The 144179-nt window shown below is 41.8% G+C and overlaps 3 protein-coding genes across 4 annotated transcripts; all 3 read right to left on the reverse strand.

Moving 5' to 3' along the window:
• Positions 1-8688: 8688 nt before the first annotated feature.
• On the reverse strand, positions 8689-15655 carry IL26 (interleukin 26). Its single transcript, XM_006121603.3, has 5 exons — positions 15488-15655; positions 14997-15053; positions 13682-13813; positions 8860-8925; positions 8689-8775 (listed from the first exon to the last, which is right to left on the reverse strand). Exons 1-5 carry the CDS (start codon positions 15653-15655, stop codon positions 8689-8691), a joined length of 510 nt encoding a protein of 169 aa, XP_006121665.3.
• A 19336-nt stretch (positions 15656-34991) lies between these two features.
• On the reverse strand, positions 34992-38544 carry IL22 (interleukin 22). Its single transcript, XM_006121602.5, has 5 exons — positions 37899-38544; positions 37223-37288; positions 36984-37127; positions 36610-36675; positions 34992-35213 (listed from the first exon to the last, which is right to left on the reverse strand). The coding sequence occupies exons 1-5, from the start codon at positions 38097-38099 to the stop codon at positions 35085-35087; spliced, it is 606 nt and encodes a 201-aa protein (XP_006121664.2). The 5' UTR covers positions 38100-38544; the 3' UTR covers positions 34992-35084.
• An 11798-nt stretch (positions 38545-50342) lies between these two features.
• SAXO6 (stabilizer of axonemal microtubules 6) lies at positions 50343-94371 on the reverse strand. Of its 2 annotated transcripts, XM_075931414.2 has the most exons (15): positions 93999-94371; positions 93043-93157; positions 87559-87929; positions 87008-87142; positions 85178-85357; positions 81496-81635; positions 79579-79678; positions 69124-69162; positions 68601-68776; positions 66797-67081; positions 57526-57665; positions 57300-57424; positions 54973-55222; positions 53465-53533; positions 50343-51462 (listed from the first exon to the last, which is right to left on the reverse strand). In XM_075931414.2, the coding sequence occupies exons 1-15, from the start codon at positions 94014-94016 to the stop codon at positions 51353-51355; spliced, it is 2253 nt and encodes a 750-aa protein (XP_075787529.2). In that variant the 5' UTR covers positions 94017-94371; the 3' UTR covers positions 50343-51352. The 2 variants fall into 2 exon arrangements, with proteins under 2 accessions (XP_075787529.2, XP_075787536.2); XM_075931421.2 differs by lacking the exon at positions 69124-69162 and having other exon boundaries at positions 93999-94369.
• Between the last annotated feature and the right edge of the window lie 49808 nt (positions 94372-144179).

Genomic DNA, 144179 nt, shown 5'->3' on the forward strand with positions numbered 1-144179 from the left:
TGCCCCAAGTGTGGACATGCTCCATTGGCAGAGGGAGCAAGTGTGAACACCCTCTGGTGATTTTTGTTTTGTGGACTTTTGGGTGTCAAAATAAGTTTTGTCGACAAAACTTGATAGTGTAGATGTAGCCTAAGTGACTTCTTGTTCATGGTCACATAGGAAGTTTGTAATGGATCCAGGAATTGCTGTCTAGTCCTGATCTTTCACTAAAAACTCATTCTTCCTCCCTTACAGCTTAAGCTTCAATTCTCAGATAGCTTGTGGCAGTTATATAAAAGAGTTTCAAATGCCTCGTTAGGCTCTTTCACATCAGTGTTAGATTACCAGGAATTACCTGTAAGACAAGGACTTATACTTTCTCTACTCACACAGGAAGCAGAAGAAAATTGCAACTGGTCTGAGTCTTGTTTTCCAAGAGCGACATCTAGAGTTTTGAGATAGAGATGCAGCCGTGTTAGTCTAGTCTAGCTGAAACAAAAGACAGGACTATGCAGCACTTTAAAGACTAACAAGATGGTTTATTAGGTGATGAGCTTTTGTGAGTTTTAGTTTTCTAGAGTTTTAGTTGAAATATAAAATGGCTTTTTTTTAATTGTAAGATGCAAAAAAGTAGAGAGTTCTTGGCCACATGTAAGATTTTATAGTGTCATGTAATAATTATTTTGCTATGTGTTTTAAATAAAACGTTATAGAAAATACTGAATTGAAAAGTGACTTGTATGTGGCTTGCTTTTTTGCCAAAGGGCTTCTTTATTAAATAATGAATCTTATTTTACAGTTCTACAGTGCTATCCTTTTGTTTTATCAATGCTGTTTAGCTAATGAATGAAGCCTTGCACCATGCATGGTGGTATTATTTCACTCTTTTTACAGGTGAGAAGACTGAGAAGGAGTTTGTCCTATGCTGTGGTCATGCAACCAATCAGTGGACCAGCCAGAAGTAGAACAAGTCTCCCATTTCTGTGCTGTAACTGGTAGAAGCTACCCCCTCCTTGCAGCAAGTAGCTTTCATTAATACTGTATATATGAAAATTAGTTTCACAGATAATCTGATTTGCATGTCACTTGGAAGGCCTAAACAAAACCTGGAATCAGAAAATCTCTCCATGTATCCCACACATCTTCTGGGTGTGTTGTACTGTCCTATCTAGTGAAACCAAGACCACTGAGGGTATGTCTACACTACAGGATAAAGTCAAATTAAGATATGCAACTTCAGCTACATTAATTGCGTAGCTGAAGTCAAAGATCCTTAACTCAACTTTTGGTGCTGTCCACACTGTAGGTAGTCGAAGAGAGAACACTCTTCCTTTGACTTCCCTTATTCCTCAGAGCAGCAGGACTACCAGCATTGATCAGAGTGCTCCTCTCAGTTTGAATTAGCATGTCTTCACTAGACCCGCTAATTCAAACCCTGGAAGATCGACAGCAGCAACTTCGATCTTCTCTGTAGTGTTGATGTACCTTAGAGAATAATGAATCTGCTCTACAACTTTAGCAGCTTTTAGCTCATGTGGTAGAGGCTCGTGCACTAAGCTCCAGAGGCGCCAGGTCTGGTTCCACCTGTGTGTTACATCAACTCTGGAGAATTTTGGCTCTGAGTTTAGATTTGCCTCCAGGCCTGCATTTACATTAGACAACGCAATTAGTGGGACAGGGTGCCTATACTAGCCATTCCTATACTAGCCATGGCAGCACAGAGTAATTTTTTCCTGAAGATGCTGGACCCTAAGTAACTTAGGGCTAGATCCACAAAGCAATTTAGGCCAGGGATGCCGGAACAAGGGGATTAGGCTCTCACACTTTTTACGCCTGTAAGGGCAACGGATGCAGGGAGAGGAAGAGAGGAGTGAGCAGGGGAAAATGTGGTGCAGGGGCAGGCTTTTGGGGGAAGGAGCAGTGCGAGGACAGAGGCTTGGGGAGAAGGGGCTATGTGGGGATGGGCCTCAGGGGACAGCATGAGGGGGAAGGGCCATCACACTTTATAGTGCTTCTGCCACTCCTGACATAGGCATGACAACTCTCAGTGTTCCTTCCCTCAACTTTTAGGGGCCTTGCCACCCGGTGAAATTCACAGCTCCAAGTTAGACACCTAGATTCCCTGTACAATTATGGAGAGAGATGTGTACCTCAGAGCGGCATCCCCCAAAACCAGCATGCTGAGCTAGCTAATAGGAAATGCTGAGGAGAGGAGGGTAGCCACCGAGGTCTGACCCAGGGAGAGATGTTTGTCTTTTCTTGGGATTCTCAACTGAACTCTCTGCGAGTTAGGTGCGTAAGTAGTTAGGGCACCCACCAGGAAGGTGGGAGACCCAGATTCCAGCCCCTCTGCTTCCATGACTGTTGAATTATTTGCACAGAATGGAATAGCTTCAACAGGAATGACAGGGAGCGACCCACCACACAGCCAAGTGTTCCTGAGTGAGGGGCCCTTGCAACCTGTTGTAATGAGTTTTAACAAGTTCTGCCTAGTCCAGAGAGTTGTAGAAGCCACAGCACATGCTCAGGTAGACCAATGGCCTGAACATATCTGGAGGCCATTAATGCTCAGATACCACAGTGATTGGGGCAGTGTAAGATCCTGAACAAAACAAACCAGAAAAAGCCATAGACCACTCCCCCCAAAGCAATGGGTTCAGAGGGGTAGCCATGTCGGTCTGTAACTGGAAAAACGTAAATACTAACAAAAAGCTCATGGTGCTGTCTACATTTTTTTGTTAGGTGCTGCAAGACTATTTGTTGTTTTTTAAGTTTTTCCAAAGCAGTGGAGTTAGCCTAGCCTCCTGCCTAGCAGAATGCTATGTAGAAATCATGACCTATGGCCACCTGGGTGTTATAGAAATCTCCAAGAGATAGAATTGGTCCCTTCGTGTGTTTTTATAAATCTTTCAATTTGATGTTGGCATTAGGCAGTGGTTTGGATGTATCTGCTGAGTATTAATGCCTCTTTCCAAACCCATAGTAATTTGTGTCCTGCTGCGCATTTCCTTTGCTCAGGGAACACAAAGTGGTGGTTTCACTGTTTCTCTGTTTGCATCTGGCTGCTGCTCCTTTTCCCTGAACAGGCTCTGTTCACTACAATCTATTTATGCAAAATTATGTATTTAAATAAAAGAGAAAGAGTTAGGGTTACGTTTCCCTATTACTACGGTGTTTTAGTGAAAGGCAGAAACAGGCCCAATATGCCTAGGAAGAGGAGATCATTCCAACAGTCAAAAGATGGAAATCCTTTATAAAATAATGTATACGTTATTTGGAGAAAACATTTTAATTCATGGCCCTGAATACTTTGCCCATGATTTTCTCTTAAATTATTTTGTGCTTAAATATAATTATCTGCTAAAGACACTGACCTTCCTGATATCACAACCACCTGTAATACCTAAACACAATGAATCAGATCCAACCTGGCCCCATTGACTTCAGTGGGACCAGGATTTAATCCAAAATATTTGCATTATGTGCCTCAAATCATAAATAGAAAGGGGATATTCTTGGACTATGTATTTCTTGCTTAATATATTACTGTGGTAGATATAAATATGCTCTCAGTTACCAGATGCCTGCAAAGTTAAAATCACAATGGACAATGTCATTACAAGGTTGCCCTCTAGTGGAACAAGAAGGTAAGTATATATTTACTACCCTCACTAGGCAAGAACTTGAAAAACAACAAATAGTCTGGTAGCACTTTATAGACTAACAAAACATGTAGATGATATCATGAGCTTTCGTGGGCACAGCCCACTTCTTCAGAAGAACTGTGAGTTTGTGGTGCCAAAATATTGTAACCTGATGTGATTTTTGGTAGGTGATATATTCCCTGTTGTTTTTATCAGGAATGATTTTCAGGTGTTTCTAACCCATGTGAAACTGAAATACTTTCAGCTAAATCAGACAGCTCATTTTATTAGATTTCTAACATACATTACATGATGAATTAAACTCTCATAATCTCTCAGGGTGCATCGACACTGTGTGGTTATTTCGGGATACTAGAGGTATCCCAAAATAGCTACCCCGCACCTTAACAAGCCACCTGTTATTTCAAAATATTTTTCAAAATAACAGGCGCGCTATTTCAGCATCCCAGTAACCCTCATTCCACAAGGATTAAGGGATTTCTCAAAATACATGTTATTTCAAAATTTGGCGGTGTGTAGATGTGCCAAATTTCAAAATAAGCTATTTTGAAACAGATTTGAAATAAGATACACAATTTTAATAGCGCAAATTGCGTCTCTTATTTTGAGTTTAGGGTGCTGTGTAGATACACCCTAACATAGCTACCTCTCTGAGGGTATGTCTACTCTACCACCCTAGTTCGAACTACCACCCTAGTTCCACGAGGAGTAACGGTAGTTCGAATTAGAAAGCCTAATTCGAACTACCTACTCCGTGCCGCGTGTAGCCGCGGGCACGGAGTCCGAACTACTGGGGATTTAAAAATGGCGGCGCCCGGCAAGATGCAAATGAAACCCGGGATATTTAAATCCCGGGCTTCATTTGCAACTTCGATTGACTACATTAACCACCCTAGTTCGAACTAGGGTGGTAGTGTAGACATACCCTGAGGGTGTATCTACATAGCACCCTAAACTCAAAATAAGATATGAAATTTGCACTATTCAAATTGCATATCTTATTTTGAATCTATTTCAAAATAGCTTATTTTGAAATTTGGTGAGTCTACCCAGTGCCGAATTTTGAAATAAAGTGCTATTTTGAAACATCCCTTAACTCTTGTGGAATGAGGGTTACCGGGATACCGAAATAGTGTGCCTGATATTTTGAAAAGTATTTTGAAATAACGGGCAGCTTGTTAAGATGAAGAGTAGTTATTTTGGGATACTGAAGGTATCAGTATAGACATACCCCAAGTCAGTAACTTTAAAAATGAGTAGTACTGTGGCACCTTAGAGACTAACAAAAGTATATAGAATCATGAGTTTTTATGGGCAAAACCCACTTCATCCGATGAGAATGTTTTCCACACAAAAGCTCGCGGTACTCTATATTTTTGTTAGTCTTTAAGGTGCCACAGGACTACTTGTTGTTCTCATAATCTTGTAACTTCAGTTTTCTCTTCACCCTTAAATATCTAGCTCCTCCTTTTTGTTCCTACCGTTTAACCTAGATAATGCATCCTGTCACTGAGTACTTAAAACCATTAGATTTCTCCAGTAAAATAAGGAAAGAATGAAGTGAAAAGGTTGATATGGGAGTTTTTCAATCATCCATTGACCAGTCATATGAGAGATACCAAAAGAGTTTTTTCAAAGGTGCTATTTTCTCATGTGAAAACACATCTGTTTTCTTCTCTTTGAAGAGATTGAGTAGTTTAAAAAAAATTAATTTATCTGCAAATTGTGCATGCTTGTGAAACTGCTGTGATTTTTTTCCTCTTCTTAGACTTCTCCATATTCTCTTATCTCCACCAAACCTATGGAATATGTACATAACATATTATTCAGAATGGTTTGGGGGAGTTGTTAGTGCAAATCTAGTAAGTATAAATGTCACTGTACATAGCTACAAGACTAACACAGCTTTGCTGTTTTTCCTGACAGATCTAGTTCAGTTATTTAAATATATGCCAAATTCTTTGATGGTGCAAATGAACATAGTTCCAACCGAGTTACATCAGTTTATATCAGCAAACAATCTGAGCCCGTATTGCTGCACTCAGTATAGCTGAACACTGAAATACATTCTGTCACTAAAATGTATTCTGTTATTTCCATCAAAACACACTATTCAATCAATGCTATTTGTTCAAGAGCAGCAGTCCTTGTAATTTAACAGGGAAAAAATGCCATATTCCAGTGTGTGGTAAATACTACTGCTGAAAGTTAATTGCCAGAATGCAAAGCTGACGAGCTGATGTTATGACAGTTCATTGCTTGGTTTAGATAGGCTAATTTCTTCATCTTATCATTCTGCATGTGATACATTAATATAAAGGGATTGTTTTCTGTTCAACTATGTGAGCAACAGAAGGGTAGGTTTGTGATCAATCATCATAATTAACCCATGGATTGAAAATAATAGCTTGTCATCTGTAAATGCTGCTGTGATTTCTGACAGGTTTCCAGAAATCTATCAAAATGTTGGTCTCAATTTTTAAAATGAGGTAATTGATGTTAAAGAAAATTAGAGTGCATTGCAAATTGCCACTGCATATTGGTTGTCTTCGCGTTTCATAGTACATAGCTATTTTGCTGATGCTGTGTAGACAGTGAGCCAAATCCTGCTTTTACAATATATAGCAGAATTGTTTGAGAAGGCAGAGTAGAGCAAGCCAGGCAGTGGGTTCCTGAGCTATCCTGCCCATGCAAGACAAAGAAGGTTTGTGCAGGGAGACAGTAAGAACTTCAGCTGAATGGTCTTCAGTAAAGGGTGAATATGAACCCTATGAACCAGTCTCAGTAAGGGATAGCATGCAAGGGTACTAGGACATTTGTAGAAGTGGGGGGAGGGAGTAAGAAGTTGAAGTACAACTTAAATATCTCCCAGAGTACAACTCTAACATAAATAACCAGAGTTCAAAATGTAGCTGTCTTATAACATTTAAGGCATGAACAAAAAAAATAAGACAACTTTAGTTCTAATTATCACTGCAGTGGGTTGGGGGAGAAGTGATTTCCAGCCTGTTCCCACCCCGGACTTGCATGCTCTGCAGCAAGCCCTCTGAGCAGGGGCTTAGCACTACCTTTGCCCCACTTCACCCCACCCCGTCCCAAAGCTCGGTCCTGGTACTGGCGCAGGGAGCACGGTGCTACGCCATCCCTTAAGCTTTGTTCCCTGCTCTGCTGCTCTTCCTGCAGGGGTAACTCTACCCTGAAGAGCTTCCTCTGACTGTGTTCCATGGCCACTGAAGCCCTGTAGTCAGGTTCCCCAGGATCCCAGAGCTAAGGCAGCCAGGAGACAAGTGGTGGCAGGATTATGTCCAGCAGCCTGGAGGCATTAGCTGCTGGAGAGGGGTGAAAGAGAGGAGCAGCTTCCAGTGACAAGGTGGCAGGGCTGAAGGGATGAGCTCTGCAAAGACATTGGCTAAGTCAGTGGTCACCAACCAATAGATCAGGATCTACTGGTAGATTTTGGAGCCTCTGACATGTGATCCTGAACAGTTTGGCCAGGAAGCTATCAAGTACTAACACTTCAGCTGGCCCTCCACCCATTGTGATGCTGCTTCTGCCCTCTGCCTTGGAGCTGCGTTTCCCCCTTCCTTCCTCCCCAGAACCTCCTGCTTGCTGTGCAGTGTGTGGGAGGGAGAAGAGGAGGGTGCTGATGTCAGGGTGTCCCTGCTCCCATAATTTCTGTCCCCTATCTCCACACAGAGAGAAGGGGATGGAGGGCGCTTGGCAATGCAAATCTCTGTCACTCTCACACACTGGCTGTGTCTACATTGGCACCCCTTTCCGGAAAAGGGATGCTAATGAGACCAGTCAGAATTGCAAATGCCGCAGGGGATTTAAATATCCCCTGCAGCATTTGCATGAACATGGCTGCCGCTTTTTTCCGGCTCGGGGTTTTGCCGGAGAAAAACGCCAGTCTAGACGGGATCTTGCGGAAAATAAGCCCTTTTCTGCAAGATCCCTTATTCCTACTTCTGTTACTGCTTGCAAAGTGGGTACTTTTTGGGTTTTGACTGGTCTGTGCATTTCATCATTTTCATTTCTCTCTTATACTTAAATGTAAGTCTTTGAGGGGTGAGTTCTAAAATGTCGAACCTGTCATAGATGGAGTAATTATCCTTGTAGTAATTGCTGCCCCTGGAAGTGGCTGGCATATCCCTGCAGCCCCTGATAAAGGCAGAGAAGGGGGTCTCCACATGCTGTCCTTGCCTAAAGACACCACTCCTGCAGTCTCCACGTATATTCAGCATAAAATATGTATATTCAGTTCTATTTCAGACTAGAACTCTTTCTTAATTACATAGAAAATGAAAGATTCATTGTAAAGCCTTAGCTTCATTTTAATAATAATTGCACTTAGGCTAAATTTACCTTACGAACCCAATCTCCCAGATCAGTAATTGTATTAATGTATTTATATCTCAGCATGCTATGCTGTGATTTGTTTTCTCCACTGCAACATTTCAGTGACAGCATCTGCAAGAACATGCACGAGGAATAGGCAGATATGTTGTCATTAACAATGGTATATATTTATTAGACATCATGATGTACCTTAAATTACCAGTAACGACAAACATTTAACATGTCTCATTTACATATAGAACATCACACACCAGCAGCGCTTACATCTGTAACAAAGCACAAAAGCAACCATTAAAGACAAATTCCAGTGAGGTAATTAGAACCACTTGTGCTTAAACTAAAAACACTAGCTACAATGTTTTAACCTGTAGTACAGAGTAATGAGTGAAGTACCGGAATAAATGGTCTTTGGGTGGGACTTTCAAAAGTGCTCCATGTAGCCCTGAATTTGCTGCCACTACTGACATCAGTGGGAAAGTTAGACGAACTCTGAGTGCTGTGGGAAATTCTGGCTTTTATGACATTATGGAACAAAAGCACTTTTCCAGTGTGATACAATTACTGCCAGGCTGATTGTGTAACCCCTTTCTGATGGCCCGCTGTGCTTTTGTGTTTTGATTTGTGTGCACTGTCCCTCAATGTGGTAGCATTTTCCTTGTGGTGCTTTCCTGTGATGGTGATGGTTTTATATGATGGTTTCGATGTAAGTCTGAATCCAGGGAAGGAGAATGTCGAGTTCACTGATGGCTTTGTAGATGCCCTTCTCTCCAAGCTGTCGGTAAGAGAAAGATGTTAGAAGCAGATGTCAGCCACGTTTTCAAAGAATGCAACTTTGAAATCCCACTCAGAGCTTTACCTTATCGAACATTTGCTTTATTTTTTTGACAGCCATAGTTACTCTACTGGATGGTGCACATGGTAGCTGAAAGAACAAGAAGAAAAATCATAAGAACTTCTTGCAATATAGAGTCTGATGTAAGCAAATGGTAATAAGAAAGAACAGAGCCCAATACATGGCCTTCTCGAGGCTCTTGGTACAGACGTGTAAAGGCAATGGCACTTGAGCCATGCTTTTATCATTGTGAGTGCTCTTTTCTTCCTTTCAGCAGCCTACAGTTCCTCTTGCAAGGCTGTGTCTAGACTACATGCCTCTGTCGGCAGAGGCTTGTAGATTAGACAGATCAGCAAAGGTAAATGAAGCCGCGATTTAAATGATCGCGGCTTCATTTACATTTACATGGCTGCCGCGCTGAGCCGACAAACAGCTGATCAGCTGTTTGTCGGCTCGCCGCTAGTCTGGACGTTCCCCCTGTCGACATCAAAGCCCTTTGTCGGCAGCCCCGTTATTCCTCGTGGGATGAGGTTTACCGGGGCTGCCGACAAAGGGCTTTGATGTCGACAGGGGGAACGTCCAGACTAGCGGCGAGCCGACAAACAGCTGATGAGCTGTTTGTCGGCTCAGCGCGGCAGCCATGTAAATGTAAATGAAGCCGCAATCATTTAAATCGCGGCTTCATTTACCTTTGCTGAATAAACAAATCTACATGCCTCTGCCGACAGAGGCATGTAGTTTAGACGTACCCCAAGTGATCTTCAGAACATCCACCAGCAGATGGAGCCCACCAGTGCTGGCAGCAGCCTTAGAGAAAGAAAGACTTGCTATCTTTGACTCTTCAGGAAGAACAGTCAATACTGCTCATGTGCTTGAATGTAAAAGTGAATGGGCCTGCTCCAGGAGTAAGTGAACGTAAGGGTGGCAGAATGAAAGGCTATTTAGAAGGATGAAGGGCTAAGCAGCTGAGGTCTGAACCTATGGTTCCAAGGAGCCTGTGTGATGCTCAGATCACTGAGCTATCTCTGTGGAATTGGCTTTGATTCTTCCACAAAATTGGCATTGGGGTCAGGGAGTGTCCTTTTCGTTGTGTCTGTTGCAGTGCAGCACCAAATCTGACTGACACCTCTGAGTGCTACCACAATACAAATAATAAGAATGTGAACTGATTAAATTGATGGCAACGCAAGGATTCAGTTTGGAATGTGTGTAGCAGAATAGGAGACACAAGAGACTCACTCTCCCAAAAAGCAGAAGCACAAATGATGACTCACAGAAATCACAGAGCCAGCAAAGTCAGGGGCATAAAAGACATTGGCAATGTCTTTTACTGACCATCTTTATTTTAAAATAACTTTTCTGCCTGCTTCAAAAATGATTTTAAAAATTGGGATACTCTTCCCCGCTTCTCTCAACTCTTCAGGATAAAATCTTTTGTGATGTCATAGTCCCACTAATTCTCAGTCCTTCTATGTGTGCTCCTGCAAATGAAGTAGTCAAGGTCTGATATTTTTTATTAATAAATCAAGCAAAAAAAACCACACAGAGGTCTAGATTGCCTTTAACATTTATCAGAAATACCTTGGAAAGTGAAATTATAAACAAAAGCAACTTTAATGGATAATGCTACAACTTTTCTATAAAAAAATGTCAACGTTACTTTTTTAGGCTTCTTTTAGGCAAATTAGTAGAGCCCTTCAAATTTGCGGACACCTGTTTTAAATCCATGAGTATCTGCATCTGCAGATGTGGATGCCAATATGTGCAGCTAATTTTTGCAGATATGTATGTGGGTATGGATACAAATTTTGTATCCACACAGCTCTCTACAAATTAGTCATTTTTCTTTATACTTTTAAACAGTGATACAATACATCACAGCGGGTAATGCAGCCAAGAGAGACACAGTTGATTTTATTTTTAAATGATTGTTCATATATTCATATATTCTAAGACCAGAAGGGATCATCTTATTGTGATCATCTTATGTGATCTTCTGTAAAATACACATCAAAGAACCTCCCCAAAATAATTCCTAGAAAATAATTCTTCCCCAAGTGTTCATACATCCTATACACACTGTTGTTTCCACCAAATGGGAAAGTGAGCTTCTAGTATGTTTAGGTGGAGTATGTTTGGGCTATGGTGTTAGATTTGCTAGTGAGTCTGAAATTAAATTGCAACTATTCAAATCATGCAATGAATTTTTTGGACCTGGGCGCACTGTTCAAATGTGAGGTAAAATTTTCAAAAGCTCTCAGTGATGTAGGAACTTAAATCCATTTTCAAAAGAGATTTATGCATTGGAAAACAAGTCTAATTAAAATCAATAGGAATTAAGGTTCTTTCATTACCTAAGTCACTTTTTAAGGTGGGATTTGGTCTCTGAACTCATGTAGATGCTTGTGAAAAAATTTCCATAGCCTATTTGACAATTACTTGAGCTGTTGGTGTACACATCAGAATAATAATATAGCACATGTTATTTGACAGTGCCTTAATATCAGAAATATTTGGTCAGAAATAAATGTTTTATATGTTACTGGCTGACTCAGAACTATCTTAGCTAGGTGACTTTTCTGGAGTACATGGAATTGTATACAATGTTTGATAATGTATTATTATTATTATTATTGGTCTTGGTTGACCAAATAACTTGATTCCCAGAAGATGGTACCAGCAATATGTGCCACATCTCAGCAACTGGTATGTTAACATCCTTTTTATGAGCATCTTATACATAAACTAAATCATAAGAAAGAAGAGGTTAGGTAATATAGGAAGAATGTATCTTATCTAAAGGAGAAAACAGATGTGCAAGTAATAGGGTCAGGAGATTGCTAAACTCTGGGGGGTGAAACAGTATAGCAATCCTGGTCTTCATTTGTGCAAAGTATTTATTGGTTGTGTTCTTTGTCCACATTTTCTGTTCTTTTGTATAGTTTTGTGTAATTGATTTAAAATCACAAATGTTTACTTTTAAAAGTCCAATCAAAATGAGAAAAATGAGAAACTTTGCCCTATAGTAAATTCTGAACACTAATGTTAAATCTTTTCTCAAATACCTCTTTTTTTCTAGTGAAAGAAAGGGAGATTTTCCATTCCGATAAATGTTTTTAGTATAGTTCCTGTCAAGATCCAGAAATTAAAACTCTGAAAATAGTTAGATTTTTATCTAGTAATCATTGGCTCTAAATGTACAATACAACACAAGAGCACTCAGAAACCCAGTGTATCTTATCTACATAGTTATGCAGTTTGTAGGTTAGAGTGAACAACTAGTTGGAAAAAGTGTAATTATTGAGTATTAACTGATGTTCATAATTCAGTCATTGTCAGTAGTTTGAGTTTCTTGGGATATGTTGGTACCTGTAATGACAAAATTGCTTTTCAGGGGAAAAAACTACTGGAATTTGAATTCTAAATACAGTATAGCAAACGGCATGTGTCACAAAACTTAGGATGTCCTTACCTAGGAGTCTAAGTACTGGTGGGGTTTTTCCTATTGATGTTTTCACATGGTACAGGCATATAGATTTTGTTTTAGTTGATCTGTAGTACTGTAAGGGGGTCTCTATGCCTAGTTATTTTGTACTGAAAATATTTGTATGGTACTGAGAGCACATCTCCTCTTGCTGGGAAATCGATGCTGCTGAGATCTATCTCCTGGGTGTTCAATTTAGCTGGTCTAGTAAGGACCCACTAAATCGGCTGCTACTCGTACCTCTATCGTCTTTGGAACTACACCAGTTGCAAGAAATAAGGGAAGTTGATGGGAGAGTTTCTTCTGTCAACCTCTCACTGTGGGGATGCTGCAGAAATTTGACCTAAGGTACATTGACTCAAGCTGCGCTATTCACATAGGTGGAGCTACATATCTTAGGTCGACTTTCTCTCCCAGTGTAGACCTTGCTTAATATCTCCTCCTTAGCCATTTACTAACAGATATCATTAGATCAGGAGTGGGCAATAATTTTAAAAAAGGAACCACTTCATATACTTCTGAAGTGGCCCAGGGCCACCCCAGAAGTGGCAGGGCCTCAGGCAGAAGGGTTGGGGCCAGGAGACTTCTCGTGCTCCCCTGCCCACAGAGGGTGATTGGCCTGCAGGTGGGGGAGTGCATGAAGTCTTGCCCCTTCCCCGCCCCCCTCTCCCTGGCACCTAAAGAGAATTGCCAGCTGTTTTAAAACACCTGGTAGTTCCCTCTAGGCACCGCAGAGGGAGGAGACTTAATGCGCCTCTCTGCCCCCAGGCCAATCAGTCCCTCACCCGCTGCCCCCACCCTGTTAGGGGTGTGGTGTGGCTAGAGAGAACCACCAGCTGTTTTAAAACAGCCAGAGGTTCCCTCTGATGCTTCATGCCCCTGGCAGGGGGGGAGACTTTGTGTGCTTCTCCATTCCCAGGTCTCGACAGGCCAGATCCACCAAGTTGGAGAGCCGGATCCAGCCCATGGAAGCTTTCTTGCCTACCCCTGCATTAGATACAGTTTGATTCTATAACTTGTGTCATATATTACTCCTCCCTTTCCTTCCTTATCTATATAAAAATGGCTAGTCATTTCTTACTTTGAATCAGAATCCTCTGTTTGCAACACCATGATGGACAATCTTGTAAGATATTATGACATGACAGGGGATTGTGATTTCAGATTAGAAAAAAGCAAATGGAGGGGTTAATTTCCAAGGACCAACTATCTTGTTATTGTACAAATAAACACCCAAGAAAGTAAATAATAGAAGTTTCATGATACAATGAAAATTATTTCAAAATACTTCAGGATTCTTGTCTCATTTTTCATAAGATATCATCAGCATCAGACTCACTGAGCTTCAGGGAGAGTACTCACACAGTTGCTCAGGTTCTCCTGCAGCGTCTGAAAGGCACTAACCATGTATACCCTGTCACTTCCACTGTGGAGGCCTCCAAAAACATTTTTCACATAGAATGAGAGAAGCTGATCTCGAACACTGCAATTTTTCTGAAAAACAAAAGAAGTAAGACATTAGTTCAATGTGAAACCGTAGCATCAAATTTGGCTTAACATTTAAGATTTATAAAATTCCACATTTATAAAATGCACAGGCATGAGAAATGCTTTCCTCTATTACTTTTTTCATCCCTGTGGACATCCATTTGCTTTTTTTTTAACAATAAGCATTACTCTGGGGGTGTTTGCAACCCAGACAGTGCAATATTGTGCTAACCTGAAAGCAAAATATACCAGAAACTGATCATTAGCAAAAGTACAATCAATAAATCTGTTCTTTTCTGGCCTAAAATACAAAGTGTAGATGTGTAACAAGTATAGTGAACCCTAAATTACATTTTGAGCCAAATTATAAGTGTCTTTATGTGAATTCATTGGGAGGCAAGATCACTAGAGACCCAATTCACCTCTTCCAGTGCACTACCAGAGGATGGGGGGAGGGTTCAATGCAGTTGTTTTGGATTTTTGAGTGCTATATGGGGCCACATATATGTAGAGACTTACAAATCTATGGCTATCCGCTTTATATCCACAGGTATCCGCATCTGCAGATGTGGGCACTGATATCTGTGGCTCATTTTTGCAGATACAAAATTTTGCATCCATGCAGGGCTCTGCACATATGGGCAGAGCATATATGGGCAGGTTGGGGGCATGACTATGGTATTTGCCCTCAGGTGAACTAACTAACCCCTGGATCACACAACCAGGGAAGAGCACCTAATACATTGTTTTCACTGGTGTAGCAAGTGCCTCTTTGAGCATACTCCACCTCCCTCCCCCCCTGCTCAAGCACCATTACTGGTCTTCCCAAGTATCTTCCCAGACACGATGCCAATCTCTGCCTTATACAGGGACAAAGGCAGATAGCCTCCAACTGCCACCACCTGGCACTACATTCACTCAGCCCCTCCCTTTCCCGTTTCCATCCCCCAATACCCTAATGCTGCGTGGCCTCTAAGACAATCTTTTCAATTGTTATAGGCCAATGTGTTGTTCATACCTTCAGTAAAGACACTGAATATTGAAAGAAACTAATATTGGCCTTTGGAATTAAACACAAATCACCACATTCTATATCAGAAACTGTTCTTTTTGATCAGTCACTCTTACCCAATTCAGAATGAAATATGATCGAAGTAAAGAAGTGGAAAACAAAGAATCCAGATCTTACCATAAACAACTTTTTCGTTGCCTTTTTTAACAATCTTCTGTTCTTGATGAGGTCTTTCTATGAAGCATAACAAATGAATATTAATTTAGATGAACATACATCTAACCTTCTCCTCCAGATCAGAAAGAGGAAAGATGGACTGTCTTTTTGTTCCGTGTTTGTGCAGCATCTAGCACAATGGGGTCCTGGTGCTTTGGTAATGCACATAAATAATAGTAATGCATAAGCCTAGAAGTCAGAAGATCAGAGTTCTGTTCCCAGCTCTGCCACATGCTTCCTCTATGGCCCTGGAAAAGTCATTTACTTTGTCTGTGCCCCCTTGTTTTATCCACCTTTAAAACAGAGGTAATAATATTGCCCTACCTCATGACAATGTAGTGAGCATTAATTTATTATAATTGCCAGGTGCTCGGATACTCTGATGCCATATAAACCTCTGTAAATAAGTAAAAATGAACATATCATCTGTCCAACCAATGCAATTAACTTACTGGAATAGATGCTATCAAAGTGGTTGCCTTGACATAGAGGTTCTCTGACACTTTGGAGAGCATTCCTTTACGACAGCTGTTCTTGCTTGAGGACGCCTCGTTGACTTCATTGAAAAGATATAGTAGGACTAAAAGAAAACCAGATCTGCACAGAGAATATTGTCTCATTGTCCCCACTCCTTCCTGCCTCTGGTAGAGTCACAGCCGCCTGTGGGGTATAGCAAGACTGGTTAGATGACAAAGGTTAACCTAATTCTTTTAACCCTCAAAGCAGCTTGTTTGCTGAGATGTTCATATAGATAATTTATTGCTGATGTGTTGGTAGATCACTTTTGGCGCTCTATTTTTATACAGCTTGCTCCACTTTCAACTCGTTTGACCACACCATCTGTGACGTTCATAAAAGACATCTCCATATTTACTGGTAATAAGGGCTAGGTTTCCAAGAAAGAAGAGCTTCACTCTCACATTGAAAGGCTTCTTTCTTTTTCTTCAGCGGTCTACTGAAGAGAAAATGGTTAACTTGGTTAGCTTGGTTTTGTGACAAAAGCTCGTGGATTTCTGAACCAGGTGTAAAAGGTTTGTGCAAAACATGATGGCTGCTTTTTCCAAGACACCTGCCATAGTTCGAAACTCTTCTAAAAACACTAGAAAGCCACTTATACCCAAAGACAAAGTGGCAGCACACCTGTGAGCTTGTATTTTAAAGATTCTGCTTGAGCTAATGAATTATTTCAGTGCTGTAAATACATTATGAAATAACCTATGTCATAATAGAGAAAATACCATTTATTTTAATTGTTAAGGTGTCACTTTTTTGAAAATACAAAGGGGTGACAGTGAACCACCAAGAAAGACGTGGTGAGAGTCACCAGTCACCTCATAATGCTATTCTGTGTAGTTTTCCCACTTCTTTTTCTTAGCATGGGATCATTGTTCAGTCATTTTTTTTAAAGTTTGTATTTTTGGAGACGGTGTGGTACATAGCATAGGAATTTGCACTCTGCCTTAATGTCTTCAGCAAAATGCAGAACAATGTAGCACTTTAAAGACTAACAAGATGGTTTATAAGATAGTTTGCGTTACCCATTACCAAGATAGCTTCCCCAATTATCACCTCTAATACCATTAGCTCACGGACGTCCCACTCTCCCCACCTCTAATACCATCAATTCACAGACACTTACCTTCCTTCCTCCCCCCCCCCCCCCCCGGCATCTCCCTCCTGTTCTGAAATGTGATTTGTCCTTTTCATATGTGTTCATTTTTTTTAATTGTATCCTTTGGTATATATGGTTGTGACTATTTTCTTCCACTATTTGATCTGAGGAAGTGGGTCTGGCCCACGAAAGCTCATCATCTAATAAACCATCTTGTTAGTCTTTAAAGTGCTACATTGTCCTGCATTTTGCTTCAGCTACCCCAGACTAACACGGCTACATTTCTATCACTATTCTTAATGTCTTCAGTTAGAGTCACTTATTGAAGCAGAATTGCTCCCTGGTAACCAAGCTCTGATGTTTAGGTTGAGATCTCAGAAAGACAGGATTGTCTGGGTATTGTGTGTGGCCGCTTCTCTTTCAGGTCTAGAGTGAAGTAAAAAAGTTGCATTTAGACTATATCCAGAGGCTGTTCAATGGGAAATAGGGTCTCAGAATCTGCTATAACTTGGCAGAGGGGTGACCGAATTAAAAACATTATGAGTAAGATAGTTACTTCTACAGATAGGGCCAAATGGAGTGAGGCTAGTTTACACTAGCTTTGGATATGACTCAGAAATTTTAGGGTTTAGAACTGTCAGATTCTGAAATGAAATTGGAGCAATGGATCAAACTTATCTCTAGTGTAACTCCATTAATTTTAATAAAGTTATACCAAAGATAAATTTAGAACTGCGTTAAAATAGAGTTAAACAAGAAATGAGAACTTGTTACACCTGTGATGAGTTTGTCCCAGTGATGCAGTTCCCAATCTGGCTAAGCCATACTCCATGTGAGGCCAACGAGAAAATAGCTTTCGGTCACTTTTATAGAGGTTTGATCCTAGGGCCTGTTCAGTCTCTACTGGAAGTTAAAATAGACTCTGGGAAAACCTAGCTGGGAGATCTTATCATTTTCTAGCCTCATCTATACTGCTGGAGTAGCCCAAAGGGTTCTGAGGAGATCAGGGAAAATGACTCAAAATGTATTTGAGATCACTAAGGGCTCGTGTAGGGTTAACATGTTACAATGGCATAGCTGCACTGCTGCAGGCTTCTGAGTTACTATCCTGTTGGAGTAGAGAGGTGGTAGGTAAGTCAACAGAAGAATTTTTCCATTACTTAATGCTGTTTCCATGGGGATCTATGTCAACTTAACTATGCTGCTCAGGCTATGGATTTTCACACCCTTGACTGACATAGTTAACTGACCTAGTTTTCTAGCATAGACCAAGACTAAGCGAGATCATGAGATGCTATGGACTCCAGTGTCCTATGTAAATCTGAATGTCATCAACAGTCTTTCTTTTCTCAACTTTACATTCTGATGTAGACATCACCGGGCTGTCCCAGTGGCTGGAAGAAATAACACAAGGGATGACAAGAGTTGCTGGGTTGCTTCAAGTTTAACAGACAGTAGGCAGATAGGATGCTAGTAAGAAGAAGGAAACACTGTAGGGAGCTGGCAAATAAACTCACTTTAACCTGTACTGAAGGGTATCTAACTACCAATTGACATGGTAATGAGTAGCCTCTGAGTCAACATGAGGCTGCCAAGGGGCTGGTTTCGTTCAACATCTTCATTAATGACCTGGATGAGGGGAAGGTTTGCATCCTCAGCAAGTTCACAGATGACACTATGCAGATGGGAAGAATAGATACACTGGAATGTAGGGATAGAGTCCAGTGTGACCTAGACAAATTGGAGGATTGGGCCAAAACAAATGTGATAAGGTTCAACAAGGACAAGTGCAAGGTTCTGCACTTAGGATGGAAGAATCCCAAGCACTGCTACAGGTTGGGGACTGACTGGCTAAGTGGCAGTTCTGCAGAAAAGCACCAGAGATTACAGAGGAAGAAGAGCTGGATACTGTATAAGTTAAGAGTATGCCTTTGTGGCTAAGAATGCTAATAGCATATTGGGCTGCATTAGTGGGAGCACTGCCAGCAGTCTGAGGAAAGTGACTGGTCCCCTCTATTTGGCACTGGGGAGGCCACATCTGGAGTATTGTGTTCAGTTCCCCACCTCCACATCCACTACAGAAAGAATGAGGACAAGTCGGAGAGAGTCCAGCAGAGGGCAGCAAAAATGATTAGGAGATTAGGGCATGTTATTTATGAGGAGAGGCTTAGGTAGCTGGACTGCTGGATTTGGTAGCAGCCTTCAGCTACCTGAAGAGGGTTCCAAAGAGGATGGAGCCAGGCTGTTCTCAGTGGTGGCAGATGGCAGAACAAGAAGCAATGGTTTCAAGTTGCTGTGGGAGAGGGTTAGGCTGGATATTAGGAGATACTATTTCACTAGGAGAGTGGTGAAGCACTGGAATGGGTTGTCTAAGGAGGTGGTGGAATCTCCATCCTCAGAGGTTTAAAGGCCAGGCTTGACAAAGCCCTGGCTGCAATGACTTAGTTTGAGATGGCCCTGCTGTGAGCAGTGGGTTGGACTAGATGACCTCCTGAGGTCCCTTCCATCCCAATCTTCTATGAATCTATGACTCTTCTCTGAAGCTGGTCACCTTGGCTGTAACAGTGGTGAGACATGTATTCTTCAATGAGATTACCCCCATGCTTAAAGTTGCACACATGCTGAAGCACTTCGCAGGACAGGATCTAGGAAGATTTTAGAAAAGGAGAGAGACAAAGAGGAGATAGTAACAGGGATCATTTAACATTTAGGAATTAGGAAAGGGGAGGAGAGCGAAGATCCCTTGAGTGTGTTTAGTGCTACCTTAAGCTTTGGGTTCTGTACTTACTGTTTAAATACCATAATGAAAAGGTATGTCAGATCAGATATAGTGAACTTCACTGCAGTTTAAAATAGCTTTAAGCATTGTAGCAGCTGTCTCCTTGTTTGTGCCTGGGAGTGGATGTCAGACTGCAGGACTAATATATTCAACATGCAGAGCTATTCCATCCTTAGAGGCCTCATGGCATCCACTTCACCAGTGGACGGGTCCCACTGCAGTCTGGGGGATTACCTGGTGGGAGGAGCCTGGCGTGAGACAACAGCAGTGGTTCACTCCACTCCCTGCACTCACTTCGGCAGTGGGTCCTGGAGCGGCAGAGCAGCTAGCTCCATTCCACCTTATCACCCTTTTCCACCCTGCTGCACTCAGCTTCACTGCAGCAGTGGAAACAGAATACCCCACCCCAGGGCACGCCACTTCCTGCTGCTGCGGAGAAGCAGGGTGCAGCGGACTGGGAGAGGATGACAGAGCATAGCGGAGCAAGCTGCCAGGCACTCCAGATCCTACAGCCACGATGAGTGGAGGAGGTGCTGACCCCTGCTGCCATTCCATCCCAGGTCCCCATAATCCCCAACATAGTTGCCTCGGGCCCCGCACTCCCAAAGGGATGACCTGTCAACGTCCCATACTCTGCTGCAAGTTTTGCAACCACAGTGCTCCCCATACCTGCAGTGTCAGGAGAATTCCTGTTATAAATAGGCCACCTCACCCAACAGTGATAGGCTTTCACAAGAAGTCTGGTGATTATTTGCACAACTGAAACTTGAGATGTGGCTAAAAAACTCTTTAGTCTGGAAGTTTCATTTTCCACTTTCTGCGGGCTCCTTCCACAGAGTAAGAAGGCATTAGTGACCTCACTCTTCTGGGCTTCTCCACCTCTGCACAGTTCCCCACATGACTCAGCAAGCCAGGCAGCAGTCTTGTTGTGGTCCTAGAACCAGCATTAAATCCAGCTCAGGCCTAGATTAACTGGTGCAGAAGGTTGGCCTGACAGTACTAAAAATAACTAAACAAAACGGGGATTCCCTGTATAAAAGCTTTATACTTCAGTACAATGAACATTTAGCACTTAATTCTAATCATGGCTATCTTGGCCAGCACCATATTACAGCATATCTTAGATTATCAGCTACAGTGCTCACATCCGATTGATATGCTGACTAAGCTACTGCTCCATTAAAGATCAAAGCTAAAGGTCAGTGTATAGGTTGAACCTCTCTTGTCTGGCATCATTCCTGGTCCGGCAAGACCACAGATGTTGCTAGACCACAGAGCCCCGGCCACTGAGGTTGAGAGTGGCTGGAAGCGGAGCCGGTATGGTCAGTGGCAGCCTGCAAGGGGCAGTGACCTGGGGATAGAGAGTCATAGGAGCAGCTGCTGCCACGCTCATGGTCAGGGCAGGAGAACCCAGGAGTAACTGCCGCCATGCACAGAGCAACAGGCCGGGGAACCCCGGGAGCATCTGCTGCCACATACAGGGCGGGGGGCAGAGAGCAGCGTCCTGTGAGCAGACTGGGGGCCACAGAGCCAGGCAGGTGGACCAGAGGAGGTCAAGCCTCCAGGTTCTCCTGGGACAGCAGCCGGGGGGAGCCCCGGAAGAGCCCAGATGCTTGACCTATCCTGGTCTGGCAAATTCCCTTGTTCAGCACCACTCTGGTCCCAAGGGTGCCAGACCAGAGAGATTCAACCCGTATTTGCTGAGTTTGTAAACTGTTTGGGTCAAAGACTGTCTTTGTAATAAGTATTCAGACAGTCCCCACTACTGAAGTAGCTCAGAGCTTGCTTAGTGCTCTGAAACACTCTCATAACACAAATTTATGTAGAGTTTGTGAGTCTGTTTGTTCAAGAACTCATTCTAAATGGTAAGAGTTAGGACCACCAATTTTGATATGCAGCTTCCTCTTATCCTCACTTAAAGCAAGGTCAGGGTTTGGTTATGCCAGGAAAATGGGTTGTGCCTGGAATTCAATTGTTTTCCACAACATGGAAAGGGTGGGGTCTGATAGGAGGAACAGTTAAGCTCCACAATGACCACAAGAGGCAGCGAACACGGGGGACAGTTATCTTGCAGAGTCACCACGGGGGAGGTGGCTACACAAGGAAGTGAGTGGCCAGCTGGGGCTAGAGCTCTCCATAATGATGTCCATCGGCCCAAGTAAGTGGTGGGAGGAGCTGTCAGCTGAGGGGGACTGGTCAGCACAGCCTGAGGAGGAGTCACCAGGGCAGTGAAGGCCCAGCCCCCTGGGAGAAGCTGCTGTCAGAGCAGTGCCACCTTCATGACCCCAACCTCACAGCCTCCTGCCCTCAGCCCCCCCAAGCCTCCTAGACACCCTGCCCTGACTCCTGCTCCCCCACTCCGTCCCCTGAGCCCTTCACAATGCCCAGCTCCTGCCCTGATTCCTACACCCCCCACAAACCAGCCCACTGCCGTGAGTCCCCCAACTCCCCAAGCCTCTGCCCTGATTCCTGCACCTTCTCACACCCACCGCCCCCTGCCCTAAAGGACAGGTACATCTTCTAGTAATAAGTAATATTGATAGTGCTCTTGTTATGTATCTGAATACTGAAACACCAAAGCTATTCAGAACTTTAAGTGTATGTGGTTCAACTGAGAAAAAAATTCACTTCACCAGCTTTATAGTGTAATGCCTGTACGTCTAACAGTCCATGCTAAGGAGAGCTGCAAAGATTCCTAGAGACACTAGTGCTCAGATCTCCATAGCCAGTTTGAGGACATATGCCAGGCCCAAAATGACAGCATGTGGCAATCTTAGTTGTGGGCCGGCCCTGGCAAGATGGTCTGAAATGATGGATTCTGTGCGGTTTTGTAGATGACACATCCCTGTTGGCTTTAGGACAGAAAGAAGTGAGGGGGCCTAGTGACTACCCTCTTGAAGGGAAGTCTGGGAAGAAATAGCTCTCAGCGTTCATAGCTGGTTCTGTACATCTTTTACCATTGGTATGGGAAGTGCTTCAGTTCAGTGCAGATGCAGACAGGCACAACTTGCTAGATAGATGTATATATTATTACATTTATATGCCACGGCCTGTAATCCCTTAGTTTCAATCCATGACATTTATCAACTATTACTAGCCATTTGAGCTCATCTGTTTTTATAATTAAATATGCATACACACTTTGCATCTGGGCAGCTGATGATTCAATTCAAGGACCTTTATATAAGATACAGAAAATGCAGCGTGTTAGTTGACCACTGGGAAGTGTTCGCAATTATACATCTGCAATTGTAAGTGGAAAATTGTAAGTGGATTGCTAAATCTGGGATTATACGAATACCACATCCTGTTGTCTGAAGAAAAACTTCAAAACACTCCTAAGGATGGGCAGTGGGTATATTAGGCCAGGGGATGATAAACCTCCTCTAAGAAAAGCCTGGTCCCCCGTATACACTCTGCCAAGTCAGTAGTAGCTCAACTCTGTTGGGAGGCTAACAGGTGGCTGGAGCCAAAGGTTGGCCCAGTGTTCAAGCCAGTGCTGGGGGTGGCTGGTGGCCCAGCATTGGAGTCAGCCGGAAACCCAGTACTGGTATCGGTCAACAACTCAGAGTAGTTTGGCTAGGGCTTCTACAGCTGCAGCACAGGGGCTTGGGGCTCCGGCAGACTGGGGAGGGGAGGCTGGTACTTTAGTCAGAAGGGGTGGGCCCACATGGCTAGCCTCCCCAAAGGGAGACGTACATGCCGTCCATGCTCCAAAACTTAGGGAAAGAAAACAAAGTAGAGTTACTTTTATGCAAAAAGTTTATCTCTGTTTACAATATGTACATAACACTAAGACATTGGAAAGATAAGATAGCAAACTTTGTAGGGAAGGAGTAAAGGGTAGATGTGGTATACCTAGACTTAAGTAAAGCATTTGATAAAGTCTCACATGACCTTCTTATCAATAAACTGGGGAAATACAACATAGATTGGTCTACTGCACTGTAGTTGGTTGGATAACTGTTCTCAGAGAGCAATTATCAATGTTCCACGGTCATAACAAGTGGGGTTCCATAGAGATCAGCTTGGGGACTGGTTCTGTTCAATATCTTCATCAAGGACTTAAATAATGGCATAGAGAGTACGCTTATAAAGTTTGCGGATGATACCAAGCTGAGAGTGGTTGCAAGTGCTTTGAAGGATAAGGTCATAAATTCAAAATGATTGGGACAAACTGAAGAAATGGTCTGAGGTAAACAGGATGAAGTTTAATAAGGACAATATAAAGTACACCTCTTAGGAAGGAACAATCAGTTCCACATATACAGAATTGGAAGCGACTGTCTAGAAAAGGATCTAGGAGTCATAGTGGACCAGAAGCTAACTATCAGTCAAGCTAAATATGAGTGTGATACTGTCGCCAAATAAGCAAACATCATTCTGGGATGCATTAACAGGAGTGTTGTAAGCAACACACATGTAATAATAATTCAGCTATCCTCTGCAGTGACTAGGGCTCAGCTGGAGTATTGTGTTCAGTTTTGGGCACCACATTTTAGGTAAGATGTGGAGAAATTGGATAAAGTCCAGAGAAGAGCAACCAAAATGATTAAAGGTCTAGAAAACATAACCTGTAAGGGAAGACTGAAAGAACTGGGTGTGTTTAGTCTGGAAATGAAACGACTGAGAGGAAACATAACAGCTTTCAAGTACCTAAAAGGATGTTACAAGGAGGGAGAAAAATTATTCTTCTTAACATTTGATGGTTGGGTAAGAAGCAATGGACTTAAATTGCACCAAGGGAGATTTAGGTTGCACATTAAGAAAAACTTCCTGTCAGGGGCCATTGTCTTCACTAGGAGATTATTTCAAATTTACTAAATTCAACTTCTGGGCGCCCAAATTTACAAATTAGAAGTTTTGTGTTCTTACAACAGGGAAGAATTGAATATAGTCTGGGGCAGGCTTTGTTAATGTGGATGCACTATCTCAGAGTCAGAGCCCCAGGAAGCACTCTGGGAAGCTGCTGGAGACCTCTCTGAGCCTAATTAGTTTGAATTAGCAGCACCGGCACATCCACACTAACATTATTTCAAACTTACAAGTTCAGGAATAGTGTTATTCCTCATGAAAAGCAGGACTACAGAGTTCAAATTCCATGCCCCCTTATTCTGGAATAACGGGCTTGGTAGTGTGGACGTATCACTTACAAAATTTACCTTGGGGGTCTAATTTTGGACTAAGGTCCTAGAGTAGACGAGGCCAGGGTGGTTAAGCACTGGAACAAGTTCCATAGCGAGGTTGTTGAATTGTCATAATTGGAGACAAGGGTAGGTTAGATAAACATCTATTAGGGATGATCTAAATGGTGTTTGGTCCTGCCATGAGGACAGGGAACTGGACTTGATGACCTCTCAAGGTCCCTTCAGTTCTAATATTCTGATCCCTAGCTAGGTAAACAGGATGAAGTTTAATAAAGACAAATGCAAAGTGCTCCACTTAGGAAGGAACAATCAGTTTCACACATACAGAATGGGAAGCGACTGTCTAGGAAGGAGTACGGCAGAAAGGGATCCAGGGGTTATAGAGGACCACAAGCTAAATATGAGTCAACAGTGTGATGCTGTTGCAAAAAAAGCAAACATGATTCTGGGATGCATTAACAGGCGTGTTGTGAGCAAGACACAAGAAGTCATTCTTCCGCTCCACTCTGCGCTGGTTAGGCCTCAGTTGGAGTATTGTGTCCAGTTCTGGGCACCGCATTTCAAGAAAGATGTGAAGAAATTGGAGAAGGTCCAGAGAAGAGCAACAAGAATGATTAAAGGTCTAGAGAACATGACCTATGTAGGAAAGCTGAAAGAATTGGATTTGTTTAGTTTAGAAAAGAGAAGACTGAGGGGGGACATGATAGCAGTTTTCAGGTATCTAAAAGGGTGTCATAAGGAGGAGGGAGAAAACTTGTTCATCTTGGCCTCTGAGGATAGAACAAGAAGCAATGGGCTTAAACTGCAGCAAGGGAGGTTTAGGCTGGACGTTAAGAAAAAGTTCCTAACTGTCAGGGTGGTTAAACACTGGAATAAATTGCCCAGGGATGTTGTGGAATCTCCATCTGTGGAGATATTTAAGAGTAGGTTAGATAAATGTCTGTCAGGGATGGTCTAGACAGTACTTGGTCCTACCGTGAGGGCAGGGGACTGGACTCGATGACCTCTCGAGGTCCCTTTCAGTCCTAGTGTTCTATGATTCTATGATTCTACCTATTATTTATCGGAAATGTTTTTATTCTTCCTCCCCCTCTTTGTCCCATTTTTTACAATCTCTCTGCCCACTCTCTGCTCTATTTGTTCATGCATTTCTTAATCTGACTTTTTTCATACTGGGTTCCCTCTTCCAAAGTTGCACCAGTGCAATTCTCAAGCCTCTGCAGAGGCTCCTTAGGAGTGTTACTAGTTGAGGTAAACTGAGAAATGAGGTAAAAAACTGGCCTTCCAGTGATTAAAGCCTGAATCCTGCAAAGACTTTGGAGGATGGAGAAAACATTGCAGTGGTGAGTAGGACAGACTTGATTTTTAGAAAAGAGGGTATAATTCTTTACACAATCTTTATCAAAGAAGATTTTCTGAAATATAGTTTCTGAAAATAGTAAATAATATACATACAATGTATTGAGCGTATCCTGAAAGTATAGTGACAATTTAGTATACACAGGGAAACTTGAGAGACATAGCCAGACACTAGAGAAAGTGTAAAATTGGGCAGATGAAAAAAAAAGAGATGACAGAATAAAACTGCCCTGAGAAAAATCATTACAGTTGAGAGATTCTTTTTTATTTGCTTACAATATTTTTTCAAACACAGCCGGGCTTTTTCATCAAACAGAAACAGAAATTTATCTGGGAAATGTTCACTTTCAAAGAATATATTTTTAAGTTTCATTAAATGCACAGATCTGAAGGCACCCAAAAATCACTTTCTGTTTGTTGACAACCAGAACAAATTTTGGTCCATTTTCTATTTTGGGCTGAAATGTTTCTGATTTTGTTGCTGAAAACAAACATTTGTAGTGTGCCTTTCACAGCTAAATAGCTGTTTGGTGAAGATTCAAAGAATTACAAACATCCTTCAACCTATTCTCCAGTGGAGGGCCCAGAAAAACAAGACCTGCTTGGGAAGGGAATGGAGTAATGGCACATGGTAAATGTGATGATTTTCTAGAATCTTCTCCTTATCTTGTGGTTACATTCTTTACATTTCTGTCTTCTCCATGTCTCACTGGATGTATTCCTTTCTTTTCTTTGATAGCAGCAGGTCTGAGGAAATCTCATTATTTGCTTTCTGTGATCTTACATATTTTCACTGGATAGAGTTCCTCAATCTCCTAATTAATCCTCTGAAATAATTGTATGCCTGTGTTCTTTTATGGACCTTTATGTTAGGTCCATAAAAGGATATTAGACAGGGGATAGAAATGGTGTTCCTGGCCTCTGTTTGTCAGAGGCTGGAGAAGGATGGCAGGAGACAAATCGCTTATTCATTGTCTTCGGTCCACCCTCTCTGGGGCACCTGGTTCTGGCCGCTGTTGGCAGACAGGCTTCTGGGCTAAATGGACCTTTGATCTGACCGAGTACGGCCGTTCTTATGTTCTTATGTTCAAAAGACAAAATACAGAAAATGAATAATGAGACACACAACAGATATTGATATTTTAAAAGTATATAACATTCAACAAGACAAATCCAGAAAAAATAGCACCATAAAAACAGTTCATTGTACTGAAAAAGACTAGACTTGTTTGTGTGTATCATTTGACTGCAGCTGGCTTATGCATTTCCAGGCCTAATGATCTGATCTTTGTGATATGCTATCATGAAAATGAGTATAACTCTTCTAGCAACAGCAGAAATATTTTACAAAATATAAGATGTTTCAAAACATAAATAACTTATCTTTAGTATGTTTAAAAGGAAGTCAGTTCCAGCCAATTACATTAAAAAGTTGAATCTTTAAATAAAAGCATCTTAGTAACAATAAATTCAGCAATAGTCCAAATCTAAATATTTGTAGATTTAATGAAGTTTTTTACCTACAAGTTTGATACCTACAATAGAGGTTTAAACTTTAACTGGATTACTTGCTACATTTCACATCCTAAAGACATAAAAAGTCAAACACCAGATACATAAGAGTACTTAGAACCCACTCTATGAGCTTCATTTTGCATAGACACTCTAATTGACTATTCCTTTCCCATTTTTTTCCTCCTTTCCTTTCCCTCCCCCATCCTCTCTCTGACTCTTCTATTTAGTTGGAATCTGGACCTCTTAAACTCCATTCATCTGAAGAAGTAGGCTGTGCCCACAAAGGCTCATGACACCATCTAAATTTTTTGTTAGTGTCTAAGGTGCTGCAGGACTATTTGTTGTTTTTTAAGTTTTTTATGAAGTTTTTTGTGAGTTCTAATTTACAGCAGAAAAGCAAATTATATTTGATAAGTGGCTCTAATTGGAATTTTGGGCACTAATTCAGCACACAGATAGATGTGCTTATCTTTACTTTCTTACCAGGTTTATACCCAATTCTGCAAACACATGTATAAATCCTTAACTTTGGTCACACGAGTAGAGACTTTTCCCACAGAAAATGTTTAGCTTTCATTAAAAAAAGAAAACTCAAATCTTTTACCCCCTGACTCCTGAAAACTGATATATGTCTGCTTTTTTTTTACCACAAATGTTTAGTTTTCAGGGAGAACTGGGGTTTTTGTTTGTTTGTTTGTTTGCTTTTAGTAGTAGTAGTAGTAGCAGTATACAACCACAAGTACTAAGAAAGTAGGTCTTTTCAGTTATAATTTTTGTTTTGTCAAAAATCCAATTTTGTATCAGGAAAACAAAATTCAGTGGAAAAACATCATACTGTAACTGGAGCTTTTGCCATTCTGTACAGAAATTCTTGCTGGTTTTCTCTTTTACATCTGTAGAGGCAAGGAAAATCTGTACCAATGTGCACTGAGTGATAAGCTAAAATCCCCTAGTGGTTGATGTTAAAGATATCTTTCCAGCCTTTGCGCAATGTCTTTTATTGCTAACATCCTGTAAGGAGACAACAAAAATATTCAGATATAATAAGAAGAAATTCGAGCATTACCCCAATTTGGACCAAAACCAAACAACTGATTAGCTCTTTTGTGGGGAAGGGGGTAGTTTTTAACAAATGTCTATGCTTCTTGTAGGTCACAAGCTGAGTCAGAAATCCCTCAGGGAAGGTGTTTCTGCTCCCACATCTCCCTTGATCCAAACTTGGAAGTTCTGAAAAATCTCACAAGAAAGACATTGTCACAAGATTTCCAGCCTGTTTTTTCAACCAAACTATTTCAATATATTTCACGATCTCCTGATAAGCATCTGTTTTAGGTATTTATTGGGAACTTTGAACCTAGAGCATTTTTTACTAATCTGTCACCACAGAATGATAACATCACAGTTATCTCACATTCCTGTGACCACACAGCAAAGTCAGGGAGATAATTTATAAATCTGCAACTTCTTCATCTTGGTTTAGATAATGAGGCTACATATAAATGTAACAGGTTGTGACGTAGTGGGGGTACCTGGCTGGTTTCTATGCTGCTGGCTCTGGGGTAACCCCCACTGGCTGCAGTTGGTACCACGGCCCAGCAAAACAGGATGAGTCATTATGCAAAGGGTGTCTCAACCTGTCTGACCAGCCATCCCCCATGGAGAGGAACAAAGGAAGGTGGATGCTACCCTGGCTGGGGGCAGGGCTGGAGGAGAGTGAGTTCCTGTCTGGAAAACAGGGGAGAAGGAGCTGGAGAGGGAGCTGGGACTTCCCCATCTCAAGGGGGGCACTGAGGCCTCTTAGCCCCAGTTCCTGTAACCAGATTACATCTGTGCTGTGCTGTATCCTGGAGAAGCAATAAACTACCTCCATTCTACTGGCTGGTGGAGTCTGTTCATGTCATTTTGGGGTACAGGGGTGCAACGCGCCGTCACACAGGTACAAGCAAAAAATCAGACCTCTTCTCTGCTTTTCAAAAATATGCAAGGGATGAGCTGCTACAAACACCTTACCTTAAAAACCTCTTCTCTGATTTTTCTCGCATAAGATGCAATTGATAATACTTATATTCATTTTCAGTGTTATTGCGAAATAAGCAGAGGTTTGCAGGGAACCTCCTGTGACTAATTTTCAGTTAGAAATGGAAAACTTAAGAAATATCTAAAGGGGAAATATGAATCCACACTGTTGCCGGCAACACAAAGTCAGCAGCTTCAATGAAGTCGATGAAACTATTCCTGTCAGTCAAGGTAAGCATCTGTGCACATGTCTGCAGGATCAAGGCCTAGGCCACTGGTTTTATGGAGGCTATGTCTATACAAGAAGGCTTACAGCAGTGCTGCTGTGTTGATGCAGCAGTGACATCTCTCGTGTAGCCAACCCTAGGCTGGAGGGAAAGAGGTCTCCCACTGACATAATTAATCCACCCTCAATGTGTGGCACCAGTGGTAGCTATGTCAATGGAAGAAGCTCTCCTGCTGACTAGTGCTGTCAATGTAACTTATGTTGCTCAGGGGGGTGGAATATTCACACCCTTGTGCAATGTAAGTTTTTCTGTCAGAGGCTGTATTGTGTTCATAGCCTCTGAGTCAGAGTTGAAGTGTCCAGAAGTCATTGCCCTATGAACAATGTGTCACTGCAAAATACAAAATGAGTTGACCATCTCAGACTTCTTCTTTCTAGGCAGATCTCCAGATAGCAGCAACTCCCTCACATGCCTAGCTGCCCCACCAGGGACATGTGCAAGTGAGCTTGGTGCATCAACAGGTTTTCAAGTGGATCACTAGATGCACATCAACTCTTAACACTACACCATGGAGTTGCAGAGTTGTGTTTGGGGGGAAGGGGTGACCACCACTTTAGTCCTGCTCAAACTCCACTGAAGGAGAATGTTGCACTGCACTTGTGTGAATGTTAAAGATGAATATCTGTATATTGTTGCACTTAGTAAATGTTGCACTTAGTTTAACCGGTTAACATTTTTAAAGGGAATTTACATCTCTAGTCAATATAAACAGATTAAGAACCTAAGTTTGCATCCTTCGAAATCTGTGGGAAATCCATGGGAATTCTATCACTATGGGTAGTCTGATACAACTCATAAATATCAATGAGTAATGAAAACCAAAGCCAGAAACCTCAACAATAGACTAATTACAAAAACCTGATTAGCTTTCCTGATTAATTGAAAATAAATGAGCAAGCTCCCTGTGCATTTTCAAGACTGAATAAGCCATGTGCACTTGGAGGTAGGTAACTACTCCTTGTTGGAAAACTAATTTACTAAAATGGTAGGTTTTTAATCAGTGTAACTTTGCTATTTCTCAGAAAATAACATCATCTTGCATTCAGTCATTGTGAAACTGGGGCTCAGATTTTCATTCTAGAGTCTCACGAGTCCTCTTAGACAAGGATAACCTAAAGCTGTAAGTGGAGCAATAGTCAAATATTTTTCACTCAATTTCTTTACACTATTTCAATCTGTCTTGTTAGTAAAACAGGGAGTGATTTTTGGTTTAAAAATGTTTGCCACATGTCCATACCACAATTTCTACAAAGGAAACTGGGTCAATTATCCCTGTATTTAATCCTGCCCCTTAAATGGTGTTGATAGCTTTAAAGACTACTTTTATGTATTTATTTTGGTGGGCTGTTGTGTTATTTTTGTGGATGGTTGTTTTCAAAATATTTTTTATTTTCTCTCTAGAGATGGAAAGGAATAGAAATACTTTTCTTTTTAAAAACATTCATCAATATATTCCTCTTAATAATAAAGAAATGAAAATCTGTGTATTTCATCTGAGGACTGGTATCTAATATTAAACAGTAAAAGAATCATCTTGTTTACAGAACTTTCACAATGCTTAACACGTTTACTAGTGATTAACGTGCCTCACTGGCCAAGCTGAGTTCATTTGCCAATCTCTGAAGTTACATGTTAAACAATCCACACACAGGGAGAAATACATTACTATTAATGCAAACATAGCCATGCATTACAGACACAAAAGTGTTATCACGTCTATCATAGTTTCAGACACACCATTTATCTATCCTGCACATGTGGCTTATTAGCAAGATTGTTAGATTTTCTTGAATCATGGTCAGGAACAGTGTTCCTTATAAGCTGAGTGCTTTGACGGTCTCCTAAGAGAGATTCAGGTGCTGCTCAGCAAATTAGCAGAGCACCCACAGCCATCAGTCTGTGTTTCTATTAGTGGTACACAACCACACATGCCTTGGTGCATGTAACAACATTTATTCTGCGCATGGATGAAAAAATTTAGAGGGAACATCCGTAAGGAATCTCAAGGATGCTATGTAACTTATTTTCAAGCCTGTATTTGCAAATGTGGCATGTTGTTGGGTAGATATACTTTAAACAGTACAATCCCTTAGGATTGTATGCCAGGCTTTATTAATTTGCATATATACAATTTCCCTCATGACAGCATCATTTATAGGCCTGGGACAGATCATAATATCTGTTCCAATATTAGCTCACTCTAGGGGCCTGATTGTGCTCTCAGTTGAACCACTTTTATACAGGTTGTAAATCTACTGATGCCTGAGTTACACTCAAGTGAGTAAGAGCAATATCAGGTGCTGGTATCTATTGCTAGGGAACCCTCCAAGGAAGATTTATGCTTTTTCAGCTCGCTCTCTATGGCTTATTCAGATCTGGGCTTGGACTAATCTCAAAGCCACAATCTGACATGATAGAAACTTCTTGGGTGGTCCCTCTGGATATTTTCTCCCTTTTTCTTGTCCAGATTTTGCATTCAGCAACAGCAGAGATTAGCCGTGTCAGTACTCTCATTGATTCTGAGTCACTCGTGAAGCATGGAGATGTCACCATTGAGAAGCCCTATGATTACTGTGACTCAGAGGTGGTTAGGCTGTCACCAATACATACTCAGCAGGATGTGGAAACTGCTCTCCAGGCTTTGGGCTTCCCTATCTCTACTATGTGAAGTCCAGAAGGTCAACTGCTTTGTAATTATCTCGGAGTAATCAAGCAAGCTGGGTTGCTCTGTATTCAGAAATGCCTCTTGACACCCACCTCCAACTTTTTTCTCACAGATTACCCCGGTTCAGGGATGATCTGTGACAAATGAAGCAAGAGGGCAGACATCTGAAGTGCCAATAATGGAAGTCTTACACCAAAGCTGGTTGGTTCCCAAGTACAGATTTTTAAGAACTCTGTTGCAGTGGCTCTGGGTGGAAGGGGAAACCAACAAAGATCTTTTCCACTGCAAAATATCACTCAGCAAGTTTATTTTAATTGGTATATAATTGAGGATTATCAGGCTATTTCTGCTTAGTAGGTGGTCTAAAATCTTCCCATTGAGAGGAATATTTTGGACGACAAGACTGATCATGTTAGGGATGGGCTTCCTTCTTCAGTAGTCACATTCCAAACTCTTGTCTGCTCTACTAGAGTTTCAGCCATTGATGCTCCTTAGGCACTAGAGTTATTGCGAGAACTTCATCCCACAACCTGTGCTTTGGATCCAGGGGATCCATGTCTTTTCTGACTGCTAAAAGCCAGTAGAGAAGTACCGGGTCCCTTATGTGTGCAGATTATCAAGACCTCTTATAGAGAGGGCAGCCTGCCTATGACTCACCCAAAAGAAGCTCAAGTGTGGTGACTTTGTGGGCAAGCTGCAAAAGACAGCTGTTTGAGAGGCCAACTAGAGAAGACCTCCCACAGTGATGCACAGGACCGGTGGTTGGCTGTCTGGTCAACCAAAGTCCTATAGAACGACTCAGTTTTGCTGAGGTTAAAATAATTGTATTTATTTCATGATTAATTACAGAAGGATGCCTATAGCCTGCGATGGGCATCTTTATTAATTTTAAACTACAGTATATACATAAATATTACTATATTAGAATTAAGAAAAAAAATAGAGCCAAAGACTGAGCTATACGTGGGTCACTCTCAAAGGCTCATCAAGGAGCTACACAGAATGTTCCCTCTAAATTCTCCAGGGGATCCAGCCAGCTGAGGCAGTGAGCAACCAATCTCTGGAGCCTGGATTACCTCTCACTTCGGCCAGTGTCAATCAGGAATAACTCCATGGAAGTTAATGTCCCTTCCCCAGAGTAGATCCTTTACAAAATGGCAAAGGGGATTCATCTCTGAGCTAAAAGCAAGGGAGCTGATATGGTAGGGCAGAGAGGGATGAATTGCACCAGTCACAAGGGAGGTGCAGAGTTAGCTACACCAGTTTCATACCCAAATCCTGGGCAGCAGAACTCCCAGCACAGGGCATTCCTTCACTCTGTTTCTCACTAGGGTTGCCAGACAGCTTAACAAAAAATACCGAACAACACCCCTCCCCCCAAAAAATGAGAAAAATTCTGTTGAGGAAAAAAGGGAGGGGGGCAAAGTTGTTGTGCAAAGGAAAAAAGGACCTTGAGAGTTGTTAAACCAAAAACAAACAAACAAACCAAAAAAAACAAACAAGAGAACAGCGTGATCCCTTTAAAAAATGCTTTGCTTTTGAGGTGTCTTGGCCCTAACAGGCTGCCGGCAGCCACCCACCATCTTGCCTCCCTGCACCAGGCCAGACAGCTCCCCTGCAGAACCTAGGATTTTCGCCTCCTGGCCAGGAAAAAATTAGAAAATACTGAACATTTTAGGTGTCTGATATTTTCTGAATTTTTTTACCGGACAGGAGGCGAAAATACCAGACTGTCTGGTTCCACACCGAACACCTGGCAACCCTATTTCTCATTGCTGCGATGACCACTGGGGCTGATCTGGTTCCACCCATCTGCCCCGGAATAGCGGACACGCAAAGTGTTCAGCTGAATTCTCCCTACAGAGGGAGAAGCATGTCCCAAGACTTGACCTTGCATACTCCCCAAGAGATTGTTCTCTGTGGCCAATAGACTGTCAGCCATGCAGCATCTTCCTGCATGTGTAAGTGCTTGAGATAGAAAGGAAAGCCTCATGAAACAGCAATATTTGGATAACCAAAGTTTTTATTATAATAAATAACAATGAAAGAGATCTCAAATAAGCAGCTCCTTCAAATGTATCATTCTATAAATATTATAGTAACAGTGTACACTAGACCATATTTCATGTAAAAAGGCTCATACATTTTCATAAATAACGTCACACTATTATTTATATAAATAAATGCACTCTATAATTATTGCCATTCAATAAATTAGCATTAAATATTAAAATATTGTCAATACTTTTTTGCTAAAAGCACCAGAAATACTTGTTTTCTAGAAAAGGATAAATGTAATAAAAAGATAGCAACATTTCCTAGGAAAATGTTCAAGTTAAAGACAATGGGACAGATGCAAGCATGCATCACTGCATAGCTTTCAAAATATCCACTTGTGCTTGTGCACATAGACTCCAATCAACAAAATGAATAAGAATCTGCTTAAATTCCATTTACTTCAAAGGGACTTAACTATGCTTTTTAGTTAACTATACTTTGTTGAATGGGAGCCATAATGGAGTTTTCTTTTTCAAGATACATCCTATGTAACTTGCCCATATTAAAATATGGCCTGTGGTATATGGCACAGTTATATAACTAACATTCCTATGCGTGTGTCTTCTGAATAGATAAATGATTTGCACCATAGTGGTTTCCTGGAGGTTCTTTCAGTTTTTCTTCTTGTTTCCTCCCTTAGCAGTAACTGTTCTCTTCGGTGCTTCAGTGCATGCATTTTCCATGTAATCAAAGAGCAAATCCAGCTCCCCGATTGCTTTGTTCTTTCCACTCTGTCCCAACTATATATATAGAAAAAAAAATCTTTAATGTCTCATTATGTCACCAAGGATCAAGATCAGAATACAGTATTTGTATAGAAATAGGGCTAAATCCTGCTCCTTTTATTCTTACAAATAATTCTGTTAATGTCAGCTGACCTCAAGATGGAAACTACCTAATCCAAACCATGCCAATGCTGGATTGTTTTCTACAGGCTATATTCTTTTGTCCAGTTACATTTTAAATTATTCTAGGGATGTATCAAGTGAACACAAAAATCACACAACATATAACAGTACTAAGGTTTGGTTTACAGTGCTTTTAATATGACATCTGAGGAAATCATCCCTAACTGCGCCAAGAAGTCCAGCCTAAAGTCTCTTTCCGATAAAAGATCACATTGTGCACTAGAGTAGCCATGTCACAACTGGTGGAGGAAGTTCTTAAGTTTTAAACCTCCATTTATTTTCTTTTAGAGTTAAAAATTGCAATCACTTATCTGTAACATTAAATAATTGCAAATGGTGATATCTCTATTACAGTTTTCATATTATTACAAGCTCAGTTTGGCCAATATAGAATATATGGTGCATGTTACCATTAAGAGGGACACACTTTCATTGCAGCATTAACAAACACAGGTCCCAATCCTGCCAGTGCTGATGCACATGAGTATTTTTTATGCAAGTAAGCAATCTCCTAACATCAGTGGAATATTCACATGCAGGATTAGGGCTACAGATAAGACAGTTTCTCCATGCCAAAACTCTTACAATCTAAATAAACAAGACAAAGGAGAAACAAAAGTGTCCCTAGTCCGCCTATCTCCACTGCAGCCTTCACCCCTTAAATAATCTCTGCTCTCGTTAGAACAGTGTTTCTTAAACTGTGTTTCATGTTCCAGTGTGACACGAGGCAGTCGGATGTGTTCCGCGAAGAACAACAGAATCCTCGGTGTTCCTCATAAAAAAAATTGTTCTTTGGTGTTCCTCGGTCTTAAGAAGTTTAAGAAACACTGTTTTAGAACATTAGCTTCTCAGCTATATTTTTTTTTGCGGGGGGGGGGGGACAGGGACGTTAGTTATTTTTTGTTTTGTTTTGAGTTTGGGGTTTTTTTGCTGCATTAAACTGATAGTTTTGCATTACACATGAGCCAACTGAAATGTTTTTGCTTATACAACATTTGTCATAGCTGATAATGGGCCTGATCCAAAGTCTTTTGGAGTCAACAGAAAGACCCCAACTGGCTTCAGTGGGTTTTGGCTCAATCTCAGCAGTGCTACTGGAACAACAATGAAAAATTATGACCTGGCCAATTAGGCCAGTTCATTAATCTGTTAGCCTTAAATTCAGCAAGTATGTCATTTGTAATAGCTACTTGGGGGCCTGGCACTAGTCTTGTTAAAACAAACATACCTGTTTGATTTTGTCTCTCATTTGTTCCAGGTTCCTTTCAATATGTTCTCTGTGTCCTGAAAATTTCTGCAAAACAAAAGCCCATGATTTGGTTGGTGAATGTGCGACAGTGCGGTTTTTCTGTTTCACACCTTTCTATTAATGTACTGTATTTGATTTCACAACCCTAAATTTGGGTATCTTGATCTGAGGTTTCCTTTGATTTCAGCACCCAGTGAGTGGTCACCTTGCCACTGCAGCACACTGCCATGGTTACACTTGAAATTCATAAGCCAGCTGAGAGCAGAAGAAAGGATGGGAACCAGAAGAGAGAAGATGCAGGAGAAGTAGGGGAGGAGGAACAGGCAGGGTTTATAGAAATGTGCCATACTTACACAGCCACTTAGTTCTGTGGTCAGTGCTGCTAAGAACTGGGCCACCTCATGGATGTGTGGATAATAGTTCTTAGGCGCAGGGAGAAGTACTTCATCCACTATGATCTTCACTACCTTCTTCATCACATAGCAGCGATTAGTCTCCTGCAAAACACAAAGTAGGAGGGTCACACCAAATAATAATACACCAATCAATGCTGCTTAGGCAGCTGGCTCCCTGCAGCATATGTAAAGCTCACCTGGACGTTAATGTACAGCTGCTGTCCAATTAGCCTGTTGTCTGTGTCTTGGTCCGAGAGCCTAGCCTGCAAGGCAGAAAGGAAGTGTCAGAGGGAGATAGGAGACCTAATTTTTTTTAGAAAATGGACAGTATTCTACAGCCGTAGTGCAGGACACTACAATTGACACCCTGCTTTGAGCAATAGCTGCAAGCATTGGGGATTATACCTCAGAGGGGACCCAGAGGGAGAGGGAGAAGGCTGAGCCTACTGAGGAGAATCAGAAGAGGTTAAACTCTAACAAGGAGCTTGCTAGTTATTTCTAGAGGTCTGCCCGTGCCCAGCAGTGAATGAGGCAAGGGAGAGAGAAATGAAAATTCTTGTTTCAAAATTTGCCAGCCCAGGGAAAACAAAAGAAGTTTAGTAGAGCGCACAATAGTGCATTAGAAATGAGCAGTGCTTCACCGATGGGTTATCCCTCCACAGACTGCTGAGGGATTTGCAGTGGGTTTTGGTTTCACATAGCGATGTACTTAGCCCTAAGCATACTCTACCCCCCCCTCTGAAAACATCACTGCAGCATGAGTACATGTCCATGTAGGTCGAGGGAAGGGAACAGAAAGAAAGTGGAATATGGAAGAGGAGACCCATGGCAACAGAGAGGAGAAAGGGCACCGTAATAGATAGATTACTATACCAGTTTGGCCAACGTGTAGGTGCGATTCCTGATGTAGGCCTGCTGGAAGTTGATCTTTCTGAGTCTGCAGGAGTCACTGGCAGGAGCAACTCCTGCTCTTTTTGAAGGCATGGGGAGGGCCAAGAGAAGGAGAGGGAGACAGCAGCAGCAGAAAAAGATCCATGCCAGGGAGCACCTCATCCAGTTCTGTAGGGACATCATGGTTCAAAATCCAAGTAGTTAGTTCAGCTGGGCCGCAGCTACAGAACTCTGCACTGATGAGAAAGAGAGACAGCCATCGTCAAAGAAAGAGCGAGAGAGACTGAGTAAGACAAAGCAAGAAAGGCAGGTAGACTTCAAATCTTACCTTTGCCGCGATTCTAGTTGTGCTGTGCAGGAGTCTAGGTGCATCTTATATAGACCCACCAGCATCTTTTTCCTGGGTGTCTGCTCGTGAATTAAAGATGACATCAGCAAGTCTCTTACTTTCCAGCATCCTCTTCTGAGAACAACCACCACCAAAACCCACACAGAACACAACCACAAGGGCTTTGCACTCTTCCGTTTCTTATAAAAAGTAACCCCATCTTTAATGTTGGGTTAGGCAGGGGCTTTTCCTGCGAATTGTTGAATTTACACAGATGTGAACCCTGGATGTTTTTTTGAAAAAATATTTATTGTAAAGTTGGCAAGTTTTGTGACCTGTCTTGATCATAAAGCCTCAGTTCACACCACAGATCAATTTTAAGCTTGATTCAATTTTGTAAACACTTTCTATATTTATACTTATTAATTATTTGTATTACTGCAGCACCAAGAGACATTAGTGGAGACAGGGGCCCCATTGTGCTAGGTGCTGTACAAATACACATAGTCAGATGCTGTCTCTGCACCCAAAAGCTGGGGTTCATGCATCTGCCTGGAGTCCTACTGACATCAATGGAGTTTTGCCTATGTCCCAAGGCAAAACTCTTTGAAAGATCAGAGTCTAAATATGACCAATACAGTAAGATTTCATTTATCAGACCTCTACATGTCCCCAGATCCCCATTTTCCAAAACAGAAACATGTCCTACAGTGAGCATCATTTGCACTGAACAGCCGTACATTGGTACAACTGCTTATCTAAATGAATTCTGTGTTCTTCATTCTAGTCAAGTAAACCAGGCTCTTCAGAGCACAAATACTACACTTTGTGCTTAATATAATGGGGGAAGAGAGGAAAAGGCAGGATAAGGGGGGTTATAACTTTCTGTAAAATTAATATTAGTCTAAGTCAAATGATAAGAAAGATGTGTTATTATTATTATTATTAGACACCAACAACATGCACAAGTAATGAATATTGAGATTGCAAGTTCCTCAGGATATGGACAATTTAAGGCCTCAATCCTGCAGCTAACTGTGCGGGGGGGGGGGGGGTTATCGCTGTAACTGGGCTAAGGACTAGGGGAATGCTGTTTGTGAGTACAGTCACTGGGAAATTGAGGGGTAAAGGACAGACACAGGTTAGACACAATCAGCTGGGAGAGCAAAGGGGGAGTTAACTTAGGTTATGTTTTATTTTTAATATAATGTTGTGGATGGGAAGGGCACTTAAATATGAGTTAATTATAGTCCTAGACTGAGGAAAGGAAGGAGGGAATTAGAAGATGGGAGGACTTGAGGATTTGGCTACCCAATGGCTAAACCTAGAAGCCAAAGCATGGTCTTAGAACAATAATGGCATATTCTCTCCTTGGTGATACAAACCCGAGTTTGATGGTTTTGCCCTACAGCAATTGTGGAGGAATTCAGGACAACTGGAAGTTCTCAGAGGCCAAATTAGCAAAGAATGGAAAGGACAGTCTACCTATTGGCCAGCCACTTATAGAAGAAAGGTGAGAGACTATAACCTACTAAACTAGCAACAATCACAGTATTAATTCACCTCAAGTGACTGAATTTTTCCTTCCCTATTACAGGCTCCCAACCAAGAACATGGCCCCAAGTTCTCGGACTTTCAAGAGACTACTACTGCCCTCCCACAAAGAGCTGGTGGTATAACTGTGGGAAACCTGAGCACATTCAACAGAATTGCCCTATGATGGAATGCAACTCTATAAGATGCCCCTTACATCAAGCATGGGAGAATCCAAATCTGTCATTAAAACTTGCCCCAAGGTAGCTGATGGCCCTGAGAAAAAGAGAGCCAAACATGGAGGAAGAATTGATAGAATTGCCTATCCTGGGCAGTGATCCTGAGATGCAACTGAGAACATCTTTGGACCCTCCTGGGAGGATAATCTGTTTACTGCCCAGGCCCTCTCAGACACAAGAAAAGACTCCCGAAGATGCCTAAGACTTAATTGTCCATCACTCAGTCTGATCTTTTTTACTTTGACGTCTCAAGTACGTCCCAGGGCTCAAATAGACAGCAAAAGAAGTCTTCAATGGAGGACAAGCCTGGGCCTGTGCTGGAGGCAATTCCATGGGGTGCGTCTACACAGCAGTGTCATTTCAGAATAACGGACATTATTCCAAAATAACGTATTGCACATCTACACAGCAAGCCTGTTGTTTCAAAATAAAATAAATTCAAAATAATGAGGTTCTTACTCCAACTCCTGTAAACCTCATTGCACGAGGAGTAACAGTTAATTCAAGGGAAGGGTTTTGGATTGGACTACCACATCTGCTTGCGATGAGTTAATTCAGGTGACCGGCATATTAAAATGGTGACCAGCTGCAAATATGCTAATCAAGCACAGGATATTTAAATCCCGCGCTTCATTAGTAACTTCAGTATGCTTCATTTGCCTCCCTCGTTCGAACTAGGGGGCAAGTGTAGACATACCCAGAGTGCTCTATTTCAAAATAGGTGCTGTGTAGATGTGCCCAAATTCAAAATAAGCTATTTCAACTTAAGCTACACAAATAATGTAGCTCAAATTGCGTAGCTTATTTCAAATTTAGCACTGCTGCATAGGTGTACCCAGGGAGCCTAGAGAAGAACTTTCTCAAAGGTAAAGCCTGAAGAGGGAACATCCCAACTGTTCGTAGGTTATCCCCTAGCTATGGATGCCGCAGAGCCCTTTCACAACCTAGACGCAGTATCCTGAGTGGCACCCTTGATGCTGTGGCTACTTAGCATGACAACCAGACACTCCAGGAATGTTTCAACCAACTACTCAAAGTCCACAGGCTGGTCACCACTCAACGTTCATCTCATTAGATTCCCTGCTTTGAATTATGGAATGTGATTTTTTTTTATACAAAATAGAGAGACATCCCCAAACTAAAGAACCCAGATTTCAAATCGTACTGTCAAAGTCAACCTGGCAAGAGCTCCTAGGCTTCCCCTTATTCTTCCCACTGGACACTGAGGTAGGGTGAAAACCCAAGAATGACTATTGTCCCGATTAGTTTGGCCAGGAATATATAAAGAGGTAGCCATTTTCTTTTTATCAAGGATCAGGGCTGGGCCCCCAGAATTCCCCTAATTTCAACTGCCTTTGAGAGGGTGGGGACTGATATAATATACCCTCCGGAGAAATGCATCCAAAGTCACACATTTATTTTGGTACTTGGGGATTATGTTACTTTATATCTTGAGGTAATTCCTTTATAAATACCATTGCCTCACCCTACAGTGAGAGCTATTTCAAGTTTTTTCTTTGGGTGGCCTTCCATCAGAAGTCATCACTGATCAAGAGATGAATTTCATGTCCTGGGCAATGTTCCCTGAAAGCGGAATGCTTGAGCAGCCACCCAGGAGAAATTCAAATGCCGCCCAGCTGATTACCAGAGCACCCCAGCTAGCAACATGTATTTCTATTGATGATGCACATCCTCACATGCCTCTGTGCACATAAAATGTATTACACTCATGGCTGGAAAAAAATAGAGGGAACACTGGTCCTGGGTGCTCCAACAGGTTACAGCACTGTTGAAAGTATGAACACTCTGGAGCTCAATACACTTTCTCTAGACAGATAATCTGGAAAAGTGGTTCAATAAGCCCTTCAAGAACATGCTAATTAATCTTCTGGGAACGGAGGTCAAAGACAGCTGTTCCTTTATCATTTCTTTGAAAGGTAAGAAGTCCGCAGTTCTCCAACGACTTCTCCCCTTTCAAACTTTATTAAGGGAAACAGCTTTGAGAAAGAGTAGACTTGGTTAGGAAGTTTTGAGAATCTCATCCCCATTCATTCTACCATTGTCTTCTAATATGTCATTCAAATGAGGGAAAAGTTAGAAAGTTTGAGCCAGCTGAAACCTCTCTCATGCCCAATAGACCCAAATGTGACAATATCATTTCTGGAAGCTTGAGTTATCCTACTCCTTCTCTACTCATACAACAAGCTCCTTCCAGATGGTAGGACCTGTGTGAAGTGCTCCATTGGGTGGGACCAATAGATTACAAAATGTATTGCCCAAACCAGCAAAACCACATTTATTATGTAAATGTATTAAAACCCTGGGAATGGGGGGTTAAAGAGAGCCTTCATCCACCTGGAGGAGAAAGAAGAGGATCTGGATCTTCAGCTCCCAAAGGCTACATCTACACTGCACTGTTATTTCGGAATAAGCTGTTCTGAAATAGTTATTCCGAAATATTTTATTTCAAAGTAGAATGTGTATACTGCAGGGAAGCCTCAAAATTAGTCTGAGACAGGCTTCCCTAATGTAGATGTACTATCTCGATTTAGAGCCCCACAAGGAATAACTTAGAATGGCCCTGATGAGGGACTATTTCGAAATAGCAGAAGTGGAGCATCTATACACGCCTTATTTTGAAATAGCTATTTTAGAATAGGTGTTATTCTTCATAGAATGAGGTTTACAGAAGTTGGAATAAGCTGTCCGTTATTTTGAAATTATTTAGAAATAACTGAATAGCTGTGTAGACGCTCGCATAGTTATTTCAGAATAATGGTCATTATAGGTATACCCTAAGAGGGCTAAAACTGGGACAGAATAGGATGTCTGTTCGGGAGAGGCTGTCTAATGGACAGAGAAGACAAATACACAATGTCCTGGGAGATTACAAGGAGATGTTTCCCCCACTCCAGGGAAAAATCTTGTTGGTGATTTGCCACAGCCACATATGGCTGGTGCCAAGCCCATTAGGAAGTCATATTATATCCCAAAATGTGTAAAACTCTGGTTAATTCAGGAAGTTCAGGAAATGTAAAGATAACTGAGGGGTTTCATTGCCCCTGGTGTATTCTGATGATTTTGGTACGAACACCAGATAGAACTTTGTTTTTGTGTTTCCAGCAGATAAACATCATTTCTGACCTTGATACATATACAGCATCCTAAGTCAGTGATTTGCAGAATCACCTCAGTCAACCCCACTCTATCATTAGATCTAAGAACTAATGGAAAACTCCCCTTACTCCCAGCTCCTCAAAAAATAAAATCTTTTCTACCTTAGTGGGCCTATTCCGATTTGTTACCATTCCTTTGGGTTGCGTGTAATTCTGACCACCTTTCAAAGGCTGATGTTTGGCCATAACACCCGATACAATTGCTATACCGTGACCTGCCTAGATAATGTGTTTGTCTGTCCACGCACCTCCAAAAGAAGGTGCAAACCCAAAGAAGTGCATGGTGGGAAAATGGGAAAAGAAATGTTTGGGGGTATTAATAGGGAACAGTAATGTCCAACTCCTAGTGGACAAAATTGAGATCTTTGCAAACACCACTGCATACAAAAAACTAAAAAGCAAGTCTAGGCCTTTCTAGGGCCAGGAAAGTACCATAGCAAATTTGTGCCCAACTTTGCCTCATTAGCAGTACCTCTGACTGACTTTGTTAAAAAATTAGCCCCTCAGCAAGTTACATGATCCCCATTTGCAACCAAACATTTCAAAAATTAAAACAGATTCTTTGCAGCAAGCCAGCATTGCACATCTCTGACTTCTCTCGAGAACTCAGTCTAGAAAAAGACAATTGAGGTGCACCTTTACACAAGTAGAAAATCCTTAGACTGGGAAATCCAGTACTCTATCCTCAAGAACAAATGGCTGGCTTTACATGGGACCGGAGATACTTCCTGGTTGGAGCATCTTTTGTCTTAGTCACTGACCATGCAGCACTAAGGTAGATCTAAACTACGAAGGACTCAAATGTCTATATGAGATAAGTTGGTACTTAATTAGTTATTCAGCCTTCCCAATTTCAAATAGTGTACTGGCCCAGGAAGGCAGATTTCCTTCCAACAACCAAAGAATTCAGAGGGGCTCTGTGGTGTGTGTTCATACAGGGTCACTCAAATGGTGCAGGAAGATATATCAAGGGGATACTGTTGCTCTGAGCCAAAGGCCTGAAACTGGCTTGCTTATTGATTAGCCCAAACTGCTGCATCTAGAAATGAATTAGCTTATCCTTATAAAAGAGGGCAGCAAGAAATGAAGAGGGAAAGACTGAAACTTTGTCCAAAAGGCTTAGGGCCAGGAGGCCATGATCCCACTGGGCTGCTACTGGAACTACTGCTGAAAGGAATTGCTCCAGAGCCTAATGGACAGGAGGGAGGCTTGATGGCATCTAAATTTACTGGTGTGAAGAACAGACTTGGTGACGGCACTGTTTGGTCTGCATGGGCTTTTGAGGGAAGCGTCTACAAGGTTTTGAGGAACCCTAGAAACTGCTTCCCTGGGTTCTTTGAGTGAGCTCTGGTGGAAATGCCTCAGGAACTAAGCTGCTCAGAGTCAAAGCAAGAGCAAAACCTGATCCAGTGGGAGGAGGGTGCTATAAGACAGGCAGCATGCGAAGCAGCAGGTAGGAGAGTAGATAAAAAGCTCCAAAGAGGGAGGTTAGGTATGAAACTCAAGTTCAGGTTTCCTTCTTAAACCACTCGCCTGTTACTAATTGTTATACGATAGCCAACTCTATGTGCCTTAGTAAGGCTCTGGTGGTCTTCTTTCATCTTTCCATCCACCACTGACAAGAGAATTGCCAGGAACCAACCATAGTCTCTGGAGAGTCCGACATCCTTCCTTCGTGGTAGTAACTACAGATCCTTTGGCTTGGCATGTTTTCTCTGATCTAACAAACAACCTACCCTCTCCATGAGCATGCCAAACAAGGACTCCAGTTTTGTCTGCACTCTTCTCTCTAGGTTTGAGTGCTTATGGGCTAGATTCATCTGCTGTGTGAGTGACTCCATTGACTTTAGTGGAATAGTACCCACCTACACCAGTGGTGAATTTGATCTTACTTCAGGCAGGTTTTTTTTTCCTTTCTGCTGAAGTCTTTGAAGGCACAGTACCCCATGGCTTTAGGCATTGTTTCATTATATATACCGTTGACAAATGTGTGTGAAAAATGCTAACATTCAGCTGTAGTGGCAAGTTACACATGTCCACCCCGATATAGCACAGGTGTAAATGAAGAAATGAGGTACAAGGCAGTGAAGAAATGGCCCTAAATTTTTCCTTCACCAGTGCTTTCATGTAGTGATTGAAGGTTTAACCTTCCCCTTTTTTCCATCTGTCTTATCTTACATAGCTAATTGCAGACTTGGACATATGATTGAGACCTGCATTTACAACACTGATGGAAAAGAGAGGCTCATGAAAAAGCATATCATTCCCTGGCTACACTATAATCTCTTACTAATGAGCCCTCCAAAGAGTGAATCTGCTTCTTGTAAAAGCTTTTTTGCACCACATCTGACACCATAGTCATCCTCCTTTGCTCCTGAGATCATAAATCTTGGGAGTATCTAACTCAAGTAAGAGGATCCATGGTAACTCTGTTGAAAGAGCAAAAACCACTTTGATCCTCAGTAAAATATTCTTCATAACATTTTTTGAAAAATCAGCCCCAATAACTATACTAAAACTGCACAAGATGAGCTTTCATGTCCTTAACCTCACTTTTTCCAATGACATCTTAGAATTAGAAGTGTCCCCCGTGACTGACTCCCAGTGATAATTCTTTAAGTGTAATTACGTATGGAGTTTCCCTAATACACTGGGAAACCGATGTGGTTTCACATTCTCGACAATGACTTACTAACCCATATATCGTTTTGGGGGAAGACTGGAAGTTTACATCACTTTAGCCCCTAAAGCCACAAAAGCTTCCTCCTTGCTTTTCAATCAACCCACAGGTAAAGAACTAACATTTGTACTTTGATGTACATCTATTATGCATATTATCAGGACTGTCATGTAGGAATTGGCTCGTAGCTGACTAGGCATAAGTTAGGGAGATTCAGTCCTCCCTAATTCTTAGGCTCATCTTCAGCCCAAAACTTATGTACTCCAGCAGTGCATGAAGAATATGAGTTTCACCCATTTACTATGGTTATAACACTTCTAGTTTCTCTTGTAGTACTGGGGTTCTTCTAAAAATTGACTTGTCTCTGACTTTAAATTGGTGCAGATATGTAATTTCGAGGTAGGTTAAAGAAAGATGCTACTTAAATATAATAATCTAAAGGTTTTCGTCTTAAAAGGGTCATGTTTTGATACTTTTAAAATCATAAACAAACTGTTAACCAATTGTGGGATAAACTTTAAATAGCCTTATATGGCTGGTTTTTTAAACATTCTTATTCTTCTATCAAAACCATTGTGATCAATATGGTCTCAACAGAAGACTACACTGAACCAGCTTTGCATATCTCTATATGGGTGCTACACATATTGTTCTGCTAGATGTCATAATAACTTCCATAGTAGTTACATGAAAATTCAACACAATTTGCAAACAAATAAAATAGTATTGTTTACTTCAGTGGTGCTACAACAGGCATGAGTCTAGTCCATTATCCAATGACAGTAATCATCCACAACTGTATTGCTGTACAACTGTAATGTATAAATAAGAGTAGTTAATTCAGACCTGCTGTAGTAGGAGCTATCCCTCTACAGAAGTAGAGGCTTACAAACAGAAACCAGAATATCTCATTGCACCTGTTTATAATTTTATGGTAGATAAGTTCTAAACCATTATCGACTATTCCGCCATATACACGATTCCTTTGATTTTAAAAAAATGTATAACCAAGTTCTAGCATGCTAATTATGAGATACTGTTGATCTATTTAATGACCTACATATATCCAACTCTTGAGAAGTTAGGTCAGGTGTACTGAAATTTCTGTATTTCCTGTTGCGTGGTGGTGGTGGTTGTTCTAACTTGCAAGACAGTGACTCAGTGACTTGGCAAAGTAGAATTACTGACATATTATGCAAAAAAACCATTGTTAATGGGAGTACAAATTTTCAAAGCTGTGTTAAAAGCTGAAGTTCAGTGATGCCTTAATAATGCTCTAGCTGAGTTTATTCAGTTGAATAGGCCTTTGAATAGGTCCGACATATGTGAAGCAATAATAATTTTTAAAAACAGTATGTAAATATCAGAGGAAAACGTACAATTGAAACATACAAAACAAATATGGCTATTTAGTTGCTGATAGGGCATTTGTTAGAGTCCTCTTCAGAAGAATAGGATGGACTACAACAGATGTAAGCAGATTAAAATAAAGAGTAAAGTTAAGACTCAAACTCCCAGTGGGTATGTGCGATTAAAAAATAAGCCAAGAGGTAAATTGAAAAATAAAAGTTTCTTGTCAATTACCTCCATTCAATGTAAGTAAACTTACAATAGAAATATTTAGAGTATTAGATCCTTCACGCACACTGCTGAAGAACCCTATCTATCTCCAGAGGCTCTTAATAGTCATGTCATACAAGGCAACTTCAGCTGTTGTCTTTTCTCCCATCTGAGGCCTTCTCTCCATTAGAAGGAGTTTGCCAGGGTAGCTATATTGGTATATAGATACACTAGCAAGCCCTCTTATTAGAGGCACAGTTTATTGGAGCCAAGCTTAGATATATGTAGCACGCTTACTATGTCCTAAGCAACAGCTGTCTCATAGCAGCCAAAGAAAACGTTTCCTAGAGCTCCCAAAGCTGCCATGCCTTGCACTCCTTACTATTTTATGCTTTTAACAGAAAACATTTGAAATTGTGCTTTCCTCACTAGATATGTGGAAGAGCAAATCATTAGCTGCAGGGTAGGTGGCTGTACTGTATTACAAAATGCTAAACAGAATTCTGCAGAGTTCTCATCTCCTGAAACTGAAATTAACTTGTTAAGGTTAGAATAATTGCATGGGATCAGGATGCTAATTTAAGACACTTCTATTGAAACACTTCTTGCAAGAAAAATTAATCTGTGACAATCAGTAAAAAAAAAATGGCAGAGCAATTTAAATCCCAATTCACACTTTCCTTTATCAGTCATTTGTATTTGAATAGCAGAATTATTTTGTTCCAGTCTACCCTGTTAAAACTTGGCTAACCCACTTAACAGCAAAACTTCCATTTAATGACGACTTGGACTCTTTGCCTATATTTTAATCACATTCTACAAACAGCTGAGATACTCAAATGCCGAGCATGAAGCAGAAATCCGGGGATTTAGGTAACTCTAATAATTTGATGTCAAGCAACGAAGTTGCCTATTTTCAAAGGAGACCCTGTTACCAAAACTCTTTTTCAAGTAGCTTATTTTCCTGGATAACATAGCTAGCATTATAGAATTACAGCTCCCACAGAAGGAATAGATGGAACCAGTTAACACTTTTCCTGCCCAGCATACCTACATATCTGTCAGGGTGCAGTAATTCCAAACCATGCTTAGACAATGTGGAGAGAGAGGGATTTGTGAATAACTGAGAAATCCAGTGATTGAGACAACCAAGCTACTTGCTAATCATCCATCTTCTTGCAACTATAATACATAGGCAGCAGTAACTTAATATAGATAGTGTAATGGATAGTCTATGGCTGAGAACTTTACTGCACAATTTACTTGCTGCTTCAGAATTATAATTTTGCATCTAAATTTTCAAAATGTCTGGTTCTGGCATTACAATACTCTTTCAGCTTAGAAAGTTAACTAATGTAGTGTGACAGCCTGAATCAATGCCTACACTGCAATTACCCTATTCATCTCAGTGAGGCACTAATCAGAGAATGACAAATGTCAACATGAAGAGCTGATCTACCATGTAAAGTTAGGTTGACCCAGCTACATGGTTCAGAGCTGTGAAAACTTCACTCCTCTCAGAGCTGTAGTAAACCAGCCTAAACCTAGATACCACTTCTGAGGGAGATTGATTTACTACAGTGACAGTAATCTGTCATGCAGAATCTTTATGAAGCACTACACTACATGCTGAGAACCTAGGTGCAGAGTAATAAACTGAATAATAAAATAATAATAAGAAATGAGCTGCTGATTATTCTGACTATACTTCTAGGAGTGTCGTCTTTGGGGGTGTTATGGACAACAAAATAGTTTTTTATTTGTAACTCAGTACAAATAAGTATGTTTTCCTTTCAAACTTGCCCAAATATGTAGTCTGCTTCAAATCAGGAGAGACCTTGCTTAGCAATGTGTTGGGGAGTTAACTGAAGGAAAATACTATCAGCCTGCATTATTAGTGTGATATCCAAACAGGTCTACTGACAGAAAATGTGCACTGAGCTTTTTATGGCTGCCTTGAAGAACACAAAAAAAGAATCTCTCAAATGCTTTAAAGTTGGACAAAAAAAACAGCACCTTGTGGAAAATTCTGACATTCATTTTGTCTAAATTTTCCATAGAAATTGGATTTTTATTTTTCCAATTGCAGTTTGACAACTGAAAAATTTTGGCCAAAAGTATAAATATTTTTACGTAGAGATGCCGCTATAGTACCTCATGAGAGTTCTAGCCTCTTCTAGAGGCTCATCTATGACTCCATCTCCCATGAAGCACCACAATCTACCCTTTTGGAGAGAGGAAGCAGTGCATCATGGGAGTCATCGACCATGGTGCATCCATCATCGGCCACTGTAGTCCAACTAGGAAACTCAGCCCAAAGAAGGCACCCCAACACTATTTCCAGATAAGTATTTCTGGTTCCAGCCATTCCAATTTGAGAGAAAATGGAAAGACTCTGTGGAAAACTTTTAAACAAAATTTTGCTTAATCAGAAACTAGTTTTCCATTAAAAACAGTCTAGAAAATTTCCAACCAGCCTTATTTTAAATGGCACCTGAGTCCACATGAAATGGGCATGAAGAGCATGATAAAAAATAAACATTTCTAAAGGAACTCTTTCGGCTGAGGAAACTGCTTTTTTAACAATCTCCCCTTCTGTAGTCAACAGTTGCATGCAATTTTCCAACTTCTTATTTATAGTAGGACGAGCTTATTCCTGACACCAACATAGACCAGCTTATAAAGGCCCAGTTGAAAGGAAGTCTCAGTCTTTCAACTTGGACTATGGGTTTTGGTTCTGGATCCAGTTAATCATGATTCCAAATGTCAACTTTTCTATGGTGCATGAGTAACTGAACTTTTATAAAGAGCAGTTCTGGACTTTTCCAGGGTGACAGCAGCTTGTCTTCAAGAAGGCCATCGAGACGGTCTGGCCTTCTGCTGGGCATATTAAACTGAGTGAAAACAAGGTAAACTTGATTTTTTTTATTTTTAAATGTATACAAAATTCAAATTCTTCATTGTACAAGTACGTTAACTTAATTTTTATTTAAAAATGTCTAAGCAATTATTTTCACCTACTTCGTGTTAACTTGCTTTTGTCAAATAACAAGAAAAAAATAGGCCATCAGAATAAATAACAATCAGTTTTACCTGTGACCATCATTACAGTTGTTCACTCACTCAGAAACAGATAACTACGAGTATGAAGAGGTAATTGGGGAGTATTAGGGGGTAATTTAACACCTGTATTTGAAATACCAGCAATTTAGGGGCATTTTTCCCTAGTATCTAAAATCAACATTAAACACTGGTCTTGACAATAATACAGCCATCCATATGGATACTCCAGGCATAGCTAAAAGTGGTCCCAAACAGTAAGCTATCAAAGTCTAGATGAAAAACAAGTGTTTGGCTTTCTTAAATATTTATTTTTTAACTAGAAAGATCTTGGAGTCGAAATCAAAACCTCAACACTTGTTGCATATTTCACATCACATTTGTTGAAATATTAAATGTGAGGGGTTTGGTAGTAAGGTTAGATAGTACTAAATGACATCATGACAATAGTTAGTACATATTCAGAATTCATACAGGATTATGAGCAAACACCTAACATAACTATCTGCTAACACAGACATGCTTAAAATCAAATGTCTGAGGTATAGTTGTAGGTGAATGATGATATCGTCCCAAAATACTGTTTTTGATGTACTATATTCTTGTAATAACACATCTTCAGAAATTAAATACAAGTTATAGAAAAATAATTACTTTCAATTTCAAGACATGCCATAACTGAAAGATTTTAAAAAGCAGTGTACACAGAACTCCCATCTATTTCAACTGAAGTGTCAAATGTCAGGCCATCTTACTAATACGTACAAGGCCAAAAATATAAAATTTTCCAAAAATCAAGTACACAACTGTGCAGTAAAAATACATCTTTGTACAAAACAGTAACTCCCTGGTGGAACCTACTACGACTTGCCCCAGAAATTTTCTTTCCTCTTCTGAGCTCGTTCCAGAATCTGAGATGCTAGTGAGCTAGAAGCCGCAGAGCGAGCAGAGATCTGGGACAATCTGTCATCTGTAAGTGCAAGCAACAAGGAAAACATACCTATAAATAATCCACAAATCAGAGTTAAATTCTAAACAATTAAAGCAGCTGTGGCTGACTCCTCAAAAGCAAAGGTTTGTAGGTAATTTATGACAATTAATGCTACAAAATCAAATGCAAACATCTACATTATCAAAGTGGAGGATCAGGGCAATTCTTTTATATTCTAGTCACTGCAGATGTCTGGAAAGTGTGTGGGCAGTGCAAGTTGCCCAGCAAAGCATCTATATGTCTACAGAAAGCATCTGAAAGTCAACTGAAGAAGTAGGTTGTGCCCATGAAAGCTCATGATTCCCTACGTTTTGTTAGTCTATAAAGTGCTACCAAACCGTTGTTGTTGAAGTTTATCTACATATTTTGTTAGTCTTTAAGGTGCTGCAAGACTATTCGTTGTTTTTTAATTCTATGTTATCGTTAGCCTTACTGTTATAGGGGAAGCTAATTAGAAAGCTACAAGCATACTGACTAGGATTTTTAAATGTGGTGTTTAATGCTCAATGAAATGCAGTGGGAATCTGGCATTGAGCTCTCTTTAAAAAGCTAGATTCACTGTGCCTAATCTTTACAGCCCAAAATGATCCTCCAGTACTGCAGAACTGACATAGTAACTTCTATACTTTTTCCCCTTCTCCAGTTCATGGTTCTAGTAATCCCTGGGTACTGTATTGGTCCCTTGGGATTTATAGCAACCAGTGTAAATTAGAGCTGCCTTCAAGCTGCTCTCAGTTACCCCAGGAAATCAGCTGCTAAGCAGCTAGTCTAGAACAGGGAGCACAAGAGCAGCTTAAATCTCTTTTGCACATCCTCCCACATCTTGGGATGTATTATGTGCTCCTTGGTCATAGTGGAGGATCAGGGCAATTCTTTTCTATTTTAGTCACTGCAGCTGGCAGGAAAGCATGTGGGCAGTGCAAATTGCTCAGCAAAGCATCTATATGTCTACAGAAAGCATCTGAAATTCAATAGCACTCTGCAACATCCCACAACTTCACCACACATTTTAGATAACAGCACTGTACCAGATGCATCTTTGCTACTAAAACTTTGCCCAAATGGCGGTATTTTAAGTGCATAAATGCATACAAACAGATTGAAGCGCTTATATATACAGATACAAAAATCCCCTTTATGAGCAAACTGCTAATTGTATGTGCAAATTAGGAACCTATTCAAGAATGTTTGGACCAAAGTCTTTCAAAGATTTAAGGCAAGCTTTAGAGATGGTACTACATGTTAAACAATCCAATTTAGAATCGCAGAAAACACAGCATATTGTAGGGTGTAGTACCAATTTCTGTTTGATCTCTGAAAATTCACAATACTATTTGTTCTCCTTGTCTGGAAAACTGATAATCCAAGACAGTTACTGATAGTGACCATCTTGCTAAAGCAGTGACAAAATCTGTAATGACTCAATGGATGTACAGCAGTGCATCAGGTCAGAGTCCCTCCTGGCACAAATACTTAATTTTGAGTTTTCTTGTAGAATACATACAGCTTGTATCAAATTCTCATGACAACAGGATTTCCAATAAAATTACAGATACTTCTATATTTTATCTATTTGGATTAAAAATACCAGAGCACCCTCAGACATAGTACTTTTGCACTTTGCTTGTGATCCAGGCTGGAAGAAAAAAGACTTATGAAAATTGGAAAGGAAAGGGGCAGTTAAATTTGAGTTTGGAAGAAATCATTAAATTAGCCATACTGAGCCACAGTTATAATCAGTTTCATTTGTAACCATATTTCACAGTTTATTCATAGTGGTTTGTACTTAACTTTTCATATTACTGGGCACACAAAAAATATTTGGATTGCTTTTGATGGTCTGGGCATGCATACAGGTTTCAGAGGCTATGTTTGGGGTGGCTGCATTATGTCCTGTATGCACCCATCTCCAATTGGGGTGCAGATAATGCCATAATTCATCCATATACATATGGCTTAATAATTAAGAATACAAAAATACCTTCATCATTATAGTTTATTTCCTGCAGTGGTAACTGGAAATGGCTCTTCTTTGGACTTGAAATGTTCCCTAGAAGAAAAGGCCACTGGTGTTACTTTTATACCATTAAAAGAGCTGATTCTGCATCAGAATCTAGTGTCTAGAGATGACACTTCATGTTCTAAATAGTTTTTTTACATTACTTCTAAAAGCCTAACTATTAATTAGGGTACTACATACTTGCTAGTTACAGGACAGACTCCCTTATTTACATCCATTATAGCAACTCCCACTGTAATAAGTATGTCTACATTACATTGTAAACCTGAGTTTGAGACACCCACACTTATGGACTGGATACTTAAAACCCTGTCCTTGACGTTCCACATTGCATTGTAAGCCTTAGTTTACAATTACTGGACTCAGGTGTCCAAGCCATTCTAATACATTCATACTGTGATTTGCAGACCTTCTGACTATGGTCTTTGCCTTCAAGTGCGTTCACTGCAACATGACAAGGATTGGACCAAAGTCACGGCAGGCATTGGGGCTCAGACCCAGGGTACTAACAGGGTCCTAGGACCTGAGGCCTCAGTACTTGCTGACCTGAGTGAGACTGACCTGGAAGGATGGCTTGGGTTCAAACCCAAGTCAGAGCATGGGTTTACTGTGCAGTAAACACACACCCACAGGGACCAGGAAATGCTGTTGAGATTTCAACAGACCTTTTAAAGATAGAGACAGCTGAATTATCTCCTTCTCCCTACCTTCACATGCAAGTGTCCTCAAAAAACTATAGCTCTCTCAATATCCACATTGATTTTTGATGATCCTTTAGAGGCCAGGGCCATGCTCACATAGACCCTGAGTCTCCATACTACACTTTTTAACATAGCTCTGGTGGGACCATGATGACAGATTTATCTTTGCCAGCAACTCTTTCCTGAACATCCTAGCCCCACAGCACATGAAAGGGTATACAAACACCACAGACTCAAGCTGTGACTCCCCCTGGAAAGCTATAGTGAAAGGGGGAAATAAGTGTTTTATCACACCTAGGCTACTGTCTTTCCTCTTCTCCCTATACAGAATGCACTGTGGAGTCGTGTGATGATGTTGTGGACGTGTCCAATTACTCATCTATGTGGGTAACCCTATCTGGAAATGTACTAGGTTTTCCACTGGCTGCCTACAGAAGAGATAACAAAACTGTTTATGCAGAACCAATTATTTGAATTATCTAATAATTCTTTACTGAAATCAAGAAAGCACTATTGGACAGATATTGAACAAACATGAAGGAAAGGCCAAATCTCCCCATAGCAGAATAACTCAAAGTAGCTCATTTAAGTGTAGAATAATGCGATTGTTCTTGCAGGATGAAACAGGCTGATAGAAAACAGTTTCTTTGCAATTAGCACAGCCATTCTTTTTTGGAATCACAAATCTTTGGGACCTGCACATGTGCAATTACCACATTCTGTGACAAACTCAGTTGATGGAAAAATCCTATTTAAAAAAACCTGTACCATTATGCTGGAACTCTGGATCCTTAAGAGTCCCTTGAATGCGACGGGATGGATTCCAGCAGGGGGAAGTAGAGCATCTGACTGATTTCTGCACAGGAGCTATAGTTGAATGTGCTGAAGTCTGAGAAGCTCTTTCATCAGAAGCATTGATAGTAGGCCAAGAATTCTTCCTCAGAGGCAAAGGATCTAAAGTTTTCAATCCAGCAGCTGGAGAGTCACGTAGTGATACAGCTTCTGCTTCTCCTTCAAACTGAAATGCCATAGAAAAGGCTTCCGTTAGTTTATACACAAAACAGCAAATTAGTTTGAGTTATATCAAATAGCAAGTGCAGAGGCAAGGTAAGTGTTGGCTGCCTTGCTGCAGCTGCCAGCAAGGCAAATGACTTAAGCCTTTGGGGCATGTTAAACAAAGCTCACATTACAACAGATATTCTAAATATGATCCAAAAAAGGCTTTACACATGTACAAAAGCATTACACTCCTTTCTCAATTTCATTTGGCCTAAGCCTGCACTATTTTGCCATGTGTGCATTCATACACAATACCAGGTCAGAAAAGGAAAAAAAAATTCACTTCTCTGCTTCTAGAGATGATCATGGAATCCTGGAATACATGGAAACAATATAAATTAATGGACTGAAATAAAGCCTGGTAGTTGAAATTCTGATTTTCTAATCTTATCTCTCTCAATAATTTTGAGGTCACAATCTTTGTGATTTGATTCCCCAGCTTCAAAATGGGACTATAAGATTAATATGGAGATCAATACTCAGTTATCTCAGAGAAGCTTTGTGAAAATTTATGTTTATAAATTGCTCAGTATCGTTAATACTAAAAGTCAATGTACGACTCTGAAAAGTGGGCTGACTCTTACAACAATAAAACAGAAGAAACTTAGTCACAAGACCCCTAAAAGATTTAAAACTCTATTAAAAGGCAGACAGCAGCTAAAAGATGATTGTAACACTCATCCAATCAGGAATATTTGCTACAGTGACAGGATCATAGGTATCCCAACCAAGAAATTGGGAGACAGGATCTATTAATATCTATGGCACAATTAAAATACCAACTATTAGATACTGAGCAAAAACCTAAATAAAGGGAATAACCTATATTTTATTTCCATGAGGGAAAACAGTGTAGAATATAAAAAGATAAGGACTTATTATTGCAAATATGTTTAGTGGGCAAATAGGAAAGCTAAAGACATAAGATAATTACAGATGCCTTGTCATTTCAGATCTGAGGCTTATTACCCAGGGCAAAAGTTGAACTTTGAATTTAAAAAAAAATGCAGTTAGTGTTCCTGCTTTTTACTATATATCCTACTAGACTAAGGGAAATCTGCAATGTACTCCTATGCATATTTAGAAATTGAGACCACACACCTGTTTGTGAAGTGATGCAACTATGTACTGTGAAGGCTATTGAAAGCAAGAACTCAATCTATTTATCTTAACAAAGACAAAGCTAAAGGTTGAAATCATCAGCATTAAGAAGCACTTACACGGATATAAGAACAAAAATATAATAGGCTCTAGAATACAAAAGTATAAGAAAATTCAATTGCCGGAATGTGACGCTAGACAAACTCATATTGAAAATAAAACGTACATTTTTAAGAGCGAGGGTAATTAACCATTAGAAAAACCTACCAAGGGTTGTAGTTGATTCTCCATCACTGGCAGAATGAATATTTCTCCAGAAGATTAGCTTTTGTTCAAACAGGAATAAATTAATTCTGGGAAATACTGTGCCCTGGTACGTAGGAGGCCAGATTACATGACCATAGTGGTCCTTTCTGCCCTTAGAATCTATAAGCCATGAAGATCCATGAAACTAAGTACTGTCTTAGTATCTGTTTGACCCCTATGCTAGGAGGTACAGATAAATCAAATCTAAGGTAAAATAAAGCACAAAATTCCAAACACAATGGAAGGGGAGAAGTGATGCTCATGTGGCGTGTATCCTGACCCAAAGCATGAAATTTGGAGCTCTGCATAACTTCAGGAGTGAGCCATGATAAAGGTAGTAGGGATATCAAGTGATCTTTGCAGCAGGCTTTCCTCCGGACTCCACACAGTTTAATGCAGAAATATATATGGGAGATAATGCAGCATTCCCTTCCACAGTCCTTTAGTTTCCATTGCTTTACCAAAAAAATATAATTACCAGCATTTCAATCACAGATGACATTGAAAATTTTATATGGGAACATGTCAAGTCTTAAATAGGGTTAAAACAATTATTCTAATTGATATAAAGGATATCATATCTGCATCTTTCTATAGTGCATATTGACAAATGCTCGTTTTTTCCTCACCCTTCTGGGTTTTCTTTCCCTTGAAGCTTCTTTAGATGTAGAATAGTGTGTTTCTAAAGACTTCTTCTTTCTCTGCTGTGGAGATGAAGACTTCATTTTAGAGGGAGACACTAAAACTGCACCTCCTAAAGTAGCAGAAGATAAAATACTTCGTTACATTAAACATTTTTCATAAATGAATTCATGAATTTCCTCAGAATGTTGCTTTTCATTTTAAATATTTTACCAACAGCTGGCGTGGTAAGATCATGATGAGTTCTTTGAGCTCCACCAAGTGTTTTCAACTTTGGAGTAGGAAGCCTGCCACCTTTTCCTGATGATACTGAAGAAGAATCTGCTGAAGGATTCAGTAGCAAGGCATTTTCTCTGCAAAAATGAGGAAGCATGGTCTAGTGGTTAGGGCTCTGGCATCAGTCCCTGTGCCACCACAGATTTCCTATGTAACCTTGGGCATGTGATTTAGTCTCTCTAAGGCAGGCATGTCCAAAGTCCGGACCGCGGGCCAACTGCGGCCCGTGTTCCGGTTTAATATGGCCCCACAGGTAATTTGGTAATATCTATCTTTTATGGCCCCTGTGGCGAGACGTGCTCCCCCAGCTCGTCTCTCGCCTCTTGCCCGCCCCAGTCTCAGTCCTGTAAAGTCCGCCGGGGGAAGGTAGCTCCCTCCTCCGGTCCTTTAGTTTCGGGGGCCCCCTGCGCTCCGCCTGACTACCCCGGCCGTCGGGCTCGGAACGCCCTCACCCGAGCTCGGCCCTAGGGCGTCCAGTCCGGCCGGCCTCACTCCGTCCCGCTGGGCCCACTCCGCCGTCCCAGTTCCGCCGCCCTCGGGGTCGGCCTGCCGTGCTCCTCGGTTCGGGGTTGCATCCCCCGGCCGCTGCCCGCCTGGAGCTGCCTGTGCGGAGAGGGAGAACTCCACCCGCCCTCACCCCTGCTTCCTCCCCCTCTCCTGGCTCCCCGGCGCTCTTTTGAACTGGCGCGCCCAGCGTGCCACTTCCGGCCGCGCCGCCGCCACCGCCACCAGTGGCCTCCGCGGTCCTAGAGCCTGCCCTGTAGGGCACGTCCGCAGCCCCGCTCCCCTGCTCGGCTGCGGGTTCGCCCTGCCCCCGGGCCGCCGTGAGGCCGGCGTGCCCTGCGCTCTCCGCCCGCCTCCGACCCCGTGGGTCCTCCGCCTTGATGGACCTCCCCGTCACAGCCCCCAACGAATCCCCGAGCGCCACTCAGGACTAAGGATGAGCTCGGGCGTGTTCGCAGCTCCACGTACCCGAACCCGCCGGGAAGCTGACAGCGCACAGCGCTAATCACAGGTACTGAGACATTTTCCCAGTCCGCAGCTGCAGAGATCGGGAAATGTCTCAGTACCTGTGATAGGCACTGCGCGCTGTCAGCTTCCTGGCAGGCTCGGGCATGTGGAGCTGCGAACACGCCCGAGCTCATCCTTAGACTCTTCACCACACACAGCCACAAAGGCAAGAGAATTCTTGCTGGGCAGTGTATTAGTGCTCAGACGAAGACACTTAGACCAAAACATCAGGCACTGCGCTCACATGATCCCTTCCCCTTCTGGTCAATTTCAAAAATGGCGACTGTAAATAAGAGAAGGAAAGTTGACAGTGAGGGCCGCCGCTTCCAGGACAGGTGGAAAGTGGAATATTTCTTCACTGAAATACGGAATCACTGTGTTTGTCTGATATGCCAAGAGACTGTGGCTGTTTATAAGGAATTTAATGTCAAGAGACACCACCAGTCGAGACATAGCACATATGACAAGCTAACAGGGCGCGACCGCAGTGAAAAGTTGAAGCAACTTGAAGCTGTTTTAATGTCACAACAGCAATTTTTCACAAGAGCCCGTGAGTCAAATGAAAATGCCACAAGGGCGAGCTATGAGGTGGCAACGTTAATTGCTAAAAAATGCAAATCTTTTGCTGAGGGTGACTTTATCAAAGAATGCGTTATGAAAATGGTTGAGAATATCTGTCCCGAGAAGAAGCAACAGTTTGCCAACATTTGCCTGGCTTGTAACACTGTAGAACCGAGAATTGAAGAGATTTCATCAGATATTAAGAAACAGTTGACGTCCAAAGGAGTGGATTTTGACTTCTTTTCAATAGCCTGTGATGAAAGCACGGACCTATCTGACACAGCTCAGTTGCTGATTTTTATAAGAGGGGTGGACGATAAAATGAATGTGACTGAAGAGCTACTTGACCTCCAGAGCCTTACGGACCAAACAAGAGGAAAAGATTTATTTGTTTCTGTAGTTCCACCATAGATGACATGAAACTGCCTTGGAACAAAGTTACTGGGATTATTACTGATGGGGCACCTGCCATGGTTGGTGAACGAAGTGGATTATCAACCCTAATCTGTAACAAGGTGATCGAAGGAGGCGGCAAAGCTATTAAACTCCATTGTATCATTCATCAACAAGTTCTCTGTGCTAAACATCTCAAATATGATTATGTTATGAAACCGGTGCTAAAGACTATTAATTTTATTCGCTCTAAAGCCCTGTGCCACCGCCAGTTTAAACAGTTTCTACTGGACATCCAGGCTGAATACGAAGATGTTTTATATCACAACGATGTAAGATGGCTCAGTCGGGGGTCTGCACTGCAGCGTTTCTACTCTCTCAGAAAGGAAATCGGAGAATTCTTGGAAACAAAGGGACAACCAATGCGAGAACTATCTGATCCTATTTGGCTGGCTGATTTGGGGTTTCTAATTGACAAAACAAAGCATCTGAATGTACTGAACACGAGTCTTCAGGGGAAAGATGCAGCAGTGAACCAGCTTTATTCACACCTCAAAGACTTTGGGACAAAGCTGCAACTTTTCATAAGGCAGTTGTCTGATTTTTATGAGAGGGGTGGACGATGAAATGACACAGCCCAATACCATACATTTTTCAGCGTTGCAGGAAATAATGAACAGTTTTCCACAGGACAATATCAGTGCGCAAACGAGCAGGTATGCAGCAGACATCGCATCTCTGGCTGGGGAGTTTAAACGGCGCTTTCAGGATTTTGCAGCTATTGAAAAGGAGATCAGCCTTTTCTCCTCTCCATTCTCTGTTGACCCCGATGATGCTCCAGATCAGCTGCAGCTCGAGCTCATTGAGCTGCATTGTGACAGCGAGTTACGCAGTCGTCACCAACAGCTCTCTCTTGTGAACTTTTACCGCCAACTGGATAAGAGCCGGTTCAAGAGAATCGAACATTGGCTAAGAAAATGCTGAGCTTGTTTGGCTCAACATATATGTGTGAGAAGACATTCTCTGCTATGAACTTTAACAAGAACCACGTGAGGACAAGACTAAGTGACTCTCATCTGCGTGACATTTTGCGCATCAAAACCACTACCTTTGAACCAGACCTAGCCTATGTGCTGCAGTCCAGATCTCAGTTTCACCCTTCACATTAGTGCAGGCAAGTTTTTTTTCAATTGAGATGAATACATTGTAAAATCTCAGTTAATGTCAGTTGGTCTAAATCAGTTATAAATATATTTGGACACAACATGTATAGTTGGTGTTATGTTCCTGTTCATATTTTTTGAACTTAAAAGTTGACAGACAACCTTTATTACCAATAATATGTAATGTACTTTACGATGTTCCTGACATATATTTCAGCTTCCTGGATTTTTTTTTCATCTGGCCTTCAGATATGAAAGGGAGAGTGATTTAACACCTGTTTAGATTTGTCATCCATGTGACGAAATGAAAAGTATGCCGTTTGCAATAAACTTTGCATAAAATAGTTAATTTGCATTTAATTTTAATGGTTCAAAGAATGTCAGGCAAAATGGTTGGCCCTCACGCATGTTCACTTCTTCAAATCTGGCCTTCTTTGAAAAAAGTTTGGACACCCCTGCTCTAAGGTCTATAGAATGCGATAACAGCACTTCCCTACCTCAAAAGGGTGTTGCAAGAGTAAGACACAGATGTTTGGATACTATAGTGATGAAGTCATAAAAGTAATGCTGTCAAGCGATTAAAAAATCGTTATTAATGGCGTAATTAAAAAAATTGATTGTGATTAATCGCGCATGCTGCCCCTTTGAAATGCTGTGGCGGCGTTTCAAAGCGGCAGTGCTGGGGAAACCCGGGATCAGCTGGAGTCCTCAGCTGACCCCAGGCTCAGTGCAGCTGCTTCTTTGAAACGCAGTGGCAGCGTTTCAAAGGGGCAGCACCACAGAAGCCTGGGATCAGCTGGAGTCCCCAGGTGACCCTGGGCTCCGTGCAGCACTGCCCCTTGGAAATGCCGCCCTGGAGTTTCCAAGGGGCAGCACCGCAGGAACCCAGGGTCAGCTGGAGTGCCCAGCTGATCCCCAGCTCCACGTTCCATTTCCCCTTTGAAGTGCCACTCCGGCACTTCAAAGGGGCAGAGTTGCACCGAGCCCAGGGTCAGCTGGGGACGCCAACTGATCCCAGACTCCTAATGTGCTGCCCCTTTAAAGTGCCGGTGCGACACTTCAAAGGGGCAATGCAGCATTAACACCTGCAATTATCGCATTAAAAAAAAAAAGCGTTCATCCTGCCCTGCATTAATTGCAAGCGTTAACACACATAAATTGACAGCCCTACACAAAAATATTCTAAGATAGAAAATATGACCAAACATCCTCACAAAGCTTTAAAACATACATGGTAAAAGGCCTAGAATGCTTTTGTAATTAAAGGAAACATGGGTAAGTAAAATCCGTCCTCATTATTTCTAAATATTTTCCTATTTTTTTCTCTTACAACCAGGTGTTGTCAGAAATTGAAGACTGCCAATACATTCCCTCCCTCTGCCTTATATCAAGAAACTACAAACAAGGAGATCTGGGAACAGCTTCCTGCAAAGCCCTCGATGCTATTCAAGTTCGGTGGAAGTCAAAAGGTATGTCTACACAGCAGACAGAAGCGGGCTTCCCCCCAACATAGACAGACATACTAACTCTACTTAAGATAGCAAGCTAAAAATAGCAGTGTGGATGCAGCAGGATGGACAATGATTTGGGCTAGCCACTAGAATACAGTCCTGCCTAACCATCTGGGTACATACTCTGGCTGCCAGCACATGCAGTTACCTGCACTGCCATGCCACCCTGCTATTTTTAGCGCACTAGTGAAGCTAGTGCATGTCTGTCTTCCCATACTGGGAGGCACTCTTCCATCTGCAGTGTAGACATAGTCTTAAGCCCTATATTATGCTCTCCATTCAACAGTGACAAACCAGACTATGTTTTTAGTCCTACCAATACTTCAAAATGGACTCTGAAGCAGACTTGTTAATTTTAATTTTCCTCATGGCTACATGTAGTGCTATCACTTACCTACTCTGAGTGGCATTCTATACAGCTTTTAACAGTTTTTAATGTTATTAATTAAATTTACTCATATTAATCATATTCATCCTGCCCTGCGTTGTCATGGAAGGGTATAAACTGTTCAGGCAGGGGAGAAAAGGAGGAGGAGTTGCACTGTATGTGAGAGAGCACTATGATTGCTCAGAACTCCAGTATATAGACGGAGAAAAGCCTGGTAAGAGTCTATGGGTCAAGTTTAGAGGTGTAAGCAACAGCAGTGGCGTTGTGATTGGTGTCAGCTACAGGCCGCTGAATCAGGTAGATGAGGCTTTCTTCAGACAACTGAGAGAAGTTTCCAGATCGCAGGCCCTGATTCCAGATCGCAGGCCCTGGGGGACTTTAATCACCCTGACATCTGTTGGCAGACCAATATAGCAGTACACAGACAATCCAGGAAGTTTTTGGAGAATGTTGGGGATAACTTCTTGGTACATGTGCTGCAGGATCTGACCAGAAGCTATGCGCAGCTTGACCTGCTGCTCACAAACAGGGAGGAGCTTATAGGGGAAGTAGAGGTGGGTGACAACCTGGGAAACAGTGATCACGAGATGGTAGATTTCAGGATCCTGACCAAAGGAAGAAAAGGGACTAGTAAAATACATATCTTGAACTTCAGAAAAGCAGACTTCAACTCTCTCAGAGACCTGATGGGCAGAATCCCCTGGGATGCTAACATGAAGGGGAAAGGAGCCCAGGAGAGCTGGCAGTATTTTAAAGAAGCCTTATTGAAGGCACAGAAAGAAACCATTCCAATGCGTAGTAAGAGAAGCATATATGGTAGGAGACCAGATTGGCTCACCAGGGAAATCCTTGGTGAACTTAAGCACAAAAAGGGAGCTTACAAAAAGTGGAAACTTGGACAGATGACTAGGGAGGGGTATAAATGTATAGCTCAAGAATGCAGGGGAATTATCAGGAAGGCAAAAGCGCAATCGGAATTGCAATTAGCAAGGCATGTGAAGGATAACAAGAAAGGTTTCTACAGGCATGTTCATAGAATCATAGAATACTAGGACTGGAGGGGACCTCGAGAGGTCATCGAGTCCAGTCCCCTGCCCTCATGGCAGGACCAAATACTGTCTAGACCATCCCTGACAGACATTTATCTAACCTACTCTTAAATATCTCCACAGATGGAGATTCCACAACCTCCATGGGCATTTTATTCCAGTGTTTGACTACCTGACAGTTAGGAACTTTTTCCTAACGTCCAACCTAAACTTCCCTTGCTGCAGTTTAAGCCCATTGCTTCTTGTTCTATGCTCAGAGGCCAAGATGAACAAGTTTTTTCCCTCCTCCTCATGACACCCTTTTAGATATCTGAAAACTGCTATCATGTCCCCCCTCAATCTTCTCTTTTCTAAACTAAACAAACACAATTCCTTCAGCCTTCCCTCATAGGTAATGTTCTCTAGACCTTTAATCATTCTCGTTGCTCTTCTCTGGACCCTCTCCAATTTCTCCACATCTTTCTTGAAATGTGGGGCCCAGAACTGGACACAATACTCCAACTGAGGCCTAACCAGCACAGAGTAGAGCGGAAGAATGACTTCTCGTGTCTTGCTCACAACATACTGTTAATGCATCCCAGAATCATGTTTGCTTTCTTTGCAACAGCATCACTCTGCTGACTCATATTAAGCTTGTGGTCCACTATGACCCCTAGATCTCTTTCTGCCCTACTTCTTCCCAGACAATCGCTTCCCATTCTGTATGTATGAAATTGATTGTTCCTTCCTAAGTGGAGCACTTTGCATTTGTCTTTATTAAACTTCATCCTATTTACCTCAGACCATTTCTCCAATGTGTCCAGGTCATTTTGAATTATGACCCTATCCTCCAGATTAGTCGCAACCCCCAGCTTATTAAGATCTGCAAACTTAATAAGCATACTTTCTATGCCAATATCTAAATTGTTGATGACGATATTGAACAGAGCCAGTCCCAAAACAGACCCCTGCGGAACCTCGCTTGTTATGCCTTTCCAGCAAGATTGTGAACCATTAATAACTACTCTCTTAACATGTTAGCAAAAAGAAGGTGATCAGAGAGCGTGTGGGGCCCCTACTGGATGAGGGCAGTAACCTAGTGACAGATGATGTGGGGAAAGCTGAAGTACTTAATGCTTTCTTTGCCTCTGTCTTCACGGACAAGGTCAGTTCCCAGACTAATGCGTTACGTGACACAATATAGGATGAAGGTGGACAGCCCTTGGTAAAGAACAGGAAAGAACAGGTTAGGAACTATTTAGAACAGCTAAACATACATAAATCCATGGGTCTGGACTTAATACATCCGAGGGTACTAAGGGAGTTGGCAAATGTCATCGAGGAGTCTCTGGCCATTATCTTTGAAAAGTTGTGGAGATAAGGAGAGATCCCGGATGACTGGAAAAAGGCAAATGTACTGCCCATCTTTAAGAAAGGGAAGAAGGAAGATCCAGGGAACTATAGGCCAGTCAGTCTTACCTCAGTCCCTGGAAAAATCATGGAGGGGATCCTCAAAGAATCCATTCTGAAGCACTTGGAAGAGGGGAAGGTGATCAGGAATAGTCAGCATAGATTCATGAAGGGCAAGTCATGCCTGACCAATCTGATTTGTTTCTATGATGAGGTAACTGGCTCTGTGGATATGGAGAAGTCAGTGGATGTTATATACCTTGACTTTAGCAAGGCTTTTGATACAGTCTCCCACAACATTCTTGCCAGTAAGTTAAGAGAATGTGGATTGGATAAATAGACAATAAGATGGATAGAAAGCTGGCTGGAAGGTCGGGCCCAGCGGGTAGTGATCAACGGCTCAATGTCAGGATGGCGGTCAGTTTCTAGCCGAGTGCCCCAAGGTTTGGTTCTGGGACCGGTTTTGTTGAACATCTTTATTAATGACCTCGATGAGAGGATGGCTTGCACCCTCAGCAAGTTTGCAGATGACACTAAGCTAGGGGGAGAGGTAGACACGCTGGAGGGAAGGGATAGTGTCCAGAGTGACTTAGACAAATTGGAGGATTGGGCCACAAGAAATCTGATGAGGTTCAACAAGGACAAGTGTAGAGTCCTGCATTTGGGACAGAAGAATCCCAAGCACTGTTACAGGCTGGGGACCAACTGGCTAAGTAGTAGTTCTGTAGAAAAGGATCTGGGGGTTACAGTGGATGAGAAGCTGGATATGAGTCAACAGTGTGCCCCTGTATCCAAGCAGGCTAATGGCATACTAGGTTGCATTAAGAGGAGCATTGCCAGTCTATCCAGAGATGTGATTATTCCTCTTTACTCGGCTCTGGTGAGGCCACATCTGGAGTATTGTGTCCAGTTCTGGGTCCCCCATTATAGAAAGGATGTGGACGCATTGGAGAGGGTCCAGCGGAGGGCAACCAAAATGATTAAGGGGCTGGAGCACGTGACTTATGAGGAGAGACTGAGGGATTTGGGTTTGTTTAGTCTGCAGAAGAGAAGAATGAGGGGGGATTTGATAGCAGCCTACAACTTTCTGAAGGGAGGTTCCAAAGAGGCTGGAGAAAGGCTGTTCACAGTAGTGATGGATGGCAGAACAAGAAGCAATGGTCTCAAGTTGCAGTGGGAGTGGTCCAGGTTGGATATTAGGAAAAACTATTTCACTAGGAAGGTGGTGAAGCACTGGAATGGGTTACCTAGGGAGGTGGTGGAGTCTCCATCCCTAGAGGTGTTTAAGTCCCGGCTTGACAAAGCCCTGGCTGGGTTGATTTAATTGGGATTGGTCCTGCCTTGGGCAGAGGGTTGGACTTGATGGCCTTCTAAGGTCTCTTCCTGCTCTATGATTCTAGGATAATCAAAATAGTATTTTGTTTTTACAAATTATATTTTTTTCAAGTTTTGTGGTACTAGAAATCTAATTTACTGAGCTAAATCTGTGAAACGAATCAGGATCTAATTCTTCCTCTGTTTTGCCCTTCACTTCTGAAGGGAACTGGTGTAAGAAACAAATCCACTCCTATTCTGAAATTTAAGATATTGATTGCTGATTATTAACATACAGACTCTTGCCCAAACTAATGCCCTAGCAAATAACCTGTAAAATGCACTAGCATGTAAAGTTTAGATTATTTTTAAATCACCCCATAAAGCATGGAAAGGTTGGAAGAAAGACAGTGATGTTTTAAAATGTACCCTTTTATTTTGTTGTCCAGAGTAAGATCCTCAGCATTTTCTTCCAATTTCTGAGCTTCTGTTGACTCCTGTTTATTTTCTTTTTCTTCATCTTCCTCCAATCCTAGTGTCTGATTTTCCACTTGTTCAGCACGGTCTTGTTCACCCCAAGCTAGACGTCTTTTGACTGGTACTGTGGGGGCATCTGACATGCCTAACTTCTCTGTGTTTTTCTGTTGGGGCTGTTCTGTTGAATCAGGTTGCTGAAGTAGGTTTTGGCTTACCGACATCTGTTTCTCAGAAACTCTGTAAAAGAAAACAGTGTTTCACACCAAATACTGTATTCCCTTTCTCCCTCTTTCCCTCCCCCACAATTTACTAGGTATGAATGTGTCTCCATAAACTGAATTATCCAATTCAATAATCTATCAGAAATTAAGAATTTAGTTATTAAAATGAACATAAAATTAATCAGTCATTTAAAAAAAGGAGCTTAGAGCAGCCGTCTAAGTCCATACTTCAGCACCTACTTGATTTTCCGAAATGCTGAGCACTTAGCAGACTTCAGTCACTGGGAATGATTTAATGCTGAACACTTTTGAAAATTAGACTGGTGTTAAACTTTAGAGCCTATATTAAGGGTCTGTCATTTGAAAATCTTGTTTTTTAAATTGCTCTCAGAAGTCAAGCATTTGTGCATATAAATGAGACTAGTGTACAAGTATCCATTTTGCACAAAAACAAATCAGCAGGTTTTGACGATCAGACATTATGGTGTAATAAACACTCTTAGTTCTCATCTTGCTTTTATTATGGCTGTAAATATACAAATAGATCAATTATTTTCCCCCCTCCCCAATCCCATGCCTCCAAGACACTGCATGGGAGAAAGAGCATTGTATATAGTATCTCATACAAAAGTTTTGTGCAATCAGATTTAAAGCGAAGTAACCAAACTGCTTTTTTTTTTTGGTTAAAAAATAATTACCAATACAACATTATTAATACAAATCTCTAAAACTTATTAGCAATAAATAAAAGATTTAGTATCTGTTCAATACATCTTTATAATCTCCAGACAGCAGAGGCAAAAAAAAATGTGACTGCATATTAGCTTTTTCTTCATTCTAGAAAAACAGTGCAGGGGGACTACATTTGCTAACCACAATCCTATTGGTTTGTTGCTACAAAAACACTAATACACATTTATGTAGGCATGACAGTTTGCATAACAGATGGTTAGTCAAGGCCAACTCACCTTCTGTAAACTTCTTTTCATGTGCTAAATTAAGAGGTAATTGATTCAGTAATAAGTGATTAATCAGTTAATAAGATAATTCCGTCAATTAGATGTTGACAGTTAAAAGGGAGACAGGAAGAAAGAGAGAAAAAGAAGGGCAAAGCAACCCAGGATTGCAAAAAGAGCTCTTTTCCCTTCATCCTCACCTCTGCCTAGAGATTAGGATGAACCTTGGGGAAAGTCTTACCCTGCAGACACAATTCTATGAGACAAATCAAACACTGGGGCACCTACACAATAGTGTGCAAGGACTGCTTGTCAAGTGAAACACAAGGTGTGGGGGGAGCGTATGCTATCTATTTCTTTCAGTAAATATAGTCAACCTTCTTATTTGTGTTCTCAATCCATTTCAACAAAATTTTGTAGGAAAGTAATTGACTTTCCATCTGCTCTAAAAACATTTATGCAAAGTCTAGTAAATATTAGGGATCGTAGAATTCTGTTAAATCTCCATTTATTTTTTAGAAATTGAGTTTTTACAGCTACAGTATTGCATTCCCTTCACATCCAGAGTAAGCACCTTACCCAGCAAGATCTAGAGCTCTGATGGTGTTGCTGATGGTTTCTTCTGAACTGGAATTTGAGGATACTTCCCACAGTCTGTTGTTATCTGAGAGAATCTGATTCAGATGATCACGAGAGAAATGAGTTCCCTGTACTCGTTGCCGGTAAGCCTCTGCTTTCTCTCTAAGTTCCTTCACCTGCATATATAAATGTGTCAGAATGCTTTACAATTCAGTTAAGTTACTGTGAAGTGTCGTGCTAGATAACACCAGTTACACACAGTACAAGACCAGTCACAGCAAAAATACTATAAGGTGCAATACAAGCAACAAAAAAAAAAAGTTAAGCCAAAATAGCAAATGTATTTATTTAGAAAGCATGTGTTTGAGCAATCAAGCTAATGCATAGTTATCAATTATTTATGCAATAAGCATGAAAAGAATTATGCAGCTTCTATGAACAAGCTTAGTGTCGGATTCTATTTTTCCTTCAGAAACTATGTAATTGTTCCAAGCATTAAAATAAGAACTTAGGTGCAACCAACCTCCATATACCACATGTAATTTAGGATGTTTTGAGAATCCTAAGGGGAGGAAGTACAAAAACAGTCTTAATATTTCTTTTTTACATCATCACATGTTAACATAACTACTGTGTGAACCACTGTAAAACTATCACTATAGCTCTATGCTGCCTCCTTGAGATTAGGTACAAAAATGTTACTGTTATATTTTGGCAATATTATGTGTTTCTTACAGTCATGCATTAAGCATCTGAGTCTAACAATCTAAAAGGCCATTATTTTTAAATCAGTAACTTTGGAATACTTCAAGGTGGATGTTTAAGTGAATGAAACCTACTCATATGTACAAATGTGTTTGCAAGATCTGTAACTGGGACCATGAATCTTTGACACTACAATAGTCACCTGCTTTAAGTCTATACAGAACCTAGCACAATGGGGAACCAATTTTGCATTGGGTTTTTAGATGCTACTATAACATCAATAGCTATAGCATTCATGCTAAGATACCAGTCAGTGTAACATCTAGGCAGGAGATGGAACACATACATTTAAGAATAGTAAGATATTACTTTGGGTCTTAAAATATAAAAATAGTTTAACTCCTTAGTTTTAGTCACTGTACTGTCAACTTTATTGCCAAAAATATGTTCACAAAATTATGAAGCTAGATTTGAGAGCTCCCCCATTACATAACAATGTTTTACCATCCACCCAAATACCATTTGCTAATACACAGTGTCAAAAAAAATCGTACTTATATTGTTATATACTTAAGAATATAAGACCCTGATAGTAGTATTATACTGATACTAGTTGGTGGAAAAGGTTAAAAGCTGAGAGCTGGCATGTTTTGTATTAATCTCAATTAGTTTCTTTTATTTACCCTTCATTCACATATTAGATTTCTCTGTTTAGACTAAGAATTATACTAAGGGGGCCAAATTCGGCTTTCAGTTGCACCCATGTAATCAAAGTGAAAATAACTGCATAGAGAAGTTAGAAGTCTCTGGTGCTTGCACTGATGTAACTGCCATCTTTGGCTAACTGAACCGCTCAGCTTAAAAAGAAAACAAACAACTATTCTTCAGGAATTTGTCATTCAGTCTACAGCACTCTCGATAATACAATGACATTTGTAAGAACATTCAGTTTAAGCAGAAGGATGAAAATTAATGATAGCTGATAGGCTGAAATATAACAAGCAAAATGAAAATTCAGAGCAATAGAACTCTGCAGGAGGAGGAAAGACACACTGAGAATGCTCTGCCTCCGATGATTTGTGAAGAAGTACAAAGAACAACCAAGTTCTTTCAATGACCTAGGAGGTAGCATTATCCCAGCAGGACACAGACCCTAGACAGTCCTACTGTGATTATGAATTACCTCAAATTAATTTTTAAAAGGATAATTCAAAGTGATTTTTATTCTACTGCTGAAAAATAACCCTTACTAACACATATTAGAACTATTCCTGGAAGCAATCAGTACAGCTAAGGCTATACTGAGATTGTCATAACCCATGTTTTTGCATATTTAGAACACCTTCTTTGGGGGATGAACTTGTTTGTGAAGTCTCAGCTCATAGGGGAACTTCTTTGAAAATTTTGAGAACATCTTCAACTGTTCAAATTATAAAGGGCGAAAAAATAGTGTTGTCTATGGGGGTGATGAAGTACGACCTCTGACTGACATGTGTGTGCTGGATCAACTTAAAAAACAACAAATGGTCTGGTAGCACTTTATAGACTAACAAAACATGTAGATGATATCATGAGCTCGTGCTACCAGACCACTTGTTTTTTAAGTTGATCCTGTACAGACTAACTCAGCTACCCCTTGAAGCTTCTGAATGTGTGCGCTGGCAAGTGTAGTGTAGATACAGTTATGCCAGCAAAACTGCACTTTTGCTCAGGAGACACTTATGTAAGTTATGTGGGAGGGGATTGCTAATGTGCATCTTCTGTTATCTCTGAGGCGACCCCCTGCTCAGATGTACTAATGCTATTTCAAACTAGATTCTCCAGTGAACAATAGACAAAAGTGGTTTTGGATAAACACCCTGGTTTTAAACTGACTCATTGCCTTCTTCCTGATTCAACAAATTGACAGGACTCTTGGTCCACAGAGGACCCTTATTATTTGGAAAGAGTTGGAAGTACTGGATCTATTGAGGCTGGATGCTTGTTCTGAGCTGAAGCTCTGATGAACTTGTAACCACAAACAATCCCCTTGGGCAAAAAGTTGAAAGACTGCTCCTGACAAATCCATGTTAGAGTGAATAGTGGTAAGCATATGAGCATGCATATAAGTTATTTTATTTTTAATATATTTTCTCTGTAATACTTTTTACCTTAAGAATAAAGTAGGTTTGCATAAAAAGTGTTATGTGGTACCTTTTAAATGAAGCAATTACAGGCAGTCCCCGGGTTACATGGATCCGACTTATGTCGGATCCCTACTTACGAACGGGGTGAGGGAACCCCGAACTAGCTGCGCCCCCCCCCCAGCAGACCGCCGTGACACACCGCGGCGGTCCCGCCGCTCGTATCTTCCGCGGCGAGAAAAGCCGCTCCGCGTCTCCCTGGTCTGCTGGAGGGGCCCCCCCAGAAGACCAGGGAGACGCGGAGCAAAGCCACGGAGGACACGGGCGGCGGGACCGCGGCGCATCTGGGCGGTCCCGCCGCCCGCGTCCTCCGCGGCGAGAAAAGCCTGGTCTGCTGGGGGGGGGAGGGGAGCGCAGCTAGTGCGCCTCTCCCTCCCCCCCCCCCCCCCAGCAGACCAGGCTTTTCTCACCGCTGCTCAGTTTCAGCAGCGGCTGAATCATGACGCCTGGGGTAGAGCAGCTGGGGGGCTGCCAGGTTGGTCCCACAGCGCCGAGTTGTGGCGCTACTGGACCAACCCAGCAGCACCCCAGGTGCTCTGCCCCAGGCATCCCCAAGTCAGCCGCTGCTGAAACTGACCAGCGACTGACTACAGGAAGCCTGAGGCAGAGCTGCTCTGCCCCGGGCTTCCTGGAATCAGCCGCTGGTCAGTTTCAGCAGCGGCTGACTTGGGGACACCTGGGGCAGAGCAGCTGGGGTGCTGCTGGGTTGGTCCAGTAGCACCGAGGAGCTACCCAGCAGCACTCCAGCTGCTCTGCCCCAGGCGTGTCCGATTCAGCCACTGCTGGTCAGTTTCAACAGCGGGAGAATCTGGACGCCTGGGACAGAGCAGCTGGGGCGCTGCCGGGTTGGTCCCCGCAGCGCCGCACCTCAGCGCTGCAGGGACCAACCTGGCAGCATCCCAGCTGCTCTACCCCAGGTGTCCCCAAGTCAGCTGCTGCTGAAACTGATCAGCGGCTGATTCCAGGAAGCCCGGGGCAAAGCAGCTCTGCCTCGGGCTTCCTGTAGTCAGCCGCTGGTCAGTTTCAGCAGCGGCTGAATTGGGGACACCTGGGGTACAATATGTACCAGTTCCGACTTACATACAAATTCAACTTAAGAACAAACCTACAGTCCCTATCTTGTACGTTACCCGGAGACTGCCTGTATATGAATTAAACATCTCTGAAGAGAAAGCAAGCACATGTGCTTGAGAAACCTGTCTGTGCTGGGAATAACACAGTGAAGGTAGAGTATTTGGGCACCCTGGAAATATCCCTGTTAGGAGGAAGACAGATGCAGGTTGCCACCCAGAAAGACTGGCGATCTGGAAACTTGAGAGTGGGGTGTCCTTGCTGGGTCAACGAGAGGAAATACAGATGTAGCTGCCATGACTATAACAGCAAAATTGCAGTTTTGCCATATTCTGCATCTGCTCTAGAAGCACGTTGCCAGAATAGAATAGCTATACATGGAAAATCTTCAGAGTGTAGATTTAACCGAAGAACTGGGAATGGGGATAAAACCTACAAACAAATAAATAGATACAGGAGATAACTGGCACAATTTTGTTATAATATTTAAATTGGAGATAGAGATAAAATAAGAGGAATGGCTGGAATGCAGGTATCAGTAATATTAGAAAATGGAGGAAGGTGAACAGGGACAGTCACAACTGGCTATGATCATCAAGCAATGTTTTCTAGACATCAGAACACAGGTCAGTCTTAAGGAGAGATTTGAAAGTGGTAAGGTAATGATTTTATAGATCTTTTCATGAAACTTTTCCCATGCATACAGCGTGATATGGAGAAGGCAGGATGATGGTTGAGGGGAGAAGCTGACAAGGTTGGCAGTAAAAGTGAAGATGGTGGATGACAGTGTGATAAGCTACAAGATCAGGTAGGCAGAAGAGGACTAAGTTGTGAAGGGCTTTGTGTTGTTTATATTGGTTTATTTCGGGAGAGAGAGAAGTGATTGAAATTGGTTTTTTATTTAACTGGTCATGCTTTAACTTTTTCTTTTTTAAATCTTAAGGATTTAAACTTGTCTCTCTGTTTTACAAAAAAAATCTATTTCTCATATGGTTGAATGCTTTTAAATTGCAAATGTATCTGAAATATTTTGTTCAGTTCTATTTATTATTTGTCATGTAGGGCCTGATCGTGCAATCCTTATCTTGCAAATAGCTAGCTGTGAAGCAAGGATCAGATCTATAAGAATTATGTTTTAAATTAACTCCTCTAGAAGTTAATTTAGTTATTCTTGTACCTTCTCATGAAGCTTTGTACATTCCCAGCTTTAACTTACTTTTCCAGCATTCTTGCTCTAAGAGCTAGACTGTGCTCTCTGTCTGATATGTTCACAAATAACTCATAAATCAGAATCTGAATGGCACAGCTCAGTCAAGGAAGATGAAAGAAAAAGTTGAACAACTTTTAGGGTATGTCTAGACTACATGGCTCCATCGACGGAGACATGTGGATAAGTTTACTAGACATAGCAAAATGTTTCACGAGGCATAAGGGATCTGACGACAAAGGGATCTGAGGTCAGTTGATCCCCATCTAGACTACCGCGCCGTGCCGACAAACAGCTGATCGGCACAGAGCGGTGACCATTTTAATGTAAATGAAGTGGCAATTATTTAAATCGCCACTTCATTTTGCTATGTCTAGTAAACTCATCCACATAGCTCTGTCAACGGAGCTATGTAGTATAGACACACCCTTAAAGTATACACTATAATATATATATTGTCATAACTAAAAGAGAAACCAATGGGGGGGAGGAAAGAGTGTGTGTGTGTGTGTGTGTGTGTGTGTGTGTGTGTGTGTGTGTGTGTGTGTGTGTGTGTGTGTGTGAGATAAACATGAGATTAGTAAATAACATTTTAATATTAAAAGACCCTTGCTTTTTCAGCCATCCAATCCAAACCTTTAGTTAGTTATGAACATAGCGGGGAAAATCCCTCAAGTTTTGTTTTAAATATTTTGTCATGGAATTTCTTTATTGTCATATGAACATAAGAATGGCCATACTGGGTCAGACCAAAGGACCATCTAGCCCAGTATCCTGTCTGCCGACAGTGGCCAGTGCCAGGTGCCACAGAGGGGGTGGATCAAAGACAGTGATCAAGCAACTTATCTCCTGCCATCCTTCTCCAGCCTTTGACAAAGAGAGGCTAGGGACACCATTCCTTACCCCCCGACTAATAGCCTTTAATGAACCTAACATCCATGAATTTATCTAGCTCTTTTTTAAACTCTGTAATAGTCCTAGCCTTCACAGCTTCCTCTGGCAAGGAGTTCCACAGGTTGACTGTACACTGTGTGAAGAACTTTCTTTTAAATCTGCTACCCATTAATTTCATTTGGTGTCCTTTAGTTCTTATATTATGGGAACAAGTAAATAACTTTTCTTCATTCCCCCTCTCCACACCACTCATGATTTTATATACCTCTATCATATCCCCCGTCAGTCTCCTCTTTTCTAAACTGAAAAGTCCCAGTCTCTTTAACCTCTCCTCATATGGGACCCATTCCAAACCCCTAATCATTTTAGTTGCTCTTTTCTGAACCTTTATCTTTTTTGAGGTGAGGAGACCACATCTGTACACAGCATTCAAGACGTGGGCATACTATAGTTTTTTATAGGGGCAGTAAGATAGTCTTCGTCTTATTTTCTATTCCTTTTTTAATAATTCCTAGCATCCTATTTGCTTTTTTGTCTGCCACTGCACACTGTGTGGACGTTTTCAGAAAACTATCCACAATAACTCCAAGATCTCTTATGTGATTAGTTGTAGCTAAATAAGCCCCCATCATATTGTATGTATAGTTGGGGTTATTTTTTCCAATGTGCATTATTTTACACTTATCCACATTAAATTCCATTTGCTATTTTGTTGCCCAATCACTCAGTTTGGTGAGATCTTTTTGAAGTTCTTCACAGTCTGCTTTGGTCTTGACTATCTTGAAACTTTGCCATCTCACTGCTTACCCCTTTCTCTAGATCATTTATGAATAAGTTGAATGGGATTGGTCCTAGGACTTACCTTTGGGGAACACCATTAGTTATACCTCTCCATTCTGAAAATTAACCATTTATTCCTATCCTTTCTTTCCTGTCTTTTAACCGATTCTCAGTCCATGAAAGGATCTTCCCTCTTATCCCATGCCAATCTAATTTATACAAGAGCCTTTGGTGAGGGACCTTGTCAAAGGCTTTCTGGAAATCTAAGTACACTATATCTACTGAATCCCCCTTGTCCATGTTTGTTGACCCCGTCAAAGACCTCTAATAGATTAGTAAGACATGATTTTCCTTTATAGAAACCATGTTGACTTTTGCCCAACAAATTATGTTCTTCTATGTGTCTGACAATTTTATTCTTTACTACTGTTTCAACTAATTTTCCCAGTACTGACATTAGACTTACTGGTCTGTAATTGCCAGGGTCAGTTCTAGAGCCCTTTTTAAATATTGGCGTTATGTTAGCTGTCTTCCAGTTCTTGAGTACAGAAGCAGATTTAAAGGATAGGTTACAAACCACAGTTAATAGTTCCGCAATTTCACATTTGAGTTCTTTCAGAACCCTTGGGTGAATGCCATCCGGTCCCGGTAATTTGTTACTGTTAAGTCTTTCAATTTGTTCCAAAACCTCCTCTAAAGACACTTCAATCCGGGACAGTTCCTCAGATTCATCACCCACAAAGGACGGTCCAGGTTTGGAAATCTCCCTAACAGCCTCAGCCGTGAAGACTGAAGCAAAGAAATTATTTAGTCTCTCCACAATGGCTTTATCATCCTTGATTGCTTCTTTTGTATCTCAATCGTCCAGGGGCCCCACTGGTTTTTTAGCAGGCTTCCTACTTCTAATGTACTTAAAAAAAACATTTTGCTATTACTTTGAGTTTTTGGCTAGCTGTTCCTCAAAAACTCTTTTGCCTTTTTTTGTTACATTTTTACACTTAATTTGGCAGTGTTTATGTTCCTTTCTATTTACCTCACTAGGATTGGACTTCCACTTTTTAAAAGATGCCTTTTTATCTCTCACTGCTTCTTTTACATGGTGGTTAAGCCACGGTGACTCTTTTTTAGGTCTCTTGCTATGTTTTTTGGCTCCAGTCACTGTGCCTTTTAATTTCTGTTTAACTAACCTCCTCATTTTTGCGTAATTCCCCTTTTTTAAATTAAATGCTAAAGTGTTGGACTGCTGAGGTGTTCTTCCCACCACAGGATTGTTCAATGTTATTATATTATGGTCACTATTCCCAATTGGTACTGTAACAGTTACCTCCTGGACCAGATCCTGTGTTGCACTAAATCGAGAATTGCCTCTCCCCTTGTGGGTTCCTGTACCAGCTGCTCCAAGAAGCAATCATTTAACGCATCAAGAAATTTTATTTCTGCATCTCGTCCTGAGGTGACATGTACCCAGTCAATATGGGGATAATTGAAATCCCCCATTATTACTGAGTTTTGTATTTTGATAGCCTCTCTAATCTCCCTTAGCATTTCAACATCACTATCACTGTCCTGGTCAGGTGGTCAATAATATATCCCTACTGCTATATTCTTATTAGAGCATGGAATTACTATCCATAGTGATTCTATGGGACATGTTGATTCATTTAAGATTTTTACTTCATTTGATTCTATATTATCTTCCACATATATTGCCACTCCACCACCCACATGACCTAGTCTGTCCTTCCAATATATTTTATATCCCGGTATGACTGTGTCCCACTGATTGTCCTCATTCCACCAGGTTTCTGTGATGCCTATTATGTCAATCTTCTCCTTTAATACAAGGTACTCTAGTTCACCCATCTTATTATTTAGACTTCTAGCATTTGTGTAGAAGCACTTTAAAAAATTGCCATTGTTTATTTGTCTGCCCTTCCCTGATGTATTAAATTCTTGTATATGTGATTGTTTCTTGTTTGATCTGGCCCATATTTTATCATCTCCCCTCCTCTCTTTCTGACTAAAGCCTAGAGATTCTCCATCAATGGACTCTTCTCTAAGAGAAGTCTCTGTCCAATCCATGTGCTCCTACACACCAATCGGCTTTCCCCCAACTCTTAGTTTAAAAACTGCTCTACGACCTCTTTAATGTTTAGTGCCAGCAGTCAGGATCCACCTTGGTTTAGGTGGAGCCCATCCTTCCTGTATAGGCTCCCCCCCTCCCAAAAGTGTCCCCAGTTCCTAATAAATCTAAACCCCTCCTCCCTACACCATCGTCTCATCCACGCACTGAGACTCTAAAGTTCTGCCTGCCTACCTGGCCTGCGTGTGGAACTGGAAGCATTTCTGAGAATGCCACCAAAGAGGTCCTGTAACTTCCAATTAGCATCTCCTGTGACTCTTCATAAACAAAATACCTCCTGGGAAAGGCCAGACAACTGGAAACACAGGTCTATTGTCCTAGAGAGGGATTGTGCTCTTTTCTCTTACTAATGAAAGGCTACACACATTTATCTCCACCTGATCCCAATGAGGATAAGGCACAAAGTAGTTCTCCATTACGAGCATCCTCATCCTTGACTATCATAGGTATTGCAGTGACTGGACTATAAAATGATAGAAAAAAAGATTGCAGCAAATAATTACTTTATTTCCTTGTCACCATGCACCTCATAACTAGTTTGGGTCACCCTGCAGCCACACACTCTCTCAAACTCCCTCCATGAAGTTTTGATTGTTACTTCCACAATATCAAAAATCCTACGGGCACAGAAAGATGTCATTTGACAAAATGAATAGTGATAGAGATGTAGCCATGTTAGTCTGGTGTAGCTGAAACAAAATACAGGACTATGTAGCACTTTAAAGACTAACAAGATGGTTTATTAGATGATGAGCTTTCGTGGGCCAGACCCACTTCCTCAGATCAAATAATGGAAGAAAATAGTCACAACCATATAAACCAATTGTATCCTTTGGTATATATGGTTGTGACTATTTTCTTCCATTATTTGATCTGAGGAAGTGGGTCTGGCCCACGAAAGCTCATCATCTAATAAACCATCTTGTTAGTCTTTAAAGTGCTAAATAGTCCTGTATTTGACAAAATGGTATTTCACTTTAAAAGTGTTTCCATGACACTTGCAGTCAGAGTCTGCTCAAACTAGAAATTCCTAACATTTTAACTGTACTAAGATGAGGTTTAATACATACTAAAAATATAAAAATATTGAATGTTTTTAGTCTTCTTAGGTCCTCATAAATTTGATTTCACCATAATTATTATGAGGTTCAGTTGTTCTAAAATCTTGCAATGACATGCTGCAACAAATTACAGGCAGTCCCCGGGTTACATACAAGATAGGGACTGTAGGTTTGTTCTTAAGTTGAATTTGTATGTAAGTCGGAACTGGTACATATTGTAGAGGAAACTCTAGCCAAACATTTCTCCAGAGCTCAGTTTTATTCTCCCACACCTCACTTCCCTCAGTCCTTTATTCTCAAGCTGAGGTGTCTCCTGAGAAAAGCCGCTCTGCGTCTCCCTGGTCTGCTGGGGGAAGGGGAGCGCTAGCTTCGCGTCTCCCTGGTCTGCTGGGGGGAAGCAGCTAGTGCGGGGTTGCCTCATCCCGTTTGTAAGTAGGGATCCGATGTAAGTCGGATCCATGTAACCCGGGGACTGCCTGTACAAAATTAGTTTCCCATACAATACTATATGAACATTTAGGCAAAAATGTACCTTTATCTCAACAAAGCAAGGAATTGGATTACAATTCCTTTTGACTCCTTCTGCATTAGTTTCTGTGAACAATGAATCTGCAAAAACTTAGAACCAGAAGACTTTCCCACAGACCACCTCAATTACATTTCTGCTCTATTTTGGTCATAGCTGGTTGGAACCTATCTTCTCAGCACGTCATAGGCACAGAAATCCCACTGTGAAGTGACAATGCCTGTCTCATAGACTACACAAGGTTATTACAAGGATTTTACAAAATGGAGTACCTTGAGTTTAATCCCTCTACAAAGGGGGTGAATCCTGAATTCCCTCAATGGGAGATGAGGAACTGCAGCACCTAAAAGAACGGTGGGACCCTAAAAGAATATTTATATGCTTAGAAAATTGTATATGGATACTCACTTGATTTGGTATGTTTTTCCTGATACGTGACCAAGCTCCATCTTTATATAAATATTGAGCTGGGGACAAAAATTTCGATCTATATTCAGTGTTCACCTTCCTAGAACATTAAGAGGAGGGGGAAAACAGTAAATTCAATTATTTTTTATCTAGCAGATTGCTTAAACACAAATATCATACCTATATAAATACAATTACAAGTGCTCTTGAATAGTAACAGCTATATGACAATGAAAGATGAATTCCAAAGCCAAAACTCCAAAAAATGTGTGCCTCAGGTTAGGCTCATCCATATTTAGGCACTTAAAAAGTAGCGGGATTTTCAAAAGTGCTCAGGACATACTAAAATTAGATCGTTTACAACCAATCCCTCATGTACATACATAAACATACAAAAATTAGCTCTGTCTGCCTAAAATGTCAGGAACACTTCAATCACCATCTTTTTAACGTGGCCCAAAATACAATTAACTTCATTTTCAGAATCAACTTGAAATAAACACTTTTGTTCAACACTTCTTTAGGAACACAGACTATAAAAAGGCAAAAGTTCATAAATAAAATTAACCTAGCATATATTAATATGGAGGAAAAAATCATAGTTGAAACCTTCCCTAATTTTTGAGCAAAGTCTGTTTTCCCTCTCTGAAACTATCACAACTTGGTCCTTTATGTTCTACTTACGATGGTGCAATTAAACCAGTTCAAGAGGCAACACTGGAGTGCATCAAAACTAAAACTAATTCCTTTCCAGGAGTAAAACCTGCAAAATACAGAATGAATCTGCAACTGATACAAGTCAATCAAAAGATGAATGTTGTGTGTTTGCATGTGTTCACAATTTGGGTTTGCTCTAATGACTGCTTTGTGTGCTTCTTTTCTGCACAAATACCCGCTGCAGGATCATGAGGGGCAGAGGGTTACAGCCTCGCAACAGATATCATGGCAGAGGATCACCAGCCTTCAAAAGCTACTGCTAATATGACTCTGAGTCTGAAGGCCAAAACATTAACAACCAAAGAGTTAAGGAAACTAATCTCATTATTTTCATTTGTTTTTCCATGAATAAATGCATCTGTTGTATTTGTGTTTTTTCTTGGTTTGTAGCAAAACAAACTGATCTCCCAAGGTCCAGAGATAAGAGTGGTCCAGGCCTGCAGAGAAGACATTGAGCCACCCCTGCCCTAGTAAAACCTCAAAAAAAGAAAAGTGGGTGAAAAAAAACAATGGGGAGGCACATTAATTTATTAGAAGGTGGCAAGAGTGGATTGTACATTTTTGATTGATGTCCATTTTCTGGGGTTTTCTCTCTCTTTTTCAGACCTCAAAAGCATAGGAGCTCTGCTTTAAAAAGAAGAGTATAACCTCCCAAAGCAATGTAACCATACTGAGAAGCAGAAGGTGTATGCAATACCCATAGAATTATCTGACCAACTCAGTTTTCTCCATATTTTTCAGGTGTCTTTATGGCACTTGCAAGTTTTCATGTTAATGTATGAGGCATGGTGCAGCAGAGAACCACCAAGTACCTCAGGGCCTGCATGCAACCAATAAGTGAGCAAATTTACAGGTGACTCAGTTGGCAGCCAAAATTTTCAAAGCAGTCACTGAATGATAACCTACAGCAATGGGGGACTGCACTACAAGAACTAACTGAATTGCCTTTGTGTGCAGCACTGCAATGGTCCAGAGTGAGCTGATGAAGAATGCTGCAATGTCTTGGCTTATGCACAGCAAGCACAATCACAATGCTGATATGAAGTGGAAAAAAAGATGTATATGGATATAAAGTGTAATACAGATATACAAGGTAATGCAGTTGATTCCAATGTCAAAATAATGAATGCCCACCACCCCTCACAATATTAGGGTGCTGAATACCTAAGTTCTACATTTGATTATCCTATATATACATACCCAAGACTTGTATGTAAAGAAAGGGGCTTTTGAGCAATATGTTGTTTATTTTTTTGTTCGGGTTGTTTCTGTTCTGTTTCTGATTTCCCTTGATTTGCTGAATCTCCCGCTGGCTTTAGGAATATTTCTTTCCTTTCATTCTAAGGCAAAGATAATTTTAGAAATACCATATTAGCTAACAAACTAAAAAAAAACTGAAAACACAAATTCTGTTTGACACTAGCCTTTTACTTTAACATTTGAAAAAATAGAATCATAGAAATATAGGGCTGGAAGGGACCTCAAGAAGTCATCAAGTCCAACACCGTGCACTGAGGGTACAGCTACACTGCAGAGGGGCGGGGGAAGGGAGGTTCAAAAGAAGGTATGCAAATCATGCTTGCATTTGCATATCTTGTTCCAATTCTTTTCCTGGAAGAGATTTTTCCGATATTTGGCCCATCTACACAGAGTCAAATGCTGGGGAAAAAAACCCTCTTTTGAAAGCCCCTGTTAACCTCATTTTATAAGGAATAAGTATTCTCCACTATTGATATAATCAGTTCCACTCTGCTCTCAGGGAAAAAAGTCCTGTCGCCACTTGTATTTTTACTGTAGTGTATTTTAACCAACTCAAGATGAATTGGTGCCACACCTGCAACCAACAACCCACACCATCTCTAAATTTCAAATGCACTGGTGGTAATACAACTTGAAATAGCAACAGTAAGAAATATTTGGCAAAGTAACTTAGGGCATGTCTACACTAGAAAATTAGGTTGATTTTATTTAATTTGACTGTGAGCAACCAATTTAACGAGCACAATTTTGCATGTTCCCGTTATGTGACTGTTGTCAACAGAGCAAAACCTTACTACCAGGGGTTATATTGACTCAAGGAGTGATGCACTGTGCTCTGTCCCACAGTCCCTGCAGCAGACTGAAATGCTGGGCTAAGGTCCCAAAGCCTCATGCGACTAAAACATTGCTGCGGATGGTTATGGGTGCATGTGATCAGTTTCCTATGTCTGTGTCTCAGAACCAGCCTTGTCCTGTAGTATACATGTAGTTCCTTATTTTCAGGCGGCATTTCTGAGTGTCCTTGGTGTGGCCCTTACCAACCATGCCTAGTGTAATTTTGGCATACATTTTAGCATTTCTTTTGCTGCTTTAGAGCTCTGCCTGCACAGAGTCTTCCCCCACCCCCATGAATCAGATCCACTGTCTCCTGAATGGTTCATGCTGGAGGCCATGCAAGCTAAGCTGTGCTGGTGTGCACTCCACACTGCTCTAATGGGAAATGAACATACAAACACTCCCCTGGGACTTTTCCGATTCACCTAGCTGAAGAGTTCAAAGTGCTTGTCAGAGCATTCACAAGAGCACAATGAATCACCACCTGGAGGCCCCTTCCTCAAAATTACAATGCACAGTGTTTCTAGGAGGCATGAACGTCACCGCAGGCTTCACTCATTCAGGTGAAGTATAGGGGTCAATTTTAAAAATGCTTTAGGTCAATAGGAGGGACTGGGCAGCACAGACATATTCATTACAAAATGAACCTAATGCTGAATACGTCAACATAAGCTCTAGGGAAGACCAGCCTTTAGTGAAGCAATGAGCAACTTAGGACAGTGAGCAGGTCACATGTGCGGCCCTCCATCTCAGCAAGCTTGTTGTAACCAATATGGTCTACTGGGATTGGGTAGTTTTGCTAACAGCACCTATGTATCTGGAATTTGTGGGGTCTGCCAACTGAACCATGGCAGCACTTTGATTGGATGCAGAGGGATTACACAGTTCACAGTCAATGTTGTGTGCAATCAGCATGCACCTCACTTCATCTGCCCTTGTTTATGTGTGTGTCACTTTAGTAATACCGATAGGAAAAAAACTAGATGGAAACCACCAGAATCTGACAACCCTGAGCATGGGTAAAAGTAAACAAAATGTGTTATGGGCCCCAAGGGGCTGCATGTGGCCTGCAGGCCGCAGTTTATTCCTCACTAGAGATGTCAATGTGTAGGCGACTTCACGATTAACCAGTAAGCCTGGGCTTATCAATCTTGTCAACTACACGCATCCTCCCCGCCCCGCTGCCTCTGTATCAGAGGCAGCAAGAGGGCAGGGGAGCTGGTGCCTGTGAGGAGCTGGCTCTGGTATTCTATAGAACAGCATCTGTCCGCAGGGAGCTCAGACCCCCCCCCCCCCCCCGCAGACACTGGTAACTGCCACTCCATGCTGCTGCTTCTGTATCAGGCACAGGTTGGTTTTTAAACTGGCTTCCCTCGTGGACCAGCTCCTGCCTGCCACCCCTCTGATAGAGGGGCAGCAGTACGGAGTGATGGGGGCTCCCTGGGAGAGGGTCCGGGAGTGCACTGGTTGCTGGCCCCACCCCAGGAACTATTGAATAGTCACGTAATTGCTAAAATATCATGCAGTTACACGACTATTCAATTATACACTAACATCCTTACCTATCACTACCTTAGTGGATATAATATCTAAGGGTATGTCTACACTACCACCCTAGTTCGAACTAGGGTGGTAATGTAGGCAACCGGAGTTGCAAATGAAGCCCGGGAAATTCAAATCCCGGGCTTCATTTGCAACTCCAGTTGCCTGCATTACCACCCTAGTTCGAACTAGGGTAGTAGTGCAGACATACCCTAAGAGATAACTGACTATTGTCTGGGTTTTACAAAAGACATCCTAATATTTGAACTAGATACTAGAATCTGTCTATACCAGGGGTAGCCAACACACGGCTCGCAAGCCCCAAAAGTGTGGCTTGTGAAGCTGCTCCTGCGCCCCTTCCCTCCCCCAAAAGGCCCCTGCCCCCAGTCCCCCTGTGCTCACTGGTATGGTGATTCAAAATGGCGCCCAAGATGATGGCCATCGACAGGAGCCTGATATGGCCAAAAAAGCTTACGTTTGCTTCTTAAAGGGGCAGCCTCCTTTCCCCCCCCCTTTTGGCTCAACAATTCTGGTGCAGCTCTTTGCATTTTTTCCGCCGCTGTTTCAGCTCTCTTTGTTGAATGGGTTGGCCACCCCTGGTCTATACTACATGGTGTGCTGGCCTAATACTTAATTTCCTATCAATTTAAAAAGTGAGTTGAATAAAAATTACAATCTCTGCACCCTTAAGTGTAACTGTAGTCTGAAAACTGACAGTAAAATTGGTATCTTTACACACACTGTATTCATTCCCTGTACAAGTTCAAATGCATAGCTTTGGACTTTTGTGATTACAAAACACTTATTGCTTTTTACTCCTGTTAGACCTAGAGAAGCCACACACTTAATACAAAAATGCACTCAATTCTACTCATGCTTGGGCATTAGGAGACTGCATAGTTGACAAGCAGGGCATAACTTGGCTAGCAGATTCCTTATTGTTGGCAGCAGTACACAGAAAGGAAAGACTCTCAAGAGCTAAGCTAAGGATGTGTATGGGTAGACAGCATAACAAAACATTATTTTCACTTGTAAACTAAAGATACCGGATACAGAAATCACAGAAACATGACCATGGCATCTATGTGTTCAGCATTAGACTGAATTTATGAGCGTGTCTACACTGCTCAGTTTCTCCTGGTTTAGAGCAGAACCATTCCCAATGTCAGTGTCATATGCAATAATTAAAACTTAACAGGAAACACACTAAAACAGACCATTCAAAGATACTGAAGTATATTAATACCTTTTTTTCAGGTGACATATTTACTGGTGCACATACAGGAAATTCTCTCTCTTCCAAATCACTCCTCAATTTTGGTTCCTTCGCTGGAGGAGAAACTTTGAAACTTTTCTCATATTCAGTTTCAGGGGTAATTGCAAGAGACTTAAATTGGGGAATGGATTTACTTGTATTGTGAATAACCTTTGAATTTAAAATATAGTGTTAATTTGCTAACCTTGAAGTCAAATTTTCAAAATCAGTTATCATAATGATGCACTAATATGTACACAGAGCAAAGGGCGAACAAATACTGTTTGTGGAAAAGTTAATTATTAGATGTATAGGATAAATGGGGAACTTAATTTCAGTAATTATTTTTAAGTTTATTTCTTAGCAAGGATGTAATTCAGGAACACTTCCAAGATTAGACCCAACTGCTTTTCCTTATTTATGACTTAAAAAAAAAAGAAGCAAAAAGCTTATTTTCTTAAATTGGGGAAAAAGGTGATTGACAAATCTTTGCAATTCCCCTTAAGATTTGTACCCATCACATATTTTTGAAACAAGACACCATAAAACCAACATTTCAGTCTGTCAGCATTGCTGATGGACTCTTTTGTGGTTTAAGATAATGTTCCTACTGCACAGTAATTTGATCCATCCTTTTTTCTGCAATTAATTCTGTGTTATAAACTAAAAAAAAGAATTTGACTATTACAAATGGTCAGACCTGATCTTCCCACAGACTAATGAGACTATGGCATATGTCATGTCCTTTAAGAGATAATTTTTCTTCAACTTTACTATATGGGCTTGGATTAGACCAATCATCTTGAGGCGGAGATAATTTGGGCATTCTTAATACATCTGTTCAAGGATTAGGTGTCTCTAGTACTGTAATACTCAGATGTACTTTTCATCAGGTTGCTTACAGATAGTGGTTAGAAAGTCAAGATCCAATACTCTGTTAATAACACTAGAATCTCATGATAAAAAATTAAATTTTAAACCCTAATATTGCTAACATTGTATATGTATATAACTTTACTACTGTAAGTAGTCCCATTGATCTCAAATTAGTAGTAAATGGTAGTAAGTTTAAGCACACACAAACATTTGCAAGACAAGGGCCTTTACTCTATGTTTTTAAAGAAAACTATGTGAAAGAAAAAAAACCCTACTGTTTCAGACTTCCTGTTCTTTGCTATGGAACAGCTGTTTTAATGAACACCAATTAGGAGAGCAACAGACTCATAGTAATAGGACAGCGTTTCTTAAACTGTGCCGCAAGGCAGTCGGTGGCGTGCCGCAGAGAACAGAGTTTAAAATGGCCACCCTTAAAGGGGAAGGCGACCTTCCCCCCCCCCCCCCCACAATAATTTTCCCCCAGCTTTTTTCTTTTTCCCCCTCAACAAAAAATTCTTGGTGTTCCTCATTAAAAAAAAATATTGTTTGATGTTCCTCGGTCTTAAAAAGTTTAAGAAACACTGTAATATAATCTCAATTCAAAGGAGCAGTCAGTGAAATCTTTCATAATTTAAACAATGTGATATTACAACACTTAACTATTACTGAACTTATCCTGCAGACTTTACACAAAACAAAATTCCCACTGAAGTATATGAAACTTCAATGAAAATGTTGCTTGCATAGGGAGATGCAGGATCAGATCTTTTTATAAGGGAGTATATGTGAATTAATATGCTTTTTATATATTAAAAAACAAAAGTGGCACTATAAAGTAACGTATCAGTCTACTACCACAAAATATAAGGAAATAATAGTTATTAAATTAGTTTCTTGATTGATAAACTAAATTATATATTTACTTTTCAGATTCTTTACAATTACCTGGTCAGCTGCAAGTAATGGAGAATTTTTTGGGGGGGTTTTCCATACAAACTGCCTTTGATATTCAGAATTTCTGGGGAAATTATTTGAAGGTGAAATATTCATGCCTGATTTCTTTTGCAGGACTCTGTGAAACTGGTCAACATAAAACAATGAATCTTCATTTAGTGTTCTCTGCTACTTTCTGTTGCTGCAACTTACTTTTAACTAAACTTATCATTTTCATGCTTAGATCAAGACAAGTAACTGAATGAAAGATACACTATCTCATTCTCTATAACATCTTTGAAGACCATAACTTACAAACTAAAAATCCAACTGAAAAACTCCTATGGATTTAGGCAGAATCAGAATCTGGTCCCATTTTTCCTACATAATGGAATTTTAACATAGATTGATGTCAAAATTCATAGTTGCATAGAGACAAAATAATAACAAAAAGAGAAAATAGTTTTAAGCAGGAAAGCTATCTTAACTATATTTAATTTAATAGTCACATTAACTTTACCAATAGACTATAAGAAAGGGAAAACGTCTTTCAGGATCCCTACCCCATTATCCATTTTTTCTAAGTGCTTTTTTGGAGGTACAAATACTGCTTTTTGGTTTTCTGGCGTTGGGGGTGGCAACTTCTTATTGTTTTCCTCAAGGATGATGGCCGATTCAATTCTAGAATCTGCAGAGTGGGACCTAATTTTTTTAGGAAGCCTAGGTGCTTCCGGTGTTTCAATATTTTCCAGACTTCTGTCATTATTGTGGTTATCTTTGTGTAACTCTGCAGGCCCAAAACCTTCAGCTTCTGGTATGTCATCCAAATATCCTTCCAAATCACTGTCTCCTCTCCATTCAAAGGACTTTGAAATTTGTGGGTTGAAGTAAGGCACCCTTCTCTTGGAAATGAAGTTTGGCTCTCTTGTGATTCCTACAAAACATGCATTAAACTTGAGCACAATAAAATATATCTAGTAAGATTTAAAGATACTGTATCACAAGATTAGAATATTAACATACTGGGATGAAAATATGAGTACATAACACAAGACTGATCTTCAATACATTTTGTATATCTCTGAGCAAGAACAGTTACAAACTACGAGCCTATGAAAGTTTGAGCTCTTTTACATACATGCTGACTGCCTTTAATTCCTAGCTGAGTCAGTGGGAGATGTGGGTGCTTAGCTTGTCACAGGATCAAGCTGCACAAGCCAAATTCTGCCTCTTTTGCAACTTGTTGTGTAGTCAATGGGAGTGAGTGAACATAGCTCAGGGCAGAAACTTAACCTGCAGCCACTAAGAAGATTAATGTGGCTAAAATTATCACATTGTGATAATGACCAAGTGTGGCATGGAACTTCCTAAACTACTGAAGTATTTTGAATAGGTGCATTACTGAATAGATTCTCACTTTACAGTCGAAGAAGAGCAGTGACCATACGGAATAACATTTTGTATGGATATCTGCATAGAATCCCTTTTTTAAAAAAACCTTCTAAAGTAGTCTTTAAAACAACTTTTCTTTAATACATTATACAGTATGATATTTTTAAAACTTGGAAAAACATTTTCATAGTTACACAAGAAAGAGACACTGATTATCTGAGATGGTTTTAAACATACAATGGTTAAATAACATGTGACAACACAATCCGGCTGGAGAGTGTTAAACTAACAAAGGACTCTATTTGACTGAGATGAGTAGTCGCAGACAGAGTACATAAACTAATCTATGAGGAACTACAATGCAGCTGGAAAGAGACTAAATCATCTTTTCAGGAAGACGGTAACATACAGAATGTCAGATGCACAGAATCCTTGTGATACAAAACATATAAATACCATAAACAGTAATGTAACCTTTGGAAGAACACTGGGAAAATGGCAGAAGGAAATTTTCAGCATTATCTGTTTGTTTTGAGCAATTCTTAAATTGACATAATCTCTTAAGAGAAACTACTAAATATGTATTTTGACAGAAAGAGCCAAGAGCGAGCCAAACACTAGCAGTTTGAGAGTTGTGTTCTAAGGATGTATCTGATTAAATATGACCAGAAAAAAAGTTGGGCATAAAAATGGAAAAAAAGATTGAAAAGACGCAACCTAAGTACACCAAAAACCATGACAAGAAATTGTGTTTTTGCCAACCCACATGCTTCTGAGTCTTGTGACATTTGATGTTTAGATTAAATCCTTAGTTCCCAGAGATTAGATGAGTATCATAGAATCATAGAATAATAGGACTGGAAGGAACCTCAAGAGGTCATCAAGTCCAGCCCCCCACCCTCAAGGCAGGACCAAGCTCCGTCTACACCATCCCTGACAGATGTCTATCTAACCTGTTCTTAAATATCTCCAGAGAGGGAGATTCCACCACCTCCCTTGGCAATTTATTCCAATATTTGACCACCCTGACAGTTAGGAATTTTTTCCTAATGTCCAATCTAAACCTCCCCTGCTGCACTTTAAGCCCATTACTCTTTGTCCTGTCCTCAGAAACCAAGAGGAACAAATTTTCTCCTTCCTCCTTGTGACACCCTTTTAGATATTTGAAAACTGCTATCATGTCCCCCCTTAATCTTCTTTTTTCCAAACTAAACAAGCCCAGTTCATGAAGCCTGGCTTCATAGGTCATGTTCTCTAAACCTTTAATCATTCTTGTCGCTCTTCTCTGTACCCTTTCCAATTTCTTCACATCTTTCTTGAAATGTGGCACCCAGAACTGGACACAGTACTCCAGCTGAGGCCTAACTAGTGCAGAGTAGAGCGGCAGAATGACTTCACGAGTTTTGCTTACAACACACCTGTTGATACAACCTAGAATCATATTTGCTTTTTTTGCAACAGCATCACACTGTTGACTCATATTCAACTTGTGGTCCACTATGACCCCTAGATCCCTTTCCGCCATGCTCCTTCCTAGACAGTCGCTTCCCATCTTGTATGTATGGAACTGATTGTTCCTTCCTAAGTGGAGCACTTTGCATTTCTCTTTATTAGACCTCATCCTGTTTACCTCTGACCATTTCTCTAACTTGCTAAGGCATTTTGAATTATGTCCCTATCCTCCAAAGAAGTTGCAACCCCACCCAGTTTGGTATCATCTGCAAACTTAATAAGCGTACTCTCTATCCCAATATCTACATCATTGATGAAGATATTGAACAGTACGAGTCCCAAAACAGACCCTTGAGGAACTCCACTTGTTATCCCTTTCCAGCAGGATTTAGAACCGTTAACAACAACTCTCTGACTACGGTTATCCAACCAATTATGCACCCACCTTATCATGGCCCTATCTAAGTTATATTTGCCTAGTTTATCAATAAGAATATCATGCGAGACCGTATTAAATGCCTTACTAAAGTCTAGGTACATGACATCTGAAGCCAGGTCCACACTACGGCCAAAGGTCAGCTTAAGATACACAATTCCGCTACATAAAAAACCATATCTGGAGTCAACATACCTTAAGCCGATCTTCGGCGCGTCCTCACAGCAGGAGGTTAATGGGAGAAATGCTCCCATCAACTTTCCCTACTCCTCGCAAGGGGTAGGAGTTCTGAGGGCACCCTCAGCATTTGATTTAGCAGATCTTTACTAGACCCACTAAAACGAACTCCAGACAATCGACCACCATAGCATCCATCTTCCAGGAAGTGAAGATGTGGCCCTACTTTAAAGGTTCTAGCTCTCGTGGCTATGGAAAAAAACTTGGAAATGTGACACATTTACAGAGGCTTAAATCAGAAGGTAAACAAAAATTACCTCATTTTTTAAATTAAGATTTAATCAATTCTATGACTTTGGAGCTAAGACGTGATTTTTTTTAATGTTTGGTGTTAGCAATATTGGTTCAAATAAAAGCTTTCTTGGAATTACTCTGAGAGTCTTGCTGTCAGTGACTACCTGAAAACCATTTTTGTTTGAGAAACCAGAGAGAACCAGCAAAGATGACAGTTCCAACTTCTTATTTGTCCTCAGAAACATACAGAAAAGACTCTGATGGTGAGGTGATTTCTAAATGCTACCTGCAAAACTCCTCCTAAGAACTTCCGAAAAAGAGGGGAGAGCTGTTTAACTTAAAAATCAACACCATTGAATTCAGAGTTACATTTAACTGCATTTTGTGCAAAAGACTTTGCAAGAGGAGTAGAAAAAGCAATTTCAAAAGTGTCACTACAATTTTTAAAATCTTAATTTTAGAAATAAAGTGACAACATAAAATCCAATAAATTGGAGACATATTAATTATAAATTGTTAAAATGCAAGTACCAGTTTAAGACACAAATAGTACTAAAACGTAGCATTCCTATGGAAACAATGAGTAGAAATGTTCATTTTCCTTGATAAGGAAAGGTAAGTGCAAATGTGGGGTCTGGTACAAGAATTTTAATTTATATTTAGCTCATGAGAAAAAAAAGCTTGCTGTTTTCCTAAAGTAGATATTTACCTGTACTCTGATTTGATCTTTCATGAAGTTATCTTTTTAAATAAATCTAAACTGAGATTACTTCAATTTTTAAAAAGACCCAAGGCCAAGAAGAAGGGCATGGTTAATTATCTAACCCAGGGCCTTGATTGTGCATAGGGCTGAGTATATTGCCCTCACTTTGGAGCTGAACATGCTTAGCATTTCCTATGAAACTCTGGATCCATGAATAACTGAACCCTTGGTCTTGATTGCAAAAGCACTAAGAATCAAGCCCCGGGTGCCTACTAATTCACCCTTCATGAAATCTCACTGGAGGTAAATTACATTCTATAATAAAAATGCATATTCTTACACTGAACTCATCACTATAGTATCTGACAAACTTCCTGTAGTGCATAAAGCCACATGACTGCAACCTGTCAGGTGTTTCTTCTCATTGTCTCAGCAGGGGAAAAGTGTGAGCTACAGAGTATTCTGTTTGGGGAATATTTTTAATAACACTATACACATTGCTATATGATTGTTAGAAAAGGCAAGGTCAAAGGTAGTACCTTGCACTTAGAGCAGAAGGTGGTGAGGCAGAAGGTAGCTCTAGCAAGATAAGTAATTATCCTATCAAATTGCCTAGTGCTTACATTGACAAGCAATTTTACTAATAAGGTTTAAATGTCAAGCTCAAACGAGGCAACTAATTTTATTCTAATATGAACACTTTGCAGAGTGTCTGCATATTCATATCTATACCTTTCTTTAATCTCTTTTGTCTATACCATACACTACCTCAAACTTTTCCTACTCATATTTTGCTTTCTACTCCATGGCTGTGTCTAGACTGACCAGTTTTTCTGGAAATCAGACGCTTTTCCGGAAAAACTTGCCAGCTGTCTACACTGGCTGCTTGAATTTCCGCAAAAGCACTGACTTCCTACTGTAAGAAATGAGTGCTTTTTGCGGAAATACTATGCTGCTCCCGTTGGGTCAAAAGGGCCAGTGTAGACAGCTGAGATTTGTTTTGCGCAAAAGCGCGTCTAGATTGGCCACGGACGCTTTTCTGCAAAAAGTGCTTTTGCGGAAAAGCATCTGTGCCAATCTAGACGCTCTTTTCCGAAAATGCTTTTAACGGAAAACTTTTCCGTTAAAAGCATTTCTGGAAAATCATGCCAGTCTAGACGTAGCCCATGTGTGGTGTCCTTTACCATCTCTTCTAATTCCTGCCTGTCTTCTTTCATGCAAACAGCAATAGTTCCTAATTATTGCATAATGACTCCAAGACCTGCGGCTTCCTTCATGTGTGTACTGAAAGCCCATCTTTCAGAAAGCCTCTCAATGATAAATCTTCATCTTGTTATCCTGTACCACTATAAGCCTAAGAACGCAAACATCTCAAATACCTAATTTACTGGATTACTCCACCCTATGCTCCTGCAATACAACCCATCTTGTGGTAACTCTGTGCCTATGTTTAGAGTTTGATGTACACTGGTAAATGGCATGTACTTTTCAGGGGTTAGATAAATAATGCAAACTACAAGTTCACTTTCTGCAAAACTTGGGCTCTGTGCAAAGATGATGTAGAAGTTATGGCAGTTATTTCTAATAGCTTACCTAGTTGATCAGATCGAAGTCCAGCCCTTGAGGATTTTTGCTCTTGTGAAGGGTCACAAAACTCTGACAGATCTGATTTTTCCCATTTGAAGTTCCTCTTATATTCACTCAATCCCTACAGCAAATGGACATGCACTGTGAGTGGTGTCATTCTCCACCTAACTCCCAAAAGCAACACCTCTCCCAGCTCTTATATATCCACAGGCATGTTGTGAAGCATAGATATCCGATAACTCTTTCTCTTCTAAAACAATCTTGTTGACAGTAAGCAAAAACTTTTTGTTCTGCTTTCTAAGAGTATTACAGCACCATTTCATATGCCAGGGATAACGCCTAAAATCTGCATATTCTTAAGTTTTAACCATGTTTTTACAAATAAGTTATATGGTTCCAGGTCATCCCAAACTTGTTTCTCGGATCATATTTGTCTGAATCAGTCTTCCTGGGAGCAAGAAACGTATTTTTTCTCGATATTCTGCTGAACACCCTGTACATCTCTTGTACCACATAAACAGTGAAGAGACCGGCTTCTGGATGAGCGTCATCCACAAGCCTCCCCCATCCTGTGCCTTCACTCCCCGTACAAGCGACTCTCGAGCTCAGTACCCCACCGCCCACACGCACGATTCGATGCCAGTGCAACGCGCAGGGGCCCTGCATCATCCCTATCCCCTGCCAGCACAGCGGCATCCTCCACCCGTGCAGGGTCAGGCCCACGGAGTTAGCCCCCCCCCCCAGCCGCTTGCCAGCCCCGTTATCACACAGGTCCTGCCCCATCGCCTTGTCCTGTGCCGACCCAGAGCCCACACGGCTCCCGCCCACGCAGGACCGGTACCAACCCGGCCCGTGCAGCCCGCAAGGCGGAGGGGACGGGGCGCAGGCCGGCCCCTAACACAAAGGGGCAAATGCGGAGGCTGCGCCCCGCTGCAGCAGCGACCCGCCGGGGCCGCCCTCACCTTGAAGCGCACGGGCATGGCGGCGGCGGGGCCGTTGGCTGTAAACACTCCGGTTTCCCTGGCGAGCCCCCGGCCTGGCTTCCCTCCTCGGCGCCTGCGCAGGAAGCCGCCCAATCAGGCCCCGCTGCCAGCGGCTTCCCCCTACTGCTGGGTTGGGGGCAGACGGCAGCGGGCTGGAGGCCTGGCGAGGTTTCCAGACGCCTCAGCAGCCTCTGCTCCGGGCTGACCCTGCTGGGGCCGCCTCGAGCCTCCCCACATGCCCTGGCCCCGCTTGCCGGGCTGCTCCTGGGGGCCCCAGGAACCCGCTGGTTTTCCAGTCCAGGGAGGGATGGTCGCTGCCTGTGGGGCTTCTGCTTCCTCAGGCTGGCTCTCCCCTGGGCCTTCTGCCCCCGCCCATGGCCAGTTCTCCAGCCCAGCAGGCGGAATCTAACCTGGACCCTCTGGGGCTTAGTGGTGAGCCTCAACTGCTTGAGCCAAAAGCCTCCTGGCTCTTAGCTAAGGCAGTGGAGAGCAAACTCGTTCTTTCTCTCTGCAAGTTGCCTTAAGTGCCACTACGTGGGACAATGAGCCACACCCAGTAGGTGTGAGGGGGTTATACAAAGGCTCAGGGCTCTCTGGGTTGTGGGGTTTGCTGTTGGGGTGCCAGCACACTGCTTCCAAAGAGGAAGCCGCAAGGATCCAAGTGGCAAGGATCACAGAATGCCGCAAAGAGGATCCCAAAGCTGCCTGTGCACAGGGAAAGCAGTTACAGTGTACACTACTTTGTACCAGTACAACTAACTGAGGCCAGGTCTACACTGTAAACTTTCATTGGTATACTTATGTTCCCTGAAAAATCCATCCATGCCCCAGCATTGCCTAACCCTCATTAAGACATTGCTACCTTGACAGGAGAACTTCATAGCCTTTCTGTTTTCCACTGTTGACTCTCTGTACCTAATGTGGTTTGCAGTTGTTATTCACTGATTTGTCAGTTTAATGTTGATTAAACTTCATGAGGCCTGAACATTGTTGTCTGTATGATTGTAAGGTACCAGGCATTCCAACTGAAATATGGTACAATCCAATTACTGCTGATTACGCTAAAAGTTACGTGGAAGAAAGCCATGTATTAAAAAGTAATAATAATTAGTAAAAGTATAATTAATAATAAGCATTCATCAAAAATTGTTGATTGGTGTGGAGTATTAGGCAACTTTACAGTCTATAATTACCTTTTAAACAAAATAAAACATTTGTGTATATTCAAGAATACAAAGGAGGAAGATATGCTCTGCATTCCAAAGATTCAACAAGTTTCACTTCTTGTATTCAGGGATACCAAAGGCCAAAAAATCCTAATTTTAATATGTAATATATTCATGGGATATTTTAGTCACTTGAAACCATGAGCTTTGCTAAGTAAAACAACTTAGCGGTCATGTTTCTTTGTATTGTTCGAGACACTTTCTTAAGGAGCCAGTTAAGAGGCTAAAACTCTTTAACTCCTCTGTGGGATATGTATTGTCTCCTATTGGACAACAGCTTCCTTGTTCAAAATGCAGACCTCCAAGTTTGAGCTGGTGTCTGCTTCCTCAAATGTATTGAAACTGGATCAAAATATCACATGAATTATTATATCTGTAAAAAACTACTAACCAAGTTATAGTCACAAGCCCACTGGCTGCTGATGGACTTTGTGCCCAGGAGCAGTTAAAACATGGCATCACCTGGTTATCTTCACCACCACCTAAAAATGCATTTTACATCATATTTCTTTACTATAAATTTCCCCAGTTGAGGGCATGTCTACACTACAGAGAAGACTGAACCGCCAGAGGTTAATCTTCTAGCATTCAATTTAGCGAGTCTAGTGTAGACCCCTAAATCGAACGCTCAGGGCAGCCCCTGCCAGCATCCTGTACTCCTCCTGTGAGGAGTAAGGGAAGCCAGCGGGAACATGTGCTCCCGTCAATCTCCCACAGTTGGACATGGATTAAGGTGCATCAACTCCAACTAATGTAGCTGGAATTGCATATCTTAGGTGGACCTCCCTCCACCTCTACCTAGTGTAGACCAGGCCTTAGAGTCTTCATAATTGTTTCTGTAATGCTACTAACTAGGTAACTGTATTAACTTGCCCCATGAAACCTATCTGCCTTTGAATAACCCATATACAGGAGTGAGTAAAACACGAGTAACATTTATGCAAGCTAACAATCCAGTTACCTTTTTACATGCATGCTGTAAATGCACAAATGGTTTATGGTCTTCCAATCCAAATTTATGTGTCACCTTTTTACATGCATGCTGTAAATACACAAATAGTTTATGGTCTTCAGATCCAAATTTATGTGTACATATCATTCTTGTATGTGAAAGAAATATAAAGTATAAATCTGCTTATCAATTTAAAACTTCTAGTGAAAGGCATTGGTAGTACCTAACTGTGGTTGGTCCTACAAAGACAAGTGACCATGTCACCTAGTGCTGGAATCCATCTTCAATTTAGTATTTTTCCATTTGGGATGTGGGAGAATGAAACAAAGAATTCTTGGCCTGGGAAAATTATATTTAAGAGATGGGAAGCAATCAATGATCAAGAGTATACAAAAGAAGCTATTGGATCCAGACCAGAGAAAAGGTCAGCTCTGACATGAAAGATTTTACCTGGAATAAGGATGAGGGTGAGAAATATATTTGTGATGTCTCTTAGGATACGTCTACACAGCAGCATTTTTTCAGAATAATTGATGTTATTTCAAAATAAGAAAATGCCTACACAGCAAGCCATAATTTCGAAATAATGTCAAGCTGAAGGACTTCTTACTCTGACTCCTGTTCTCACGAGTAAGGGAAGTCGAAGGAAGAGTGTTCTTCCTTTGACTTCCTGCTGTGTAGACAGCACCAAAAGCCAAATTAAGCTATTTCAACTTCAGCTATGCAATTGGCATAGCTGAAGTTACATATCTTAATTTGACTTTTGCCCTGCTGTGTAGACGTGCCTTGAGTGTATTAGGCTTAGCTGGCATGTTTTGTTTAATACTTGCTTTGATGGTGGGATTGATCCAGGGGCTGGGAGCTGGAGTGTCCTGGGGGAGGGGCAGAGGAGGGTTGAATAGTGGATGGGAGTCTTGGGGGCTAGTCAGGGTACTGGAAGAAAAGCAATCCCAGGGTAAGGGAGTGGGAAGCAGAGGGGGTTGGATAGAGTGTTGGGGTTCTGGGGATCAGGTGGGTTGGATAGCGGGGAAGGGCCATGCCATGCCTGACTGTTTGGGAAGGCACAACCTCCCCCAGCTTTTCCTACCTGGTCATCCATACAATTTCCCTACCCAATGTAGCTCTCAGGCCAAAAAGTTTTTTGCTGAACTAGCAGCATTCAAGCATTCAGCAGGCTTGCCACATCCCACCCTCCACTGCACCTCCGTCCTCCTCATTGTGACCTTCCCTGTCCCAACCTCCAACCCTCCATACCCCATACTCCCATTATTGCATCCCTCCCCGGTCCAGCTCCTGCCCCTTATACCTGTCACTGCATCCCTCCCCATCCCAATCCTCCATCTCCCTCACTACATCTGCCCCTCTGAGACTTTATTGTGCTAATGTTTGCCTTGGGAGTGCAACAAAACAGCAGCTGCTCATATTACATCAAATGAACAAATACACAGTTTGTAACCACAAACTCATAATCACTGCTTCTCTGGGAAGCAAAGGGCATTACTATGTGATATTCACACAGCTCAGTGTATCTTCTTATTGCCCTTCATATCCACATAATGTAGCAATCTTTGGGGCTTTTTGTTCGTTTTTAAAAGTATGTAGCACGTACACTTTCCAGTTACTCATGTTGGCAATGTGTATATAATTCCTGGGTGGCTGATGGATTGGTAGTACTAGTGTGACAATAAAAGCAAGAGTCTGAGCCTAGCCTCTGGTATCTCATTACTTGGTTTGACAGGCTTAACTGTATTGGCCATGTAACTTAGGTGGAGATCTCAAGGGGAGAGATGATGACAGCCTCTGTCTGCATGAAGGCTATTTGATGACTCAACTATTTACAGACAACTCATACACAGTTCTTCATACAATGATTCTCTAAATACAGGGGCACACACTAAACTGCCACTTAGTGCTGCTTTTGTTATTTTCATTTTCCCTCTCACTATATAATCTAATTATGGACAGTGTATGAAGTGCTACTACCCTGCTGGTACAGTACAAATAAACTAATAATTCACAAGTCTGCGGCACTGACTGCATAGCCATTTAGAGGAGATAGCTCATGGAGCGATGGGAAATCAGGTGAACTGTAGAAAGGAAATTACACTTCACCCTTCGGCAATCAAATGTGATTCTCCCAATTCCTGATTCTAGTCAGTCCCATGTAATTGCAAACAGACTCACATTTGAATGCATGTTTCCAGTGGAGTCCTGCAGAGATCTGTTCTTGGCCCTACACTATTTAACATTTTTAGCAATGACCTAAGAAAAAACAGAAAATCATCAAGGGTCAAATCTTCAAATGATCCAAAAATTGGGGGAGAGGAGCGTTAAATAATAAAGACGACAAGCTACTGATACAGAGCAATCTGGATCAGTTGGTAAGCTGAGGCAGAAGCATACATGTGTTTTACTATGGCTATATGTAAATGTATACACCGAAGAACAAAGAATGTAGGCCATGCTGGAAGGATGGGGGGCTCTATCTTGGAGAGTAGTGACTGAAAAATACTTTGGGCATCATGGTGGGTAATCAACGGAATGTAACTCCCAGTGCAACGCAGTGGCGAAAAGGACAGAACCCAGCCTAACCACTAGGTGGCACTGTTGGTGATTGTGTGCCTTCTGCATGCCCATAATGTAAAGAGACTGTTAATCATTTGAAGAGGGTTCAGAAAAGCCAGAACATCCCACCCATAGGACAGTTTAGGGTGGCTATCCCAGGGTGCCTCAACCATCCTACAGACAGGTCCCAGAGTGGGAAGTAGAGAGCCCCAGGCCGCGGATGCTCCACTTTCTGCTGTCTCAAAGAAGCAGGGCACAGCGGGCTCGGATATGCTGGGGTGGAGAGGAGCAGGCTGCTGGGCTGCTCTGGATCCTGCCACCAACATGGGTGTGGCAGGCAGGCTCCTGCTGTTTCCATGTGCCAGGGACCCCCATAATCATCTGGCTTGCATTGCTCAGGCAAGGGGGCAGAGGAGGGGCGGGAAGGGTGAATGGAAGCAGAACAGGGGTAGAGCTTTGGGGCAGAGTGGTGCAGGGGTGGAGGATCACCCTGGGCCCCACACCTGGGGCACTGAGGGGGAGGGTTTGCCCAAGGCCCTGCACTTCCCCTAGGGATGACCCTGAGAAAAGTGCATGAGAATAATTAAAGCATTAGAAAACCTTCTGTATAGTGCTAATCTCAAAGGGTATGCCTAGACTACATTGTTATTTTGAAATATCTTATTTTGAAATAGTTATTTCAAAATAGCTTATTTCGAAATAATGCGTCTACACACAAAATGCATTTCGAAATAGCATTTTGCTATTTCAAAAAAGCGCGTCCACACTGAGTGGACTCTGAATCGCATTTAAGGCTGGCTGGAACCAGTTCCAGCAGGGCACCAGGTCAGGACTTACTGCGTGGGCCTGCTGCCTAAGGCTATCTGAGGTCTGTGCTTAAAGGGCCTCCCCCGCCCCCGCCCCCTCTCCGGACAGCCAGTTCTCAGGTTTCCCTGCTTGCTTGTCTACCTCAATGAGGGACAGCAAAGCATTTTGTCTCTGTGTGCTCTGGTTGCCCTCACTTGGGACACCACCGCACTTTGCAACATGGAGCCAGAGCTGCCTCTGGGCACTCTGGTGCTTCTCTTGGATGCGTTGCTGCGAGCCTGGCTGCACTTTCTGCAGCTGCCATCCGGGAGGTTCATCGGGGGGCTATCAGTATCAAGGAGGGCCTGCAGGAGAGCTTCCACCCTGAGGAGCACTAAGAGCCTTCCTGATCTGCCCCACTGGAGGCTTGTGCCTCATTCCTCCCTCACGTCCTTCCACTTACCCTTCCCTAACCCCCCTTTCTGATGTCAAATAAAATACACATATTTTCATGAACACAAACTCTCTTTATTTAACAAACGGAGGGAGAGGGAATGAAACTTTGGTGAGACTGGGGAAAAGAGGTGGGAGAAGGTAGGAGAGGAGAGAGGGAATCCTGGGAGGAAAGATCTGGAAGGGGGAAGCAAGGGGAAGAAGGGGAAGGGAAAGGGGAAGCTCAGGGTGGGGGGTCTCACCGGACCAACTTGATTGTCATGCAAACCTGCTCCTGGGTTTGCATGTGGCCTTTGGTGGCCAGGCTGGCAGCTATCCTGCCGTAGATGGACGCGTTCCTCCATCTAGTGCGGAGATCATGGACGTTGGGGGCATCCCCCCCCAAACCTGAATAAGGTCCATGCTCTCCACCCTGGACCAGGAAAGCACCCGCCTTCTCCGGGCCCTGGCAGGCTCCTGGGAGCTGGCAGACTGCTCCTGGGGAGCAGTGGAGGGCTGGCTGCCAGTGGCTTACTGGCTCATGTTTTGGGGCCATTGGGTCAGGGGCAGTGACTGCTGGGTCTCGGCTGGCAGGCTTGGAGCTGGCACCAAAGGCTACCCCTTTAAGGGCTCCGGGCCGGGGGAGGGAGGGGAAGGGAGAGAAGTGTTCTTGGCTGAGGCTGGAGTGGCCACCAGGGCACCCTGAGAAGGCTGAAGGCCCCCTATTTTGAAATAAGTGTCTACACAGCACTTATTTCAAAATAGCTATTTCGAATTTGGCATTATTCCTTGTGGAATGAGGTTTACCACATTCAAAATAAGCACTCCGCTATTTCAAATTTATTTCAAAATAGCGGTTTGGCTGTGTAGACACTAGGAAAGTGATTTTGAAATAAGCGCTATAATTTCAAAATAACTTTGCTGTGTATACATACCCAAAGAGCTCAATCCATCTATCTCAGTGGTCCCCAACGTTGCGTGGCAACCGGGCGCCCGGGGGTGGAGCCACTCACGTGCCGGACATCCGGGGGGGGGGGGGGCCATGCATGCGCCGTGCACCCGGGGGCGGGGCCACCCACGAGCCATGCGCCCGGGGTCGGCACTGCGCATGTGCCGCACGCCCGGGGCAGGGGCCGGCAACGCGCAAGGGCCGCGCGCCCAGGGCCACCCACGAGCCACGCGCCCCAGGCCGGCACCGCACATGTGCCCTGGGGCCGGGGCTGGGGCCGCCCACACGCCCCGGGTCGGCCCTGCACATGTGCCGCGCGCCCAGGGGAGGGGCCGTCCATGCATCCCACGCTTGGAGCCAGCACCATGCATGTGCCGCGCGCAGGGGGCGGGGCCAGCCCAGATGTTTCAGCGGGCGCACAGAAATCCCCCGGCGAGCGCCATGGCACCCCATGGCACCGTGTTGGGGACCATTGATCTATCTTAACAAGAAGGTTAAGAAGACTTGATTAGTCTGTGTGCACCTCTACAAGGAACAACTATTTGATAATGGGCTCTTCAAACTCATAGAGAAAGATATAACACACATCAGCTTCCAGCCATTTGATCTAGACAAATTCCAATTGAAATAAGGGGTAAACTTATAACAGTGAGGGTAATTAACCATTAAGACAGTGTACCGAGGGTTATAACAGATTCTCCATTAGTGGAAACTTTTAAATCAAGATTGGACACTTTTCTGAAAGATGTGCTCATAGAATTATTTTGGGGAAGTTCTGTGGTCTTCCCCAAACAAGATAGTCACAATCATCCCTTCTGACCTTGGATTCTACTAATCTGATGACACTAAGGTGAATGGCAAAGCAGAATCTACCTGACTGCCTTGGATGATAGTGTTTGAACAGTGTGTAGTAGTAGTGCAGTCTTGCACAGATCAGCATATGTCCAAAATGTTTCATTCGACAGCATGAATATTCCCACTACCCCAAATACATGTCACAATACTGACCACTGCTCATTAACAATGTTTTATTGCTGCTGCTTAAAGACTTATAAAACGCAATGCATAACTAAAGAAAAGAGCCCCTATCCTAACTAGCTAATAGTGTGAACATCAAATTGCAGTATTCCGTCAGATGGGGACATGCCGAGCTATTCTACTGTCATAAAAAGGATGCTATGCACCTTTATCTGCTCCTCCCACCCCCAATGTGGTGTATAGTAAAACCTCAGAATTACAAGTTCTTAAAAGTTTGTAACTCTGAACAAAATGTTGTGGTTGTTCTTTCAAAAGTTTACAGCTAAACAGTGACTTAAAGCAGGGCGGGAGAAGACTTTGCACGCTCTCCCAGCCCCAAGCCCTGACTGACCTGAGAGCAGGGAAGCACGCAACGTCTCCTCCTGACCTGCAAAGGGCACGGAGCTTCTATGTGCCACCTGCTCCTTGCAGGATGGGGAGAGGGCAGGAGGAGACTTCCCCTTGCCTCCAGGCTAATCAGGGCTTGGGGGAGGGGAAGCATGCGAAGTTTCCTCCTGCCCTGCAAGGGGTTCGGCATTTGAAGTCAGCTGCTGCTCAGCCAATAGTTAACTCTAAACGTGGGTGGGGGCAGGGAGAGAGACTTCGAGTGCTCCCCCTCTCCCAGGCCCTGATTGACTTGGGGGCAGGGAGCATGCGAAGTCTCCTCCCACTGCCAGGGCAAAGGTGCCTAGAGGGAACAGCCAGCTGTTCAGAACAGCTAGCAGTTCTTTCTGGGGTGGCAAAAACTTTGTGCAGTCCTCCACCTCCAGACCAATCAGGGACTGTGAGTGGGGAAGGAGAGAAGTGTGCTGGCTCTGCCTGAGGCCCTGCCCCTTCCGAGGCGGCCTGGGGCCACTTCAAAAATGTCTGAAGTGGCCCCTGGTCAAAAATTAAGCCAGCTATTAGCTCAGGGGCGAGCAATAATTATGTCGCTGCTGTTAGGAGCTCAGCTGCTTGTACCAACTCCTGAGTGTTTTAGCACTAAATTGAGACTAGCCTCTTCTCTTGAGAATGGAATGGTGAGAGGCCTTTGCATGTGGTGCGCATTGTGGGATAAGCACCTCCAATATGTTTCCTCTGTGCTTCACTCTTGTGCAGCTATGGAACAACCAGGCACAACCTGCTCCAATCTGAAGAGAAAGAGGCAAGTGACAATAAGCACAGTGAGGAGCTGGGCAGGTGGGATGAGACAAGGCTGAAGACAGTAAGATCATATGGTTGCTAAGAGGAGTACTGCATTCCTCTTAAGGCTTGCAGGGCTTTCATTATATAACAAAGTCTGTAAGGCTGACACCAGTGATTCTTTCTTAGGAAAGTCTCTCTCACTATTTTGCAGCAAAGATGCACAATTGGTTTTGCGCCAGACTAGCCAGAGGCGCTGCAAGATGTACACTTTTTGAGAGGGAAGTAGATTCTGTGTTCCCTCAGGTAGGAGTATGTTAGTGTAACCATGGTTATTAATCATCTCACACACACTGTCTACACACACACACTGTCTACACACACACACACACACACACACACACACACACGGGAATACAAAGAAATCTAATATTAAAGTAGCAGGACACCTTCCCATCCTGCAGCCTCCCAGAACACTGCGCTAATAGTCCTGTAGAGAACAGGATTGGAGCCAAATCATGCACTCGTTACTAAGGTAAAAGCATCATCACTATAACACAAATACCAGACTCTCAACTCAAAACCTCAGGAGACAGTCAATAGATGGGAGCTAGTTAATTCCTTGGGGGGGCTGATGCAACTTCCATTAAAATGATTATGAACGTTTCAGATGGATTGGGAGTGGGAATTAGCCCTGCAAGGTTGTGCAGTGAGATTTCCTCATCCCTAGTGAACTTGTGCAGACGTTAGGCACAACCACTGCTGTTGCACATAAAGACCAGGAAACTAGGTACCCCACTGCTTCTAGGACCTCTTCAGAGCACTGAAAGTGAGCTGCCACCATCTGATGTCCCCTCTCCCCTTCTTTCACACCAGCTAGCAGAGCTAAGTAAACAGAGGAGAGGTATAGGAGTTGGGTATTTTGCCACTGTTGTGTAATCTTTCCCAGCGCTTGCAGAGGTATTCTGGAGGTCTTGGGCACAGTCCCTCTGCTGCTGGTGTACAATCCCTCCTCCCCCTGAATGTACATGGGGCCTCCAACTAGCGCTCTAGTCCTCTGTCCTCCATGGGAGGTTTTCTTGAGGAAAAGCACAGAAGAACTTGTTCCTTTTATAGTGTGTCATGTATGACCACAGTTGAAAGAGTATAGTGAGTGGAGAATAGATCTTGCCCAAGCTTGTGTTCTCTCTCTATAGATGTAATCTTTTCTGCTGTCTTTTTTCACATCTGTAGCAAAAGCTAAAGTTCCCACCCATTTTGGGAAACAAAAGTGCTACCTGGCCAGCAGTCTCGTCTGCAGCACAGCTGCTCAGTCTCTCGAACCACAGAAATCAAGTTTCAGTTAGTTTTTATCGTGGGTGTGTAATCCCCTTTCCTCCTGGGCTACTCGGGAGCAGACCATGCTCACCTGTGTGCTTCGGCGCCTGAACATGTTAACATTAAAGGAGATCCTGAGCACTCCAGTGATGTTGTTGTATAGTTGGGGATTCCCTATCCACCCCCTGGCTGCAGTCCCTTGTTCCTAAAGGAATATACAATGGCGGTGCCTCCACCTGGCTGACCTTGTACTCACTTAATGGTGTGCCTTGGGAGCCTCCAGAAACAAAATTATTTAATCAGTTAGATGTATATTATTTATAATTGTTGTTTTGAAGTTAGATCCAGATTATTACTGGAATAATTAACACACCTTTACTTAACAACTTACAGAAACAGGGTTTGACAGACTAAAAGTGAATAAAGTCAATTAAAGTACACAGAAATAAAGGAAACTTATCTAACTGGCATTTACACTGCCACCATTTATCCCACCCCATAGTGTGCACTCCTCTGGATCTCGCTTGTGTGGACGTGCTTGAAGGTCTGCAGCTGAAGTGGAGACAGCACTATGCAGGTTGTGTATGTGTATCAGTCCAGGCAGGCAGCCAGCTGCAAAATCCCTCTGCCACTGGAGCAGGCCCCACCAAATGCCAGCAACTCTGGTTCACTGGGCAGATCGCTCTGGCTCTCTTCGGACCCAGAGTCAGTTTGTCTTCTGTGCTCTGTCCCAGACACTTTCCCAAACAGCCACAGTTACACACAGTTCTATCTATGCAGGGTAATGCAGGCCCTTCTCAGCCACAGGCACAGCCAAAGTCTCTGCCCTCCAGAGACAATCACCAACAGCTTGTGAAGCAGCCTCCTAGATCCAAGCCCCAGCAGGCTCTCAGTAACAGGCTTTAGCTTCAACACAACAGCTCCTGGCCTGGAAAAGGCTCCACACCAGCAGTTTGTCTCTTTTCTCCAAACTGGACCCCCCCCCCCCCACACACACACACACTCTCTCTCTCTCTCTTTCCCTGCACAGCCTGGAAAAGGACCACCATTTCCCTCCTTTTTCCCCCAAGGGCTCATGGAAGTTGTAGTCTCTAGAGGTAGAATGCAGCACAAAGGATCCTCCCAGTAAAAGTCAGAGGCTCCCATAGTAAGGGGACTACAGGCACATTTTTTATTTCAATTAAACTAGCACTTAATAACACGTCACAGATTTGACAAAATATCTGCAATTAATATGATGATATAGAGTCATTTAATAATGTACTTCTGTTTAATCAGCAATTTAAGTCTCAGGTCTTTTTGTACATCACAATAAAGTGGGCAGGTCTTCCAAATTTTATTCTTATAAGGAGTCCCTATTGAGACCAGTGGGACTGATCACATGATTAAGATTTCTAAGATCTCTGGTTTTGCTAGAGACAAATTACTGATGCCTCTTTACTAAACTACAGAATCAGGCTCTTTTTCATGTTGTAATTGAGATTTTCTTATAACTTGAGAGCCCTTGGTTGTGTTTGGCTTTGGGTTTTGTTATAATATTCAACAAAACATCTGAACTACAACAATGGTGTCTCTAATGTTTTTAGGTCTTTATGTACACAGTCAGACAGTCCATTGATTTTAGCATTCCAGTCCACTGCAGACTGAAATGACAGACATTCCTTACTCTTTCCAAACAAATAGAAACCTAAAATTAAACTTAGGTTAGCTTAAGCTAAACAGTTTTAGAAGTTTCCATTAATTGTGAATGCCTCTGTTTTCAGTGTTTCAAAATGGACACCCAAACATCAAAACCAAAACTTTCAAACTATCCATTAGTACTCAGTCTTTTCCAAAACTTCTCTGTACATGCACATACATTGTCTCTCTAAGTTAGCAATAGGGAAGGGGCAAAATTGGTTCTGACCCACTGTGACACAGATACAGCTTAGCAAAAGATCCCCTGTTGTTTGCAAACAACTTTCATCTCTTTGACACACTCACTATGAGTACTGTGTCCAGTTCTGGGCGCCACATTTCAAGAAAGATGTGGAGAAATTGGAAAGGGTACAGAGAAGAGCAACAAGAATGATTAAAGGTTTAGAGAACATGACCTATGAAGCCAGGCTTCATGAACTGGCTTGTTTAGTTTGGAAAAAAGAAGATTAAGGGGGGACATGATAGCGGTTTTCAAATATCTAAAAGGGTGTCACAAGGAGGAAGGAGAAAATTTGTTCCTCTTGGTTTCTGAGGACAGGACAAGGAGTAATGGGCTTAAAGTGCAGCAAGGGAGGTTTAGATTGGACATTAGGAAAAAATTCCTAACTGTCAGGGTGGTCAAATATTGGAATAAATTGCCAAGGGAGGTGGTGGAATCTCCCTCTCTGGAGATATTTAAGAACAGGTTAGATAGACATCTGTCAGGGATGGTGTAGATGGAGCTTGGTCCTGCCTTGAGGGCGGGGGGCTGGACTCGATGACCTCTTGAGGTCCCTTCCAGTCCTATGATTCTATGATTCTATGATTTATCCATAAGTGGAATCTACCAAAAAGTTCATAACTTAGCCTGATAATAGTCATTTCAAGATGCATGTATTGGTAATATTTAAGGAATAATGTAACTATACTAAAAACACAATTTATGAACTTGGAATAAAAATTCTTTACTGGGGTAATATGTCTTGGTAATATCCATTCAGGCAGGAAGGAGCAGTCACTCTACTCTGTTTAGCTGGTGATGCAATGCAAGATTCAATGGTTTAGGCTTGCCCAGGATTTTCTCTGGAAAACCATCAAAGGCAGCTGCAAACAATCAAAACGTCTTAAAGGTTAAAAAAGAATATTGTGATAAAACAGGGATTTGTCCTGTCTATCAATGGAAACAAAAAGGCTATGTTAGTATAACAGAGAGGAGGGATAGGTACTGGAGGCCTTTCCCCAAGGAGACATCTTTAAAAGTCAGGTGTTCTTATCAGAAAACTTGGATTCTGGTTCCTCTGAAGCCAGCCAGACCTGTAACAGAATGAATTTTGGCAAGAATGCCTATTTTAATAGTTACCTTTCCTAGCTAATAATGAAGTGTAGATCCAAGTTCACATTTCAGGATTTTGTATTGTAACCATTCATTTCTGTTACTTTCTCTTGTTTTTAGTAGAATCTCTCTCCCTTAAATAAACTTTATTTTATCAGAAATGTGGTGTGATTTTTACAAGAGCAGTGATTTAAGGTAAAACTGGCAAACTGGGGTAAATTGCACCTTTACAGGCAGAGGATCTGGGATTTCCCTGAGTAGCTAGTGTCAGGGACTGCATATGACAGGGGAATAATTTAAAGGGACTTGGGAACTGAGGTGCATCTAATGTTAACCTAAAAGCCAAGACAGAGCTGCCTTGCCTTGAGGAGAGTGCCTGAGTCACTGGAAAACTGATGGTGTTAGGGAGATGGCATCCAGCCATGCACTGGCAAGACTTCCCCATGCTGGAGGTAAGGGTAACATAGTAAACAAGGGTTCTAGTATCCTAAGAACCTTCACACTCATTAATACCCATTTGCAATGACCTGGACAGAGAACTTACATCTCATTCCACCCCTGTAGAAAAATCCTCAGAGCAAGCTAATGTTGGTCAGAGATATATTCAGCAATGGCAGAGTCATCCTTAACGAGGGAAATTTGGGCATGTTTTCCAAGCTTATACTAGCAAGTCAGAACTTTGCCACTTGAACCCAATGAAAACTAGTGTGGAAGAGGAGCTGCTGAGGAAATAATGAGGATGCATGTGTAACCTGGGAGGGAGGGGGTCTAGACTTCACTGCCTTTCTCCAGAGTCTAAGAAACGCAACCCACTCCCACAGCAGTACTGGAGACCCACAGTTCAGACTGAAAGGAATTTCAGCAAGGATTGCCCAGTGTCAGCCTCCCTACATTCAAGTTACAAAAAGAAACTAAAGAAATGAATTTAATTAAATAACTATAAAGTCTTATGAAAAAACAAATAATCTAATTCTTACAACATAACACAGCTATTTTATTACCCACAGATAATGTCCACAGTTACAGTTAGGGTTGCCAGGTATCTGGTTTTGAACTGGACAATCCAGTATACAGGCAGTCACCGGGTTACGTACAAGATAGGGACTGTAGGTTTGTTCTTAAGTTGAATCTGTATGTAAGTTGGAACGGGCGTCAGCCGCTGCTGAAACTGATCAGTTTCAACCGCGGCTGAATCTGGACGCCAGTTCCGACTTACATACAGATTCAACTTAAGAACCCCAGGCGTCCCCAAGTCAGCTGCTGCTGAAACTGATCAGCAGCTGATTCCAGGAAGCCTGGGGCAGAGCAACTCTGCCTCGGGCTTCCTGTGGTCAGCCGCTGGTCAGTTTCAGCAGCGGCTGACTTGGGGACGCCTGGGGCAGAGCAGCTGGGGTGCTGCCAGGTTGGTCCGGAGCGGCGCTGCGGGACCAACCCGGCAGCCCCCAGCTGCTCTACCCCAGGGGTAGGCAAGAAAAGCATGGTCTGCTGGGGGGGGGGCACTAGCTGCACCCCCCCCCCCTCCCAGCAGACCAGGGAGACGGGGGTGGCGGGACCGCCCAAGTTCTCCACAGCTTTGCTCCGTCTCCCTGGTCTGCTGACCTGGGAGACGCAGAGCAAAGATGCAGAGCACACGGGCAGCGGGACAGTCCAGGCGCGCTGCGGCTGTCCCACTGCTGGCGTGCTCCAAGGCTTTGCTCCCCGTCTCCCTGCAGACCAGGGAGACAGGGAGCAGCTTTTCTCGCCCCGGAGGACGGGGGCGGCAGACCTCCGGGGCGAGAAAAGCCCCGTTCATAACTGCGGATCCGACATAAGTCGGATCCGCGTAACTCGGGGACTGCCTGTATAAGCTTTCAGTTCAGGAAACAATTTGAGAAAATATAAATGAGATAATACAAGTGTCTGGTGTTTTCTAAATATGATGTAATGTAGATTGTGATGTAATGTCAAGTGTGTCCGGTATTTTTGCTGAAACCATCTGTCAACCCTACAAGTAAACATAAGTAAAGAGAAAACTAAAAGTAAAATTTGAGAGGTCTCAAAAGCTTAGATTTAGTTCACCAAAGTCTCGGTTTGTGCCTCTGATCATCAAATCTGCACCATATGCTGAGTCTGAACCATCTCTCCACCTGCTTGTAGGAAATCCTCAGGTGGAGTCCAGGCAGATTCTTCCTTTGCTGTGGATCACTGCTAGACAGCCAGCTAACTGGTTAACTAGTGAGTTAACTCACAAGTGAACAGGCTTAAAGAAATCCTGTTACATGAAAATACCAACACTGAGAGCAACAAAACAGAAATGACTCTTTCCCCATTGCTACATTTACAGAGGAGCTGAAGAATCCCACTGACTGAGAAAGTGAGCTAAAACAGTTTGGCTAAAATCAAAGCAGCATTTAAAGCAAACAGTTACCACAGAAGTTATTTTCCCTCCCAGGTTCTCCTTGCTCTAAGTAGCATTGCCCATGATCCTTAGTGGAGGGTTAACAACATCACTACCTGCTGCAAAGTGCTGCAGAGTGAGGAACAGCAGGCAGTTCTCTGCTCTTGGATTGGCTTCTTCCAGCTCACACAGGCCTTAGAAAAGCATCTGCCCTCACTGATGGCTTATGAAGTCTGATGCCAGATTACTGGACCCAACTCCAGAAAGTTCTAGGTGGAGTGCTAAATCTGCCCAGCAACGGTAACACTCAACAGGGGCAGATGAGAGTGCCGTGGGGCCCAGGGCAGCACCACGGGGCCCTGGGCAGTGAAATTTCACGGGGCCCCTCCTTTGACATGGCGCATACGCCGTGGCGCCACGGCGCCTGCGCAGGGCCTCGGGAAGCGTGGAGCCTGGGGCAGCCGCCCCACTCGCCTTGCCCTAAATCCGCCACTGACACTCAACTCACTCTTACCTCCTCTACAAGGGTCTCTTAAAGACATAGCTCCCTGTAAGGTGCATGGGTTACATATGCACTGATGGGCTTATCTTCAACAAAGTTCACAACTCTTACAGCCCCAAGTACCTTCTTTACTTTCAAAGTTTCTGGGGAGCGGTGCCTGATGGCAATTGCAGTTTGGTTGCTTTAAGCCCCCATCCACTTTGAGCAGGACTCTCTAGCTGTACTATGCCTGCCATGCCATGCTATTTCTCCCATGATGCACTGTGGCAAAAAATATATCATGGTGCATAATGGGGTGCTATTCGGTCCACAGAGGAGAATGGGTGCAAGGGCATCTAAACTACAACTCCATTTGGGATTGTGGCCCCTCAGGCAGACAGAAATACTTCAGATTTCCTCCATGGAGAATCAAACATTTATTGAAAACAAATAAATTCTTTGGATGAGGTGTGGGGTTGGAGTTGGAGTTAGGGTCGTGAATTCTCTATACTACAGTAAAAGTGGTCAATGGGAGGGGAGTTCTCTGGACTTTCCAGAGAACCACACTGGAAGTGGTATTTAAGAAAAGAAGAGAATTACTTTGTGTTGACCAATATTCATGCTATCATGAAGGAGAATCCTAATTGGTTCCATTGGCCTCGTTACTGTATTGGTCTAGAGTGGGGAAGCTATGTAACCAATATTCCTTATGTCTCTTCTGCTCACTGTTTCTGCTTCACACAGACATTGTGTCTGGCAGGCTCCATGCAGCTTTTCCCTTTGAGGCTTGGCAAAGCACTTTGGGAGTTAATGTTTTGTCTTGTTTTTCTTCACTCACAGCAGTGTCTTGCCCACCCCTGTCACCCTGAGAAACTCAGAAATAGGCTGTACAGTTTATTGTCAAACTCCAACGAGACTCAACTCAGTCAAAACAAATGGTGCTTCTAGTGCCTGTAGCTAATATGTTGCCTCTGTTCTGAATCTAACACAAAAACGTACCAGTAAAGACCTAAGAGACAGATGCTAATACAATAGCTCTTCCACAATCACTTTTTGCAGCTCTTGCCTTTCTAGTTTTACTTGTTTTTAACACCTTCTGTAAATGTCAGGGATTCAGCATCTTTTATAGTGGGGTTGTCAGTTAATTGCAGCGAAATCATGTGATTAATGCAAAACAAATTAACTAGATTTTTTTAAAAGTTACGATCAATCAGTTTTAATAGCACTGTTAAACAATAGCAGAATACCAAATTTATTATAATGTTTTTAATGTTTCTATGTTTTCAAGTACAGGCAGACCCCGGGTTACATGGATCCGACTTACATCGGATCCCTACTTACAAACGGGGTGAGGCAACCCCACACTAGCTGCTTCCCCCCAGCAGACCAGGGAGAAGCAAAGCTAGCGTCACCCCCCAAGCAGACCAGGGAGACGCGGAGTGGCTTTTCTCAGCAGACACCTCAGCTTGAGAATAAAGGACTGAGGGAAGTGAGGTGTGGGAGAATAAAACTGAGCTCTGGAGAAATGTTTGGCTAGAGTTTCCCCTACAATATGTACCAGTTCCGACTTACATACAAATTCAACTTAAGAACAAACCTACAGTCCCTATCTTGTACGTAACCCGGGGACTGCCTGTACATTGATTTAAATTAGAACATAGAATACAAAGCGTACAGTGCACATTATTATAAATATTTGATCTGTAAAAAAATAAAAGTAACAGTATATTTCAATTCAAATCATACAAGTCCACTCAGCCCTATTTATTGTTCGGCCAATAGCTAAGATAAACAACTTTGTTTACATTTGTGAAAGTTAATACTGCCCATTTAGGTTATGTCTACACAGCAACATTATTTCGAAATAACTAGTGTTATTTCAAAATAACATAGTCCACATGTACATAGCCAGCAGTTATTTCAACATAATGTCGAAATACTGTCAAGATGAAGGACTGCTGACTCCAACTCCTGTAACCCTCATTGTATGAGGAGTAAGGGAAGTCAGAGGAAGAGTGCTCTATTTCAAAATAAGTGCTGTGTAGACAGCACCAAAACTCGAAATAAACTATTTCGAAATAAGCTATGCAATTGACGTAGCTCAATTTGCATAGCTTATTTCGAGTTAAGCCCCGCTGTGTAGATGCACCCTTGCAATGTCACCTGAAAGTGAGAACAGGCATTCATATGGCAGCTGCTGTTCCAGTATATTTACGTGCCAGATATGCTAAATATGTATATGCACCTTCATGCTTCAACGTATAGACTCTAAAGTTGTATATTGTTTTGGTTTTGAGTCCAATTACATTAAAATTATAATAATTCTACATATTTAAATTGTTCTTTCACAGTAAAGAGATTGCACTACACTACTTATATTGTATTATGTAACTTGAAAATACTATTTCTTTTGTTTATCTTTTTTACAGTGCAAATATTTGCTTCAAAAGAACATTTGGAATTATGAGAGCTACATTATGGTTTGGGACGGTGAAGAATACTGGAGTTGTGTGCAACAAGAATAATAATTGCAAGAGTAGAGGGCTGACATTTTTTTCAGCAACCAAGATGGAAGTACATGGACAGTAGTGGGCAGGTCAATTAACAAATGTATGTAGTTGCCTTCCGTTCTTCTCAGTTCTATACTTATCCCAGTGTTCTAAGGATGAATATGGTGTCTGAGGATGAAAGACAATATTTTCATGTGCAGGTTAGGCATGGATTAATATCATAACAAGTATTTCTCCATTGTTCAAATGTATACTTTTTGCATATATAAAGGAAGAGAATTAGGACGAACCAAATACAGCAGAACTCAGTTATGAACATCAGAGTTACAAACTGACTAGTCAACCACACACCTCATTCGGAACCAAAAGTATGCAGTAAGGCAGCAACAGAGAGACAAAAAAAGGAAATACCATACGGTATTGTGTTAAATGTAAACTACTTAAGAAAAGTTTAAAAAAGAAATTTAACAACGTAAAAACACTTTCTGTGCTTGCTTCATTTCAGTTAATATGGTTAAAAATAGCATTTTTTTCAGCATAGTAAAGTTTCAAAGCCATATTAAGTCAAAGTTCAGTTGTAAACTTTTGAAAGACCAACCACAATGTTTATTCAGAGTTAAGAGCATTTCAAAGTTATGAACAACCTCCATTCCTGAGGTGTTTGTATCCTTGAGATTCTACTGCATGTACTATCACCACTAGGTGGCATGGACCTGATACAATATGGAAAGCTTCACATGTAAATATTTCACCACTTAATGCACTGCTGGACAGCTGATACCCAGTAAGTCAAAAAAAAATCATACACAAAGTCATCAAGTTAGTCTCATTTAGGAGTCCCACTCTATTCTGAGAAAGAAAAAACCCTACTTGAGAAACGGAAAAAGAGGAATTTGTTCTGAACTGAAGTACAACTTCCTTCAATCATAATAAAAACACTGCTACAATCAAGCTTCTATTCCATTCCTCTGTAGCTAAATCATTAAAACATGTCTCTTGTCCCAATGGTGTGGATGTCTAGAACTATGCCATAAAAATTAGGATCGTTGGGCTCTGTGACTCTCTTCTATCCCCTCTGGTCCTGTCAGTATGCCTCATTTGGTGCAAACTTGCTTTTAGACCACAAGGCTGTAAATTTAATTCCCACATCAGAACTTAGAATCCAAGCGCAGGTCTGCTGATGGGGGGGCAGAGAGGACAGCTTCCTCAGGGTCTGGCAGTGTAAAAGGGCCCAGGACTCCCAGCTGCCACAGCTACTGTGATAATGGCAGTGGCTGGCGCCCTGGGCCCTTTAAATTACTGCCAGAGTGCCAGGCACCACACTCAGGGAAGTGCTGAAAGATCAACTTGCCCCAGCCCCGCCCCTTCCACCAGAGGTCCCACCCCTTCCAGGGATGCAGAGCCAGCTCCACTTCTCCCCCCTTCTTGCCCAGGGGTCCAGCAAGTCCAAGCATGTATTGATATTACACGGCATTTCTAAGAAGTGCTAATATAACAGAGATAGAAATGTAGCCGTGTTAGTCTGGGGTAGTTGAAGCAAAATGCAGGACAACTCACAAACATCCCACTCTCCCTACCTTTAATATCATCAATTCACAGACACTTACCTTCCTTCCTCCCCCTCACCCCCCCGCCCCCCCTCCTCCCCCCCCGCATCCCCCTTCTGTTCTGCAATGTGATTTGTCCTTTTCGTATTTGTTCATTTTTTTAATTGTATCCTTTGGTATATATGGTTGTGACTACTTTCTTCCACTATTTGATCTGAGGAAGTGGGTCTGGCCCACGAAAGCTCATCATCTAATAAACCATCTTGTTAGTCTTTAAAGTGCTACATTGTCCTGCATTTTAATATAACAGAGGTTGTCTCCTTTGAATTACATGTTAAACTGGAAAGTAACTGTAGGTAGATGTTAAAGATCTCCAGGCACTTTTCAAAAAGAGCCAAGATAGTTTTAAGCCCTCATTAATATTCCCTTTCGTCAGGGAAGTGGGATCCACTGTCTGAAATTTGGTGCAATTTATGGCTAACTGTACAGTGTCTGCATTAACAGTATCTAGTTTGTCACTTTAGAAATCACTTTGCGACTATGGGGTTGGATGCTTCAGAGCGTCTGTTGGCCAAGCTTATTGCACATAGTGGGCAGTCTTTTTAATACTCATTAAATGTGACCTACCTGGGTACTTTTGAGTATTTTTTTAGTAATATATTCTAGTTCATGAATACAGTTTCTGTTTAAGGTTTCGTAACACAGTATCATTACTTATATGTTTGTGTAGATATGGACGGCACTTTAAAGATACAGAAATAACAGGTTCTTATTCCACCAAGGAGCCTACAACTTAAATGACATTTAATAGGACAAGCAGACAATAAAGAACTGGCTAGGTTGAAAGGATTGCAACCATGAACAGCGAGACTTAGTGATATGGCTATATCTTGTTTCCTCTTCGGATTTGTAATGCATTAAATTGTGTGGAATAAGGTTTCTGGACAGCATCCACAATGAAGGCCAGGGTGGAGGTTAGCAACACAAAGCTGACTGTAAAAAGTGAGTCATGTGGATGGATTTTAAAGAGGAGTCTGAGGTTGCAGGGTGCATAAGATCAGAAAGGAACTTTTGTAATACTTAGAACAGAACCCCCCATTTTGCTGCATGATTTATTGCCTTTGTAAATTACTCTGATGCAAGATCCTGAGTCATTTGTGTCAAATGTGAGTTTGGATTAGTTTCCTGGAAGTGATGCTGTGCTCAGATGCTGTAGTGATGAGGATTATGTAAATTAAAACTGGTCAGAAAATGGGAGGGCAGGGAGGAGTTTTCTCACTGAAAACAGGGGTCCCCCCCAAAGAACCAAAAATGTTCATGTTTTTGGTGCAAAAGTGAAATTTTTGGATGGGTATAGGTTCTTGATTTTGACTGATTGGGTGGGGGGGGGGGGGTAATCACAGAAAGTCAATAGCTTCCATGAGAATTTTCATTTAATCAAAACCCCAATTTTCCATCAAAAAAATTGTAATGGTTATTTTGACAATCCCTGGTATAAGTACTTGGATAGACAGAAAGTAAACATTTCATTCAATTGCAATTTTCATTTCTCTGTCTATTAATACTGATGTATTATGCATATCATTTCTGAGCACACAATATATACCCAGACAATCAATACCCATACCCTGATGACTGTAGAAAATACTGCTTAGTGAATTTTGCAATAGCTAGACATTGTGAAAGGACTTAACTGCTGATTTAATGGCTTTCTCCCAAACTGTGGTTAGATGTGCTGGGTTTGTAATACATGCCACTGAAGCTACACTGAGCAACAAGATCCAGTTCACCCAGAGGAAACAGCTTTTCCAGATGAGCTAAGAGAATTGTGACTCGCAGAAGCTAATAATAGCCAGGGTGGATCTTGACCACACCTTTATTAGGCAACACATTTTAAGCTAATGTTGGAAAATAATCCCAGCTATGTTTTAATTGGTAACTACAAATTCATATCAAATAGTTAATCGGCCAGCCAAGCAGGAAAGAGGAACATCCCATGTGACATGACCTTTGTGCCAAATCAAATCAGCTTGAATTTAAAATATCCAATACTCTAGCTGTACCTTTTTAAGGGAGGTTGGAGTTCATGTTCCTGCATGCACCTTTCCTAGAGCCCCAGGAGAAATTCTAGCTGATGAGTTCCTAGTGCTGAAGCTAGTACCTTCAAACCACAATCCTAGCCCTCCCTGAAAAATCAGCTTATGACTGGGCCAGTTCCACCCCTTTTTGAACACACCTCACCCCCATCAAAACCTTAGCTGTTCCAAAAATCAGTGCATCCCATATTTCTTTGTGAAGCCTTCCTGATCCATTAGACAAAATGGCTGGTCTATTATTGATGGGGCATTTGTTTTGACACAGGTTTATGAACACCAATTAACTTTAATCAAACCTTTGTGTAAGAAATGTCCTGCTTAGTGGATATGATTGTATTTCAGGTTTTGTTTCTTTTAAAAACACATGCAGAGAGACAATTGGAAAGCTGTTGTCTTAAACCAAGAAATATATTTTTGCTTAGTCTCTAAGGTGCTCCAGAACTACAGTTGCATTTCGTGATAAGGATGTCTGAGATGCTACATGAAACATCTGTACATATTGTTCCCATTAACTGCTCAGATGCTGGATCTGTATTCAAACGTTCGTTTGTTTTGTACTGAGAAGCATCTCCAGACAGTGGGTGGGGTTAATGTGAACCAGGCTTTTTTTAAATAGACCAGCCAGCCCACCCATGAACATAAGGGAATGTGTTTTACAAGGTCACTTCCAATTAAAGATCTCTTCCCTACCCAAACAGCTTTCATTTTCTTAGACTTTTTTTGTGCACATCACATTGTTTATGTAAGTCTATTTTATGATGGTCTCCAATTAATTCCCTTCCCACATTATTCTTTCCATCACCAACCATGGTTACTAAGGCATATGTAAAGATCAGACTGGCCCTATCTTACATCTGCTGCTATTCTGCAGAGCAATGCTATTTTAATGGTTTAAAACTTTGAAACAAGGACAGAAAACAAGAACTTACAGAATTAGTTACTTAGCAGACCAACATGCTGCTACTTTACTAAATAAGTTTAGGGACCTGGAAAAACATGACTTTGAAGACTTTCTTTGGTGGCAGAAAAAACAAAACTCGAGTCTTAAAAATTAAATATGGAGATGAGTCAAAACTCCTGATTCAAACTGGAACCAGAATCAAATTCTAAATTGTGTTCTTAGTTACATGGGTGTGGCTATGGAGTAGCTCCATTGACATCAAGCAAAGTTTGTCCAGACTTGTTAAGAATCTGATTTAAAGTTTGGGCCTTTTGGATTCAGCAGTGTTGAGAGACACTCACATTGTAACTCAGACCCAACCCATGACTGACATTCAGAGCTGGAATCTGGGGTTGAATCAGGCTCTTCTTTATACATAATCATTGTTCCATAATTTTAAAAATGTACATTTTCCACACGGTACAACCTACATGGAACCAGCAAAAGCCATTCCGTCAAAATTGGAAGGAAAACTTATTTGTTCTTCTAACTTTATCAAGAGAGATATTCTTTGTCCTCTTTCTAAAGGCTTTTCAAATAGCCCAATTCTGCTCAGTTAAACCAGTGTGAATATGGAGTAGTTCTGTGGAAAAGATTTTCTCCCTACTCCGTGTTGTTCTGATGGCACAAAGGAAGAGTCAATGGGCCTTTTCTCCTCTTCTTGTAATTCCCATGGTTTGTGGAAGTACCTAGTGGGTTGAGAGCCCTGGGAGGTAACTTGTACTCATACACACAAACCAGTACAGAGAGGGAGAAGGGAACAGGAGGGATGTGGCAGACATGCATTGTGCTCCATTCCTAAGATGGTGGGTGGTCTGTTGGGACAGGTACCAGTTGATGAAGTATAGAGCAGCTGTCAGTCAGCAATTGGCTTTTTGATGCTCCCTCCTAACTAACCATGTCAGAAAATATGGCCTCATGGAGTTACACCTGAGCATGTGTGGGTACATGCACATGTGTGCATGCAGGCACACACAAAATCAATCCTTCTTTAGTTTCAGTGTCTTATTTTTTATTATAGCATCTGACTAATTTGTAATTTATCTTTCATAGGATTATATTTAGAGCTAAGGTAAAACTTAGCATGGTAAAGATCCAGAATACAGCAACTCACTGTAGCAATACTGAAATGTTTGGGGTGATTAGTGTAGTATTATGGTTTTGATTTTTTTAGGGGTAGGTTTAAATAAGGGGTTTTAAAAAATATTTTAAAAGGATGCTCCCACTATAACATCCAGGTTTAATCTTTGTGAGAACAGCTTGTCTGCATACACACATATGTTTATATCACTAAGATCTTTCAGTTGTGACACCGCTGTGAAACAAAAAAAGTGGATGTTTAACTAGAAGCAGAAACCAAACATGTTCACACATCTGTCCAGCTAAAAACTGAAATATCTTTTTTGTAACTGTGACTAATATTGAAGGAGCCCTGCCTTATACTAAATAAAATTGTTTTATCGGTTCTATTAGTAATTTAATTAAGACCTAAACAATATAAACTGAGACACGGAAGTGTATAGGAGCTGGTGTTCTATGATATCTCTACATATTTAAAACTGGGATAATTGGTAAATTTTGATCCTTTCATTCTAAATATTTGTTTCTTAAGTTTGAATTACATACATAACTTCTAATACATTTTATTTTTTCAGTGGTTGGGTAGATAATTTATTTTGGGCAAAACACTTAAGACTAAACTACTAATTCCTTATCAAAAGACCTTACTCATATATTTTACTATAATGAAAGAGGCCCCAAGTGATTTCAATTGCACCATCAAATCTAGGCTCATGTTTTAACTGGGCTTACTGGGACAACTTGCAATGTGCTGAAGGAGAATCTACTTGAATAAAGACTACAGATTTCATAACTTGGATAGTATTTTGTTACAGGGTCACTGCAAGCTAAAAAGAATCTCTTGAACATGCAAATATTTTGAGAACTCTTTAAGTACTATGAATGCATTGGGAAATATTTTATCTCTATTCTCTGGTGAGCTACGTCCCACTGTATTTCAGTTTGAAAGATCTGGAATCAAATTAGGTGGCAAGGGAATACAGTATCCATGCCAAATAACAAATCAGCATATTTATTACATACAGCTGCATCTGTGGTTTTATTTAGATTTTCAGAATAAAAGGAACACACACATACACATTAAATGGAAGTATATATTGGACTTTCACCCTTTTCTCATGGAGCTTCATGGCAATGAGCATGTAATTACAATTTCTTCTATAAAATCTCCAAGGACAGCTCTGAACTGTGGCACAAAATTGCTTATTGTGGCATATTCTGAACAAAAGTTATACATGGAAATTTAACTCCTATTAATTATATTATCACAAGTTATTGTTTACTTACTATGTGCAGGAGTGGCATGTTCTCTTGAGAGATTGGAATTATGCCTGATTTCACTCAGATTTTTACAACTGATTTTGTATTGATCACACTTTCAGAGCAACCATTACCATTGAATCTGAGCTACTTTAGGCAGCATATTTTGCTGCTCTGTGAAAAGAATGGTGGTTTAGCTTTATTTTTGTATACTGCAAATTAAACATCTGTGCCCTGCTTCTCTATCGCCTTGCACCTTGGGTTGTCATTTACACCTGTGCAGTGGCTACCTAATCAGAATAATAGTTTTACATACCTACTCCACACAGCTAAGGGCAAGATACAGCTCCCAATAAAGTTGATCACAAAACACCTCTAAATTAGAGTAGCGCAGGATTAAACCCTAAATGACTAGGCAAGGTAGTGGAGAAACAGGCCCATAATACTTCTGTTCTACCCAATTTCATATTGTGAACTGTATCCAGGAGTGTAAACTTTATATGAAGGTGCCCGTGTGAACAAGTTTTGGAGTTGTACATCGATCTTGGGTAGGTTTTTTGCTTTTGGCAATTCATGAGTAAGTTGTCCACATCATTACCCCATCATCTTCCTACGTGGTTATTTTATTTGTATTACCCAGAGGTCAAGGCCTCCACGCTAAACCCTGCATAAACATAACAAATGTTCTCTGCAACATAGAACTCAAAAGCTCTGATTACCCATCAGAAATGTGTCACCTGCTGTGTGGATCTTCTGCTTTCCCTTCTGCAGCAGAAAGGCAGTACTGCCACAGTGTCATGCCCTGATGCTCCAGGTAAACAGCCTCCAGAATTGGCCCAGTGCAAAAGCTAAATCAAACAAGGTATTACTTTGTGACAGGGTGTTGGCCCCGCATTGTCCCTACAAGAGTTAACGCCAATCTAGGGAGGCTGAGTAGTAGGCAGCCACAGGTGAAGCTGCAGCCAATTAGGCTGAGTGGTAGGCACAAAGGTGCTGAATTGGGGGTGCTATAGTTTGGCTTCAAGTTTGGTTCAATGGCTGACAGCACCCCCACTATAAAAACTGTTCCAGTGCCCCTGGGTAGGCAGCCATAGGTGAAGCTGCATCTAATCAGGACACAGCTGACCCTGATAAAAAAAGGCAGCCGCAGACCAGAGAAGGGAGGAGTCTACTGCAGGGAGCTTGAAGGGAAGGGGCGGCTTTCTAGAGGGCTGCACGCTAGCACTAGGCATGGCTTTTCTATGTCTGGCAGGCTCTAGGCCCTGGGAGGAGAGAGCTTGGGGTGAAAGCCAAGGTACTGGAGCTATGGGGATGTGGCCCAGGGAAGCAGGTGATGTTAAGGTTGAAGATGGGGCAGTGAGAGGCTGCCACTAAAAGGGCCCTTGGTTGGGCCAAGGTATTGGGTGGGACTCACCCTCCCTTTTTCCCCCCAATACTTGCCAGTGAGGAAGGTGGCCTGGATAGATTGCAGTTTGCTTCTGAAGTGAGAGGCTAGACTGAGGACTTTAGTGGGCCTCTGTGGTGAGTGACAGTGCAGTGGGTTGCTGCTTCCCCAAGAAAGGGGAAGGGCAACAGTGCTGGGGCTCAGCTCAAGGACTGTGCCCCTAGGCGGATGCTGTGGATTGGGACTGATGCAGCTCCAGACAGGGATCACAATAGAAGCAACACTTGTGAGACACTGCTAGGAGAAGGCACCCTAGGTGGGGTGAGTCAATAGAGCTAGTTCCTGGCATGACTGGCAGGAGGCACCATGGTGGTGACTCGAACCCCGTGACATATTTAATCATAAATCTCTGAACTTGTTGTGAACTCTTGGAAGTGGTGTCAAACACTATAGTTTGTAACCACCAGTTGGTTCCATTTTCAAACAGTTACAGCCTGGTACCATCGCAACAGTCTGTGTCATTTCCCCCATTTGCACTGTGGACAAGCTTTTATTTTTTTTTAAAAAAAGCCAGAGTTGATAGTCATAAGAATGGCCATACTAGGTCAGACCAAAGATCCATCCAGCCTAATATCCTTTCTGCCAATGGCCAATACCAGATGCCCCAGAAGGAGAGAACACAACAGGTAATTCTCACGTGATCCCTCTCCTCCTACCCATTTCCAGGCAAACAGTCAAAGTTACACTGTATACAATACTGTTCTTTTTAATAGCAGTGTAGAGTGCATCTGCAAGCATGCTAGCAATTATCATGGGAGTCGTGGAGGAGCCAATGCAGCAAGTTTTGCCTGGGTTTGACTATCATTTTCCAACAAGATTGTTCCTAGCATGGTTCATTGAAACATTCCTGAGACCTAAGATGAATAACAGTTTGAGGTGCCTTTTGCAAGCTAGAATCATAAGCATATGTATATCAGATCAGCTTGTCTCATAAATTATTTGTTCTTCATCTACTTATGTTCTCGTAATGTTCTGTTTTGTCCAAGTTCCAGACCCTCACCTGGCTCGATTAATGGCAAGAAGTTTGAGAAATGTTATATCCTTTCTGTGATAAACAGTGTCCTATATGGAATCTACAAGTGTTTTTTATTGAACAGAAGAACATACTGAAGAGAAATGGTGATGCCAGCAGAGAACGGAAACACTTGTCTGACTGACAGATTACTTAGGCCCCAGGCAGATGCAAAGGAATATTGTAATATCAGCCCCAGCACAACTTTGTCATCGTGACCGGCACTTCTGCTTTCCACAAATATCTCAGCATGCATGCTTGAACCTGACTTTTTTCAAATATTTGAGCATGTAAAACTCCATTCCCCAACTGTTCTTGGAGAAACTGAGCACAACACAAGCATGAACACAGAAGGTATTCATGTTTAAATTACAGTGAATTCTTGTGGAAAATGTTTTTTGCTGCATTCACCCCAGTTGTAGCAGTAATTACTGCATCTGATGATTGCTCAATGACTTTTGTGAAATAAATTGATACCCGCAGGGAGAAAACACTGCAACTTCACCACACAACACAGGGTGTACTGTATTATATTAAGGTTCTTAGACCAGGAAATTTGAGCATCTGCATGATTTAGTAAGCAGAAACAAGTCCAAATAGTCTCCCCAGCTCACCCTCTCTATGGGTATGTCTACACTACCCCGCTAGTTCGAACTAGCGGGGTAATGTATGCATACCGCACTTGCTAATGAAGCCCGGGATTTGAATTTCCCGGGCTTCATTAGCATAAGCGGGGAGCCGCCATTTTTAAATCCCCGCTGCTTCGAATCCCGTGCAGCGCGGCTACACGGGGCTCGAACTAGGTAGTTCGGACTAGGTTCCTATTCTGAACTACCGTTACTCCTCGTGAAACGAGGTGTACCGGTAGTTCGGAATAGGCACCCTAGTCCGAACTACCTAGTTCGAGCCCCGTGTAGCCGCGCTGCACGGGATTCGAAGCAGCGGGGATTTAAAAATGGCGGCTCCCCGCTTATGCTAATGAAGCCCGGGAAATTCAAATCCCGGGCTTCATTAGCAAGTGCGGTATGCATACATTACCCCGCTAGTTCGAACTAGCGGGGTAGTGTAGACATACCCTAAGATATATAATGTGTACTCAAACTTTAGTCCTGACTCCCAGAACTTCTGGCATGCTTCGCTTCCTACACATAGGAGACAAGGTACTCGAATAAAAAAATGTCATCTTGATGATAGGTAGGGCTAACTGAAGATTAGCGCTAGTACCACTACAATTAGATGATGTATGACTGGACTGAGTCTCATGATGAAGGGTGCTCTTTACATTTAATTGGTGAATTATCTTTTATATGGCTGTGTGGTGTTTATTCACTAACAATCATACATATAAAACATTTCTTAAAGGCTGTGTCTAGACTGGTAAGTTTTTCCGCAAAATCATGTGCTTTTGCAGAAAAACTTGCCAGCTGTCTACACTGGCCACTTGAATTTCCGGAAAAGCACTGACGATCTCATGTAAGATCGTCAGTGCTTTTCCGGAAATACTATGCTGCTCCTGTTCAGGCAAAAGTCTTTTTCCGAAAGACTTTTGCGCAAAAGGGCCAGTGTAGACAGCACAGTAGTGTTTTCCACAAAAAAGCCCCGATCGCGAAAATGGCGATCTGGGCGTTTAGATTGGCCACGGACGCTTTTCCGCAAAAAGTGCTTTTGCGGAAAAGCATCCTGCCAATCTAGACGTGCTTTTCCGAAAAAGCTTTTAACGGAAAAGTTTTCCGTTAAAAGCATTTTCGGAAAATCATGCCAGTGTAGACATAGCCAAAATTTCTTTAGTAGAATGAAACAGATATGAACTGGATTGCAACGTTGGACTCATGCAATGGGCCAAGTCCCATTTGCCATACTTAGGTAATTCCATTGAAGACTATGGGATTGGCATGAGTAAAGGGCACAGAATCTAACTAACATCTGAAAGATACTTTGGGTGGGTTACATAACCCTGCTGCAACAGGTGTTGTAGTTTAATATAAAAATGCTTTCTCAGGCCTTAAATTGTGCCCAGGGAATTATTTACAAGTGTTGACAGAAGGACCGATGTCTGGGAGGAGCATATAGCAGGATGAGGCACTTAAGGATTATGCATACTGAAATCTCTATCTGACTACCACATATTACATTAAAATGCCAGTTTACAAGTGTCCCCATTGCACTCCCGTAGGCTCACAGAGAAAAGGTATTTGTCAACTGTAACACTTTTTTTAAAAAGTGAGCTTGAGCTATCAACCCTTCTCATGCTGGCTTTTGTTGAAGTAAGTCAGGTGAATTTAGCACTTGCTAAAGGTGGTGTATACATAGCAAATAAGGTTAACGTTCTCTCTCCCTGTAGTGTGCTAGGCATCATATCACTACACGTTTTCACATGAGGTATTGACCAAAGGGCCCACTTTTTTAAATGAAATGTGCCCAATTCTCTATTCTCTTGTATCAATTTACACCAGTGCAACACCACTGGCTTTGGTGCAGTCACACTAACATAAAAGCAGAGTTACAAATCAGGCCCTTTCTTCTTTGTCTTCAGTTGGAGCATGTCCACTCAGCAGAGCTAAAGCAGAAATAAGCTACACAACTTCAGCTATGTCAATTACGTAGCTGAAGTCGAAATAGCTTATTTTGGCTTTTGGCGCTGTCTACACAGCAGAAAGTTTGAGTAAGAGCACTCTTCCTTCGATTTCCCTTCCTCCTCATGAAATGAGGGTTAAAAGAATCAGAGTAAGAAATCCTCCAGCTTGACATTATTTTGACATTATGTCGAAATAACTGCTTGTAGTGTAGATGCATACTATGTTATTTTGGAATAACATCAATTATTCCAAAATAACACTGCTGTGTAGATGTACCCTTGTAGTTCTATTTTGATGTGCTCAGAATAAGTCTTCCAGATCAAGTAAATTGAAGTGTACAATTATTTTCCAAGAAAATATAACCTGGAAAATGAATACAAAAGCTTTTTGATGAAACAAGTTCTCTATTGCTCAACGGCCAGTGCAAATTTTACAAAGACCTAGACTCCCATACTACATCCACATTCATTATAGAAATGTGTCAAGACACATTGTTCTCTGTACAAAATGTTTCCTCCTGCCCGATAATAGGGATTTTTCAATTACTATAATACCGTCATTAGAGAAGGGGAAGCAGACACTTTCACTCACACCTCCTCCATCCATCCAGTAGAACAAACACCCTTTCAACCATCTGAAATCCTCACTTCCCATCACACTTCTCTGCCCTTCTTCCCTAGCACTTGAATTTGAAGTACTCTTCACATGTCAGCAGGCTTTTCTTTTTTCAAACCCCTACACTACGCTTTCCCTCTTGTCATGAGTGTCTAAGTACCATTCAAAACCAAGAAAAGAGGCCACAAGATTGCCCTGACTGATTATGCTCTACTTCAGCTGTCCTTGACATCTTGACTGTTGCCAAACAACGGTAAGTATTGCTGGGGGAGGGGTCACGAGCACATCTCAGCCACTGTACCTATTTCAGAATCCTGCAGTCACGCTTTGCTAAAACTGATTCGCTGCAAGTAAATACTGGAGCTTTTCAGAGTAGGTTTAAATTTTAATGGATTTCCTGCCTCTCTCCCCTCCCCCAAAGAAAATTTGGCAAAAATGGCGACTGTCCCAAAGTTTGAGTCACTATCTCCTCTCCTGGGGGAAAGGTGACCTAGGAACCTAGTCCATGAGTAAGTCCCTTTTATCGGGGTAAATACAGCATGACAGCCTACTCCATTTAGAAATCCCCTATGTTTGAGTAGGTACGGCCTGACAGCCTAGTCCATAGCTAGGTCCCCACTATTGGGGTAAATACATCCCCTCTATTGGGCCTAGCAGCCCAGTTTATAGAGAAGTCCCTTCTACAGGGTATATACGGTCTGAAGACCTAGTCCACAGGGACGTGTCCCATAAGAACAGCCATACTGGGTCAGACCAAAGGTCCATCTAGCCCAGTATCCTGTCTGCCGACAGTAGCCAGCACCAGATGCCCCAGAGAAGATGAACCAAAGACAATGATCAAGTGATTTGTCTCCAGCCATCCTTCTCCAGCCTCTGACAAACAGAGGCCAGGGACACCATTTCTTTCCCTGGTTAATAGTCTTTTATGGACCTAGCCTCCATGAAATTATCTAGCTTCTCTTTAAACTCTATTATAGTCCTAGCCTTCACAGCCTACTCTGGCAAGGAGTTCCACAGGTTGACTGCACGCTGTGTGAAGAAGAACTTTCTTTTATTATTTTTAAACCTGCTACCAAATTAACATCATTTGGTGTCCTCTAGTTCTTCTATTATGGGAACTAATAAATAACTTTTCTTTATTCGCCCTCTCCACACCACTCGTGATTTTATAGACCTCTATCATATCCCTCCTCAGTCTCCTCTTTTCTAAACTGAAAAGTCCCAGTCATTTTAACCTCTCTTCATATGGGACCCATTCCAAACCCCTAATCATTTTAGTTGCCCTTTTCTGAATCCTTTCCAAGGCCAAAATATCTTTTTTGAGCTGAGGAGACCACATCTGTACACAGTATTCAAGAAGTGGGCGTACCATAGTTTTATACGGGGCAGTAAGATATTCTGTGTCTTATTTTCTATCCCTTTCTTAATAATTCCTAGCATCCTATTTGCCTTTTTGACCGCCGCTGCACACTGTGTGGAAGTTTTCAGGGAACTATCCACAATAACTCCAAGATCTCTTTCCTGATTTGTCGTAGCCAAATTAGCCCCCATCATACTGTACCTACAGTTGGGGTTATTTTTCCCAATGTGCATTACTTTACACTTATCCACATTAAATTTCATTTTCCATTTTATTGCCCAATCACTTAGTTTGGTGAGATCTTTGTGGAGTCCCTCACAGTCTGCTTCTGTCTTGACTATCCTAAACAGTTTGGTATCATCCGCAAACGTTACCACCTCACTGCTTACCCCTTTCTCCAGATCATTTATGAATAAGTTTAACCGGATTGGTCCCAGGACTAACCCTTGGGAGACACCACTAATTACCCCTCTCCATTCTGAAAATTTACCATTTATTCCTACCCTTTGTTTCCTGTCTTTTAACCAGTTCTCAATCCAAGAAAGGACCTTCCCTCTTATCCCATGGCAATGTAATTTACACAAGAGCCTTTGGTGAGGGACCTTGTCAAAGGCTTTCTGAAAATCTAAGTATACTATATCTACTGGATCCCCCTTGTCTGCATGTTTGTTAATCCCTTCAAAGAACCCTAATAGATTAGTAAGACAGGATTTCCCTTTACAGAAACCATGATGACTTTTGTCCAATAAATTATGTTCTTCTACGTGCCTCACAATTTTATTCTTTACTATTGTTTCAACTAATTTGCCCGGTACTGAAGTTAGATTTACTGGTCTGTAATTGCCAGGATTGCCTAGAGAGCCCTTTTTAAATATTGGTGTCACATTAGCTACTTTCCAGTCATTAGGTATGGAAGCCGATTTAAAGGATAGGTTCCAAACCACAGATAATAGCTCTGCAATTTCACATTTGAGTTCTTTTAGAACCCTTGGATGAATGCCATCCGGTCCCAGAGATTTGTTGACATTAAGTTTTTCTATTTGTTCCAAAACCTCCTCTAATGACACTTCAATCCGGGACAGTTCCTCAGATCCATCACCCACAAAGGATGGTGCAGATTTGGGAATCTCCCCAACATCCTCAGCCATGAAGACTGAAGCAAAGAAATCATTTAGTTTCTCCGCAATGGCTTTATCGTTCTTGATTGCTCCTTTTGTATCTCGGCTTTTCAGGGCATGGCTACCGCTGAGGCTGCAGTTGCAGAAGCTGCTGTGGCAGTTGCTGCTGGAGCTGCTGAGACTGCAGCTGCTAAGGCAGCTGCTGGGGCTGCTCTGGAGTTGAGTCGGAGCTCCTTCTCCTCTGGCAGTCAGCCCCAACTGAGTGGCTCTCAGGGCTTTTATACCCTGTCTCCCCTTTGAGCATGCCCAGTAGGCCTGCAGGGGTGGGGCCTTTTCTGACAGCTAGGCAAGGGCAACTCCCTGCTCCTTAATGCACAGTAGATACACCCCATCACAGTGACTTTTTTTAGCAATTCCCTTTTTGGTTTGATTTTGACCATTTCAAACAAGAGCTATTCTTTGATGGTCTGGTAAAGCAGTACAGTTGCCTAAACACCTTGGAACCATTAATATGTCATTTCTACCAATGAAATGCCTTGTTAGCTAGAGCACAAAGAAATTGGCAAACTAATAGACAGTTCAGCTTATGGCATGTCCAAGAGAACTGCAGTTGTGATAGACCAGTGACTGTCTAAACACAGAGGCTGTGTCTACATTGGCATCCCTTTCCAGAAAAGGGATGCTAATGAGACACTTCGGAATTGCAAATCCGCGGGGGATTTAAATATCCCCCGCAGCATTTGCATTTACATGGCTGCCGCTTTTTTCCGGCTTGGGGTTTTTGCTGAAGAAAAGCGCCAGTCTAGACGCGATTCTCCGGAAAATAAGCCCTTTTCCGGAAGATCCCTTATTCCTACTTTCAAATAAGTCTTTTTTAATGCAGATTTGTGTATAGATAGTGATCTTCAGGATGAATGTTTAAAACGTGGTTCTAGTTTTGTTAGTCACTGTGTGTGGAACTCTACATCAGCTTTAAGGAAAGCAATATTTCCTATTTATGATTATTGGTTTTTCATTTAATTAAAGGGCTTAGCCTTACACTCCAGTATCAATAAAGCCTGTTAATGATAAATTGATATTGTGATATACATTTCTTCATTGCCTTGTGTAGCTACAAGGCGAGGGGTAGTCACTCTAACTCTGGGTGGGGGGAGGTTATAGGGGGTTAATATTACTATGAATCCACAAAAAGACTTCTCAGTCATCTCCATCTGGTTGTCAAAGGAGATTAGAAATGCTGGTACCTTGGATCCTGAAAACACACGCCTTCCTCTGTAGCATGGGGTACAGATCACAGCTAGAGGATTCTCTGCATCTTGGGGGTCTTCAAAGTATTTGAAGGCTTCAATATCTGAGATATAAGTGAGAGGATTATTCTGGGAGGGGTGGGTGAGATTCTGTGGCCTGCACTGTGCAGGGGGTCAGACTAGATGATCATAATGGTCTCTTCTGACCTTAAAGTCTATGGGTATGTCTACACTACCACCCTAGTTCGAACTAGGGTGGTAATGTAGGCAACCAGAGTTGCAAATGAAGCCCGGGATTTGAATTTCCCGGGCTTCATTTGCATAAAGCCGGGCACCGCCATTCTTAAATGTCCGCTAGTGCGGACTCCGTGCCGCACGGCTACACGCAGCACGGACTAGGTAGTTCGGACTAGGCTTCCAAAGTTTGATCTGAGGAAGTGGGTCTGGCCCACGAAAGCTCATCACCTAATAAACCATCTTGTTAGTCTTTAAAGTGCTACATAGTCCTGTTTTTTGCTTCAGCTACACCAGACTAACACAGCTACATTTCTATCACTATAGTACAGGCTGAACACTGCAAATTGAAACTCTCTGCATCAGTAACTATATTTTCCTGGCATTGTGAAAGACAGGGAAGAGAGGAAATTTATAATGCAAAGATAACGTGTGTTTTTAATCAACAATCTCTACAGATGGCTATTATTGATATAAGATTTCATATCTGCCAAACAGTAACCACCAGCTGCATTAAAACTCATCAGTGTCATCTCTCCTATAACTCCAATTCAGATGCTGTCTTCACTCTGTCTGAATCAATATCAGGTCAATGTACAATGTGTTTTAAACAGGTCTTGGGGACATTGCTCAGAGCTCTCCATTTCAGTCGATTCTTCAGCTTGGCCTGGAGAAATGAGACTAAAGAAAAGATACAAATGTAAAAAGCTAAATGGTAGGCCAAGATATCCGAACTATATCAAAGAATTAAGCACTGGGTTATTCCTCTGTCTGTAGCTCTGACACTTTCTTGTCTTTTAAAATGTGATGCCAAACTCCAAATCACTGGTGTCAAATTTCAGTCCGTTTTCAAAATGACTCTTACAATGGCTCGGCATTTGCATGACAAGTGTGTGATAGTGCTCCCAATGGAAGATAAATCATTACATTTTTTAAATCAAGAAAAGTAAATGAATGTATCACTCTAATGCAGAGGGAGCAAGCCCTTGCACTGTTAGGCTCTTCAGTTTGGCCCCCAAGCTCCTGCCTGAGAGTGAGGTCTGGACTGCCTTGCTAAGAGGAGCCACCCCAACTCCCAGGCAATGCAGCAAGCCTGGATGGCTAACCCCCAGGCTCTCCCCTTCTGACCTCCCTCCACCACAGCCTCAGCTCCCCCAGCTACTGATGTAGACCTAATCACTGCATCCTTAGCCCTGATGTTCTGGCTGGTACAGCTGCAGCTACATCCAAGGGACATAGCTGCAGTGCCACCAGCATCAGTGCTCTGAGCAGCACAGTCAGAGGTTGGGAGCAGCCGAGGATTGGCTAGGGGGCAGAGGGTTCTGGGGGGCAGGCAGGAGGCAGGGAGCAGGTGGCAGTTGAAGAGGAGGTAGGGACTCCCAAGGGAGGGCAGTAAAGGGCAGGGAGCAGGGAGGGGGAATAAGGGCCAGGGCCAGACCATGCCTGGCTCTTTGCGGAGGCATAGTCTCTTGGAGCCTTCCCTACCTGGCCCTTCATACAATTTCTGAACCCAATGTGGCCCTGTCCCAGTCCATGGGGTAGAGGCGGCGACTTCTGCCCCCACCCCCACACGCTCATTCAGATTCCCTCAATTTTCCTCATCATGAGCAGGTGAACACTAGTCCAGCGGCCCCTCCTCAGGGTCCTCCAGGCACCTTCTTATCTAGACTGTGCCCGGTCCTATCCCCTCACCCGAAATCCATACAGTCGCCCCCGGTTAATTACAGCCGAGGCTTACCACCACCGACTGGGGAGGGTAGGGAGACCTGGCCCTCCCCCACTCTAGGTCTCGGCTCAGGACCCTAAGAGCAGAGATAGTGATCTTCTGCTTGGTTGGTGGGGCAGTAGCCCGCAACTCACTAACCCCGAGTTCCCTTTATCCCATCCTGGGTCGCTTCCTACCCTCCCGTCGGGTCCTTGCACCATGTCCGGTCCATGTATCTACGCTGCCGCCGGTCTCGCTCTAGTGGCGCCGCAACGCTCCTCGTTGGCAAGCGCCTTTTCCTCCCTGAAGGGCGTCTCTCACCACATCAACCGCGGACGAGTCCCTCTTGCCCTGATGGCGTCTCTCTCACCGCTGACCATGGAAGAGCTCTTGCTGCTCCACTGGGCATCTCTCTCCCCTGCCTTGAGACAGGTGCCGGCTTTTTGAAATCGGTGCTTTTCTCCTTTGGATGCCCACGCATGTGCCATTCCCCTGACAGCCAGCTAGTGCCGGACACTTCTGTGCTTGCTCTGGCAGTGGCATGCGAGCAACCCCCGCAGCGTCACCAGGGGGGTCATAGTCCAGCCGCAGAGCGTCTCCGCTCTCCCCACAGCCGCCCTGAGCCCGATACCCTGTCACAGGCCCTCAAGCCAAAAAGTTTGCCCGCCCCTGCCCTAGTATTTTTGTGGAATTGCAGGCAGGGATAATATTTGGCTCCTTATTCTATACTTACCTAATGTGTTTCCTGTGGCATTCTAGGTAGCATTTACCAAAATGCTGTGTGTATGGTGCATAAGAAATGTCAATAAAACCTTAAAGGAAGAGTGAAGAGAATGGTTTATTTCCATATATAAAGTGCTAGTGCTCCTAAATGGAAAATTACTTCAGCCAGCAGGCCCAAACTCTTATTATTGCTATCAGCCTACATTCAAAAGGGAGGTGTTGTCTAGGGAGGGTAGGCTTTGCTTCTCTCATGTTCTTATTCTTGAGCTTAGTTCTGTCTATTCCTGGTGTTGAGTGCAGCCAGTCTGGAGAAATTACTTGTCAATTAAAAATTCTATAAAAATAAGATGACATTATTATAATCCTCCCTGTGAACGGTTAAGAGTTTTATCATCCTGGCCTCTGACAATATCCTGCAAGACTAGTTGCTGTGGTTTTAATTGATTGGTGTCATTTATAGGTAATCTAACAATGCTGAATAATTTATTTTCCAATCACACATGCTGAAAATAAATGGCTCTGATAAGTGCACAGCTTTGGAAGGAATTGTACTACACAGGGCTTCAGGTAAAAGATTAAGGTTCAAAGATCTCTTTCAGAATCCTTCATTATTTGCTGCAGCATACAAAGCTTTCCTTATAATAGAAGTGCATAGAATTCAATATTCTCTTTCCAATCAGATTATCTGTAATGATTTCTAAAAGTCTAGAACATAGATATCTGAGAACAGGAAATGTACAATGTATAGCTCAGCCTTGCAGATCACCATGAAAATGGACAAATCTAGGCACAAAATCTGTTTCCCAGACTTTTATATAGCGGAGATGAGGCACAAAAAGTAACGATTTCATCGCTTCCCAATAAAAATTAGATACCTGAATTGACTGGGAAGTAGAATTTTACAAGAATCCCTTAGTAGGAAGTGGCTTTCCTTATTAAGCTACACCATTTTTCCAAGACACAGGGATAGCCCTAGTTCACATGCCTACATTTGTCAGGTCTTTAAACACCAATGAGTAGGAAAGATTGAAATAAAATAGAACATACATCCTATCTGTGCTATCCAAAGAAAAATCTTTACCCGGTGTTGCCCAGGTCTAGCTCGGATCAGGGGCCAAGTGTGCTAGCTGCTGGCTTTTCCTCAGGTGGGCCCGGGGGGACACACCTCAGCCACTGGTTTCTTCACACACCCCAGCCACTAATTTCACACTGGGGGAGGGCATCCCAAGGGCAAAGGGGAATCATGCATCCCAACTACCGGATTCATTCTGGGGCCAGCCCAGGGTTGGAGGACTTACCCAGACTGGGGGAAGAAGGGGCTGTGCATTTGTGTTTTGTCTGCCGCTGGCAGTAGCTTCCCACTGCAGTTCTTGCTCCACCCCCCCCCCCCCTCCCCGTGGTCATTCCATAGTATAACTCCCTCCTACCAGATCCCTGCCTTTCCATGTTAAGAGAAACAATCACATTCCACGCACATCCCATTGTCCAGGCACAACCAATACCTGACCTTGCTTTAAGTTAGGACAAGAGGAAGTTGCATACCAATTTGGTGGTCCTAGTTCTTATCATTTAGGAAGAGTTCTTGAACAAATGGATTCACTGACAGATGCACATTTCTAAAATATATAGCTAGATTAGAAACTCATGCACCCTGTAAAAGGGTGAAATCCTGGGCTCATTGATTTCAGTAGGGTCAAGATTTCATTCAATATGAATTCCAGAAAGGGCTTACATCAGTGAGTCCAAAATATCCTAAACCTAAAACCTCTCTCTCCTTTTTTTTACACTAAAATGCAGAATGACAGAATTCCTCTAAATTCAGTGTTATTGATAAGATTAACTTTATGCAAGTGTCTTATAATAATCATCATTAATCTAATATAATGGTGATTATATCAATTGGAAGTGAAAAGTCTTAGAAATGAAACCAACATATAATGTAAGACTCTTCCATAAGAACAGCATTTCTAGAGTCGTACACATTTGAGTAGACTGCTGACAGCAGATAGGCAGTCCAGTTGTGTTTCCAAAAAAGTCAGCAGCAAAACTTACATTGACTTCTGTTGTTGCTTCATGAACTTCAATATTTTCATTCCTCAAGCTGTAAATGTAAACATCACTTATATCTGACTGAAAACATGAGACTTTATGTTATCATTTTAAAGCATTTACCAATAAAGCAATCATAATTAACTTCTGATTGCTCTGTTTTCCACTGCTATGTGCATGAATTTGTAAGTGATGTACTGCACAGGGCAATAAGTGGTTGGGGTGAATGAAAAAGGAATACACAGTCTGCAATGCTCACAATATGATTGTTTTAATGTTACTGTAGAGTAAAACATGTAAAACATATTCTATGACAGACTGAAATATTTGGAGACTATTTTTTAGACTCTGTACATGGCCGTCAGAATAACCACCTTCTGTAAACATATTTTCTCATTAATTCAGCTCACAAAGAGACAAAGCCTCCCCTTTCCATCCAGGCTCAGGGTAAGCCTTAAATGCAGTACAGGCTACACCTCCCATAATCAGGACTCTCTGATACAGCAACATCCATGGTCCAACAGGACTACAGATGTTCCTGGACCACAGAGTCCAGGTATAGAGGGTCTGGCCATGGGGCAGGAGCATGTCAGGGGGAGGGTGGTAACTCAGCCAGGAGTCCCATAGAGGGAGCTCTGGCCCCGGCTGTGCAGCTCTGGCCCCTGCAGAGCTCCAGCCCAGGCTGCAGCAGGACCAGCGGGAGCTGGAGAGCTCTGGCCCAGGGAGCAATAGCTGGCCAGGAAGCAAGCAGGATGGGCTGGAGCCCGAGTGGGGGGAGGGGTTAGCATAGGCCAGGATGGGAGGTACCTCCTCCGGTCTGGCAAATCCCCTCATTTAGGACTCGTCAGATCCTGAGGGTGCTAGACCAGAGAGGTCCAACCTATAGATACCTTAGTTCTGCCAGCTTGTGAAGCCAGCTTGTGAAGGAGTGTGCATCAGCCCATTGGTTACAGGAATGACAGTGCTGGTATGCTATGCTGCATACAGTTCAGCCTAGCCTCCCACCATACCCAGAGATCCCTTACAAAAGGCCAATTTGCTCAGGCTCTGACCTCTCAAAGTTAAGAATTTGATTGTACAATAAGAGCCGAACAGCCATAACTTAGTCATGGGAACCTCTCCATCCTTTTTCCAAACCATCTTTTTCCTATTGCACCTGAATTTTCTAATTCTGTCCAGACTACCAAGTGCCAGCTCTCACATTCCAAGCACAAAGTAGGATTTTTTTTTTATTTCTATTTTGGCAGAGAATAGCCAGGCCCTTCCCACTTTCCTGTCCATGACGCTCTGTTTTACCGCCCAGAAGCTCACCCTCTTCATCTTTGCAACAGGGCTAAGGTTTTGAGAAAATGAAAAATTTGCCCATAGGTTTTTGTATTAGACTGTCCCCAGTACCTCCAGCCCAGATGTATATACATTAAATAATGGAAATCCTTTCTAAACCAAGAAAAATCTTTTCTTGAGATGGTTATACCCAGTTACAAACTTTTGTAAGAAATGTATAATTTGAGGGGTCAGGAATAGATTACCTGCACTTTTCTGAAATACACTTTTAATCCTTCCACTCTTTAAAATGTAAGTGTATTGTTTGGGAAAAGACAGTTAGTTAATATAGGTCTGATCTTCCATGGGTGTAAATCAATATAGCTCCACGGCCCTGTATATACATACACTACAGATGAGCCCAAGTTACAAAGTCAATCCAGATCAAACTTTCCCAATACTTGAGAGTGTTCATATCTGCTGTTATGTTTTTCAGATGGTTTATAAAAAACTTATGCCTTGCAGGTGTCTGGGCCTTTTATGCCACTGTCACTCACTTTACAATGCAAGGGATAGTTTTTTCACCATAAACAGAAAATGTGATCTGCGTGTTTCAATACCCTTTACACTGACATGTTATCAAGCCAAAAAAATGTGAAGTGTCCATTATCTTGGGATGTATTGCATCCCAATTCTGTGTACCTGGTTTGGCACACAAGGGCCCAATTTTTACATGTATTGAACACCCACAGTTCCCAATTTCTTTGACTGAAGTTCTTAAAAAAGGTCCAGTGATGCTACTTGGAACGCACCAAGTCACTGATCACTTAAAAAAATTGCCTTGCATTTTCTCTAGCTGCATTGACTTTAATATAGAACACTCAGCTGGCGTCAGATTGGATTCTTGGATGTATGTACATGGGAAATGTTTCTGTCCTTTCCAAAGGCATTTTCAAATTCACATTCTTAGTGGATGCTATTCTTGGTGCCTCAGAAGAATTTTTGCTCATTTTTATTGTTATGCCATTTATTTGGATTGCTACAGGGTTTTGTTTGATTGTTTTGTGTCTCATGATTAAGAAGACCTAATCTCAGCAGAAATACAAAGGCATATGCTCCATATGTACATGGTGGGACAAATCTTCTGCCCGGTGCTTAACCTGAGCATTTGGGTTAGGCATTGAGGTGACTAGCAGAAATCTTCCTTCTATGGCTGTTACTGTCGTTTCTCACCACAGTCTCCACTTTGGTAGTGGAAACAGCTGCTGGATCTCTGTAGTTATGGAATCTTAACACTACTGATTTGTCAGCCTGCCTCCAACACTACTGATTCGTCAGTCTGCCTCCAAATCTTTATACTTGGCACTGATGCAAAGAATGCCCCTCCCCCCACCAGCTGAGTTTTACATGTTGTAGGGAGGTGTACATACCTTGTATGGGCTGTCAGAATTCTGCCTCCCCCACTTCTCCACCCAGCCTGTGGAGAAGGGAGAAGGATTTTGTTCTTTAGTGCAGGAAATTTTTCAGGTCTCAAACACAGTCTCCTGTCACAGCAAGACACTGAGATTATTCTGTTCCAGGTTGCAGGGCCATATGATCCTGTTTCAACCAATAGCTATAATAGTTGCCATTATCAACTAATGACCATGGAGGAGGACAATAGCGTAAGGCATTTTGTTCGCTCGATAATGACAAAACCAGTTATAGAGCAAATGTACCATACAAAACAGGCTTAATAATTAAGCAATCAGATGGGATAGATAGCAAATTCTGCCTATTTTACATGCTTCAGATTGTATCAGAAGATATAAGGATAAAGGGTAAGTAATTTAATTAAAATATCAAAGAACTATTTTGCATTTGAATCACCTCTGGTTTTTTTCTGCTCTCCTGTAAGATGATGGTCATACTCCGCCGTAAAACTGGTCTTGAGCTAAGACCTTGGGGTTTGTTCTCCCAAACACTGTGAGCATGTTACAAATGTCCAGAGTGATAAAATAAACCCCCTTGTCTGTCACTAAGCCTAGCATTGATTTTCAAATGTGAGTTATAAACATCTGAAAAAATAGATTTGATGGTAGAACTGGGGACAGATGTTTAACTATATTGCAACTAGGGATCATCACTACAGTGAAGACAGACAGTTATTCATACTCAAATGAAGCTGCTTACATCATAGAAAAGAAGAGGAAAACTTGAGATTTCTGGAGAAAACTTAAAAGGATCAACACTTGCTTTTTCAGCTAGCATATAACTGAAATTTTTTTTGGACTGTTCTGTAACTGCATAGCAGTGCTAGAACTTAAATATATTACCTTAAATGTGTTACTTTCAATGGAAACATAACACTTAATAAGACATCAATTTTAAAATTTTAATCCTACAAAAATTAAGAACATTCAGATTTAAGATTCCCATAGTAAATGTACTGCTAGCCATTTAAGCATATGTATTATGATAAGGGTTCTCATTACACAGTAACATAACACCAAACAATGTGACCTGCTATATGACAAATATTTATATTATAGACAAGGTTTAAGTATGGGGAGGTTTCAAAGCTCTATTATGCCAATTGAAATAAATAAGACTGGACAGGAATTATGACACCAGACATTCCCAGAATGGTTGGACACAGTAATACCTTTGTTCACTCCACAGGCCATTGAAAACATAGCATGATTTGTCAAACTTCATCAGGCTAATCAAGGCTAGTATATCTTTGTTAGCAATAGCCAATTGTTTTAGAGGTGTGTAGGAAGAAATAGGCACCAAATGTTATCATATATATTTTATTTTACTATTACCAAACGTGTTCTACAATTAACAGAAAGTTGTGATCACTGTCCAAAGGAGCTTCCAGTCCAATCTGAGACTCTATATGCTCATTAAGGTTAACAAACATTATGAAGAAGTTGCGGTGAAGATGGACAAAGTGATATAATCGTGTGGTTACTCAGTTTAGGCATGTGCATATCTGAATGTGCACTTAGCCAACAGTATGTATAAGATTTGGAATAGAGATGTAAAGCCAGATTCGTTCAAGGCCTTTGCAGGTAATCAGTTGATGCCTTGAAGCATGAAAAATAAGGATAGCAGATTTAAGTTCTTCAAATCAAATATTAAATAGATTGCATGGAAGGGACTGGCTTGTGCAGAGCAGTCTAAATTCCAGGTGTAACTTGCATTTATTATGCATCTCAGACTCTTGGTAAGTACAGAAGAGAGTCTGTTACTTAAGAAAACACACAGCATGTTCCTACTACACAGCTATTCTTCATATTAAATTAGATCTCTATTCTTCTACAGTTTTCTTTCAGAAGCAAAGGGCTGAAGGTTCAAGGGAAAGGCTGCATTTTAATACAATATAATTGGCTTCTTTCATAGGAGACCTGGTCATAAGCACTAATTATACTGTTCTATAGATGCAAGAACCATTCTTTTTCTCACCCTCAGAAAAAATGGAAATGATTCACAATACACAATTCTTTCTGAAATTATTAGGATACATCATAATCTCCTGACACCTTTCTTTGTGCAGAATGGATTTGTTCAGTTGTTATTTAGCCCTCTTAAGTGACAGCCTTCACTAGCTTTAGGAAAATGCCTGATGTGTATATTTCAGCTCTTGCTTTGCAATTGATAGTAAAATCTTAATGGAGAATTTATTATTCAAACCTCACTGATAATTTTCTAGAAAGAAAGTATTGGAGAAATGAAGAAACCAATAGTACACCATTTAAAATTACACGAAAGGCTTTATAATTGGTTGTTATGCATTCTTTTCATGTTGTCTTTTATAATGGCCACTATTTTCATGTTAAATTACTCTGCCTTCTAATGAGGGTTGGCTAATTTGTAGTTGTTTGGCAATATCTCGTCTTGATTAGGCAAAGGATAATCCAACTGTTTTTTCATCCTGAATTCTCATTATTTCCCCTGTCGTGATAGATTATTTAAGGCCAGACTTCCAAAGGTATTTAGGCACCTAAAGATGGATATGTGCTTTTGAAAATCCTACTGGATGCCTACCTAATCTTTCAGTGCCTAACTACCATTGGAAATATGACCCTAAACACTCCTTAGGCAAGCAAAGATCCCGTGGAGGTCAGTGGAAGGTTGGCTGTATAAGGACTGCAAAATCAGGTTCCTCTAGAGCTGGAGACAGTATTCTTCAACCAATGCCTTTAAAAAAGGATCTAACACCAAAGGACGTTGTCCACATATCTTAAAACTGTTGTTCAGAAAACAAATGGCAAGAATTAGCTCAGTTGGCAACTGAGAGCTTCGGCAGGCACGTGTAGCCTTCCAGACCTCACAGCTTTTTGTTTTTCTGCAGACATGACAAATTCTAAGAACATAAGAACATAAGAACGGCCGTACTGGGTCAGACCAAAGGTCCTTCTAGCCCAGTATCCTGTCTGCCGACAGTGGCCAGCACCAGGTGCCCCAGAGAGGGTGGTCTGAAGAAAATGGTCAAGCAATTTGTCTCCTGCCATCCCTCTCCAGCCTCTTACAAACAGAGGCCAAGGACACCATTTTATCCCCTGGCTAATAGCCTTTTATGGACCTAACCTCCATCTATTTAGGGAACTAATAAATAACGTTTCTTTATCGGCCCTCTCCACACCACTCATGATTTTATAGACCTCTATCATATCCCCCCTCTAAATGGAGGGTGGGGTTCAATCCACTGGCTGAGGTGGTATGCTACTATCAATGGACAGGCTGCTGTAGAGAAGTGAAAACAGTTCAGTTTTCCTTTATGTTGTTGATGTCCTGGTAAAACTCATTAAATAGCTGTGATTCAATCTCTCTAGCCTTTTCTTTCTCCTTGTAATATTTATCTTTTTTTCTTTTTCTTTTTCTTTTTCTTTTTCCATGGCCAGGACAAAACTGCGAGCATTTTAAGAACTATGAACTGCCTCTTCTAATTTCCAACTCTGAGCTACGTGGCAATACAAACTGGAAGCATGCATAGAAATAAATTCCTTTCACTATCTCCCAGCCTTATCCACTCTTTCTTCTAACCCAAAGCATTTTTAAAGCATCCATGACCTGATTTAAAAGTACTACAGTTATTATATTTGATGTAGCAACAGAAGGACAGAAATAAGATAGCTTGACATACTTTTCATCCTCAAATAATGTGCATTTGAGACTGCTCAATGAAATGAATGGGCGGTGGGGCTCTGTTTCAGTGCACTGTGTGAGTTAAGTCGTGTAACTGAGAATTATTTGAGAGGCTAGGAATAATTGTGTGATCCACAGCAAGAGAAATAAGAAGTGTAATATGAATAACAAAGGACTTCTAAAAAAATTATGAACCAAATAAAGCCCATGAGTAACTGACAGTATTGGAAAATCCATTTAAGACAATATCCCCAGTACTGTGGCATTTTTGAGAAAAGTTAAAATGAAATTGAAAAGGAGATATCAAATTAAAAATATACCAGATCTAGAACTCTTCAGAACATGAAAGAAGGGGGAAAAAACAATTAAAATTGATTTTTTTTAAATGCCAACAATGTCTAACAGGAAGCTAGAAAACTCCTGACTGGGATGGGGAGACTAAGGAAGGTACTATTGTTATCTGAATCAAACTGTAACAGCTACCATTATTGCTTGGGTTAATGATGGACCACTACTAGGTTGAGGGATTTGTCAGAATAGTGCCTTATTTTGAAATTTGGTGCTGTGTAGTCAAAATAAGTTCTTTTGATTTAGAGTCAGAATAAGCTATGCAATTTGCATTGCATAAATTGCATAGCTTATTCCAACAGAAGGGTACTGTTTAGACGCACTCCCAGTAAAATTCTTCCTGTCCTCCAGAGCTACTGAAGGTCCTGTGCTCCTCCTGATCTCGGCAAACTCTGGACACTGTGATAGGTCCAGGATCCACCTTTCCCAGCTGCTTACTCCCATCAGCTGCTGTGTGCGTCCATCATCATCCTGTGGATTCATTGGCACCTCCAAATACAAACTTTTGGTTATTGCCAAGGGTTGTTTGGGGCCCAGGCTTCAGGCTCACTGTTGGGGCAAACCACTGAGTTACTTACTGTTTTTAAGAATGATGCATCTGACGAAGTGGGTCTTTGCCCATGAAAGCTTATGCTCCAACACTTCGGTTAGTCTATAAGGTGCCACAGGACTCCTCGCCGCTTTTGCAGATTCAAACTAACACGGCTACCCCTCTGATACTTTACTGTTTTTATTTTCCCTTCCCCTTTGTCTTCCCTGGTATTATTACATTACCTAAATAAACCCTGTTTGTTCTGGGAGATATTTCCTTGTCAAGTCTTCTGTTTACCTGGAGGGAGACTAAAAGAGAGTTTGTTCCCCAGACAATAGATGTTGGTTGCCAGTGAGAAGCACTTGTCCCGGTTACAAAATACCTGGATAACAGTGATACTTCAAAGGTGGTGCCTCAAAGGAATCTGTGCATCATGTACATTATAAGCAATGATGCCTCCTTTTCTGTTTCTTTAATTTCCTGCACTGTGGTCATATGATTACTGCCCATCACAAACATGGTGAGATGAGTTAGATCACTCTCAGGAGAAACATTAGTAGTGGCAGCAGTCCTCTGTTGCCTTAAATAAAGATCAATCTCTGCATTTAACATTTGCTGACACTTCAGACAAATATGGGAGTTCTCAATAGATGGCACATGGGTGGTTTTTTGTTTTTTTGTTTTTTTTTTACTTATTTGGCCTACTGATGCTATAGAAGGGGTCAGAAAAGAATTTTCTTCAGGCTGGATTGATGGAGACCCTGGAGAACATTTGCCTTCATCTGCAGTACAGGGCACAGATCATTTGCTGGTTTGAACCAAAGTAAATGGTAGATTCTCTGTAACTTGCAGTCTTTAAAACATGATTTAAGAACTTCAGTAACTCAGTCAGAGGTTATGAGCCTACTGCAGGAGTAGATGGGTGAGGTTCTATGGCATGTAATGTGCAAGAGGTCAGATTACATGATCATGATGGCCCCTTCAGGCCCTTAACCCTATGAGTCTATGAAAGTTGTAACAATCTGAACTTTTTAAAATCTTGTATTTCTTATGTACTAATTAAGTATCATGGCATCACATTGTCCTTTCCCTTCCCATTATTTGTCATATGTGTGCTAGTGAAGAAACCTCAGGTCTCAAAAGAAGATCATGAGTGAGATCCTCGTCCCCATTCCAGATACTTTAGGCTGGGTAAAAGAGCCAGCACAGAAAAAAGGGATCCTAAAAGTCCTAGTACCAGCTGGAAAAGAATTCATTTCTGAGAATAGCTGTAAGTCAGCTCCCAGCTGTCCCAGCATGGAGGACAGGGGGCACTGAATGGATGTTAGAAGCCATGCTGGGAGTTAGAGATAGGAAAAGGGATAGGTCAGGAGCCGAGCTACATTGCAGTAGAAAATTTTGGCAGCACTACATCCCTTAGGGTAGCTAGTGCATAACTCAGGCACCCCAACAGCTCTTTATATTACACCAAGGTCTGAAAAGCAGTCCAGTATTGGGACTGTGCTCCCCCTTGTCTGTGAGTTTAATGCTGTCCTTTTAGAGTCACAGTGCAGAATCTCACCCAATATGTTTCTGCACACAGAGTGGTGAAGGGATGATTGTTTTAAAAATATTTATTGAGAAGACAGGCAAAAGAATGGGACCAAGTAGTGACAGCAAGGAATCAGGACTCCTGCGTTCTATTCTGGCTTGACCACTGATTTGCTATATGTGTGCATGGACAGATCACATATTTCCATGTACATCTATTAAATGGGTATAATGCCTTCCTGAAATGCAGGGGTTCTGTGAGGCTTATTTAATTTTATAAAAATTATTTAGATTCTCAGATGAAAGTAGCTATGTTCCTGCACAGCAGTATTAATAGCCCACATCAGGTTATTCTGATCTTAATACTAATAATGAATTAATTATCATAATTGAAGTGTGGAGACAAATTCTACTCTAAAGTGTACCCACTGACTTCACTGGGAACCTCACTGTGAATCTGAGATCAAAACTTGGCCTGTAGTTGGGGAGTATGGTATATGCTAGCAGGGCTACTGTTTTTTAACTCATTATGTATCTTTACAAATTGCTTACAAATGATACCACACACAAAAATTGGCAGAGGTTCTCTTGTTGAATAAATCTAAATGATTTTGGGGTTTTGCTCCTAAAAGCTCACTTTGTAATTATCACTTGTTTTCACATATTTGTTTTGCTGAATTTATTATTGCTGGAAGTTACTGTGTGTTATAAATAGTCAGCAGGCAACTTAATTAGCCATGAGTATACATTTCTGAATGTCACATGAAGCCCTCCTTTAGAGCACATGGACTATCAAGTTAGCAGCTTCAGAAAACTTTTGCTAAACCACATAGAACTTTAAAGAAAGATAAAGGTTCTTTCTCCTTAAAAATAGAAAGCCCTAGTTAATCATTCTGACCATGTGCCTTGTCATTTCCTTGTATTTGTTTAGATTATATGTCTGTACATGCAATATGTGGATAGATTATGAGTTGTTTCCTGATTTTCTGGGACCCTGCAGCTTCTCCAAGAAATGGAAAGGAAATGATAAATTCCTCTATATAGAAAAGAAATGTTACTGACACAGAGTCAAGATCAGTAAATGCAAAAAATGTTAGGCAAACCGTTGTTAATATTGTGAAAATATAAGTAAACTACTTCTTGATCTGCAAATTCACAGTGATCATATGAAGGTAGTAAATTAGGCTCATATATATATAACAATTAATTTTGTTACAAAGAAACATGGTTCAGGTGACACACAGAGTCTGAAAAAGTCTGTTCCTACAATCTCCCTGACAGAAATTCCAATGGGAATTCTGCTCACGGGGTTCTTGCAGGATTCAGCCCTATCTTTGTCCCTGAATCATTCAAACTGTCTCACAGGTCAGAAGAAAGACGCAAATTTTTGTCTCCCAGAATTCTTTCACTGAGCTATTAATATATTTGATACAAAAATTATTAGAAATTGAACTCTGTGTACCCAGTGGCACATAAGATCCCATAGATACATGAAATCCCACTTTCAAATTGAAATTCCATTGTCTTCCCCAGCACAAGCACTTTGATCCTGCTTCACTGAAGTTTTGTTACTGAGTTCAACAGAAGCAAGAACAGACCCAGAT

The sequence above is a fragment of the Pelodiscus sinensis genome, chromosome 1 (assembly GCF_052426305.1).
Source record: "Pelodiscus sinensis isolate ZL-2025 chromosome 1, ASM5242630v1, whole genome shotgun sequence".
Lineage (NCBI taxonomy): Eukaryota > Metazoa > Chordata > Testudines > Trionychidae > Pelodiscus > Pelodiscus sinensis.

Bases quoted from the DNA above. Each gene is read 5' to 3' on its own strand.
- IL26 (XM_006121603.3), bottom strand. From the start codon at position 15,655: ATGAGACAATATTCTCTGTGCAGATCTGGTTTTCTTTTAGTCCTACTA. The intron at 15,054-15,487 runs GTAAGTTAATTG...TATGCTTCATAG, and splicing joins CTTTGATAGCATCTATTCCA to AAAGACCTCATCAAGAACAG. The intron at 13,814-14,996 runs GTAAGATCTGGA...TTTGTTTTTCAG, and splicing joins CAACGAAAAAGTTGTTTATG to AAAAATTGCAGTGTTCGAGA.
- IL22 (XM_006121602.5), bottom strand. From the start codon at position 38,099: ATGATGTCCCTACAGAACTGGATGAGGTGCTCCCTGGCATGGATCTTT. The intron at 37,289-37,898 runs GTATAGTAATCT...TCTGCCTTGCAG, and splicing joins CCTACACGTTGGCCAAACTG to GCTAGGCTCTCGGACCAAGA. The intron at 35,214-36,609 runs GTATGTTTGTTT...CTATATATATAG, and splicing joins TGAGAGACAAAATCAAACAG to TTGGGACAGAGTGGAAAGAA.
- SAXO6 (XM_075931414.2), bottom strand. The intron at 85,358-87,007 runs GTAATTGTAAAG...TTAAATTCAAAG, and splicing joins CATTACTTGCAGCTGACCAG to GTTATTCACAATACAAGTAA. The intron at 81,636-85,177 runs GTATTAATATAC...TCTTTGCCTTAG, and splicing joins ATATGTCACCTGAAAAAAAG to AATGAAAGGAAAGAAATATT.